This window comes from Oncorhynchus kisutch, linkage group LG11 (genome assembly GCF_002021735.2).
Source record: "Oncorhynchus kisutch isolate 150728-3 linkage group LG11, Okis_V2, whole genome shotgun sequence".
Taxonomy (NCBI): domain Eukaryota; kingdom Metazoa; phylum Chordata; class Actinopteri; order Salmoniformes; family Salmonidae; genus Oncorhynchus; species Oncorhynchus kisutch.
The window spans coordinates 28,885,324-29,029,502 of record NC_034184.2 but is presented as its reverse complement, the minus strand read 5'-3'; the positions used below and the strand labels follow the sequence as shown (position 1 = coordinate 29,029,502).

Genomic DNA, 144,179 nt, shown 5'->3' with positions numbered 1-144,179 from the left:
GTTTGATCCCAAGTTCAATGTTAAAGCCTCTTTGTTATATACCTCACTGGCAAAGCACTTGTTGTCAAGCAAAAGTAATCAGTGGGCAACATGTGTTACCACCCAGAGTTCTAATGGTGGACTAATGATGAGTTAGCGGTTGTGGGGAAGAGGTCATGGCTGCGTTCACTGCTATGGAGTTGTCCTAGGCAAGCAGGAACCAAACAGTTTTGAACAGACTAATATTATCACATTGGGAATATAGTATTTATTGCAGGGATATAATCTTGGGGTCCGAGAAGGATCATCGATGTATTGGTACAGTGCTGAGAATAAAGGATATGTCATCAGTTGTCAAACAGTTCTGTTAGCATCTCCTTTTTATTTCAGTTCCTGACAATTCCACCTCAAGTTCTAATTTTGTATCAAAAAAATTATACTTGTTAAAGAGAAGCCTTTAAAAAAAAATGTGGTAGAAAATGCACATTTGGGGAGAGATTACAGTGTTAAGGGCCAGTGTTGGAGGGGTACAGGGGTGAAGGGGAGGTGTTGAAGTAACACTGAATTATGTACAAGAGGCTATGCTGCACTGGGTAATAGTGAGGCTAAACAGGCCTATGAGTGAATATAAACTACATTCTGTAACAGACTATTAGCAGGTTTCTACATAATAGGATGCCTGTTGATTAGGGTGTGGGGGACTGTGTCATAAGGTTATGATAAGTGGATAAATGAAGGGTCAGTGTGGTTAATGGGTGCTGACTGGAAGTAAATGAAGTAACTGGCTATACAGAACAAATGGTTCAATAAGGAACATTATAGCTGAGCAGCAATTGGCCCAGATAGCAACAAGGCTGTGTTGATATTGCTGGACAGAGCAGTAAACCGGGGGAGTGAGCTACCGACTGCTCAACATGTCTGGGCGTAACCCTGTCTGTACATTGTAGAGCTTGCACCCTGAGGCACTACTGAGCATGCTCACAAGTGTCAGACAGAAACTGTTCAGACGCTCACTCTATCTGCCTGCCACTGTAACTGTAGCTAGTTCGGACATGAAGGAACAAAAGGCAGACAGGCCGTCTCAGAGTGATGACCTGGGGATATAGTTAGTATTTCAGAAAGGAATATAGTAACAAATTAAACAGATACAAAAAAAACACACAGGCACACAGAGTAAACACCCAGTAAAAGGCACACAGAGTAAACACCCAGTAAAAGGCACACAGAGTAAACACCCAGTAAAAGGCACACAGAGTAAACACCCAGTAAAAGGCACACAGAGTAAACACCCAGTAAAAGGCACACAGAGTAAACACCCAGTAAAAGGCACACAGAGTAAACACCCAGTAAAAGGCACACAGAGTAAACACCCAGTAAAAGGCACACAGAGTAAACACCCAGTAAAAGGCACACAGAGTAAACACCCAGTAAAAGGCACACAGAGTAAACACCCAGTAAAAGGCACACAGAGTAAACACCCAGTAAAAGGCACACAGAGTAAACACCCAGTAAAAGGCACACAGAGTAAACACCCAGTAACAGGCACACAGAGTAAACACCCAGTAAAAGGCACACAGAGTAAACACCCAGTAAAAGGCACACAGAGTAAACACCCAGTAAAAGGCACACAGAGTAAACACCCAGTAAAAGGCACACAGAGTAAACACCCAGTAAAAGGCACACAGAGTAAACACCCAGTAAAAGGCACACAGAGTAAACACCCAGTAAAAGGCACACAGAGTAAACACCCAGTAAAAGGCACACAGAGTAAACACCCAGTAAAAGGCACACAGAGTAAACACCCAGTAAAAGGCACACAGAGTAAACACCCAGTAAAAGGCACACAGAGTAAACACCCAGTAAAAGGCACACAGAGTAAACACCCAGTAAAAGGCACACAGAGTAAACACCCAGTAAAAGGCACACAGAGTAAACACCCAGTAAAAGGCACACAGAGTAAACACCCAGTAAAAGGCACACAGAGTAAACACCCAGTAAAAGGCACACAGAGTAAACACCCAGTAAAAGGCACACAGAGTAAACACCCAGTAAAAGGCACACACAGTGAACACTCAGTACATACATGCTCACATAAATAAATAAGTTAAATGTGCTACTTCCCCATTGCAACTGTACCATGTGTACCTTCAGACTAGCGCCCCTGGGTGAGCCCAAGTAAGGCGACAATAACATTGGCAGAAAAGGAGCTAGTATAACAGCCTGTGTCTCTGATTGCCATGAGTCACTCCAGGCTTTGTGTGGCGGCTTTCAGTGGCTTGTAAACAGATATTCATCCGACGTGCATCACGTGCGCCCTGGCTCCTGCAGGTCGGTGTGTGTCGCTCCAGACACACTCTACGCTCTGTTGATCTTGACACACTACTGTCGACAAGCATTCAACACAATAAAAGCCATTTTTTATTACATGTAATATTAGTTTGGGAATTTATACAAAAAGGTATATGATGCAAATTAATGTAGCTAAGCAAGCAGTTAACTGATAGAAGTTGGTAATTTGGTGAGTGTCCATTGCAAGGAAGGAGAGGGGCAAGGAGGGGTAGAAACTAAGCTGTACAGAAATCTCAGAGACATACAGTACATAACTATGGAAGTACCACAACTTCCTGTATTTTCGCTGAGTCACCAGAGTTGTTAGAGGGAACACAGACAGATGTAATCATGTAAAAAGAAAACTGTGTTATGCCAAAGATACATTGTCTTGACAACTAGCATTTTCTTCATCATCCTGACCGTAAAGTATAATGAGAGTAACAAAAAAGTCACAAATTCTCTTGAATCCCCGATTATACGGCAACGCTAATAACCTAATACCATATTCAAGAAACATGAGAAACATTAGTTTAAAAAGCTGTGTAGAAGCATCTCAATTTAATCAAAATTAACACGTACTGAATAAGGCAACCACACAGTATTTTATTGGGCAATTGTGCTTGTTCATCACCCTCTGTGACGTTATGTGGAGCCAGGTGTATCCAGGGTATGTTCTGTCTGAAAGTTCACTGATTGATTAACATTCTGAGGCCTGACCAATGACAACACCCAAAATCCTACGTGATAATGTTGTATTGCCTTACCCGATAAACCAGTTTTGATTCAATTCTGGACTTTGGCCATAAACATTGAAACATGTCATGACACAAATTAGCCATAAAACAGTCCTAATAAGAATGAACTTGGGCTATAAAACATCAGTTATACCTGGTGATAGCTGTAAGTCTATTGTATAAGGCTGTCTTCAGCATCATATCATAGACAAACTGTATAGGAGTTGGGCATTACCAGGTGCCCGATAAGACACTCTACTCTGCTGTACTGGAGATAACCCATTTATAGCCTGGGATAGATAGATAACTGCTTACCCCGCATTATACTAGAGCCAGCTGTGGCTGTCCCTACCTCACCTAGTCACAACCTTGGTCATGACCCAATCTCATCCCCTGGGGAACCCCTGTTCATGACCTCAACTACCCATGTCTACCACTGTCAGATTCACTTTTAACACCCTATCTAATTCATCCTGAATCAGACTAACCCTTTTCATGACTTAAAGACACATTTTGTGACCACAGATAACCCCAGTTGCTGACCTTCATGACCTCAAACACCCCAGTGTGCAGCTTGTGACAGAAAATGACAGTATCTTCATTGGAAGAGTGTTTATTTTGAGTAATTTGAGTGGACATGGGATCACTAATCATTCTGTTTCAAAGACTTCAAAGGACTTCAGAACTGAGCTCAAAGTCAAGAGTGATTCCCTGTCAACTACAGAAGACTTTAGCCTTTAGACACCATTCATGAAGAAAATGTATTTGCCCTTTTGGCACTTCAGGGGGAATTTCTGCTTCTTAAAATTATTTAAAACATTTATATTTGTCCATATAAAACAAAAAACTCAAGTCAGACAACGTCCTTAGTTTCAAATAATTTATTGTTGTTTATGTCAAAGGTACAGAACCATTTTGAGACATCAAGGACTAAACTTCAACAAATCGCCCTTAACAAGGAATCACAACTGCAATTAGGAAAACCCATCAGAGCTTAGCATGATCTCCTGTCTCCAGCTATTCCCCTCCCTCTCTTGACAAGTCATTAACAGGCAGCCTCGTAGTATTTGAGCCTCAGGCAATGCCTTTCAAAGACAAAAGTCTGCAAAGAGGCTCTCTTTTTAACACAAAAACAGCTTTAGAGCCATTTAACAGACCCATGTCATCACTTGGGAGCTATGAGGTTCTTTGTCCAAAAACTCCCTCCTGCTTTAACAGTAGAGTAATTGTTTGCCAGGTGTTCTAGTGGGAGGAAATATAAACAGAATACAGCTAATTGACAGGGTCCCCAGAGTGTCAGGAAAGGACAAGTTATGAAGAGCCACATGACACGATCACACAGGAAATAACAAAAAAAAACACCAACCTATAAAAAATATAAGGCCATGTTTATGTGACCCCCTTTCAAACAGCCCCTTATTTATCACTTATTTGCAGGTATACCGCTATTATACCACAGGAGGTTGGTGGCACATTAATTGGGGAGGACGGGCTTGTGGTAGTGGCAGAAGTGGAATTAGTGGAATGGTGTCAAAAACATCAAACATGTGTTTGATGCCATTCCATTCGCTCCCTTCCAGCCATTATTATGAGCTGTCCTCCCCTCGGCAGCCTCCACTGTATTATACATATCAGTGGGTAAGTGGCAAATTGGGAGGGTCGGGGGGATGTTCTTAAACCATGGGGGCTGTTTTGTATTTCAAATTAGGTAGGTGTTAAACAATAGAAGTGTTGATGAATTTACTTACAAAAAGCAGGGAACCATTCACACATAACCCATACCTGTATTTCAGTTACAGGGTCTGTCTTATTTTACTAGGCAAGCCAGGTAAGAACACATTCCTATTTACAATGATGGCCTAGGAACAGTTTGTTAACTGCCATGTTCAGAGGCAGAACGACAGAGTTTTACCATGTCAGCTCGGGGATTCGATCTAGCAACCTTTCGGTTACTGCCCCAACGCTCTAACCACTAAACTACCTGCCACCCCATGACTAGGTCTTTAGGTGGATTTTAATTGACCATGTTTTTGTACATCCTATGCCTTTCAGATGTATGACAAATCTGGCATGGTACATTTTGGGGATTTTGGTCTATGTATGGAAGGGATATATACAGTCCATCATATTACATATAGGATAAAGGCAATAGTACAGTAAACCAAGGAATACATCAAAAAAGTGTTTTAAAAATATATAATTTAGGTATTTGATTTCAATGCTTTGGGGTCCTCTGAGTGGATCCTTTCAATCAAATATTTTTGTAAACCAAAATGCACTTGTCAATGAATGATATCATATCCTTGTGATACCCAGACATTATCTTTTTTTATAATGCCTGAAAAGTGAAATGTACATACAGTAATACATATTATAGTTCAAACAAAATTATTGGGTTCCCACCTGCCAAGGTACAGTATGAGACAGGCTGAGCCGGTGGGATCTAACTAAGAAGTCTGGCTTCTGTCTCAGTGTCCTCACAAGATAATTTCAAACAGGGTAGTTCATCTCACCTCGGTCTCAATGCCATCTCACCTCTGTCTCATCCATCTCAATCTAAAGTGGAAGAGAGAAATAAGGGCAAATAAATAGATGATAGACACATTGTATCCAGGGGCAGATAAATACTGTAAACAGAAAATCCAACCTTGATATCATTATCCTATAAAAAGGCCTTGTGTTGTTTATATGACGCAATAATATGATGTGTTATTTTTCATGTGTAACATGTTTTGATCTAGCTTCACTCAAGGTGGTACTTAATCTCTACTTATACGATAACTATGTCCCACTCTCTACTTATAGTGCTATTACCAAACAACAATATTTATATAACTAAATCAATCCTTACATTTAGCAGAAAATAGTGCATATAATTCTCATAGATTCTAAACAATATTATTTGCATTACACCATTGAAAAAAAAAATCCGAGTTTATGTGTCACGTATTTTCATGATCCGTTACTGCTTCTGACTTGCTCATACACCACAGGGTGTTATTTGTTGCTCCCAAGTACCACCTACTATCACCATGCTCTTATTAGCTATTGACAGAAAGTTGTCTGAAAACCCACATCCTCAGTCAAGTATTGTAAACGCGTGTAAACAGAGACTTGAGCAAAACCTCAGATTAGACGGAAAGCACAACCTTTCATAAAATATAAAAAGAAGCTTAATCTAAATTTCTTATTTATCTTTTCAAATAAAATAATTGTATTAGTAGAAAGAGGAGGAAGGGACGCGCTACTGAGGTACACAATAGTACATTTTGGTAGATAGAAGGTGCTCTTTGGTAAAAGGGGTAAATTGTTCATCAAAAAGAAAGGAGGACCAAGGCACTTCATATAATTGATTAAAATGCCTTTATTAGTATGGCATGTTCAATAGAAACAACGTTTTTTTTTATTTTTTAAAGCTGTTCAAAAGAGGACATTGTATTCCTTTTTTTTGTACTCCCTGACGAAGGCCATGCAGCCGAAATGCATTGTTTTTAAAAAACTTTGTTTCTATTGAACATGCCATACCAATAAAGGCATTTTAGAAAATAATTGTATTGCTGAATAGGACCATACATCCTTTCCAGGGCAATTGGGTTTGTATTTTTTATTTAATGTCAGTTTTCTCACTGTATGGGAAAATGTTTACAAAGGGAATACAAGCTATGATTTCAAGTAAAAAGAAAACACCTGGATTTCCATCCCAAAGAGAATCTCCTGTTGGTTTAAAATGTACTTTGACTTTGTTTGAAACACTGGTCAGAGGAGCTGTGGTTGGGTGCTCTGGTTTTAACTGGACCGTGAGGGTTGACCGTGACTAAACAGATAAAAAGCAGAGAGGTTGTTGGTAGGAAGGCACGGTCTATGAGGATGAAACCTGAGATGGCTATTCACTGTGCCACAAACACTGGTGGGCCAACACACTCTGCTCAGAGCCATAAGACATTTTGGGTTTGTTTCACAGTCATAGATTGGATTTTTTCCCCCTAATTTAGTCGATTGAGGACCAGTGAGTAGGAGTGTATTTAAATCATGTTCATGCAACCACATTTCAGTGGTCTGGATTGAAGTGTAATTTAGTTAAAACACAGGCTTATCTATGTCCGTGAAACCGTCCCTTCAAGTTTGAGGGAAATACACTACTGCTTTACATTTTAAATGAGCAATTTTGCAACTCATGTGATCTATTCCGTACTGCACTAATCTTATAGAGTAAAACACAGAAATACATGAGCATTCGTGTTGCTGTGTCCTGTGTTCATTACAAAGCATCCAGAAAGATGCTGCAGCACACAATAATAATGTCGAGTCCCACATAGACACGCTTAAAATGGCCGGCCCAAAGTGAAAAATAGCAACATTACTTAGTGTGTGTCATAGACATAGAGTAGTCCCATTCACTGCCACGTAACCCCAACTGACAACAGGCTCTCCTACACAAGACACATTTATCAGGGCACCTAAACACATCGCAGGTGGACGTTATGATTAAAGAGGCCTTAAAAAGTCAACAATAAATGAAAAACCTCCATTTATAACCCAATGTGTCGCTATACACTGCAAAAATTAGAACACAGAGATTTAGAGTTTTAAACGTGTTTTCAGTGTGCTGTTTATCATCCTGCCATGGAAAGAGGGATTTGTATACTTTAAAATGGATGTCAGAGACATTTTCCACAACAAGAGCAGTCATTCATCATGACCACATTCCTCAGGACAGAGAAAGTGTCATGAATTATTTATTGTACAGACACTATATCACAAAGATTGATTAACGACTAGAGAGCTTTGTCGTCCAGCTTGATACAATGCATCTTATAATTTAGCATGTTAGAGACCTACTTTTCACACTGATGTATTAACTGGTTCAGGATCAAAGGTGACGACAACATTTTCTGCACTGAATTAAGTCATTCGAACGGCTGCCTTTCACAGAAAACCCCCTTTCAACATCACCCCCTCCACACTGATTATTAAGGCATCTGCATGCTTCCCATGCTTCTGAAACAGTTCAGAACAGTTTGTGCATATATTCTGACGACATTTTGTGAAGATTTTGTTAGGTTTGGTCTTCGGCAAGGGTTTTTCCAGTTTGTGCACACAAACAAAATTCGAGGCAAGCCAAATTCAGTAGCCGAAGTCTACACCCCTTCGTCGATGATTGGTCAACAGTAGCGATTCTTCAATTAAGTGTTTGTTGTCATTCAAAGAGAGACAAATCGTTTTCATGCAAAATGTTTCACTTGCAAAATTAGTTAATTGTAAATTTGCCCAACTAAGATCCCTTCGACAATTTTTTTCCGAAATTAATGACCGATTTTTTTAGTTATCTTACATTAATTTAGACTATTTTGAAGAAATGTATACTGGTGTATTCAAGTGAATGTCTTTTAAGGGAGTACGCAAGCATACTCGTTCAGTGCACCTATGTTCAGCTAGGCGCCAGCTGAACCAAAACATGTGGAAGGCTTTAACACAGGGGCCCCCCTGGGTTGTGTCCTCAACCCTCTACTGTACTCCCGGTCACCCACGACTACACCAACTCCATCATCAAGTTTGTTGACGACACCATGGTTGTAGGCCTGATAACCAACAACGACGAGTCAGCCTATAGGTAGGAGGTAAATTAACTGGCATAGTGGTGCCAGGACAACAACTTCTCCCTCAATGTCAGCTTAACAAAGGAGTTGATTGTTGACTTCATAAAGCAGAGGAGGGAACATGCCCCAATCCACATCAATGTGACTGCAGTAGAGAGAGTTTTAAGTTCCTCAGCGTCCACATCATCGGAGTATTGTCATGGACCAGCAACACCACCACTCTTGTCAAAAGGGCGCAAAAGCATAATGTCTGCCAAGGTGCTGAGAGTCATTGCAGGTGGTCAGTCCAGTTCAAGTGCTCAGCAGTCTGATGGCTTGCATATAGAAACTCTCTTTGAGCCTGTTGGTATCAGACCTCATGCTCTGATACCATCTGCCCGACGATAAGGGAGTGAACATCTTATGGCTGTGGTGTGTGGGGTCCTTGATGATACTGCTGGCCTTCCCCAGGCACCGTTTTGAGAAGATGTCTTGGATGGGTGGAAGCACGGTCCCAGTGATGTACTGAGCCATCTTCACCAGAATACCAAGAGTGTGCAAAGCTGCCATCAAGGCAATGGGTGGCTACTTTGAAGAATCTAAAATCATTTTTTATTTAACACTTTTTTGGTTTATACATGATTCCATCTGTGTTATTTCATTGTTTTGATGTATTATTCTGCAATGTAGAAAACTGTCAAAATAAAGAAAAACTCCTGAAGGAGAAGGTGTGTCCAAACGTTTGACTGGTACACACACACACACACACACACACACACACACACACACACACACACACACATAAATTCATACTACACACACATGACAAATGCTGCTACCAGACTCTTATTATTATTGCTAAATACTGCACAATTTAAACACTTGCATCCCAATCCCCCTTTCACCAAAACATGTATAAATATTGGATTATAAATTGTGCCTTTCTGTATTATACTTATTCTACAATGTTGATTTCTATTCTACTGAGGCATTTACTTTATGTTTTGTATTCTTATCTTTTATTATTTCTTATTGTTGTTGCATTGTCGAGAAGGAACCTGCAAGTGAGCATTTAGTTGGACGCCGTATACTATATATATCCCAAACATACGACTAAGAAAATGTGAAACTTCATAAAAATCTAGAGGAAAATATTCATATATAATATAATATGAATAACCTTAAAAATACATGATCAGATATTATCTAAATAAATAATGACTATACCACACAATTGATCCAATTTCTAAACACACGTTGCTGTATGAAAGACCAGCAAAGGGAGAGAGAGAGAGAAAGAGAGCAGATGGTAAAACAAAAGGTTTTAGGTGATTCACTCATCTTTTGTTTCGCTATCTTTGATCAAATGAAGAGAAACCCACCCACAACAATAAAAGCAAACCACATTTTGCAAGCTCCCTCTCTTCATCAAAAACACAGTGTTTTTTATCTAAAGCATCCCCCATTACAACAAAAAAAGTGTGCATTATTTAAATTGTTCTAAGAACCACCAGTTAACCTTCCAGAAAAGATGCACCACAAAAAAAGTGATTTGCATGCACTCACACACACTTGTCATAATAAGCCACGAAAAACAACCAGTCTAACTGCAGTGTTTAACTGCCTGAAATGCACATTTTCTCAGGCCGATTTCTGCCCAATGACCATTTTATGGCTTTGAAAGCAGTTACAGTATATTGACTAGGAACTGTTGTGACCCTGTTTCCAAAACAGGGTCACATATAGCACATATAGCAGATTCACTCTACAGTATAACAAGGTCACTAACAAGGTCACTGTCTCATCTTTGAAGTGTACACTCTCTCTCTCTGTCTTGTTATTTAGCCTGACAGACAGATGTGGTGAGTGAGCTAACGTATAGGAGCACAGCATTGACACCAGCACCCAGGCTAAGAGATCATGGCAGCCAGTACTTTGTTCACTCTGCTATGGATGACAGCTATTGATCATCCATGGCTACTTAATGGATAAGCTCCACTTAAGTGAATTAATCCCGAAGAGAAAGAGGGGAAAACCCAGACATGCTTCCATCCATTATGTGGTTGGGATGGTTTGCGGGGTGATTAGTAAATGTCTCCTGTACATTGTCTGAACGACTCACACATGCGGCAGGCCAACTCAGAGTGGCTTTGCGGGGGCCGGCAGGAGGTTGACTAAACTTGCAAACATTTTTTAATCACACACTGATCTGAACATTTCTCTTTGAGGTTTCAGGTCTCCGTTCATCATTAACAGGTGTAGTTACTTTACCCTACATGCCCTGCAGGAGAGAGTGACCGTTCCGCCACTATACTTCTCTCCGATCTTCTCCTCTTCTTTTCTCCAACACACGTTGTAAACAGACACTGAAACAAGAGGACACAAACTCAAATTAGCCCTATGTCTGTATTTACTGAACGCAAAGTGCTATTGGAATTAGTCAGACACAAAAGTGATTCACTGAAGGTCAATAACTTTGTGGAGCTGAATTTGAGGTGTAAATTACATGGCTAAGGCAGTCTGGGAGATTGTCAGTTGGGAGTGTGTCAGAGAAAAGCCATCGCATGGGCATTAATCAAATACATGTCAGAGTGAAGATAATGTAGTGACAGAGATACAATACATATATAGAAAATAGCATTTGTTTTTACAAAGCAATTCCGGTAGACCGTCATCTAAGTATAGGTGTATGTGTGTAAACACACACAGACTATGAGCAAACACACATTTAATTCTGCTTCAACTGACAAAGAAAAACATATACGCTGGGTTCCTGGGTTGTGGTCAGAATCTATTCATTAACAGAGTCACACTGTATTATTTGGGGTTTTGTAGTATACTCAAAAAGAGGATGAGGAAAAACAACAAAACAAACCAATACATTTTTTGAATAAGTTGTATGCCTAAACCATTTAAAAATAGCAACATCAATGTAAACAAAACAGCTTCAAACAGGAAGTAAGATGCTAATATCTGCATTGGTTCAGAACAGCTAAAGAACAAGTCCAAATCCTGTAATGTTTCCATTTTCAACATACCTTTCCTTTGTAAGAAAGCATATAGCAAGTCCTAACATATACACACACATTGATTAACCATGGTGCCCTGTGTCTGTCTATTATTTAGGGAATATTACACCGGGCCCATGTTTTACAAGGATTTCCAATATGAGACTTAGACGTCATATCCCCATCAAAACCATATACAACAGATACAAATTACCAGTGTCCATTTGAAGAGAAACACATTCCCACACACAGGACAGCAGTGAAGATATACAGCAGCAAGCTTAATGAAGAGGTTATAGCTATGCAAATAATGCATATTTCTGATTTGAATTGCAAAATATTACAGTTGAGGTAACAGGAGTTTAAGAAGTATTTCTCACACAGAAATAATCACACACTCAGACTAATGGAAATCTGAGGAGATAAAGAGGCCTGGACAGGTGAAACGAGTGACAGGACTAAGCTTTAAAACAAACACACTGTGGAAATATCTGCCACTCACTAACATTACACTGTACACTAAACTGGCAGCCGTCACAATAATACGGGATACTGTATACACTTTACTCATGACAACAACAGCAAAAACACTTACAACTAAATGTGTAATGAGCCTTCTTTATGGTCATGAAAGCAGGGAGTCCAGATTCTACAACCAAGTACACTTACAACTAAATGTGTAATGAGCCTTCTTTATGGTCATGAAAGCAGGGAGTCCAGATTCTACAACCAAGTACACTTTCAACTAATCCAGAAAACTATAACTACCTACAATTAAATTATACCGTGGAGTAATCTAAATATTACAGGAAACCAACACATACAGTAGTCTACATGATAACAATAACACACTGTACCAACATTATACAGGAAATACACAAACTGTCTAAACTTCATCAAACTACCGGCTAAAGCAAGGAAAAAAATATTGGAAATGTACAACAATTGCCTTAAACTAATTTGTGATGAACTAAGTCTGCGTTTGGATGGTAGATGTATACTTTAGATTACCATGCATTATTTTGTGAACCAATCATTTCCACCAGTAGTCTGTGTCTCTGGTAAAAAAAAAAAATTGAGCCTTAAAATATGTTGCACTTGTTTTTTTGATAGGCATTTGTTGTTGCTGAAAAGGTTAACGATTTTTCCTATCGAAACTGAGTGGGTTGTGAAAGAACATTTCATGAGGCAAATTTCCCCTGAGCGCCTGTAATATTATCACCCCAGCCATCATAGTTTCAGAATGACTTCTGGATGTATTTATATAAAAACAAGTCTAACACAAATAGGTTACAATATTAATGAGCTACTACAGTTTATTACACAATTTCTTAATGAATGCTGATCTTGTCAACTTTTGACTTATTAATAAATACTCAAAGTTAAGGCCTAACAAAAACTTTGAGGCCTTCAACAAAAATAACAAACACTTCAGTTTTTCATAGAATACAATTAGCTGTTATTCATGAAGAAAAATACATTTTAAAAAAGTAATGATTTAGGTCAACAATTTGTACTGGGTTTGTTAAGTGTGAATTTGTTTCCAAATCAAATAAACAACTCTTACAGTAAACAGATCATTTGACCCATTTCTTTATTTAACAGCAAACATGACAGCATGCTTGTATTGTAAAAATACTAAATATAGGGTTTACTGTGCATTTTCACTATCAAAATTAGTCAGATGACAAAGAAGAGGTTTTGAGAGCATTTCTTTGATGCGTTCCGTGGTTAAACAGAGGATTTCAGAGCCGTGGGCAGACTTGCCGAGTATTTTCCCACCTTTTTATTTGTCACAGACAGAGACAGAGAAAGAGAAATAAAGAGAGAAAAAGGACCGCTGAATTATGATAAACTTACAGCTTTAAAACATGATACTTAATGGAGTTACTGTACCATATGGAATTCCCACAGAAGAGAGGCTGAGACAACAAATGGAGGAAAGACAGCAATGTTCTCAAAAAAGCACCACCCATTTTAAGCTGAATTGTGAAGCATGACATTACCACGATCTGTAAAATGATGAAAGCTATATAGACTGAAGTTAAATTTAGGTATCTTCAAACGATCTTAGAGAGAAGGTTGACATTGGGCACTGGAGACAAAGACCAATCATTCCTACGTAATAACGAACCTCAACGATCAATACTGAAACTCACACAAATAAGAAAAGAATGGGAGTAGATTTACCACAGATGACTTTTCAGAAGGACAACTATAGCCACCATTGGGATGTAAACAAAAGACAGCTCCTTCCTCCATCTGAAAGCACATTAGCCTCATCTGACATGTACCTCAAATGTATAAATTACTGAACATAATAGTTTGACTGTAAACTGAAAATAAAATGCAGTTGCCTAAAGGTGAAAACCATGACACCATGGAAGCACAATACGCAATTTCAACAACTTGACACTGCCAAAGCTATGGATTCAAGGACTGAAAGTCCATGAGAAAGTTACATATTTAGCTTTGTATTGCTTGTTTATAAATGATGGGGTAAGTTGTACAAGCTCATAAAGGAATGTATATGGATACATGTATGTGCCATAAACATGTAGCATTTTCTTAACATAAAAATCGGACAATTCTGGCCATCAGTGAATGAATCTTCTATTCTCTGAACACTGTAGAGTAACAGACTCCACATCAGATGGACTGAGGTATTCATCATGTGCAGCAGACATTTTGTGCCCGTGTGAAAGCCGTTAAGAGTCTGCAGGCCTCCCACAGTCTAGCTAGGAGCAACCCGAATGTCACACACAACCACAGGTGGGAGTCTTCACACACACACACACACACACACACACACACACACACACACACACACACACACACACACACACACACACACACACACACACACACACACACACACACACAAAATAGGCTCCCTCTTTGTTAGCAGGAAATGTGAATTATTATGTGGATTATAATTAATGGATATTTTTGTAGGGGTTGATATATTTTTCGTAAGGGAAGTGACATTTTAAAGGGGAAATTACAAAACTTCAGAAGCCTTTTTAAACCTCAAATAAACTACAAGTTTTAAATGTCCTGCATTGCAGGAACATTCTCCTGCAACAGGGTGATCAAATTAAAATCATACACGAAAGTGTCCTCAAATTCTACAGGTAAATGTCTATAGAGGACATTCATTAATTTGTTACATATCATCAACTGTATTCTCTTGTTGTTAGTGATAGACCATATAATTGTAACATAATTCATTTCATACCATTTGTGTACCAAAATACAGTGAAACTGGAGCACCTAATTTGATAACATTAAGTTTAACAAAATAACAAGCAAGATACCAGGCAGAATTTTACTGTGACATGAACAATATAACCAACTTCCAGGTAGTTCCAAGAATGTGAATTTAACTTTTACATGAACAAAAACAAACCAACTTCCAGGTTAAACAAATTACAAAACAAAACTGAGAAAAGCTTGTGGTTTTCAGAAAAAGCTCAGACAGATATTTTGTGGAGGATTTGGTATTTCTGGGTGACATTTCAACATCCTATGTGTTTGGTTGGTGCCATCTGTGCATTCAAAACAAGCCCACGCGCACCTTGACTCACTGCTCAGTGCTCAAATCTCCCCTCTTTTGTGGGAGCCTTACACATTCTCTCACACAAACACAATGTCATATTGATGGTTAAAAGTTTTGTTGCTTTATTCACACTGTCCTGTATTATTGGTAAATTGATACACATCAGATTCCATGTTGAATGCAGTATTATGATATGGTACATATATACACACTGAAGACTGCCTAACTCTGAAACCTGTTTGAGTAAGTCCAGCTTTAGGGTGTTATAAACAATCATATCTGAAATGTCTGCCTGGACTATATCTGGACTGTCTAGACAGCGCTGACCTTTGTGTATTCGTTCTTTTAACCTGAAATGCATTAACTGTAATTTGGATGTTTATATTACACTGTACTAGAGATGTATAATTGCTATCAACATGCAAATTCTTAGCCATGTGTATAATGTTTGACTTGACTAACATGACCTTGAAAGGTCAGGGGTCACATTCATATCTCCCCTCAGTTCTCTTTTTAAATGCCACGGCAATAATGCATAAGCCTCTAGATAATTCACTCCAACTCAAATGAACATCAGACACACTAATTAGAAAGGTCAACACTGACATTTAAACAAAAATGATGGTATAGTTTGGGGAGGTTATTGTATTGAAGTACATTACAGTACATTACTTTTGTCTGTGTGGATAAAATCAACCCTCACTTATCTGAGTATGTCTTTAATTAAAACAAGTATTTTGTTCTGAAGAACATGAATGACCCACTATTGAGCCTCAAAATCTTGTTTGCTTTTATAATATGAGTTTGTTGTGTTTCCTCACGGCCACGTAAGCCTACTCTATACACGGCATGTTTTGTAACAGTGAAACTGGAGCCCCTAAGGGTATGTCACATCTCAAACTTCTATGACATGGTCTTCAAAACCGGACCCTGGCTCAATTGTCTTTTTCAGAGGACAACAATTGAAACAATTGCACAGTCAAACAGCATTCAAATTGTTACGTCATGGAAGTCCACTGAAGTTTCACTCCATCTCAGGTTGGTATATTGTAGGCCTACAATACCTTCTCAGAGAATAGGGTTTCATAGATGCAATCTGCTTCAATCACCAGTTGTGTCATCTCTTATTTTCACTTGCTGACTGTCATAATGTATCTGTCAGATACAGTACCCAAGGACAATATTACAATGTGACTCTATCAACAGCAACAAAAAACAGACAGTAAGACTAATAAGATGACTTCATGTTACACACGCGTTACCTTCAATTGTGTCAACTAAAAATATATATACTTTGTTCCTATAAACCTACTGCAAATCTAGCCGAGCTATATGTCATGTGCATCTTTATGATGTGTGAAATAGTTATAACCGGACATCTACATAAAAGTGACCATAATAATACTTGAAGATTATAACACCACACAGACAAATAGATGCTGGGAGGTAGGACAATGGGATAGACACATCACAAATAGATGCTGGGAGATAGGACAATGGGATAGACACATCACAAATAGATCCTGAGAGGTAGGACAATGGGATAGACACATCACAAATAGATGCTGGGAGGTAGGACAATGGGATAGACACATCACAAATAGATGCTGGGAGGTAGGACAATGGGATAGACACATCACAAATAGATGCTGAGAGGTAGGACAATGGGATAGACACATCACAAATAGATCCTGAGAGGTAGGACAATGGGATAGACACATCACAAATAGATGCTGGGAGGTAGGACAATGGGATAGACACATCACAAATAGATGCTGGGCGGTAGGACAATGGGATATACACATCACAAATAGATGCTGGGAGGTAGGACAATGGGATAGACACATCACAAATAGATGCTGGGAGGTAGGACTATGGGATAGACACATCACAAATAGATGCTGGGCGGTAGGACAATGGGATATACACATCACAAATAGATGCTGGGAGGTAGGACAATGGGATAGACACATCACAAATAGATGCTGGGCGGTAGGACAATGGGATATACACATCACAAATAGATGCTGGGAGGTAGGACTATGGGATAGACACATCACAAATAGATGCTGGGAGATAGGACAATGGGATAGACACATCACAAATAGATCCTGAGAGGTAGGACAATGGGATAGACACATCACAAATAGATGCTGGGAGGTAGGACAATGGGATAGACACATCACAAATAGATGCTGGGAGGTAGGACAATGGGATAGACACATCACAAATAGATGCTGGGAGGTAGGACAATGGGATAGACACATCACAAATAGATGCTGGGAGGTAGGACAATGGGATAGACACATCACAAATAGATGCTGGGAGGTAGGACAATGGGATAGACACATCACAAATAGATGCTGGGAGGTAGGACAATGGGATAGACACATCACAAATAGATGCTGAGAGGTAGGACAATGGGATAGACACATCACAAATAGATCCTGAGAGGTAGGACAATGGGATAGACACATCACAAATAGATGCTGGGAGGTAGGACAATGGGATAGACACATCACAAATAGATGCTGGGCAGTAGGACAATGGGATATACACATCACAAATAGATGCTGGGAGGTAGGACAATGGGATAGACACATCACAAATAGATGCTGGGAGGTAGGACTATGGGATAGACACATCACAAATAGATGCTGGGCGGTAGGACAATGGGATATACACATCACAAATAGATGCTGGGAGGTAGGACAATGGGATAGACACATCACAAATAGATGCTGGGCGGTAGGACAATGGGATATACACATCACAAATAGATGCTGGGAGGTAGGACTATGGGATAGACACATCACAAATAGATGAATCGTGTTATGCTACCTTGTATTATTTCAACCTAAATGCTCAGTGCCTCATGTTTTCTTAACATCTCCTTTGTCATGAAGACCGATTTTCACAAAGTGATTTCGATGAAGTGGTCTTCTAGTTAGACAGAGCTCATTCTAAAGCTCTGCTGTCTATTACTTGGATCCCACAGTCTCTACGCTGCACGCTCATACTGACTAGCAATGCCAAAACAATCAGTACAGGTAAGACACATGTCAAAACACCACTGTCAGGTACTGGATGATGGTCAGAGCTCAATGTGCGAGCACCCACACACACACACACACACACACAAAGAGAGACACAGTGCCTAATCAAGGATGTAACTGTTCAATGCCAAAAGGCTCTCATGAAAATAGCAAACCTCATAATTTCTACAAATGACAGAATCCATAGACTGAAATAATTAGTGTATATTTACCAAACCCCTTGTACTTTCTTCATGCAGAAGGGAACCATTTTGCTTGGTTGGAGAGAGGGAGAGTGTGGCATAAAATCAAAAGGTATTACTTGATTTATAAAGCAGTAGGTCCTATCTTGCGGATAGAGTTCTTTAAAGTTATGACAACTTTCTCATATTTTTTTTTCCAGTGACTGAAAGTGAAAAAGACTTAAAGGATGAGCATCGTGAATTGCCATAACCACAGACTGTGGAGGTGTTTGACTCAGAAAGGGCCAGTCACAACTTTCCTTTGACAAGATAGGCTTCTAGCTGTGTACAATTCTCAAGAACTCTAGAGACCAATATAAGACTTTTTTACTGAAGGCAACAAATTCCATTTATGTGACATTTAACACACATCTTTTAACACCCATTTAGTGACTACAGATCTGTGAGAGACCATGTCATTGAGTTTTCCCAAATCAAGCCTGGTTATCATAGCCACAAAATCTTACCCATTTTAGTCATGTCCTACTTTTTAAATGAACCCGTATCTTGGTTTACAAGTGTTAAAATGGGCCTATTACGGAATAAATGTGTACAAGTGTTAAAATGGGCCTATTACGGAATAAATGTGTACAAGTGTTAAAATGGGCCTATTACGGAATAAATGTGTACAAGTGTTAAAATGGGCCTATTACGGAAAAAATGTGTACAAGTGTTAAAATGGGCCTATTACGGAATAAATGTGTACAAGTGTTAAAATGGGCCTATTACGGAATAAATGTGTACAAGTGTTAAAATGGGCCTATTACGGAATAAATGTGTACAAGTGTTAAAATGGGCCTATTACGGAATAAATGTGTATCTCATTTGTATTTCATTGCTTCATTCAATCTTTGATATTGACGTTTGCTTACAGGGAAATAATGTGCTCTTTTAAATCAGTATTTCATTATCCCGATGATCATTTTCAAAATCGTTCTATTTGATATATATTCACCAGTAAAATATGTATTGATGTTTAAAAAAAGAAAGATATTGTAGGTGTTTCATATTGACCTCGAGGCTACCTCTCCCGACAGTGCTGCAAGCTGCATATATTTACACCAAATAGTCATATCCAAACCTCCACCAATTCAGCTAAATGTCAGGTAAGGTCTATTCTTATCAACTTCTTATCAGTCTCAGCACTGTTTGTGACATTTGATCGATTTGTTGGTTCAAAAAGCAGTAGGCCTATAAATAAACAAACTCATAGTTTCAGTGTTTGTGTCTACACCTGCACAACTGATGTTATGGATGCAAATAGCCTAATCAAAACAAAAAATAACTGTTATTTCTGAGTTGATATATAGCCAGGCAGGATTGTATCTACACTAGTAGGTTATTTGCAACTAGGCTTATATTACGTTTAACTTTCTTTTTACCAAATAAAAAGGGCTTGCATAAATTCCCAACATACTTTACCCTGTCTTCATGTTAATCTACCTCAAATACCTGGTAGCCCTCCCTGCACATTGATCTGGTACTGGTGCTTTCTGTAGCCCTTATCACTTCATTGTTGTGCATTATATTCCTCGTGTGTAACTAGTTTTTAACTCTGCAAGGTTGGGAAGTGCTGGTGAGCAAGCATTTCACGTTAGTCTACACCCGTTGTATTCAGCGCATGTGACAAATATTTGATAACCAATAATTATTGGTAGGTTGCCTTGCATAGTTTTCTATTATACGTTTTGCTATCAATTAAAATAATAATAATAATAATGCCTTTGGTTCATTCACTAGGTTTAGGCTACTGTGCATATCAACCTGTTCTCAAGACAAAAAGGCACATAAGAGTTGTAGATCTATGACATTTCGATTAATTCAAACATTACGTTTAATTTTCGGTTATACGATTCTTTACAATTAGGCCAACATTGTTAAGCAAGATATTTGAATAGCTTAGTTGAATAAGATTCAGCAATAATTTCCAAATCTATTCTGAATTTCAAAACGTTGAAATAAGATGTCGTGTAAGCTATTGTTATCGCGAATAACCAAATTAAATAGACTGACACAAATATAGAACATTAGTATGAGACTGTAATGTGATTTACATCATATCTACCATTCTTATTGTTATCTGAAATCTCTTTAGCAAAACATTCTGAAGAAGTTGACTTGGCGTTTTCTGAGTGAGCAATTTACGAAAGTAACCCACTGCGCACACAATGTGGGACACACTCTTTTCGCCGCACTTCGATACAAAGTGATTTTCGTAGCAGGTGACGATAGCATTTTCGCTAAACCTAACTCTTTTCCTAACCTTAACTTCAGACTCCCTAACCTGCTACGAAAATGTCACTTCGGTATCGAAGTGCCATGAAAATAGTATTTCCCCACACACTGGTTGAATCAATGTTGTTGCCACATTTGCCTGTGGTTTTGTCAACAATAACACTACAGATACTGCAGGCTAATAATGTATGTATATGTAGAGACTGTATAAACCGCAATGCGGATGAACAGCAGGTATATGAGCAAACTGTGTTCTAGAACCACTGCTTTATTGCACTACACTTAATATAGGCATATTCTAATGTGATATATACATACCTATATAAACGTTACTCATATATGAAACAATATATTTTACTCGGTTATCGTTGCATTTCAAGTCCATGTTGAAACAAAAGAAAGTAGAATGAGGCGTTGTAAAATGTCCAATTGCCATTTTCATAGCAGTAAGTGAGCTCAGAGGCTTTCCTGGGACTGTAACGCCATCTACTGGCTATAACCTGCCAATCAGTTCTGGAAGGACAAGACACCCCTTATTTCTGAGAAGTGACTCTCATGTGTCATGTTGCTTACAAAGAGAAGAAAATTCAATACAATAGCTATATCATCATTACACTGATGATGTCACTAGTTAAAGCTGTAGACAACTGCAGTAGGCCTATGATGCTATGCCATTATATTGAAGCACAACCACACTTTCATGTACCAAATGTCACTACTACTGTGAATCAAATTATTAGCAACACACGGTTTCAGTTTCCAAAAACCAATCCAATCTCCTATTCCCACCCATGATACATTATCTGTCAGAGAGAGAGAGAGAGAGAGAGAGAGAGAGAGAGAGAGAGAGAGAGAGAGATGATGATGATGCTTCTCTATCTATAAAACTGTCAACCGTGCCTCAACAAGCAGTCCACACAAATCGAACTACATAGGTAGCTAAGGTAACTGAACTAAATTACTACCGCCCCGTAGCACTCACCTCTGTCATCATAAAGTGCATTTAGAGGCTAGTCAAGGACCATACAGTGCCTTGCAAAAGTATTCATTCACCGTGGCATTTTTCCTATTTTGTTGCATTACAACCTGTAATTTAAATTGATTTTTATTTGGATTTAATGTAATGGACATACACAAAATTGTTTAAATTGGTGAAGTGAAACTGGAAAAATAACTTATTTCAATAAATAAAATGTTTTTTAAAAACAGAAAAGTGGTGTGTGCATATGTATTCACCCCCTTTGCTATGAAGCCCCTAAATAAGATCTGGTACAACCAATTACCTTCAGAAGTCACATCATTAGTTAAATAAAGTCCACCTAACAGAAAAGTGGTGTGTGCATATGTATTCACCCCCTTTGCTATGAAGCCCCTAAATAAGATCTGGTACAACCAATTACCTTCAGAAGTCACATCACTAGTTAAATAAAGTCCACCTGTGTGCAATCTAAGTGTCACAAGATCTGTGACATGATCTCAGTATATATATACACACCTGTTCTGAAAGGCCCCAGAGTCTGCAAAACCACTAAGCAAGGGGCACCACCAAACAAGCTGCACCATGAGACCAAGGAGCTCTCCAACCAGGTCAGGAACAAAGTTCTGGAGAAGTACATTAGGGTTGTGTTATAAAAGAAATATCAGAAACTTTGAACATCCCACGGAGCACCATTAAATCCATTATTAAAAAATTGAAAGAATATGGCAACACAACAAACCTGCCAAGAGAGGGCCGCACACCAAAACTCATGGACCAGGCAAGGAGGGCATTAATCAGAGGCAACAAAGTGACCAAAGATAACCCTGAAGGAGCTGCAAAGCTCCACTGCGGAGATTGGAGTATCTGTCCAGAGGGCCACTTTAAGCCGTACACTCCAAATAGCTAGGTTTTACGGAAGAGTGGCCTGAAAAAAGACATTGCTTAAAAAAAAATAAGCAAACACGTTTGCTCTTCGCCAAAAGGCATGTGGGAGACTCCCCAAACACATGGAAGAAGGTACTCTGGTCAGATGAGACTAAAACTGAGCTTTTTGGCCATCAAGGAAAACACTATTTCTGGCGCAAACCCAACACCTATCAACACCTATCCCCGAGAACACCTGTGGGGATGTTTTTCATCGGCAGGGACTGGGAAACTGGTCAGGAATGATGATGGTGCTAAATACAGGGAAATTCTAGAGGGGAAACCTGTTTCAGTCTTCCAGAGATTTGAGACTGGAACTGAGGTTCACCTTCCAGCAGGACAATGACCCTAAGCATACTGCTAAAGCAACACTCGAATGGTTTAAGAGGAAACATTTAAAAGTCTTGGAATGGCCTAGTAAAAGCCCAGACCTCTATCCAATTGAGAATTTGTGGTATGACAAAGATTGCTGAACACCAGCGGAACCCATCCAACTTGAAGGAGCTGGAGCAGTTTTGCCTTGAAGAATGGGCAAAAAATCCCAGTGGCTAGATGTGCCAAGCTTATAGAGACATACCCCAAGAGACTTGCATCTGTAATTGCTACAAAAGGTGGCTCTACAAAGTATTGACTTTTGGGGGGGGAGTGAATAGTTACGCACGATCAAGTTCAGGTTTTTTTGCCTTATTTCTTGTTTGTTTCACAATAAAATATATTTTGCATCTTTAAAGTGGTAGGCATGTTGTGTAAATCTAATTATACACCCCCCCAAAAAAATCAATTTTAATTCCAGGTTGTAAGGCAACAAAATAGGAAAAATGCCAAGGGGGGTGAATATTTTCACAAGCCACTGTATCACGAAGGCCAAGATGATCATCAAGGACCTCAGCCACCCAAGTTATGGTCTGTTCACTCTGCTACCATCTAGCAGACAAAGCTTCTATCTCCAGGCCATCAGACTGTTGAAAAGCCATCGCACCATCTCCTGTAGTAAGAGACAAAGATAGACTCACTTACAAAACACACACACACACACACACACACCCAACACTGCTGTCCCGTGTACTTAGCCTAGAGACATTAAATACTGGACCGTTTCTTTTATACTGTTTTTCACACTGTATTCATATACTGTATTCTTCACATTGCTCATTCTAATATATCTACTACTGTACATTGCATTTAGTTACACTGTTTATACACTGGATTCTCAACATAGCTCACTGTAATATATCTACTGCTGTACATATCCTTCTTAGTTTATCTTTTTTGTGTATATACACACACGCATAGATTGCATTTGGATTACTTACAAAATGTTATTTGGGTAAACTGGGTTCGTTCTGACATTCGTGATTTGTTGTTTTTGTTTATTCGTGTACTTGTTTGACATTTTTGCTGCTCTGTGGAGTGGTTGAAAAACTAGTTTTAATGACGCCAACCTAAGTGTATGTAAACTTACGACTTCAACTGTACATCTTTATCAGATAATGACACAGGGCTCGTTTAATTGTGAGGCTTAACACGGAAGCATTTCACTGGACCCACTATAACCTCTGATAAACTGTGTACGCGACCAATACATGTTGATTTGATTTGTGTTGATGTATCAAAATAAACTGTTGAATAAGCATGTCGTTTTTTTTCCCTATTCCTTTGTTTCATGCTAAAAATATAGTGCCACTGTGAAAACAATTGAATCCCATAGTCCATATTGCATACTGTAGTTTAAAAACTGCTGAGTCCAAAACAGTTATTCAAAATGTGACATATACAACTAAATATTGTAGTAGTTTAACTACTGGTAAATCTAGATTTCAAAGCTATAGGGAAAAAAACGTTTTTTTGTTTCTTTTGAATTAAGGCCAGAGGGCTTAAACTACCATTATGGAAAAAACACATACATTTCACATGTGAAGTGTTCCAAAAACACATGTTTTCATGTGACCTTATGTGAAGTTAATGTGATAACAGGTTACAACATGTAAAGCAACGTGATAACAGGTTACAACATGTAAAGCAATGTGATAACAGGTTACAACATGTAAAGCAATGTGATAACAGGTTACAACATGTAAAGCAATGTGATAACAGGTTACAACATGTAAAGCAATGTGATAACAGGTTACAACATGTAAAGCAATGTGATAACAGGTTACAACATGTAAAGCAATGTGATAACAGGTTACAACATGTAAAGCAATGTGATAACAGGTTACAACATGTAAAGCAATGTGATAACAGGTTACAACATGTAAAGCAATGTGATAACTTGTCATAACCTGTGATCACGTGAAGTTCCAAAACCAGGTTTTCACATGATTTCACATGAAATTTCATGTGAAATCATGTGATTTTCCACGTGAAATCATGTGGTTTTTCTGTAAGAGCTCAACCACAATCATTCCTGTTGAATCACTTGACACACACCGAAAGCCTCACACACACATTAGGCCTGTGTTCTTAGAAAAAATCTGCTGTGTCTTACTAGATACACACATCTGATGTAATGAAAAGGTCATCATTACTCATTGTTTAATCTGACCAGAACACATGACGACTTCCATTTCACTCAGGACGCTGACACTACGCTACTACTACTCATATACATACATCCGTGACATTAACTTGACATTTATACATTTTCTATTTGACATCATCTATACAGGGAATCATAAACCTCCCACTCTGAAAGAAGATTAAAATTGTAAACACAACCCACACAATGTGATACCTGACAAGTTCTGCACCGTATGAAGAAAGCTTTTAAGTTATGATAACATGCACATTACACAGAGACCTTTTACATCTGCTAAGGTTGCTAAAAGAATACTGTATTTAACCTTCAGTATCAATACTTATGCCATTTGAAATCTAATCTCCAAAAATAGACTAGCCTACATGCTTACATTTCAAGACAAATCCTTATTGCTAAAACTACTCAACTCCATTCTATCCAAACAAGTTTTATTTGTCACATGCACGAGTACAGTGAAACGCTTGACTTGCAAGCCCTACCCAGCAGTGCAGTTTTCATTATCAAAATAGTATAGCTAATCAAAAAATAAACAAGAAATAAGATATTAGAGAGGAAGATACAGTATAAGGGGCACAGTGCCAATACAAAATGGAAAATTTGTGCAGCATTTATCTGATACATAAAAATTATACAATTTAGGTAGCAGATGTCATGGAGGCCTCCTTTTTCTGCCCAGTAACAGAATGCTGAGTAATCTCAGTCATAGCCTCCCACTCGCAACTACCCACGCTACACTGGTCTTGGTCTGCACCCTGGTAATAATACCAAAACTACCAGCACTTAACAGACGCCCACAACACAACAGACACTCCATTTACAGTAAATGGGTGCAGTAGAAGCAGAATGAGCATGGGGGATTCTGTAACCCATAGAGACCCATATATCACAGAAAACACCTCACTCCAAATTCATTCCCACTTCAACTAAAAGCTTAAACATCTGATTTGGTTTAGAGAGTGTGACTCTTTTATTATACACTTCATTACACTACTCGTTTGCCCATTGTAAATGACATGTACATGACTGGGACTTTTCTTATACCATGCCTTACAGAAAACATTTGGTTAATCAATCTAGCAAACAACCAATGAGATGCATCTGTTTAAAGATTGTCCATGTTTGGACGTGTTCTTGATGATAAAAAAAAAACTGACTGAGTAGAAGGGGAACCGCATCTTGTCTTTGGACACATTTAGGTGATCTTGTCAAGTGTTAAATAAAATGGATTCCACTTCTACTTTGAATATGCCAATTACAGATTAATTGTGCATACAGTACATTATGCTGACTATATATTTACAAGAAGCGCACATAACATCGTTTAGAAATGAAATTACCTGAAAGTAGTGAACTTTTTAAAATGTAGAGTGATGTGCAACTTACAAAAATTTGAGTCCTGTAGCCTACATAAAACAAATGATTGAGAGAAAAACTGAATTCTCAATTGAAAGTCAGCTGCAATTAATGCATTATGCCATGTTGGTGTGCCAAATGAATACAATTTGTGGTTAAGTTTGGCAGGCAGCATATATATTACTAGTCAGACAGAAATCATTATGTCAATCATTTGAAGTAGTAATATGCCTGCGGACATCCATCTGATCTCTATATCATTTAACCTAATAGTAGGAACATCGTCAAACACTAAAGAAATTGACAACACAAACGACATTCAAACATGGATGACCCAGCATATGCTTACCATTCACTCACTCCCTCCTGGTCCTCTTAAGAACCCAGACCCTCTGAACACAAAGAACAATAGTCAGACTCCATCCATCTGAAATGGGTCAGTTTCATCACAATGAGTGAGACCGGTTCCCTGCCCACACACATAGCTGAATGACCCACTCAAACAGCACCCCCACCCAAGAAGATTACAGATATCCATATGAGTCAGAGAGAGCAAAAACAGAGTGAGCAGCTAACAGAACACAATCACTCATGCCTTAGCTGAGTCATCAAAATTACCACTTCCTATCTTTGCATGCCTGTCATAACTCCCCTAATGACTGGTCAAGTTCTCAGGAATCCAAACTGAACCATGGGAAGACTGGATGTAGGACAGTATGTGTTCCTGAACCAGATTGAGGGGGTTGGGGGATAAATTAAATTGACCTCTGAGTTGGACATACACTTTGTGTGTGTGTACAGTGCATTTGGAAAGTATTCAGACCCCTTGACTTCGTCCACATTTTGTTACGCAACAGCCTAATTCTAAAATAGATTAAAACGTTTTTTTCCCCCTCATCAAGCTACACATGATACCCCATAATGACAAAGCAAAAACAGGTATTTATACAAATAAAAAACTGAAATAACATTTACATAAGTATTCAGACCCTTTACTCAATAATTTGTTGAAGCACTTTTGGCAGTGATTAGTCTTCTTGGGTATGACACTACAAGCTTTGCACACCTGAATTTGGGGAGTTTCTCCCATTCCTCTCTGCAGATCCTCTCAAGCTCTGTCAGGTTGGATGGAGAGCGTTGGTGCACAGCTATTTCCAGGTCTCTCCAGAGATGTTAGATCGGGTTCACGTCTGGGATCTGGCTGGGCCACTCAAGGACATTCAGAGACTTGTCCCGAAGCCACTCCTGCGTTGTCTTGGCTGTGTGCTTAGGGTCGTTGTCCTGTTAGAAGGTGAAAATTCGCCCCAGTCTGAGGTCCTGAGCAGGTTTTTATCAAGGATCTCTCTGTACATTGCTCTGTTCATCTTTGTCTTGATCCTGACTAGTCTCCCAGTCCCTGCCGCTGAAAAACATCCCCACAGCATGATGCTGCCGCCACCATGCTTCACCATAGGGATGGTTCCAGGTTTCCTCCAGATGTGACGCTCAGCATTCAGGCCAAAGAGTTCAATCTTGGTTTCATCAGACCAGAGAATCTTGTTTCTCATGGTCTGAGAGTCTTTAGATGCCTTTTGGCAAACTCCAAGCGGGCTGTCATGTGCCTTTTACTGAGTAGTGGTTTCCGTCTGGCCACTCTACCATAAAGGCTGGATTGGTGGAGTGCTGCAAAGATGGTTGTCATTCTGGAAGGTTCTCCCATCTTCACAGAGGAACTCTAGAGCTCTGTCAGAGTGACCATCGGATTCTGTAATTTTGCTCTGACAACGGTCAGCTCCAAATCATGTCCAATCAACTGAATGTATCACAGGTGGACGCCAATCAAGTTGTGGAAACATCTCAAGGATGATCAACGGAAACAGGATGCTCAATTTCAAGTCTCATAGCGAAGGGTCCGAATTATTTTGTAAATAAGGTATTTCTGGTTTTTATTTGTAATAAATTTGCAAACATTTCTAAAAACCTCTTTTCGCCTTGTCATTATGGGGTATTGTGTGTAGATTGCTGATGAAAAAAAATATTTCATACATTTTAGAATAAGGCTGTAACATAAAATGTGGAAAAAGTCAAGGGGTCTGAATACTTTCCGAAGGCACTGTATATGAGTGTGCGCATGCATCCACAACTGTCTCAGTTGGACAAATGCATACCATGCCTCCGTCATAGCGATGACCTCAAACTTTTGTGTGATGATAGTAGAGTACAGGAGGAGATTCTATGGCCATTATCATGTTATACATCAGTATCCCAGGCCTTTGTAGCTGAGCAGCCCACTAGGAACAGGTTTGGTAACTCGTGTTTTTATACTACACCAACAAACTTAGGTAAATCGGAAGCTTGTGTTGTAAAGCTTTGACAACAAAAAGGGAATAGTGATGTGATCTACGGGACTTTAATGACGACTAGCCAACCTTTTGATACTGCATCCTGTTCACAGGGTTGGTTAACTCTTGAGGTTCCTCGGGTCTCCGCCAAATTAGGTAAATCCCCTTTTTGTTTTAATGAACCTCACCTTATGGTGCTGTTCGGGTAATTTAAAGTGATGATTAAGGACCTAGTAGCTGAGGAATGTAACTGTTTTTCTTACATTTTGTGTTGTCCTGTAATATTATACTTTTTTTGACATTATATTGATTGCTGTTTTGCTTCACATTGTATTGATTGCTGTTTTGCTTCACATTGTATTGATTGCGGTTTTGCTTCACATTGTATTGATTGCTGTTTTGCTTCACATTATATTGATTGCTGTTTTGCTTCACATTATATTGATTGCTGTTTTGCTTCACATTATATTGATTGCTGTTTTGCTTCACATTATATTGATTGCTGTTTTGCTTCACATTATATTGATTGCTGTTTTGCTTCACATTATATTGATTACGGTTTTGCTTCACATTGTATTGATTGCGGTTTTGCTTCACATTGTATTGATTGCGGTTTTTCTTCACATTGTATTGATTGCGGTTTTGCTTCACATTGTATTGATTGCGGTTTTGCTTCACATTGTATTGATTGCGGTTTTGCTTCACATTGTATTGATTGCGGTTTTGCTTCACATTGTATTGATTGCTGTTTTTCTTCACATTGTATTGATTGCGGTTTTGCTTCACATTGTATTGATTGCGGTTTTGCTTCACATTGTATTGATTGCTGTTTTGCTTCACATTGTATTGATTGCTGTTTTGCTTCACATTGTATTTGATTGTTTTATTACTGTGATCAGGGCTCCCTTAAAAATGAGACACTGGTCTCAATGGGTTTCCCCTGAATAAATAAATAATAAATACAAACCAAATGAAATAGGCTCTCCTATTCTCCAGAGGTTTCCATGTGAACCTAGGAGCTCTTCTGTAAATAGAAACCTCCTCTGCTGCAGTTCCCACGCTGGTGGACGTCCCATTCCATACAACACACGCACAGGCTACAGTATATTAGTACATCGTATAGAATGCTGCCACGGCTTGTTTTAATAAGAAACAAAGTATGTACTATGTTATACACATCAAATAAAAACTGTAGAGACATTATGACTTGGAAATGCTTGCTCAGTGTAACTGCGTGTAGGAGGATAGGGGGGTTTGGCTCTCTCCACTCAAGTCAATGTGAACTGTGAAGAATGCTAACTTCTTATCAAAAAGAAAATAAAGGGTTGTGCTCTGATTGCTGCTCTTGCACTATTCACCTTACCCTATAATTTTTCTAAAAGGGAAGACGACTCATAAAAATATACTGTATTTAGCATTCTACCACAAGCAGATAGGATGGACATTTGTCCTACGTGATTTTGGTCCCTAACCAATATCCATGCCAAGGGGCGCAGCTTTGGTTTTAGAAGTGGGGGGGACATAATCATTATTATTATTTTAAACACTCCAAACAGCCTACCCAACCACTCGGAGGCATCCGAATGGTCCTAAAGCACAACGTTGCCTTGTTTTGTATCCCATTCCAATGATAATACTGGCGGGGACAAAAATGCAATTTCAGAATATGGGGGGGGACATATCCCCCCTGTCCCCATTGAAAGTTGCGCCCCTGTCCATGCCTATTTGCTTGGTATCTCAGAACACACAGATATCCAGCATGTCACTACACAGTCATTTCACCACTGAATCTAACTTCTGACTCATAGCCCTGTTGTTGCTGGTCTCTACAGATATGTGCATTGTGAATCCTTTTTTCACTAGATATTGCTCTGTCATGGAGGAGCTCATACTATATGTAAAGTCACATACACGGTATATCCATCAGTTCACAAGATAAAGGGTGTTTTTAAGACTGTTTTTGGTCTTTGCAATGCTAGTCTTTATTTAGTAACTGTCCAGTGAACATTTTAAAAGCTCATATTCTGTTTGCTCATACCCAAATAATATTGTTGACTCGTCCTTTACTTGTAGTTGTGGCCAAAGCATAAATTAGAGAAAAAAACACTCTGTAGAACCCCATCTCAAACTTGTTTTTGAAACAAACAGTAAAAAAAAAAAAGCTTGACATTTTCTGGGATAATGACATCATCCTCTTTTGCCAAGACAGGTCCGTATGTGATTAGTACAGCAGCTTTTTGCTGTTTTCCAAATTCTCCGGTTGGGGTAAGTATCCTTCTCGAGACTATGGGAGACACGGGCTCAGGAGTGCACATTCACTGCATACAAGCGAGCTAGCTAGCAAGCCAAGCAATCCACAGCTGGTGTTAGCATACAGGACAAAGCCTATGCAACAACTATCTCGTCAGTCACTTCTATTTCAAATTATGTGGTTTGTAACAGTTGGGCCCGCTGGCTGTTTGGAAGCAGTTAGCTATCGCGGCTAACTTAGCTAGCTGGCTAGCCAACAAGAAAGCAAGTCAAAGCAGATCCTCCACACAACAATCACCTCGCCATTCCATTCTATGGTTTGTAGCTAAAATGTTATGTCAAGAGGCAACCTAGTTTTTTCTTTATTTTTTTACTATTTTCTATATTGTAGAATAATAGTGAAGACATCAAAACTATGAAAAACCACATATGGAATCATGTAGTAACCAAAACATTGTAAACAAATCCAAATATATTTTGATTTTAGATTCTTCAAAGTAGCCACCCTTTGCCTTGATGACAACTTTACACACTCTTGGCATTCTCTCAACCAGCTTCACCTGGAATGCATGTTGGCTGCTTTTCCTTCACTCTGCGGTTCCACTCATCCCAAACCATCTCAATCGGGTTGAGGTCAGGTGATTGTGGAGGCCAGGTCATCTGATACTCCATCACTCTCCTTCTTGGTCAAATATCCCTTACACAGATCGGAGGTGTGTTGGGTCATTGTCCTGTTGAAAAACAAATTATAGTCCCACTAAGCACAAACCAGATAGGATGGCGTATAGCTGCAGAATGCTGTGGGAGCTATGCAGGTTAAGTATGCCTTTAATTCTAAATAAATCACTGACAGTGTCACCAGCAAAACACCCTAACACCATCACACCTCCACCTCCACGCTTCATGGTGGGAACCACACGTGGAGATCATCTGTTCCCCTACTCTGCGTCTCACAAAGACATGGGGGTTGGAACCAAAAATCTTACAATTGGACTCATCAGACCAAAGGACAGCAATTTCTGAGGCTGGTAACTCTAATGAACGTATCATCTGCAGCAGAGGTAACTCTGGGTCTTAATTTCCTGTGGCGGTCCTCATGAGAACCAGTTTCATCATAGCGCTTGATAGTTTTTGCGACTGCACTTGAAGAAACTTTCAAAGTTCTTGAAATGTTCTGCCATGACTGACCTTCATGTCTTAAAGTAATGATGGACTGTCAAAACTCTTTGCTTATTTGAGCTGTTCTTGCCATAATATGGACTTGGTATTTTACCAAGTAGGGCTATCTTCTGTATACCAGCCCTACCTTGTCACAACACAACTGATTGGCTCAAATTCATGAAGGAAAGAAATTCCACAAATGAACTTGTAATAAGTCACACCTGCCAATTGAAATGCATTCCAGGTGACTACCTCATGAAGTTGGTTGAGAGAATGCCAAAAGTGTGCAAAGAAGGTCATTAAGGCAAAGGGTGGCTACTTTGAAGAATCTAATTTGTTTTACACTTTTTGGGTTACTACATGATTCAATGTGTTATTTCATAGTTTCTACAATGTAGAAAATATTAAAAATAAAGAAAAACCATGGAATGAGTAGCTGCGTCCAAACCTTTGACTGGTACTGTAGGTACTAGCAGTAGCTAGCTAGCTTCATGGCTTGCTAGTTAGGTAACTAACAAAATAAATATCAGGAATATAGTGACAAAGCAAAGGACAGAAATGACTCAATCATATGAAATAATCAGTCTGCATTTACTGCTGTTAAAGTGCCCTAGTAGTTCCATTGTTCCATCCTGAATCCATCACTTGGCTTGGTGCAGCCGGGCTCTTGGTGCAGCCGGTCTGTCCCAGTGCCCCCAAGTGGGAGCTAATTTGAATATCAAAGTGTATGGGCGTTTCATTGGCTTTGCGGTCAAATCCCTTCTTTTTTTAAAATCCAATATACACCAAACAACCCTGTTGTTTCCAAGCAGGCCAATCAGGGTCACAGAGAAAAGCTGCTTTTTAACATTTTTAATTATACTTTTTTGGAAGGACATCTATTTAAATTCATATTTCATAAAAATCTGGAACACTGGACAGGCATGCTATTTCTAAGAGGTTTCTTAAAGCTGCAAAATGTCACTTTTTGGGTGACCTGACAAACTTCACATACAAATGTAAGTTATAGTTCTGTCATTCTCATACCTGTTTCATACACTCACCAAGTTTGGCTTTGGTCCCATGTTCATTAGTTGGGTCTCTTCCGTCAAAATGTATGAAATAATGTCTGACTAATTTTGTCTCCACGAGGTGTGAGTCAGGGTTTCCCCGCTAGTCCACTCCTATTTATTTGAGTCTTCGATCCCCTGACATGTGCGATACGTGCTGAAAAGACCATCTCAGGTGTGTGCGCATTTATGAACATGAGTTCAAATTAAATCTATATGCTGACGACATCCTACTCACCCTTAGTAACCCTCCAATCTCCCTACCAGCAGTCTTAAAGATGACTGACTCATTTGGCTCCCTCTCAAGATACAATATCAACTGGAGTAAGAGTGAGGCTATGCCTCGCAACCCACACACATTTCAGGCTGACTTAGTGGGTTCCCCATTTGTTTGGAAGACTAGTGGCATGAAGTATCTAGGAGTTAATATAGTATTCCCCATAACCAAGATATTCAGTCTAAATGGACCTAGAGTTGTCCAGGTCATCAGTGATGATATTAAGAGATGGCTAACTATCTGTATGGGGCAGAGCTGATATTTTGAAGATGAATGTACTACCTAGGCTAGCCTGTGATATTTCTTCCATCCCTGGCCAGTTCCAGTCATGGTTTAAGGAGGTACAAACTCTCTCCTCACAGTTCTTATAGAACAATCAGAAACCCAGGATAGGTTATAGGAAACTGGCTGCACCTAGATTCAAAGGTGGACTGGGTGTCTCAGTTGTATTAATCTACTAGTTGTCACATAATTCAAGATATCCCTTTACATGGGTTTACACATCTATAAGATTGGCAGCTGGGAGTGGTTAGAGGAGAGGATAATGTCTGAACACAGGTCTGTTTCCCTGGCATCAATGTGGTACTGCCCCAAACCCCCTACTGCCCTTGACAGTGTAATTATCAGGTTCTCATGTAGCATTGTTAAGATGATGCGCAGAAGGTTTGGTGTAAAATGTCTTTCTCTTCCATCCTGTCCCATGTGGCATAACCCCCTGTTTACAGCTGGGGAAAACACTTTGAATAATAGACTCTGGCATAGCCACGGTATTTCATCTATTGGTCAGATAGTTAAAGATGATATTCTACACTTTTCCCAAGTGAAGGCAGATTTAGGTTTGAGCGATACCTACAGCTTAAGACAGTCATATGTACGGTTCGTAAAAAGGAGGATGCTGAATCTGACTCTGGTACAGAGTTAGATCAGAACCTCAGCAATGCTGCCTCCAAGAGAAGAACTGTATGAGGCATTTCTAGACGGTTGATTTTTTCCATCCCAAATGCATATTCTCCCATTCAGTTAGCATAGGAGTGTGACTTGAACAATGTCCCCATCGCAATGGGACACTACTTGGAGAAGGGGTCTGACCACTTCAACATGTGTTAGGTATAAGATCATGTGTATAGTGTATAGCCTATACCACCCATATACGTATCTCAAAGATAGATTTTAATACATCTAACTTGTGCTGGCACAACTGTGGTAGCAACGGATCTTTACTTCCCATATTGTGGGAATGCCCTGGAGTGAAAACATTTTGGTCTGAAGCTATTTCAGTTTTGTCCAACATTTTTTAAGTTGAATTTCCAAGGTGTTCCATTTAAAAAAATGTAACTAGGCAAGTCAGTTAAGAACAAATTCTTATTTATAATGATGGCCTTCCGGGGAACAGTGGGTTAACTGCCTTGTTCAGGGGCAGAACAACAGACTTTTTAAACTTGTCAGCTCGGGGACTCAATACAGCAACCTTTTGGATACTGGCCCAATGCTCTAACCACTAGGATACCTGCCACCCCATCTTATGTTTACTTGGTCAAAGCCCAGAAAATATACTGTTCATACACTTTCAGTCAAGAGAATCAATCTTCTTAACTGGAAAGAACCTAAACCAACTTGCTTTTCTGTGGACCGCTGGCCGGAGGACTACTTAGACCTTTTATACATGGAACGTGCAGCTTGTCTGTTCAAGGACTTCAATCTAAGTTTACATGGTCACTGGGTCACTGTACGCAAGTTCTTGGACTCTGGAAATGTACACATTCAAGTTTTAATCCTGAATATCTGCAAAGATCATTTGTACGAAGTAGAAACCTTGTAACTCTTATTTGATGCATTTCCCTTCCCCTGTTTTTTTGTTCTGTACTGCATGTACTGTCATTCGTGTTGTTTCTATGCTGAAAAACAATAAAAACTGTTAACAGTAAAGATCTGTCATTCTCATTGAAAGCAAGTCTAAGAAGCAGTAGATGTGTTCTGTATGCTCTATTTCTATGTTTCACATTACAAAATATGTTTGTTTCTGGAAAATATATTTAACAGTGGTTTAGACACAAAAATTATTCTCTACACTATACTTGCTTGTTTTGTCACAAACTGAAATTAGGCAAACAATTGTAATTTTTATAACCACAAAAAGGCGGAGCGATTTTTGTATAGTGCATCTTTAAGTAAGATCCTTTTCGTGGCCTGAGAAGGATATATTTCTGTACATGAGCTTGTCATCTGGTACACAGGAAGGGCCTTTTGCAACTGAGAGAAATGAGTCAGTCATGATGCTACAAAAACAGACATTCCCACACTCTGTCACACACCCACACAGACACTGAGCCAGTCCGTAATGGGGAAATAAAATACTGGAATTACAGTATGACCTTGATGTGAGAGTAGGAACTGTTAATGTAGTGTTTGCCCACTTGGCAACTACATGAAATGTAGAGACATTTCAAACTCAAGGCTGAGGACAGTTCTACAGCCCTACAGGAGGTCTGGGTTAAATCGGGGGAGAAGAGGAACTGAGTCAGGTCTGGATTAACAGAGTTAGTTCTCAGCCAGGTCACAGACATATTCTTCATTGTGTGTGCTTAATTACACTACCATGTCAGATATGCGGGGGTGAGACTGCATGCACAACATTTCCTTTCCTACCCCTCAGTTCCAACTCCAGACAAAAAAAACTACTGTACTGTGTGGGTGATTCACAGTGTGTCTGACCACCAACGATGAGACACCACAGGTGGGAATAAAATTAATTTGTGGGAGGTAGAGTGGAGGAGTAAAGCCTGTTAATAGCAGAGACACCCAGAGTTGTTAATAGCAGGATGTTAGTATTATCCTAGTACAGGGAGTGATGTCGACCATCGGGCTGGCACAATAACCATGAAAAATAAAAACCTTTTTTTATTTTCACATGAAGAGGGTAAAATTGGTCATTATTTTACGAGTAGAACGGCATGGTTGGGAGGAAAAGCTTAATTTCCAAAAGTTCCAACTCGTTTTTGAGACGGGGGTGTCACCAAAGCTGTGCTTTATTCATTAGGTATGTACTGTAGCTCATTTTAAGCAAAACAAATAAAAATACTTTTATGACAATAACCGTGGTCATTTGTATGAGAATGAATTGTTCCCCAAAAATCCATAATCATCACAGCCCTAGTCTACCATCTGACTACATTAGTCTCTCATAACACATTCTACAAATCACTATAGTTTGTAGCAAAAAAAAATAGAGCCCCACACCTGCCAACGAAAATACTGGACATGAAGATTTGTATGTCTTATATGTATTAGTTTGATCCATGTTACACAATAAGTGGGAACTGAAATCCCTCACGTGCATACTGAACAGACACACACACCCCACACACACATTGTCTTTGTCAGGAAAAGTAGGCCAACAGCTGTGTCCCTGTCCTCATTATAATAATCTACAGTGTGAAACTGGTTTGTACACTTTCTCACTGCTCATCCCCTCCTTCCCCACTGCTTAGAATATGCCTGTCAATAAATCTACCTGACACAAAACAACCAATCAATATCCTCCAATCCTAGAGGGGACAGAGAGAATAGAGCAGCTCACCAGCCCAGCCCAAGCAGGCGGGCAGTAAGCATTCAGACAGACAATGATGTTGGGTGTGATTTCATGAGGAAATCAATATTCTGAGATCTATCACAGACACCATGATAACACATTCCCACATTCTCTTGAATGAGAGCCAGTCAACATCTGATGGATGGCCTTTGACCTACACTACAGTACAGAACATACTCTGGTGTTTCCCATTTTGATACTGGTATACTAGTAACTAGCCATGCAAAACAATGTTACCGGGCTCAGTACATATAAAAGAGACTAGGTGATTACATGTTATCAAAGCAGAATTACATTTTCACCTACAGTGTATCAACAGTCTTGATAAAGGACAAATCCATCAATTTACTTTTTAGTAAACAACTGAGCAAAAGTTTGTGTTAGTGGGAACAACAATGTGAATCATTATCCATTATGATTTGACCATTGTGAGGTGCTCACATCATTATTGGAAAAACTCTTCCAAGGTTACTGTGAAAACAGTGCCACCTTGAGACAGAGACATAACCCTACCAAGTGGAAAGGTAAAAGCCAACGTCTCTAAAAAAGGTTCACTAGATGGCACTAAAACCTAATGTATCTGATATTGCATACCACAAGCCATCACAAGGAGCAGAAGGAGAACAGCTCTTCACTGCTTTATTGAGGTGAATACATTCACATTAGATTCAAATATGTACTGCACTGACACAAACATGTACTGCAATGACACAAATTACTGATGACTGGTTGAAATAAATTGATAGCAAGAACATTGTGGGACCTGTACTGTTAGATTTCAGTCAGCCTTTGATATTATTGACCATAACCTGATGCTGAGAAAACAAACAGTACCAGTCAAAAGTTTGGACACACCGACTCATTCAAGGGTTTTTATTTATTTTGACTATTTTCTACTATGTAAAATAATAGTGAATACATCAAAACTATTAAATAAAACATATAGAATCATGTAGTAACCCCAAAAAATTATTGTTAAATCAAAATATATTTAATATTTGAGATTCTTCAAACTAGCCACCATTTGCCTTGATGACAGCTTTGCACACTCTTGATATTCTCTCAACCAGCTTCATGAGGTAATCACCAAGAATGCATTTCAATTAACAGATGTGCCTTGTTAAAAGTTCATTTGTGGCCCTCCCGGGTGGTGCAGCGCCAGCTCTGTCGTAACCGGCCGCGAGGTCCGTGGGGCGATGCACAATTGGCCTAGCGTGTCGTCCGGGTTAGGGAGGGCTTGGTCGGTAGGGATGTCCTTGTCTCATCGCGCACCAGCGACGCCTGTGGCGGGCCAGGTGCACAGTGTTTCCTCCGACACATATGTGCGGCTGGCTTCCGGGTTGGATGCGTGCTGTGTTAAGAAGCAGTGCGGCTTGGTTGGGTTGTGTATCGGAGGACGCATGACTTTCAACCCTTCGTCTCTCCCGAGCCCTCACGGGAGTAATAGCGATGAGACAAGATAGTAGCTACTAAAAACAATTGGATACCACGAAATTGGGGAGATTTTTTATTTTTTAAGTTCATTTGTGGAATTCCTTTCCTTCTTAATGTGTTTGAGCCAATCAGTTGTGTTGTGACAAGTTAGGGGTGGTATACAGACCAAGTCCATATTATAGTAAGAACAGCTCAAATGAGCAAAGACATGCCATCATTAGTTTAAGACATGAAGGTTAGTCAATCTGGAAAATTTCAAGGACTTGGAAAGTTTCTTCAAAAGCAGTTGCAAAAACCATCAAGCACTATCATGAAACTGGCTCTCATGAGGACCGCCACAGTAAAGTAGTTACCAATGCGGCAAAGGAGAAGTTCATTAGAGTTAACTGTACCTAAGAAGGCAGCCCAAATAAATGCTTCACAGAGTTCAGGTAAAAGACACATCTCAACATCAACTGTTCAGAGACGATTGCGTGAATCAGGCCTTCATGGTGGAATTCCTGCAAAGAAACCACTACTAAATAACACCAATAATAAGAAGAGACTTGCTTGGGACAAGAAACATGTGCAATGAACATTAGACCGGTGGATATCTGTCCTTTGGTCTGATGAGGCCAAATGTAGGTTTTTGGATCCAACCCAGTGTCTTTGTGAGATGCAGAGTAGGTGAACGGATGATCTCTGCATGTGTAGTTCCAACCGTGAAGCATGGAGGAGGAGTGATGGTTTGGGGGTGCTTTGCTGGTGACACTATCAGTGATTTATTTAGAATTCAAGGCACATTTTACCAGCATGGCTACAACAGCATTATGCAGCGATACGCCATCCCATCTGGTTTGCGCTTAGTAGGACTATCATTTGTTTTTCAACAGGACAATGACCCAACACACCTCCAGGCTGTGTAAGAGCTATTTTACCTAGAAAGACACTGATGGAGTGCTGCATCAGATGACCTGGCCTCCACAATCACCCGACCTCAACCCGATTGAGATGGTTTGGGATATGTTGGACCCCAGAGTGAAGGAAAAGCAGCCAACAAGTGCTCTGCATATGTGGGAACTCCTTCAAGACTGTTGGAAAAGCAGTCTAGGTGAGGCTGGTTGAGAGAATGCCAAGAGTGTGCAAAGCTGTCATCTAGGAAAAGGGAGTGGCTCCTTTGAAGGATCTCAAATATAAACGTAAATGTAAACTTCTGACTTAAACTACATGTGTTATTTCAAAGTTTTGATGTCTTCACTAATATTTTACAATGTAGAAAATAGTAAAAATAAAGAAAAACCCTTGAATGAGTAGGTGCGTCCAAACTGGTACTGTATGTTTTATAGCCAAATACATTTAAACTCATTTTTTCACAATTCCTGACATTTAATCCTAGTAAAAATTCCCTGTTTTAGGTCAGTTAGGATCACCACTTTATTTTAAGAATGTGAAATGTCAGAATAATAGAGAGATTCATTACAGCTTTTATTTCTTTCATCACATTCCCAGTGGGTCAGAAGTTTACATACACTCAATTAGTATTTGGTAGCATTGCTTTTACATTGTTTAACTTGGGTCAAACGTTTTGGTTAGCCTTCCACGAGCTTCCCACAATAAATCGGGTGAATTTTGGTCCATTCCTCCTGACATTGCTCGCAGACGTTTTTTCAGTTCCGCCCACACATTTTCTATAGGTTTGAGGTCAGGACTTTGTGATGGCCACTCCAATACCTTGACTTTGTTGTCCTTAAGCCGTTTTGCCACAACTTTGAAAGTATGCTTGGGGTCATTGTCCATTTGGAAGACCCATTTGCAACCAAGCTTTAACGTCCTGACTGATGTCTTGAGATGTTGCTTCAATATATCCACATAAGTCATGTTGCCTCATGATGCCATTTATTTTGTGAAGTGCACCAGTCCATCCTGTAGCAAAGCACCCCCACAACATGATGCTGCCACCCCCGTGATTCACGGTTGGGATGGTGTTCTTCGGCCTGCAAGCCTCCACCTTTTTCCTCCAAACATAACGATGGTCATTATGGCCAAACAGTTCTATTTTTGTTTCATCAGACCAGAGGACATTTCTCCAAAAAGTACAGTCTTTGTCCCCATGTGCAGTTGCAAACTGTAGTCTAGCTTTTTTAGGGCTGTTTTGGAGCAGTGGCTTCTTCCTTGATGAGCGACCTTTCAGGTTTGGTTGATATAGGACATGTTTTACTGTGTATATAGATACTTTTGTACCTGTTTCCTCCAACATCTTCACAAGGTCCTTTGCTGTTGTTCTGGGATTGATTTGCACTTTTCGCACCAAAGTACGTTAATCTCTAGGAGACAGAACGCGTCTCCTTCCTGAGCGGTATGACAGCTGCGTGGTCTCATGGTGTTTATTCTTGCATACTATTGTTTGTACAGATGAATGTGTTACCTTCAGGTGTTTGGAAATTGCTCCCAAGGATGAACCAGATTTGTGGTCTACAATTTTCTTTCTGAGGTCTTGGCTGATTTCTTTTTGATTTTCCCATGATGTCAAGCAAAGAGGCACGGAGTTTGAAGGTCCACAGGTACACCTCTAATTGACTCAAATGATGTCAATTAGCCTATCAGAAGCTTCTAAAGCCATGACATCATTTTCTGGAATTTTCCAAGCTGTTTAAAGGCACAGTCAACTCAGTGTATGTAAACTTCTGACCCACTGGAATTGTGATACAGTGAATTATAAGTGAAATAACCTGTAAACAATTGTTGGAAAAATTACTTGTGTCATGTACAAAGTAGATGTCCTAACAGACTTGCCAAAACGATAGTTTAACAAGAAATTTGTGGAGTGGTTGATAAACAAGTTTGAATGACTCCAACCTAAGTGTATGTAAACTTCCAACTTCAACTGTATCTAACAGAACTCAAAGGGTTTTCCTTAATAGAAGCCTCTCTTATGTCAAACATTTATGGTGTGGTGTACTGCAGGTCAGCTCTCTAGGCCTTCTACTCTTTAGTATTTTTACCAATGACCTGCCACTGGTATTAAATAAATCTTGTTCAATATCAGCAGCTAATGAAGTCACTGAAACGCTTAACAAAGAGCTGCAGTCAGTTTTGGGCTGGGTGGCCAGTAATAAACTGGTCCTGAAGTTCTCTAAAACTAAGAGTATTGTATTTGGTACAAATCATTCCCTAAGCTCTAGACCTCAGCTGAATCTGGTAATGAGTGATGTGGCTGTTGAACAAGTTAAAGAGACCAGAATAATTGGTGTTACCTTCGAGTGTAAACAGGCATGGTCAAAACATATATATTCAATGGTTGTAAAGACGGGGAGAGGTCTGCTCTTTTGACACCACACTCCAAAGAGCAAGTCCTGCAGGCTCTAGTTTTATCTTATATTGATTATTGTCCAGTCATGTGGTCAAGTGCTACAAAGAAAGACTTCATTAAGCTGCAGCTGGCCCAGAACAGAGTGGCAGGTCTTTCTCTTCGTTGTAATCAGAGGGCTAATATAAATCACAGGAGGTTGGTGGCACCTTAATTGGGGACAATGGACACGTGGTAATGGCTGGAGCGGAATAAGTGGAAAGGTATCAACAACATTAAACACATGGTTTCCATGTGTTTGATGCCATTCCATTCGCTCCATTCCAGACATTATTATGAGGCATCCTCCACCGATATTAATGCTGTGCATGCCAGTCTCTCTTGGCTAAGAGTTGAGGAGAGACTGACTGCACCACTTCTTATTTTACTAAGAAACATTCATGTGTTGAAAATTTAAAATTGTTTGCATAGTCAACTTACACACAGCTCTGATACACACACTTATCCCACCAGACATGCCACCAGGGGTCTTTTCACAATCTTCAAATCCAGAACAAATTAAAGAGTACAATATTATATAGAGACATTATTGCAGTGAACTCCCTTCTATCTCATATTGCTCAAATGAACAGCAAACCTGGTTTTAAAAACTGATAAAGCAACACCTCACGGCACAATGCCTCTCCCCTATTTGACCTAGACATTTTGTGTGTATGTATGCCATTGTGTGTGTGCCATTTTAAAATGTTTGTAGTTCTGTCCTTGAGCTGTTCTTTTCTACGAATGTTCTGTATTATGTCATGTTTCATGTTTTGTGTGGACTCTTCCTAGAGTATATGCTGCCTTTGCAACAGCTAATGAAGATCCTAATAAAATACTAAACACCAAAAAGATTTCAATTCATTCTGAAGTATGATTTTAAAGATTTCAATTTGCTATCACTTTATCAACTGTTCTGATTACCTATTGGCCAATTCCTCTTTTATTGCTCTTCTCCATAACTGTAGATATTAAACACAATATACTCAACATTAGCTTTATTCAAGTTGTGAATATTAGACTATTGCACCACCAGTACTGACACCAGTTTGGAGTACAATACTAAAACCAAACGTGTTCAGACTCAGACTGCCATTTCAACACTACACACATTGTTTTATGAATGCAAGTTTCAAGGCCACCACTTCCTTTTCTCTTCTACTCAACAATGGCAGGTTTTTACTGGAAACCAGTCCCACTGACTAAAAACAGACTGGGGTGCTGTTGTAAACTGACGTATCGTTACAAAACTAGGTTTTGCGTGTGAACCTTCACAACTGTTAACCATATAGTGCCACAAGCTCCAACCACCATCAACTATTTCTGTTTAGCGTTTTCAGTATGCAGTGATGAGAGCTCCACAAGTACAGAAAGACATACACTATTCTGGAGAATTACCATTACCTCCATCCTGTGATACCGCAAACTGCAGCTCCTGTTGATGAAGCTAATACGAGGGGTGAAGTTCATTCTAAATGAGAATCACCAGAATGTGTTCTAGTTCCACTCCCATCAATCATGGGAAGAGGAGATGACCTCGCTCAGTTTCCTAAGGATTGTAATTCTGTCAACTGTGTGCCGTGAATGTAAATACAGTTGGTTTTCTGTCCATCTTAAATGTAAACTGATTTGGGTGGGACCTGTCTTTCAGTCTACCTAAGCTAAAACACAGAATACAGGGAGGGAGGAACTTTAGATTAAGGTCACCTTTGTGGTTTCTGAAGAGCAATATGAAAATGACTGTTCTATTCACAGCTTATCTGATGAATGTAGCCAGCTATAACTGAGCCAAACATAAACCACATGAATGGATATGAGAGAGAGAGAGGGAAGTCCCAGAGTACTCATTCTGAGACAGAAAAATTGTTTCATTCAGGCCAGGGAAAAGACATAGCATTTTGGTTGTAGAGTATATGGAACACTAGGGCTTAAATATTTTGGAAATGTGTTGTTATGTAGAGACAACTTGTCCTTCTCTCCTGTCCCATCTAGGCTGAATTGGATAGATGGGTGTTTGCATTCACCTCTTCCAGTCGTTTTATGTTTGTGGTAACAAAGAAATGCAATGTAAACTGAACTTGGGATAATGTCCATGAAACAGGTGCTGCATTCTGGATAGCTCACGCCCCCCTATCTTCTTGTCACACAGAAATGAAAGTATATGACTCGGCACTCTAGTCTTATCACAAACCTGGGCCCTATAGAAATGTAGATAAATAATATATTGAGTATGCATTCCGTTCATATTTTGGATGGGCACTTCTCCAAAGGGCTTTGTAAGATTGCCAACGGTTCAAAGACTATTGGATTTGAAACAGTTGTACACTTCTTTTTTTTTTATACAAAAAGGAACAGGAAGCTAGACTTCAATCTCATGCTGACATTGCATGCTTCCTTTTATCTCTGTAAACCGCCCTTTACACGAGTGCTCTGTAGTCCACACATTTTTTTTATTTATCAGCCAGCGTCATTCGTGCTTTACTTCCCGAAACGTCAATTTCAGAGGGAAGTTATCGTTCAAATGTATCAATAAATATGTAAATAATTACTCTTATTACATCCATTTAACTGCACCATAGTTGGCCCTTATGTGTACAGTACTTATATTTCCATTCAAGTATCAATGTTTGGCTTCCTCAAACTACAAAATATTATTTAAGATGTAAAATATTCGTTCGGTCTTCGTGTGTCAACTCACTAACAAAAATGTATCAAATAAGTTATTTCGTATGTAATTACTACTTACCCATTATTAATAGTAGTGCAGAATATTTCTGGTTTGCCCCAGTTCAGGAACGAGTTAGGTGGATAATACACTTTGACTAAGTTATTTCGATGTTGGCAAAAGTCATTCTGAACCGGACTAAGCAGTGGAACGTTAACTACCTAACTGATCGAAGTCCTGCCTGTTCATGTATAGTAACACCAGGCGTTTGTAGTTCTGTAGTCATTCATAGCTTTGGAGTTGAACTGTGACACTTTTCTTCGTAATTGGTCACACCCACCTCCCTCCACGAACTGACATTTTTTCCATTCAAACGTTGTCTGAATTAAATCAATGTCTGTTTGTGCACATAAGTAGGCACTTTTAAAACAACTTCATTTGGGGCCGAAGGGTACCAAAAATCGTCCCAGACATTTGGAACACACAGGACCATTTTTCTCCTTTGATGCCCCCAAACGGACCATTTTTTTCCTCAAGGTCCCAGTATCGGCTAATTGTTTCTCTTGAGGCTACCAGTATTTGCAATTTAAATATAATTTTGTGCCAAATATCCAAGTTTGTCAGGGCCACTAGGCTAAATCTAGACCAGCCCATCTGGCATGTGCCCGAAATGCCAGTAAACACCTGACTAGAATCTTTTAAAAAATATTGCCTATTTATAAACTGGACATTCGATTCTTTCTGCAATTTTTTATGAAAATTATGTTTTAAAGATCAAGGACCAAGAGGCATTTCTAATTTGTTTGTGTTGTTATTTTTATGGCCTTGTTTCAATGTCGACTTTGGAAGTGAGAACCTCCAGGACCACAGGGTGTGTACCAGTATGACATACATAGAATGTTTTGTGTAAACAGCCCTCTCCCAGGGGCACTGGTTCCCACAGCTTATTAAAGGAATCACCTTTGAAGGTCATAAACTCATGAATAAACCCACTCTGACTACAGTTCTGGTTGGCCATTGCCCTGTAAAATCCCATTACATTTTTTGGAATATGAAGTTGTAGATCCTGTTACACATTTCCTGGATGTCCATAGAAGAACAAACCAAATGGCAATGTCATACTTCCTACAGAGGAAAAAATACACAGCATCACTGCCTCTCTGTACCAGATTTGGAACTGGTTGCTGCCTCCCCTGAGGATTTGCACTATTACTCACTTCACTTGGCTGGTTTCCACAATGTTCCAGAACAGTATTCAATTATACTGTATCGAAACTACAAGAGAATTAGTTACCCACATTGTACTTCCCTTCCAATTAGTTAACAGAGAAAAGTTGCACTGCACAATTTAAAAGGGTCCAATGCAGCAGTTATCTCCTTACGGTGATTGTTTTCAATTAGAAAGGTAAACAATTAGAAAAATAAACAAAAATAGCTTCTTAGAAAGGAGCAATTTCTCAAGCAAGAATTTAGCTAGGACTGTGAGTGGTATGAGTTGGGAAGGGAAAACTGAAAAATGTGCTGCTATTGGGAGAGGGGTTTGGGACTCTTATTGGTCTATTAATTAATTTACAGCATGGTGACATCACCATAGAATGTCAAAACTCCATCCCACCAAAACAGGCTGAAATAGCAGGCGTTCTTTTCAAACAGCTCTTACACTGAAAGGACATTATCATTTTCACAATTTCACAGTATTATTCTAACCTTATGTATGGAAATGTATATAAAAACAGGAAATCACGTTTTTGACTGCACTGGGCCTTTAAATTCCTTACATTCTCTGATGCTTCTCCCTCACAAAATCAAATACTTTCCTGTGTGTCGAATGTTCACTGAACCACATGACAGCACTTCTACGAATGTGGTATGTATGCAATCCATCGGCCACAGCTCTGTGTGCCTTTCATGCCAGTTGGTCCTAAAGATGCCACAAGAGCGCTATAGTCAACAGTTTTTTTTAAGAGTTTGAATGTATACCATGGGAGACTGATAAACAGCTAGGCCATGCTTAATAATTCAAGATGAAGACAAAGCTATTTGGCTATACAGAGCATCCGGAAAGTATTCAGACCCCTTCACATTTTGTTGCGTTACAGCCTTATTCTAAATGTAATCAATTGATTTATTTTCCCCTCAATCTACACACAATGCCCCATAATGAAAAAGTGAAAATAGGTTTAGAAATGTTTGCACATTACAAACAAAAAACAAATACCTAATTTACATGAGGCAAAAGTTATTTACTGCATGGAAGGGGTCTGAATACTTTCCGAATGCACTGTACAAGGCCAAAAGAAAACAGAGATTTATATGGGGTGAGGCGGGTGTGGTATTTGTTGCAGGATGTTTTCCATTATACTGTGGAATGTTCCCAGAGCAGTTATGTTGTTAGATCACAGCTCTGGCCAATGCATTCTGTTGCACCACAGCCCACGCACTACTTCCCAAAACATACTGCAGAGACTGAACTGATATCTGAACTTTTTTTCCCGGAACAAATGTTCTGATAATTCAAGGTAACAGTCTAGACTATATCCCGTGCCGAAATGGAAAATACAAAATGGCAATACTGTAACCACACAGAGTTGGCCAAAATAACATGTACCACATCCACGTTAGTTAACAGCTTTACCTTTTAAATACATTCAGTGCAAATTCTTGTCACTTACACTAACATTAGTCTCAAATCACATTTTATTTACTGTATTATTATATATTGAAAACAAAGTACAGTACAGTACAAACATTTGACATACAATCTGTATCAAGAAAGCCTTTACAATGAAATGTAATATCATATACATTTCTTGCGAGCTGCAACAAGCATTGCAGAGTGACCCTTGTGGGTCAAGACCAGGGTAAAGTCAGAGACCAAGGTTAGTGGTCAAAGGTCAGGGTAATATCAACAGGCCAGTTGTCCGGTCCAGAAGCCCGCAGTCCCTAGGAGCAGAGGGCCCAAACGCAGCAGGGCGCGTACAGGTATGCCCAGCTGACTGAACTTCAACAGGAGCTCAGGGAACGATGTACTTCCTGTGGAAACAAGTGAGTGGATTGGTAGAAACATGAGACCAGCAGAGACATGACGACTTCTCCACACGAGACAAAAGTCAGATATAAGAATCCAGCAGTCAGCCAAATAAGAGACCACCAGTGTAAACATGTTAGGTTCAAACTAAACGTAAATCTAACCACAACATTCAGCTCAAAGTTGTTTACCTTCCAGGTGTGTGGCAGACAGCTTACTGAGGCAGGGGATGGAGTGGTAAACCAGGAAGCACGCCAGCATGTTGGACAGCATGTCCTCAGTAAGGGACTGGCCACTCATGTATGACCTCAATACATGGCTGTTATCTGTGGAGACGGGGGAGGGGTTTCACACACAGGTCAGATGTAAAGAGGTTACATGCACTCATGTAATGGACCTGATTGTTTGACAATAACAGCTGGTGCGCAATGTCTAATATTAAGAAAGTCTTGAGGTATTGCTGGCCTGAGGTAGAGCACCTCATAAGCAGTAGACCACACTATCTACCAAGAGAATGTTCATCTATATTTTTCATAGCCGTCCATTTACCAACACAAACCGATGCTGGAACTAAGACATACTCAAGGAGCTGTATAAGGCCATAAGCAAACAAAAACATGCTAATACGGAAGCGGCGCTCCTAGCTGGCCGGGGACTTTAATCCGGGCAAACTTAAATCTGTTTTACCTTATTTCTACTAGCATGTCACATATGCAACCAGAAGTTTTAAAAAATTAATTTAAAATAAAATTTAAAAAAAAACTCTAGACCACCTTTACTCCACACACAGACGCATACAAATCTCTCCCTCGCCCTCCATTTGGAAAATCTGACCATAATTCTATACTCCCGATTCCGATTACAAGCAAAAACTAAAGCAAGAAACACCAGTTACTCACTCAATACGGAAGTGGTCAGATGACGCAGATGCTTAGCTACAGGACTGGAACATGTTCCAGGATTCATCCATTGGCATTGAGGAGTAAACCACCTCAGTCACCGGCTTCATCAATAAGTGCATCGACGACATCGTCCCCACAGTGACCGTACATACATATCCCAACCAGAAGCCATTGATTACAGGCTACATCCGCAAAGCTCATCACTAAGCTAAGGACCCTGGGACCAAACACCTCCCCTCTGCAACTGAATCGTGGACTTCCCGACGGGCCGCCCCCGGGTAGTAAGGGTAGACAACAACACATCTGCCAAGCTGATCCTCAACACAGGGGTACCTCAGGAGTGTGTGCTCAGTCCCCTCCTGTACTCCCTGTTCACCCACGACTGCGTGGCCTAATACGACTCAAACACCATCATTAAGTTTGCTGACAACACAACAGCGTTAGGCCGACGAGACAGCCTATAGGGAGGAGGTCAGAGACCTGTCAGTGTGGTGCATGGACAACAACCTCTCCCTCAACGTGAGCAAGACAAAGGAGCTGATCGTGGACTACAGGAAAAGGAGGGCTGAACACACCCCCATTCACATAGACAGGGCTGTACTGGAGCAGGTTGAGAGCTTCAAGTTCCTTGGTGTCCACATCACCAACAAACTATCATGGTCCAAACACACTAAGACAGTCGTGAAGAGGGCACAACAACACCTTTTCCCCCTCAGAAGACTGAAAAGATTTGGCATGGGTCCTCAGATCCTCAAAAAGTTTACAACTGCACCCTTGAAATCATCCTGACCGGTTGCATCACCGCCTGGTACGGCAACTGCTCAGCATCTGACCATAAGGCTCTACAGAGGGTAGTGCGTACAGCCCAGTACATCACTGGGGCCAAGCTTCCTGCCACCCAGGACCTATATACTAGGCGGTGTCAGAGGAAGGCCCCAAAAAATTGTCATAGACTCCAGTCACCCAAGTTAGACTTTTCTCAGTGCTACCGCATGGCAAGCATTACCGGCGTGCCAAGTCTAGGTCAAAAAGCTCCTGCCCCCTTTGTTTTTACACTGCTGCTACTCGCTGTTTATTATCTATGCATAGTCACTTTACCCCTACTAATTACCTCGACTAACCTGTACCCCCGCACATTGACTCAGTACTGGTACCCCCTTTATATAGCCTCGTTATTGTTCGTTTATTATCTTACTTAAAAAATAAAATAAAAATTACTTTCGTTTATTTAGTAAATATTTTCTTAAAACCGCATTGTTGGTTAAGTGCTTGTAAGTAAGCATTTCACGGTATTGTCTACACCTGTTGTGTTCGGCGCATGTGACAAATAACATTTTATTTGATTTATTCCTAATTTAAGACTATCACAATCCATTTTCTATTGATGGTTGCCACTTGCCAATATTTCATGAGAAAGAAAGCCTGGCATAATCACCTCCCACGTTTCCCACGTCTTTAGTTGTCACACCCAAAGACATGTTCTGGCACGTACAGTCCCATTGATAGGAACTGTGTGTCACAGTACAGGTACACACTGGTACAAACTGTACTGTGTACATTCAAATGTACAGTTCATTCAATGTGTTAATAGTTGATGTGTTAATATTCTATCCTCTGTGCCTCTACCACTGTGTTGAGACTGCTCACCAGTGAGCCAGCGGTCCAGGGTGCCATCAGCAGAGTTTTTCATGACAGGCAGGAACTCAGAGCTGAGCAGCAGCCCCCTGCCCTGTGCCCCCTCCCTCAGTCTGTGCTGCAGCACCCTGCTCTCACACAGCTCCAACACCAGTCTCATTTGCCACAGAGCAAACGTCTCACACATCTCCGTCTGCTCCAGGGTCCGTACCGCCTGGGGGAGAAAACAGTCAACACACACACACACACACACACACACACACACACACACAGAGAGAGAGAGAGAAGACATTGGAGAAATACAATCGAGAGCACATTGAAGTGACATCAGTTTGCAGTGTGAAAAGTCAATCTATGAAAACTTATTATAGACCTGTCATTCTCATTGAAAGCAAGTCTAAGAAGCGGTAGATCTGTTCCATGTACTATATTTCTATGCTTCCCGTGCTTAAGTTTAGTTTTTTGTGTCTTTTACTTTTGGTTACGGAAAGTATATTTCACAGTGGTTTAGATGGTGAATGATTCTCTACACTATACTTGCTTGTGTCATCACATAAACGGAAATTAGGGAACTATTAGAACTTTAGCAACCAGTAAATGGCAGAGCAATTTCTGCAAAGTGAATCTTTTTAACTAACAGTAATACAGTTGCATTCTATGAGTGGGAGCATGTACATCAGGGCTATCCAACCCTCTCCCTGGAGAACTACCGTTCTGTAGGGTTTTACTCCAACCCTAATCTAGTGCACATTATTCTAATAATTAGCATGTTGACAAACTGAATCAGGTTAGTTACAACTGGGGTTGGAGCGAGATCCTAAAGTTTAGCTCTCCAGGAACAGGGTTGGAGAGACCACTGTTGCTATTGTATGGGTAATTTCTAATGTTTCTTACCTGATCAATAGCGATGTATGTCGGCAGCATCTCAGGGTTCTCCTGAGTGACACACTCATATAGAATGGCAGAGAATAAGGCCAAAGTGTCCCGTTTCTGGACAAAGACAACAGTAAATATAAGCGCCATTCAGTGCGAGCTTATCAATTGACTTATAAAATAGGACAGTGAAGGGTGTTTCAATAATTTAAATAAAATCATGAACAAAAAGGTTATCACCAATCTCCTTCAATTTCAGTGTCTCCAATTACATATACGGATATAATATGTAACTGGTGTAAATAGGATTCAAGTGATTAACAAGTGCATTCACAAGGGGAGAAGCATAGGCAGTCTAAGTCAAATTTCTCCTCTGTGTTTGAATGTTAACCTATCGCTGAAACGTGCCTCCTGCTGCACCATATACCATACTTTCCTAATCAACTCACATGTTTCACACTCTCAGAGGATTTACAAAAGTACTCAGCAAAGGAGACCAAGGCAGCGTCGGAGGTGAAGGTTGAGATGGCCTCGGGCTGTGGGAGAAAAAAAAACTGCTACAACAAGGTCTCCTGATCGTGCCTAAGGGAGGCACGCACACTGAAGGGCTCTGGAAGGTTTCCAATGAGGGATGATGTATTGCACCTAGTGGGACATATTGACTGAGAAGGCTATTGGGCAATAGACAGGTATGGAGGTTGACATTGAGTGAACAGGGAAATAAGTGGTCACACATACTGTCAAGACATATTGGTTTCGTTCTGCCACTCCAGAGTGACGTCACGTGACTGCTCCTTGTTATACTGGGATTATATGAGCATCAATATGACCTATTTTTACCCTTTCTGACTCATTATACTAGGTCTATTATACTGATTTCAGCCATTCAATTTCCTCAACCTTGACATACTAATGAAATACATGTGTGTACTGGTCTAGCAGATAGCCCAGTGGTTAGAGCGTTGGGCCAGTAACCGAAAGGATCCCCGAGCTGACAAGGTACAAATCTGTCGTTCTGCCCCTGAACAAGGCAGTTAACCCTCTGTCTCGGTTGGCCGTCATTGTAAATAATAATTTGTTCTTACAACTGACTTGCCTAGTTAAATAAAAAAATACTGTATGCAAGCCATACCCAACAGGACTTTGCCACCTAGGAAATTTGTGATCAGACCTTCTCAAATATGACCTGCATGGTAAAGTATGACTGAACCTTCTATGTATACAATATTACTATAGTGCTAAAGTAGCATTAACATAGAAACATGTTGTGCCTCTTTTGCACCATAAAAGGATTGGATTGTAAGTGGAGAGCCAGGATGTTTGTACCTTGAATGTGCGGACTTCTGAGTTCCTGTTGTTGACGTTGGGCGCTAATAGACTCTTCCAACCCCGAGGGTCATCCTTATAGGGCAGCTGCCCCGCACGCAGCTTCACATACAGAACCCCATCTCTGGAAAGAATGGACCTAAAACACATATATAGAGAAGTTTACTCAGCAAAAAAAAATAAACGTCCTCTCACTGTCAACTGCGTTTATTTTCATCAAACATGTGTAAATATTTGTATGAACGTAAGATTCAACAACCAAAATAAACTGAGCAAGTTCCACAGACATGTGACAAACAGAAATTGAATAATGTGTCCCTGAACAAAGTGGGGGTCAAAATCAAAAGTAACAGTCAGTATCTGGTGTGGCCACCAGCTGCATTAAGTACTGCAGTGCATCTCCTCCTCATGGAATGCACCAGATTTGCCAGTTCTTGCTGTGAGATGTTACCCCACTCTTCCACCAAGGCACTTGCAAGTTCCCAGACATTTCTGGGGGGGAATGGCCCTAGCCCTCACCCTCCGATCCAACAGGTCCCAGATGTGCTCAATGGGATTGAGATCCGGGCTCTTCGCTGGCCATGGCAGAACACTGACATTTCTGTCTGAATGAGCAGTATGGCTGGTGGCATTGTCATGCTGGAGGGTCATGTCAGGATGAGCCTACAGGAAGGGTACCACATGATGGAGGAGGATGTCTTCCCTGTAACGCACAGCATTGAGGTTGCCTGCAATAACAACAAGCTCAGTTTGATGATGCTGTGACACACCGCCCCAGACCATGACGGACCTGCCACCTCAAATCGATCCTGCTCCAGAGTAGAGGCCTCGGTGTAACGCTCATACCTTCGACGATAAATGCAAATTCGACCATCACCCCTGGTGAAACAAAACCGCGACTCGTCAGTGAAGAGCAATTTTTGCCAGTCCTGTCTGGTCCAGCGACCGTGGGTTTGTGCCCATAGGCGACGCTGTTGCCGGTGATGTCTGGTGAGGACCTGCCTTACAACAGGTCTACAAGCCCTCAGTCCAGCCTCTCTCAGCCTATTGCGGACCGTCTGAGCACTGATGGAGGGACTGTGCATTCCTGGTGTAACTCGGGCAGTTGTTGCCATCCAAATCAAATCAAATTGTATTGGTCACATACACATTTAACAGATGTTAACCATGTGTATGTGACCAATAAAATTTGATTTGGGTGGCAACAATAACTGCCCGAGCAGTTGTGATGTACCTGTCCCGCAGGTGTGATGTTCGGATGCACCGATCCTGTGCAGGCGTTGTTACATGTGGTCTGCCACAGCGAGGACGATCAGCTGTCCATCATGTCTCCCTGTAGCACTGTCTTAGGCGTGTCACAGTACAGACATTGCAATTTATTTCCCTGGCCATATCTGCAATCCTCATGCCTCCTTGCAGCATGCCCAAGGCACTTTCACGCAGATGAGCAGGGACCCTGGGCATCTTTCTTTTGGTGTTTTTCAGAGTCAGTAGAAAGGCCTCTTCAGTGTCCTAAGTTTTCATAACTGTGACCTTAATTGCCTACCGTCTGTAAGCTGTTAGTGTCTTAACGACCATTCCACAGGTGCATGTTCATTAATTGTTTATGGTTCATTGAACAAGCATGGGAAACAGTTTAAACCCTTTACAATGAAGATCTGTGAAGTTATTTGGATTTTTACAAATTATCTTATCTTTGAAAGACAGGGTCCTGAAAAAGGGACGTTTCTTTTTTTGCTGAGTTTATATAGTCAAATACACACATTTTGGGTCGCTCGTTAGTATGGACAAAACATTTGCGGCCATTATCAACCATTACAGCAGCACATCAAACTCTCTGTACCGTAAAGACATCACTGGACATAGATCTGGTAACTTCTCACCCACAGAAATATTATGAAATGAATCTGTATATTGGGCCAGAAACTTTTCACATACAAGTGGAGGACTTACTCTAGATGTTGAGTCCCTTTACTCATGTCTATGGACAGCTCCCAGTATCTTGGTCCTTTTACTTTCACCTGTAAGCACATTAAAACAAGTAGGTCAGCCAATACCTTTTAAAACTTTATTTTGAGAACAATGTGGAAATATCATATTATTTTCTTGTAATAGCTGAGTTTGACCACACTAAGTGACCTTTCTTCCCTGTATTGTATTATAAAAAAGTAGTAAGAAAAGCTTATAAAAGTCCAAATCGCATTACTCATTTCCAAACAAACATGTTGACATCAACCATCCTGCTTGACAAGACTAAACATAAAGATTGTGCAGCCTGACTACATTCGTCTGCTAATGTACTACATTTCCTTCTACCTTTTTGAGGAGCTGCAGCTCAGGCAACATGGTGGGGGCCATCAGCTCCACTGTAGTCTCCTCATACCATGGAGTCTCCTGATACGGAGAAAAAAAAAAATAATATGCTCTGAAGACTTTCAAGAAGAAATTAACACAGAAACACACAGCCATCATACGTAACATGAACTGAAACATGGACTAAAGCTCTTTGCGCAAAAAAATGAAAATGTAAATTTACACGTGTGCTGCATGCAACATCATCGTGAACATCGAACATATGCAGTGTGTGTGTACGTGCAGAGGTGAAGTGTGTGATTGCACATATGCAGGGGGTGTCATTATAATTGATGTGCGCCGCATGTCTCTCCCTCTGCTGTTCCAGAGTAATTGAAATAAGGAGCACTTCATGGTGAACCCGCAAACCCAACCTTCAGCAGACCTTCAAGGAAAACTCCAGGCGAAAATTATATTTTGGTATTTTTTAAATTAGTTCACTGTTGATACAGTCCCAAAATCAGTTGCATGTCAGAAGTCATGTTTTCAAGATATTGGACTTTGAAGAAGCAGTGTCCCCGGCCACATCATCATCTCAGGCCTCACTCCCCCCTATCTGAGATATTAACTGCAGCCCTCATCCTCCATATGAAATCACATGTTATTTGTCACATGCACCGAATACAACAGGTATATAGACCTTACAGTGAAATGCTTACTTACAAGCCCTTAACTAACAATGAAGTTAAGAAAAATACCTACAGAAATAAAAAAGTAACAAATAATTAAAGAGCAGCAGTAAAATAACAAGAGCGAGGCTATATACAGTGGGTACCGGTACAGAGTCAATGTGCAGGGGGCGCCGGTTAGTCGAGGTAATTTGTACATGTAGGTAGAGTTAAAGTGAATATGCATAGATAAGAGACTAGCAGCATCGAAAAATATATGGGGGGGGGCAATGGAAATAGTCTGGGTAGCCATTTGATTAGATGTTCAGGAGTCTTATGACTTGGGGGTAGAAGCTGTTTAGAAGCCTCTTGGACCTAGACTTGGCGCTCCGGTACTGCTTGCCGTGCGGGAGCAGAGGGAACAGTCTATGACTTGGGTGGCTGGAGTCTGACAATTGTTAGGTTCTTCCTCTGACACCACCTGGTATAGAGGCCCTGGATGGCAGGAAGCTTGGCCCCAGTGTTGCACTGGGCTGTACACACTACCCTCTGAAGTGCCTTGTGGTCGGAAGGCCAAGCAGTTGCTATACCAGGCAGTGATGCAACCAGACCGGATGCTCTCGATTGTGCAGCTGTAAACTTTGAGGATCTGAGGACCCATGACAAATCTTTTCAGTCTCCTGAGGGGGAATAGGTTGTGTCGTACCCTCTTCACGACTCTTGGTGTGTTTGGACCATGATTGTTTGTTGTTGATGTGGACACCAAGGAACTTGAAGCTCTCAACCTGCTCCACTACAGCCCCGTCAATGAGAACGGGTGTGTGCTCGGTCCTCTTTTTCCTGTAGTCCACAATCATCTCCTTTATCTTGATCACGTTGAGGGAGAGGTTGTTGTCCTGGCACCACACGGCCAGGTCTCACACCTCCTCCCTATAGGCGGTCTCGTCTTTGTGATGATCAGACCTACAACTGTTGTGTCATCTGCAAACTTAATGATGGTGTTGGAGTCGTTTCTGGCCGTGCAGTCATGAGTGTAGAGGGAGTACAGGAGGGGACTGAGCACGCACCCCTGAGGGGCCCCCGTGTTGAGGATCATGGTGTTGTTGTTATCAGGGTGATGTGTTGCCATCTACCCTTATCACCTGGGGGCAGCCCATCAGGAAGTCTAGGATCAAGTTGCAGAGGGAGTTATTTAGTCCCAGGGTCCTTAGCTTAGTGATGAGCTTCGAGGGCATTATGGTGTTGAACGCTGAGCTGTAGTCAATGAATAGCATTCTCACATGTTCCTTTTGTCCAGGTGTGAAAGGGCAGTGTGGAGTGCAATAGAGATTGCATCATCTGTGGATCTGTTGGGGTGGTATGCAAATTGGAGTGGTTCTAGGGTTTCTGGGATAATGGTGTTGATGTGAGCCATGACCAGCCTTTCAAAGAACTTCATGACTACAGACGTGAATGCTACGGGTCGGTAGTAATTTAGGCAGGTTACCTTGTTGTATGTCCCTGTGCTCAAGAACAATATATTGAGCACATAGAACACCTGTTCTGCCAGTCACATTCTGTTAAAGGTCCCCACATCCCTGGGTCGCTCGCCTTTTCAGTTTGCTGCAGCTAGCAACTGGAACGAGCTGCAACAAATACTCAAACTGGACAGTTTTATCTCAATCTGTTCATTCAAAGACTCAATCATGGACGCTCTTACTGACAGTTGTGGCTGCTTTGCATGATATATTGTTGTCTCTACCTTCTTGCCCTTTGTGCTATTGTCTATGCCCAATAATGTTTGTACCATGTTTTCTGCTGCTGCCATGTTGTGTTGCTACCATGTTGTTGTCATGTTGTGTTGCTACCATGCTGTGTTGTCATGTGTTGCTGCCTTGCTATGTTGTCATCTTCAGTCTCTATGTAATGTTGTGTTGGCTTTCTTGTTGTGATGTGTGTTTTGTCCTATATTTCTATTAACGGTTTTCGTATTTTTAATCCCCCGTCCCGGCAGGAGGCCTTTTGGTAGGCCATCATTGTAAATAAGAATTTGTTCTTAAATAGTTAAATAAAGGCAACAAAAAAAATTGTGCGCATGTAATTTTAGGCTAATAATGAAATGACAGACACAGTACCAAAGCCTCCTCAAATAAGGCTAAATAGAGGAAGTGACAACTACGGCTATGAACTGAACTATGTTCACAGGAACATTTATGACGCAAGAGAGCGCCCAGTCGGACACCTATGACGCTTTCAGTAAATGAGAGTGAAAAGGTTCAACTTGAGTTCTCCTGTGTAACAAGATCACTATTAAATACAGGGAAGTCAACAGTTGCTTGTTGCTACTACTATTAGCAGGGCCAAATTCTAAGGAATTGCATGTAGCTTACACTTCTGCTATTGCCTCTTACTAATACAAGTGCGCACTGTACCAATCAACTCTATAGTGAGGGTTCAGATGAGTACATGCAAAACTGAAACTGGGAAGTGCATTCCAAAATGTTAACTTCCCTCTATTAACACCTGTTTAGTTTCATCATTTTCAAGTTCATGGGTCTCCAGTGATTGTTTTAACACGTGGCTTTAATTCTGAATGAATGAGTCAGACTCATCTTGAACGTTTCACATATGAAGGTCATAGCAGACACAGCTAGGTTGACACTAAATGGGAGTTATGACCATGCATTGGTCTCAACAGGTTGTATTTTGACTGGGGACTAACTCATTGAGTTGAATACCTTGTATGTGACGTCCAGCAGGGCGTAGCAGGGTTTCAGTGTGTCCACATCGACTGGGACCAGCAGACGAGGCTCAGCCGCCAGGACACCCAGGTGACGCAAAGCCTGCAGGTGGTACCTGAAGCACAGAGATCACACACACACAAACATTTTACATTAAGGACCTGCAGGGCCACAGCATTGCTGCTTTTCACCCTTTCCTTCTAAATCAAATCAACTTGATTCAATTTAATCAACTGAGTCAGAACCGGCCGGAACTGACCAGATGAGTGAACATTATCAATTGATTTGTAGATGATTAGACAAACCACCTACCAGGTAGAAACGAAAAATATGCAATACTTGAATAGCCCTCGTCTATATGGTATTCTTTAACTACTCTTAATTATGGTCATGGACTTAGAGAGCTTGACTTGGCTCTGTCAGTAGAAGTTCTGATGACTTTCTTATCTCGCCTCATGTAACACTCCCTCCCAGTCTCACAGCACATTTTGTTATTCTTAAAATCTACAGCTCAAAACAGCAATACTTTCAAACAGTACACACCAAATTCATTATGGTCATTGAAAGTCTAGCTCTGTCTATCCTGCCATTTTAGAGCTCTGATAAGCTGTACCTACTGTTTGTATTCCCTGAGGTTATGTGTCTTACCGGTTGTCTGTGCTGTGGGCAGGGAAATGGGGGTAGAGAGCACAAAGCAAGGCAGCGATGGCCGAGTTGGAGGTGCTGAGAGTGTACCTGTGAGAGGACAATGGGATAACATCAGACCACTACATCATGGATACAGACATAAATGTAAACAAACAGGCACATCACATCAGTGTTGATGTTGGCACATATTACAATAGAATCCTTTTTTGGCGAATAGGTCCAAAGAACAAATGAGGAATTTGGCCTGGGCCAAAGTTTTGAAACAGTTTTGAAATGCTAGGCATCTGATGTAATTTGTGCTCATAAAAGCCCTTTTTTTAAATGACTGCACTTAAGTGTGTGCTTAGGCTGGTTCAAACCATTGTGTCGGCTTGGAGAGAAAAATCACTTGTTCGGGTTAGTGTAGGTGAGGGGTTGCCTCGCCTCCTCTTAAAATACCAACTGAAGAGATTAATTCTCAACCCACGAGCTGCCACTCATCCACTCTCCATGGCAACAGATAAAGAGAACTGGCTGGGATGTTCCTGTTTTTACGAAGTGTATTACAGACAGAGGTGAAAAAAACACCACTATTTACTACACAAGTCAGCTTGATAACAAGGCCCACAAACATACAGAGCAACAGTCAACTTATGTTTGCTCAACACTGATCTCATCTTGAACTGTAGAGTAACATATTCACTGAGAATGGCTGTTCATTTAGCGCTTCTCAAATTCATTTTCAGAAACTTGTCCCTGAGCAATATTACTATGTTTGAATTGACCCATTCCCTATGCTGAGACTAGGCTCATTGTGGAACTCTGTAGCTACACAAAATGAGAAGATAAATGTTTCACTTCAGGTTCTATGATGAAAGCCAGACTGGCAGGGCTGTATGGTGATTGGTTACTATGCAGGATGAAATAATTATCCACAGACCACATCCAGAGAGAGAAAAAGATAGAGTGAGTGCAAGAAAAGATTAAAAGAAAGACGCCATATGTCTGATCCCCACTACAATCTTTCCTTACGCAGGCGTATGTTCAAGGCCGGAATAGGCTAAGAATACAACAATAAGGGCATTCAAATTGCGACCTTGAAGTTGTGGGCCTGCAATTGTCAGCCCTAAAATAAGCAAGTCTAAAAACAGCAAGTCTAAAATCAAAGGGTTTGCCCAGTAAATGTTGATAAGGAGACAGATTTAGCATCAGTAATGAGTATTGTTACATAAAACTAGATACCCCATAGTCACGGTTTGCATAGCCCTGGGATATTTGAACTATTTGTTATAAAGAACACTCACATAACAGGACACCCCCTCATGAACTCATTATACACGTGTTGCAGCAAAACATACAATCAATATTGATACGGATACAAATGACAGGTGAAAAGTAAAACATCCCTTGACTAGATTATGTTTGATTTACTTTCAATGCAAAAGACAGTACAATAAATATTTATGTCAGCTATGATCATTGGAGAGGCTGGCTGAAACCTGTTGTGAAAACATGTCTCACCTCCCTCCTCCCAGGAAGAGCAGGCCCAGGGCCATGTGGTGGGCCATGTGGAAGCCATAGTTCATCTCTCCACTGGTCCTCTTGTGGAGGAAGCGGCAGAGCTGCAGCACCTTCAGGTTACCAGAGCCAGCCATCACCATGGACAGGGCCAGCAGCACCATGCTCAGACATGTCTGCAGGTTATAGTGGCCCGTCTAGCATAGGAGACACCGAGACACAGATAGAAAAATTGGTTGTGGTGATTTGGAGCTTGAGTGTATTCTATTGGCGTAAATGGACATTATGGTTGGGAGAAATATGAAAGCAGTGAAACTTACAACCGTCGCTGTCGCTGATGTCAAACACTGCATGAAACTCCTTGCAAACTTGTACTGTGCGAGAAACAGAAGGGTTAGAGACGAACTAGCCAAATAACTAACTTATTTTGAAGTTTGCTCTTCTTACCAAGCAGTCGAATGCGTCCGAGTTGGCCGAGCCAGCGAAGCGAAATCCCACCGCCATGCATGCTCCAGCAATTATGTAGTCATGGGCTTGGCTGAGGACAGGAGTTGTCACACACATCATTATGAGACTAAACACACCAACTCAAATCCAGCCATGCGGAGAGAGCTAAGGAAACTTTACGTAAAGTCAGTTTGTACTCACGCTAAAGTTTCCATGTTCAAATCCTCTGAAACCACTGGGTTCCCAATGTTCTCTTGGATTATCTGGATTCAAAACAAAGCAAACCGATCTTTGATTCTATAATCATTGTTATTGTTTTGGGGATATTAACTAATTTGATCTTGTTGACGTGTAAATGGGTCCAGATGGAGGAAATGCCATTGAGCCTTGTTGCCTCAGTCATGCGCGCTTGGCAGTAAAGAGTCATTTGAGGACTGAAACTTAGTTTCCTTATTAGCACTGATGTCATTCATTAACAAGTTCATCACACAGTATGACTAACTAACAACATTAAGAGCCTCAGATTGAACCTCTAATGTCTATGGACTGGGCCTTCTATGGACTGAACCCGAGGCCGAAATGATATTACCACTTGTCCGGAGTAGAGGTTTGTGCTGGTAGTGACTTGTGTCTAATGAGCTGAGGTGTTCGTGCATGTGTGCATATTCAGGGCAGTTACCTGAGGCACATTGCTGCTCACCCACTCAGAGTTGGGTAGAATCTCATCCCACATGATGATACACCTGGCCAGTGTCTGAGGAGGGAGAGGACAGTGACAATGTGTAAAGGTAGTGGATCAGACATTTTGAATTATATACAGTACCAGTCAAAAGTTTGGACACAACTACTCATTCCAGGGTTTTTCTTTATTTTTACTATTTTCTACATTGTAGAATATTAGTGAAGACATCAAAACTCTGAAATAACACATGGAATCAAGTAGAAAGCAAAAATATATTTTAGATTCTTCAAAGTAGCCACCCTTTGCCTTGACAGCTTTGCACACTCTGGGGTCTGGCATAGTGAATAAGGCAGGTCCGTAGTGGCCAGTACAGTAGCTGAGCTTCTCTGCACTGACTCACCCTGAGAAGCAGAAACTCTGGTTTGATGAAATCCAGGAGGAACATGGTGTCTGGAGCTTTCAGCCAATCCGCGATAGACCTGTGAAGGGGTGACAATAGGTGTTAATGGCAGCCAGAACCAGGTGATAGCTTATAACTGAAGAAGTCCTTTTGTATGTGCTGGAGCGCTGGGGACAAGATGTGCTGTGATGCACCGTGTAAGATTAGATAGAGTCCATTACATAAAGGGAGCATGCTGAGTGGAGTCAAGTATAAGAGAATAGGACATTGCGTCTCATTGAAGGCTAATCTAATATGAGAATAAGAGTGGTGGTGGTGGAATCCATTCTCACCTGTTGTTGGTTTTCAGGTAAATCATGGCCAGCGCCAGGGTCGCTCCAGGACAGGTGACGTCCACATTGATGGTGTCACCCTCCTGTCACAAAGAACAGGGGCATTAGTTAACTTTTTATTTTTTTACCCGAGACAACCAGAAACCCTCACAGTTGGGACAAAGTATATGGGCAGTGTATTCTGTCAGACCTTGGTTTTGTGCCATCAGGAAAAGGCAATCACATGGTTGCGGTCAGTGATAAGGGTGGATACAGTGGGGTAAAAAACGTATTTAGTCAGCCACCAATTGTGCAAGTTCTCCCACTTAAAAAGATGAGAGGCCTGTAATTTTCATCATTGGTACACTTTAACTATGACTGACAAAATGAGGGGGAAAAAATCCAGAAAATCACAGAATGAATGGGGCCATGTATCGTGAGATTTTGAGTGAAAACCTCCTTCCATCAGCAAGGGCATTGAAGATGAAACGTGGCTGGGTCTTTCAGCATGACAATGATCCCAAACACACCGCCCGGGCAACAAAGGAGTGGCTTCGTAAGAAGCATTTCAAGGTCCTGGAGTGGCCTAGCCAGTCTCCAGATCTCAACCCCATAGAAAATCTTTGGAGGGAGTTGAAAGTCCATGTTGCCCAGCAACAGCCCCAAAACATCACTGCTCTAGAGGAGATCTGCATGGAGGAATGGGCCAAAATACCAGCAACAGTGTGTGAAAACCTTGTGAAGACTTACAGACTCTGACTCTGTCATTGTCAACAAAGGGTATATAACAAAGTATTGAGATACACTTTTGTTATTGACCAAATACTTATTTTCCACCATAATTTGCAAATAAATTCATTAAAAATCCTACAATGTGATTTTCTGGATTGGTTCTCTCATTTTGTCTGTCATAGTTGAAGTGTACCTATGACGAAAATTACAGGCCTCTCATCTTTTTAAGTGGGAGAACTTGCACAATTGGTGGCTGACTAAATACTTTTTTACCCCACTGTAGCTGTGGATTAGTGAGGAATGGGGGATGAGGTCAGGTCACATGAAGGGAGAAGGAACAGTTTATTACCCACATCACTTAACTTCCTGCAAAGAAGTATTTAGAGGAAAGGAGGAGACTCCGTCTAAAGGGGGGGTATAAATATTTGCGCTGGTGGGAACATGTTTTTGTCTTATGCAGCTGTGTGACCCAGTGGGTGAATAAACTTGGTTTGAGCTTTACTCGCATTTGAGTTTTTACTCCGTTTATTTAGAACCTAACAGCCTACAAGTGAGGAAAGTTGTCTCGCAGTTTGCTTTTTTTCCCCTTTACCTTGATCTGGTAGCTGGGGGACTTGTGTTTTTCTCTGTTGATGCCGGCGTGGGTGCGTCGATGCCCCCCCACCATGTACTGGTAGAGCTGCTCAGGGACGTTCAGGTCAGACATACCTATTAGGTTACTGCCATGCTATGGAGAGAGAGAGCGGGTGGGAGTGAAAGGGATCATTCAGTGACTGAGAAACTCTCCCCTTCTGTTTTTTTTTTAGATGATCCACATCCTGAGTGAACGCTAGTGATGCATTTAGTCACCTTTTTCATTCAGCACCCTTTTATGATTTCTCAGCCTTTTGACGTATGAAGAGTGCTGTCCATGTGAGAACATTTCCTCTTTCTATTACCTCTCTACATACACAGGAATACAGTAAGTAACTTACTGCAGAGCTGATCCAGTAGTGTAATTGCAGTGTGTACTACTAGACTTACCCCCAGACAGACCATGCCCAGGGCTAGCCCAGCGGCAAGGGAATAGGACTCGCGGTCTGTACAGTACTCCATCTCAGGACCAGGGGGTCGACCTGCAGGAAGCAGCAACATCTGTTAACTTCAATATCTATTGGAGTTTCAGAGCAAGCTCCATCATCAAAGCACCATATTTGAAGGAATACATTTTACTTCAATTATATAATTTTTTTTGCTGAGGCATCTTAGAGAAAGTTCTGCCTTGACAACAAAGCTTGCTCCGAAACATGACAGCAATACTAATCATTGAAGAGAATAAGGCTGTCGTGCTGAACCTTCCTTAGACATTTCAGTTGTACATTCTAAGGACTGAGGGCCCCCCCTTCAGCGGTCCAGACAATTTTTTAAATCTTGGTTGGAGCGCCAGCACCTATAATCTATTCAATATCCAGGCACAACATAGACGCTTCACAAACCATCTGGCTTAAGCATACTGTAACTAAAGGGACTATTAAAGGGTGACATAACAGCCCCATATGTAGGGTGCACTGCTAAATGTGATAACACACTATGTACATTTCCCCAAAAAAGAATGTGCTTTATAAAAGGCTGACATAACCCATGCAAATTAAGATGCTGATATGAAGTGTGAGATTCCACCTGAAATGACTTGCCCCATCGAAACAGTGTGAAACTGTATTGATGTGATGCAACTGCCATACCTGGTGAAAACCTTGTGTTCTGGCCTGGAGCAGGTCAGGGGTAACTGTCATGTGAGGCCTACAGTGTGATGCTAAGCCAATGACACATGCTCGGAGTAAACTGACCAGGTTAAATAAAGACGGTGAATAAATAAAAGGGCAAGGCTGCGGATCAGAGTTCTCAGAAACCCTGCTTCCGACAGCTAAAGTTCAGATGATTCTGCGCATGAGCGAATCAATGTCTGCAAGATCACATGATATTACTCTACATAACAGAACAGCATAGAAATATACTGTTACTGATTGTACAAATGGTCGAATCTCTCTCTCATGCGGCCAAAACAACAGCGCAAAATATGCGATTTGCTAACACCATCTGCGCTAAAATTTGCTCAGCGTACATAATTCAAAACAACACTATTGTTAACTAAAGATCGAAATGAATATCCCCATGAAATTAAATGGTTGGCATGCAGATGCTGTATGGACATTTCCCAGTAAAACTTGAATTAAACGTGACAATTTGCGCAACCATCCTAAAATCTCATAAGAAATTAGGTTGTGCAATGCATCATACGTTGGGAGCTGTTATGTCACCCTTTACAACATGACATATGCTTAGAAATGATATGTGACGCATCTGTTGCATCTGAAGTCTACATATGCAATTATAAAGCATTTATAAGTTGTTTGTTTTAAGTGGGACCAGCAGTTCCATGTCAAAACAGTTTGTGTCTTGTATTGTATTTAGTGTTGTATGCCCTCCTCCCTGCAAATATCCCCACGGGACAACAAAACATTTACTTCATTAGGGATGTATCTATCACTGACCGATCTCAGCGAGCAGCACCTCCGCATTGTGGCGGTGTCCTGTGCCCTGGTAGACCAGGCCGATGCCCACCACGGCCGCCACCTGAACATTGTGCGGTACATCCAGCTCAGTGGAGGTGGGCGGGAGCAGTGCGGGAATGTGAATGCTCAGCAGGCGGGTGATTGACATGTCCATGGTGCTCAGCTTGGCTGCAGACACACCCAGGAGCAGCCCGATGCTTGTCATCTCGTGGCCCTGAGGACACACAGGCAGCCATTTTCATTAGTCCCCCATGGACTTTATACACAGAGGGGTTCACTTGTTTATTAACAAATCAAGAGATTATGAGTTACTGTGTAGGTCTGAATGGGGAGCTAGTATGAAACAACGAGGTTATAACAGATCAGAGCTCTTTGCTCAACATGTGCCGAGTGAGGTAATTTTTTGCCCTCTTCCTCTTTTTGGGGGAACCAAACTACACTGTAGTTCAGCCTAAAATAAGTTATTTTCTCCTTCATCACAGAATTACGCTACGTAACAAAATGAATGAGAACATTTGAAAGTACTAATTTTGAGTAAATCACCTGATCCCTTTCATACTTAAATAATTCAATATGAATTTTCAGCCATCAAAGACTGCTGTACTATATCCTAATTAACAGTACAGCAGCAGACCTTTAAAAGTCCACATGTTGTGCTCCAATGTAAGCTCATCTGTCCTGGCACAGGTGATAAGCTAGCAAGAATGAGAATAGTAGTAAAATCGTATACTGTAGTAAATAACCACTGATCTTTCCTGAGCTGAGAGATGTGAAAGATATGACCACACAGCCTTCTATGGCAGGCCTAACTGGAAATGAGAAAGTTGCTATGCGTCACTGCCAGGGAAAAGTCAAAGTGAAACTCCGCTCTCAGCGCGCTGAGGCCTTCCCACTTTCATGTGAGAAAAATAACAGGATGCCGAGAGACAATTTCTGCTAAAACCAACGTGCAATCTAGAGAAGCTTCAAAACATGTAATGAGAAAAGGTACACGACTAAACTCAACCGCAGAACCTGTGTTTGCATGCAAGCTCACCTTGGTTAAGTAGTCATGTATGTTGAGTGTGGCCAGCTTGGTGAGGTGTCCGTTGAGGCCCAGAGCCATGAGGAAGCCTGCATACTCGTTGGCCAGCTCGGGGCTCTTGGGTTTGTTGTAGGCGATCCAGGCAGAGTCCACCTGGGAGGCCGGAGCGATTTTCAGGCCCGCAGCCACCCCATTGTGAAAGCTGGACCAGCTCGTCATGTTGGGAGGAACGTCAATGTTCCCGCTGTTCAGATCTACCATGGTGTTCTGAGGGGGCGCACGACCTGTCACCAGAAACACAGGACTCCATATCGTATTCTGACAAACTCCACACGCATGCATGCATTCTCGACATTTAGGCCAGAATCACGTTAGCACCAAGGAGCAATGTAAACATGGCCTGCCGGGTTCAAAATAAGTCTCTGCTTCTCATCACAGTGATCACACACATTGCATTCTTTCCCTTGTCCTAAAACGCAACACACTGAAGCACCAGCTGTAATTACAGATCCAGACTGACTAAAGTGAGCTTTGTGAGCTTTCTTGTGGGCTGCTGTTAAAAACGCACCCAGAGATTGAACTTGCATAGACAGTCTGAGAAAAGCCTTTTTACTCAGATCTTCAAAGGAAAAACAACATATTCCTGTACTTGATGTTTTGTCATAACTATTTCTGTAAACGTGTTTGAAGTAGGGTTGGGCAATATGGCCTAAATGTATATATATATATATATTTTTCTCTTCAAACTTAAGATTCACGATTTCGATGTTCTCTAAATAAGCTTTATGTACAAGTCAATGTCAAATACACTGCATTTCAAAAATTTAGGGCGTGTGAAATGAAGGCTAAATATAAGCCCCACTAACAATTAAATTATTTTATCAAAATAGTTTAACCTGCTTTTCTGCAATAATCCCTGATCTGGCTTTCAAGTCGTTCTATGAAAATGCCCTTTTTGTTACAAATGTAATGACCAACTTCTTTTAGCAGACATTATAGAAAATTCAAAACAGGTCTCAAATAATCTCTCAAGCACAAGTCAACGTGCTAGTGAGTAGCTTGCTAATCTTTATATATGCCAACTTGGATCTATTTGCTAGCTAACAAGGTAGAACAGTTGAATCGTTATGAAAACACCCCTCTGTCCGTCTCCAACTGTTTGACCAGCATGCTAGCCTGTCCACTTTGTTCAGATGTTGAAATCAAGTGGCCTACCTTATTCCTCAGAATGAGAACGAGTTGCCCATTCCTTATAAAATTGTGTTATGCTTATTGCACATTTAGAAAACACAGACTAGACAGCTAGTATAACAGTCTTTGGCTAAAATGCTGCTTGTGGTATGTGGTACCGCAATGCCGCGCGCAACAAACTGAGCATTCATTTTCCAGAATCAACGTTCATTGATACTCCTGTTTTAGTAGTGTCTGCTCTGGGCACAATGTGTAGTTGAGACATAAAAAAGGGTCTCGTTAGAAGGCTTATCTTCTCTGTTACAGTAAAATAATGTCTCCATGTGTTTCAGTGGCCATATTACCAATTATGTTGGACCAAACCTCAAATGCAAATAGCGAGTTGAAACCACTTGTCAGAGAGGAAGAAGTGATCTCTCAACTTTGTTGGTGTGAGTGGCAGGGGCTTGGTGTGTGTAAACAGAGAGGAAAAGGCAAAGCGAGAGGTTTCACACTCGCTAAAACCTGTCCAAAATAAGCACAATGCGTTTCTAGAGGTTCATTTTGGACCTAAGCTTGTCGCCTGCATTCCCGGTTTTGGGACGACTACCAATGTAGGGGCATCTTGACATTATATTCAGCTCTCTGGTGTAAATGAGAAGGTAATAAAAAGTAATTCTTGCGATACAGACATTTGAAATATCACGCAAAAACATACATTCAAATGAATATGATATATTGGCCAGTACTAGTTTGAAGACAGACACGATCTCCCAGACACACACAGGTATGAGAAAGGCCTAAGGGATACAGTACCAGTAAGGTTGAGTTTGGGCACTGGTAGGGGCTCCGTTGGCACAGGGTGGTAGGAGAAGAGGGTAAACAGGCCTCTGCCGACTGGCAGAGCCATGGTACGCTGGCAAAGCTGCAACAGTCTACCCAAAGAGATAGAGAGAGGGATGGAGAGAGAGAGGCATCAGAACAATAGCCAAGTACACCACTCAAAAAAATAAAGGGAACACTAAAATAACACATCCTAGATCTGAATGAATGAAATATTCTTATTAACTACTTTTTTCTTTACATAGTTGAATGTGCTCACAACAAAATCACACAAAAATGATCAATGGAAATCAAATTTATCAACCCATGGAGGTCTGGATTTGGAGTCACACTCAAAATTAAAGTGGAAAACCACACTACAGGCTGATCCAACTTTGATGTAATGTCCTTAAAACAAGTCAAAATGAGGCTCAGTAAATGTGTGTGGCCTCCACGTGCCTGTATGACCTCCCTACAACGCCTGGGCATGCTCCTGATGAGGTGGCGGATGGTGTCCTGAGGGATCTCCTCCCAGACCTGGACTAAAGCATCCGCCAACACCTGGACAGTCTGTGGTGCAACGTGGCGTTGGTGGATGGAGCGAGACATGATGTCCCAGATGTGCTCAATTGGATTCAGGTCTGGGGAACGGGCGGTCCATAGCATCAAAGCCTTCCTCTCGCAGGAACTGCTGACACACTCCAGCCACATGAGGTCTAGCATTGTCTTGCATTAGGAGGAACCCAGGGCCAACCGCACCAGCATATGGTCTCACAAGGGGTCTGAGGATCTCATCTCGGTACCTAATGGCAGCCAGGCTACCTCTGGCGAGCACATGGAGGGCTGTGCGGCCCCCCCAAAGAAATGCCACCCCACACCATGACTGACCCACCGCCAAACCGGTCATGCTGGAGGATGTTGCAGGCAGCAGAACGTTCTCCACGGAGTCTCCAGACTGTCACATGTGCTCTGTGTGAACCTGCTTTCATCTGTGAAGAGCACAGGGCCAATCTTGGTGTTCTCTGGCAAATGCCAAACGTCCTGCACGGTGTGGGGCTGTAAACACAACCCCCACCTGTGGACGTCGGGCCCTCATACCACCCTCATGGAGTCTATTTCGGACCGTTTGAGCAGACACATGCACATTTGTGGCCTGCTGGAGGTCATTTTGCAGGACTCTGGCAGTGCTCCTCCTGCTCCTCCTTGCACAAAGGCGGAGGTAGCGGTCCTGCTGCTGGGTTATTGCCCTCCTACGACCTCCTCCACATCTCATGATGTACTGGCCTGTCTCCTGGTAACGCCATGCTCTGGACACTACACTGACAGACACAGCAAACCTTCTTGCCACAGCTCGCATTGATGTGCCATCCTGGATGAGCTGCACTACCTGAGCCACTTGTGTGGGTTGTAGACTCCGTCTCATGCTACCACTAGAGTGAAAGCACCGCCAGCATTCAAAAGTGACCAAAACATCAGCCAGGAAGCATAGGAACTGATAAGTGGTCTGTGGTCACCACCTGCAGAACCACTCCTTTATTGGGGGTGTCTTGCTAATTGCCTATAATTTCTACCTGTTGTCTATTCCATTTGCACAACAGCATGTGAAATTTATTGTCAATCAGTGTTGCTTCCTAAGTGGACAGTTTGATTTCACAGAAGTGTGATTGACTTGGAGTTACATTGTGTTGTTTAAGTGTTCCCTTTATTTTTTGGAGCAGTGTACATACCAACCGCTAACTACAGAGCACACCAAAAAAATTGTTTAAAAATTTAAAAAGCAAGGTTGAAACTAAGCAGAATTTGGATATAGCCTATAACGTGGGCCCAGACTGCTTTTGAAAGAGACTACGATAGCTGCAATCACTTGAACGATATTACTCACTTGTTCTCCTTCTCCTCTATGTACTCGTGGTCGCTGACCTCAGGCAGGTGAACCACACTGACCCTGACTGGTCGGGAGCTCTGGAGTAGACGTCTGGCCTCATGGACGCGCAGGTCCTGGCTCCAGATAAGACTAATTACGTCCTGGTTCAGATCTGTCATACCATCCTCCTCCTCCTCTGCCTCTGTGGTGGCTGGAGCCTCCAGCATCAGCCCCAGTCCCACCGTCTGAGTACACACATACACATAAACAAACACACAAGAAACAAAAACATGAACTCTAAATCCACAAGGTTGTAAAGGATGAAGCCCAAACCATCCAATAACCCCAGAAACTCACACTTACAGCTTTGCCTTTGGCCACGGTCACTTTGTGTGCTTGTTTGGTGAGATCCTGTCGCCCAATCAATAGGCAGACGTCCTCTGACCAGTCAGAGCAGGGTTGCTCTCGACACTGGTAGATAGCATCTCTGATGGGCAGAGCCACACCAAAGGGCACAGATTCCAGGTCTTTCAATGTGAAACCTAAATACAACACATGAATGTAAAAAGAGTCTCACACCAGCAAATACTCCATAGCATAGCAATAACAGACAGGCTGTGGAGATGTTTCTAGGCCTGATGTAAAGTCTTACCTTCTGATGTTAGCCAAACCACAAGCTTTACAGCCAAACTTTCATTTGGAGCATCAGGCTTCATACAGCTCGGTCTGGAAGAGAAACAGGGATTACATTTCTCCGTCTCAAATCATGGTTAAAATGTTAGGACAAGAGTCTAGTTTATAGCTGTTACTATTACTAGATGTATATTTAAGCAATATACCACTGCTAAGGGCTGTTCTTATGCCCAACGCCTCGTGGAGTGCCTGGATACAGTCCTTAGCTGTGGTATATTGGGCCATATATCACAAACTCGAGAGATGCCTTACTGCCATTATAAACTGGTTACCAACATAAATATAACAGTAAACAAGTATTTTTGAGTCCTACCCATTGTATATTGTCTGAAATACCATGGCTTTCAGCAAATCAGCATCCAGGACACAAACTACCCAGTTAATAACACGGAGTGAACCCTTCTTTTGGCTTTATGGGAAAATGCTTTATGGTGAATAAAGAGTCTATAAGAAGGAAGTGATTCAGGATGTGCTCCTGGTAAGTTTTTACCTCCTCAAAGCTGATTCAATGACAGTCTTCTTCTGGCCTGTGAGAGAGAGAGATGCCACACGAGTGCTGTAGTTCAGTTGTCACAATAAAGGAATTGTGAAATGGGTCAGAGAAAACAGGAGAATGACAAAGCCTCACAATCGTCACCATAATGCCCATACTCGATTCCAAAATGCCATTCAGATTATCATGCTTGCAAATAATGAAGCTTTTCATTTACAGCGTTACTTCAAAGGACATTTCTTTAGAAACTTTATTAAAAGGGCAATCTGCAATTGCTACACACATTTTCGGACTGACAAATTAAAATGCCATGTACCCATTGATTCTTGAAGAATATAAATGATAAATGCCTCATGAGCTTAGTTGTACCCAAAAAATAAGCTTGTTTAAATATACTTCGTGAACAAACACTATATAGCCTCAAAAACATGCTTAAAACTATCATTTTAATATCATGGATGGTCAGTCTATGAATTTGAGCGTGGTTACAGTTCTCCAGCCCCATCCCTCAGCTTTTTACCGAAATTGGGCAGGGAGAGCGCTTTTGCTATTAGCGCTTTGCTACTGCTGATAGCAGCCCCTTTAAAAAAGGTAAAAGTAACAATAGCCAAATGAAGACTTGACTTAAAAGGATACTGCAAGACTCTGGCATTTGTTTTGCTTCCCCAGAGTCAGATGAACTCATGGATACCATTTGTATCTGTGTGCAGTATGAAGGAAGTTAGCGGTTGGTTTGCGAGCTAATGCTAACTAGCATGGCATTTAATGCTAACTAGAATTAGCACAATGACTGAACATTTGATTTATTTTAACCTTAATTTAACTAGGCAAGTCAGTTCAGAACAAATTCTTATTTACAATGACAGCCTACCCCAGCCAAACCCGGACGATGCTGGGCCAATTGTGCACCGGCCTATGCGACTCCCAATCACGGCCGGCTGTGATACAGCCTGGATTCGAACCAGGGACTGTAATGATGCCTCTTGCATGGAGATGAAGTGCCTTAGACCGATGCGCCACTCGGGAGCCAATAGGTACGCCGTTCATCTAACTCTTGGTAAGTAGAACAAGGCCTTAAATGCCAGAATCTCTCAGTCTCTCTTAAACAACGAAACAGGACAGAGACAGCATGGCAGTACCGCCTTACAACCTCTTCCCTCATGTGCGGAAATTACTGACCGATGTGACATGCATGTGGGCACGCGTAAGGCATGTCCCAGGGATGTTTGTTCATTATCTTGGGCACACACTGCTCAGTAATCAGACACACACAAACCCACCTGCTGAGAGCTTGGCCAGATACTTTGACACATCAACTGAAGTTGCGTTGTCATCTCCAATGATGTACAGGGCGTAGCTCTGAGAGAGAGGTAGGACAGAGAAACAAACATCAGTGTCTGGCTGGCCTATTGAAACAGAGACAGAAAGATGCTTAGTGTGCAAGAGAGTGAGAGACAGGGGCAGAGAACAAAAGGGTGAGTGTGCAAGTAAGAGTCAACAAGAGAGAGAGGGTAAACGAGAGTGAGAGAAAGAGAGCGAGAGAGAGAGAACGAGACGGTGATGGGGTAAAGAGAATCTGTAATTGCATGACAGGCTGTCAGTCTCTCATCGGTGACGTGCGTCACCTCACTTAGCCTGATGGAAGGAGACGCACAAGGCCTGGTCATCAGCACAGTCCCCCTGATCCACCTACACCTAAACCGCTAGTGATTCAGCCCTCCATCCGACCAGGGCTTAATTATGGCAGAGTACACAGACAAAAACACACACATACACAAGCGTGCGCCCACACACACTGTCTCACACATGTACAGTGCATTTGGAAAATAGCCCTTGAATTTTTCCACGTTGTTACATTACAGTCTTATTCTAATTGATTAAATAGTTTTTTCCCCCTCAATCTACACACACACACAATACCCCATAATGACTAAGCAAAAACAGGTTTAGGCATTTTTTTAAACTGAAATATCACATTTACATAAGTATTCAGACCCTTTCCTCAGTACTTTGTTGAAAGGGGGATACCTAGTCAGTTGTACAACTGAATGAGTCTTCCGCATTTAACCCAACCCCTCTGAATCAGAGAGGTGCGGGGGGCTGCCATAATCGACATTCACGTCTTCGGCGAGCAGGTTATTGTCAAGGATCTCTCTGTACTTTGCTCCGTTCATCTTTCCTCTATGATGACTAGTCTTCCAGTCCCTATCACTGAAAATCATCCCCACAGCATGATGCTGCCAACACCATGCTTCACCGTAGGGATGGTGCCAGGTTTCCTCCATATGTGATGTTTGACATTCAGGCCAGAATTTAATCTTGGCTTCATCAGATAAGAGAATCTTGTTTCTCATAGTCCTTAAGGTGCCTTTTGGCAAACCCCAAGTGGGCTCTCATGTGCCCTTTACTGAGGAATGGCTTCAGTCTGGCCACTCTAGAAATAAAAGGCCTGGTTAGTGGAGTGCTGCAGAGATGGTTGTCCTTCTGGGAGGTTCTCCCATTTCCAGAGGAACTCTGGAGCTCTGTCAGAGTGACCATCAGGTTATTGGTCACATCCCTGACAAAGGCCCTTCTCCCCCAATTGCTCAGTTTGGCCGGGCGGCCAGCTCTAGGAAGTGGATATATAGAAGCAACATCAAGACATCAGTCAGGAAGTTAAAGCTTTGTTGCAAATGGGTCTTCCAAATGAACAATGACCCCAAGCATACTTCCAAAGTTGTGGCAAAATGGCTTAAAGACAACAAAGTCGAGGTATTGGAGTGGCCAAAGCCCTGACCTCAATCCCATAGAAATGTTGTGGGCAGAACTGAAAAAGTGTGTGCGAGCAAAGAGGCCTACAAACCTGACTCAGTTACACCAGCTCTGTCAGGAGGAATGGACCAAAATTCACCCAACTTATTGTGAGAAGCTTGTGGAAGGCTACCCAAAACGTTTGACCCAAGTTAAACGATGCTAGCAAATACACTCAAATAGTATGTAAACTTCTGACCCACTGGGATGTGATGAAATAAATAAAAGCTGAAATAAATCACTCTACTATTATTCTGACATTTCACACTCAAAATGAAGTGGTGATCCTAACTGACTAAAGACAGGGATTTTGACTATGTTTAAAATGTCAGAAATTGTGAAAAACTGAATTTAAATGTAAGGTGTATGTAAACGTCTGACTTCAACTGTAGATCGGTGTGTGCCTTTCCAGATCATATGCAATCAATAAATTGAATTTACCACAGGTGGACTCCAATCAAGTTGTAGAAACATCAAGGATGATAAATGGAAACATGATGCACCTGAGCTCAATTTCGATTCTCATAGCAAAGGGTCTGAATACTTACATAAATATTTATTTTTAATACATTTGCAAAAATGTCTAAATAACCTGTTTTCCCTTTGTCATTATGGGGTATTGTGTGTAGATGAAAATAAATAATTTACTACATTTTGGAATAAGTAACAAATATGTATGGAAGTTAAGGGGTCTGAACTTTCGAAATGCACTGTACATCCCTTGTAAAGACATAGGGGACGTAACGATTCACCGATACGCATACAAGTGTGTCAACTGGCTGGTCGGAGCCCAAACTAATCCAAATTAAGCATGCATGGTCAGAAAACCGATTCAAATGTTAGGAATTGCTGTTTTATTTAAAAAATACATCTGTGTGTTGTGACTATGCATGCAAAGGATATGACAGTCATAAGAGTTGTGCACAGTGCAGGAGGCAGCTGTTCGTGAGGTACAGTGCCTTCAGAAAGCATTAACACCCCTAGACTTTTTCTACATGTTGTTGTTAACAGCCCGAATTTAAAATCAATAAACATTTAGATTTTGTCGTCACTGGCCTACACACAGTATGCCACAATATCAAAGTGAAATTATGTTTTTAGAAATGTTTACATATTAATTAAAAATGAAAAGCTGAAATGTCTTCAGTCAATAAGTATTCAACCCCACTGCGCCACTCAGAAGGCCCCCAATAATAGTGTTTAACATTTATTTGTAAAAAATGTACTACCTCATCTCTGTACCCCACACATAATTATCTATAAGGCCCCTGAGTCAAGCAGTGATTAGCCACAATGACCAGAACGGTTTTCCAATGCCTCGCAAAGATAGGCACCTATTAGTAGAAGGGGGAAAGTAAAAAAGCAAACATTGAATATCCCTTTGAGTATGGTGAGGTTAATCATTAATTACACTTTGGATGGTGTATCAATACACCCAGTCACTACAAAGATACAAGCCTCCTTCTTAACTCAGTTGCCAGAGAGGAAGGAAACCGCTCAGGGATTTCGACATGAGGCCAATGGTGGCTTTAGAATAGTTAGAGTTTAACGGCTGTGAAGGGAGAAAACCGAGGATGGATCAACAAAATTGTAGTTACTCCACAATACTAACCTAATTGACTTTGAAAAGAAGGAAGCCTGTACATAAAAAAAACATGCATCCCGTTTGCAACAAGGCACTAAAATAATACTGCAAAAAAATGTGGTAAAGCATGAGGAAACATGAGTTGATGGCGGCGGATGAATGGCACAACAATGGCCTCAGGATCTCTTCAGGTATCACTGTCGATAAAATGCAATTGTGTTAGTTGTCCGTAGCTTATGCATGCACACACCATAACCACACCGCTACCATGGGGCACACAGCTCACAACGTTTACATCAGCAAACCGCTCGCCCATACACGCTGTCTGCCACCTGCTCGGTACAGTTTCATTTCTCAACAGCTGGCCATGCCTTCCGCCTGGCTACTCCAACCTCGGCCAACAGCTCCGCCCCCCCCGCACCCCCCCGCAGCTACTCGCCCAAGCCTCCCCAGGTTCTCCTTTACCCAAATACAGATAGCAGATGTTCTGAAAGAGCTGCAAAACCTGGACCCGTACAAATCAGCTGGGCTTGACAATCTGGACCCTCTATTTCTGAAACTATCCTCCACCATTGTCGCAACCCCTATTACCAGCCTGTTCAACCTCTCTTTCATATCGTCTGAGATCCCCAAGGATTGGAAAGCTGCCCCAGTCATCCCCCTCTTCAAAGGGGGAGACACCCTGGACCCAAACTGTTACAGACCTATATCCATCCTGCCCTGCCTATCTAAGGTCTTCGAAAGCCAAGTCAACAAACAGGTCACTGACCATCTCGAATCCCACCGTACCTTCTCCGCTGTGCAATCTGGTTTCCGAGCCGGCCACGGGTGCACCTCAGCCACGCTCAAGGTACTAAACGATATCATAACCCGCCATCGATAAAAGACAGTACTGTGCAGCCGTCTTCATTGATCTGGCCAAGGCTTTTGACTGTCAATCACAATATTCTTATCGGCAGACTCAGTAGCCTCGGTTTTTCGGATGACTGCCTTGCCTGGTTCACCAATTACATTGCAGACAGAGTTCAGTGTGTCAAATCGGAGGGCATGCTGTCCGGTCCTCTGGCAGTCTCTATGGGGGTGCCACAGGGTTCAATCCTCGGGCCGACTCTTTTCTCTGTATATATCAATGATGTTGCTCTTGCTGCGGGCGATTCCCTGATCCACCTCTACGCAGACGACACAATTCTATATTCTTCCGGCCCATCCTTGGACACTGGGCTATCTAACCTCCAAACGAGCTTCAATGCCATACAACACTCCTTCCGTGGCCTCCAACTGCTCTTAAACGCTAGTAAAACCAAATGCATGCTTTTCAACCGTTCGCTGCCTGCACCCGCACGCCTGACCAGCATCACCACCCTGGATGGTTCCGACCTTGAATATGTGGACATCTATAAGTACCTAGGTATCTGGCTAGACTGTAAACTCTCCTTCCAGACTCATATCAAACATCTCCAATCTAAAATCAAATCAAGAGTCGGCTTTCTATTCCGCAACAAAGCCTCCTTCACTCACGCCGCCAAACTTACCCTAGTAAAACTGACTATCCTACCGATCCTCGACTTCGGCGATGTCATCTACAAAATAGCATCCAATACTCTACTCTGCAAACTGGATGCAGTTTATCCCAGTGCCATCCGTTTTGTTACTAAAGCACTGGCCCTCTCGGGCTGGCCCTCTCTACATATTCGTCGCCAGACCCACTGGCTCCAGGTCATCTACAAGTCCATGCTAGGTAAAGCTCCGCCTTATCTCAGTTCACTGGTCACGATGGCAACACCCACCCATAGCACGCGCTCCAGCAGGTGTATCTCACTGATCATCCCCAAAGCCAACACCTCATTTGGGTCGCCTTTCGTTCCAGTTCTCTGCTGCCTGTGACTGGAACGAATTGCAAAAAAATCGCTGAAGTTGGAGACTTATCTCCCTCACCAACTTCAAACATCTGCTATCTGAGCAGTTAACCGATCGCTGCAGCTGTACATAGTCTATCGGTAAATAGCCCACCCATTTTTACCTACCTCATCCCCATACTGTTTTTATTTATTTACGTTTCTGCTCTTTTGCACACCAATATCTCTACATGACCATCTGATCATTTATCACTCCAGTGTTATTAATCTGCAAAATTGTAATTATTCACCTACCTCCTCATGCCTTTTGCACACAATGTATATAGACTCCTTTTTTTTCTCTACTGTGTTATTGACTTGTTAATTGTTTACTCCATGTGTAACTCTGTGTTGTCTGTTCACACTGCTATGCTTTATCTTGGCCAGGTCGCAGTTGCAAATGAGAACTTGTTCTCAACTAGCCTACCTGGTTAAATAATGGTGAAAGAAAAAATAAAACAGTTAAAACCCGGGATTCATCCGTGAAGGGCACACTTCTCCAGTGTGCCAGTGGCCATTGAAGGTGAGCATTTGCCCAGTGAAGTCAGAAATGACACTGAACTGCAGTCGGGTCAAGACCCTTGCGAGGATGACGAGCACGCAGATGAGCTTCCCTGAGACGGTTTCTGACAGTTTGTTCAGAAATTCTTTGGTAGTGCAAATCCAGTTTCATCAGCTGTCGGGGTGGCTGGTCTCAGACGATGCCTGCTGGTGAAAAAGCCAGATGTGGAGGTCCCGGGCTGGTGTGGTTACGTATGGTCTGCGGTTGTGAGGCCGGTTGGACGTACTGACAAATGTTCTAAAACAACGTTGGAGGCGGTTTATGGTAGAGAAATGAACATTGAATTCTCTGGCAACAGCTCTGGTGGACATTCCTAAAATTGCACGCTCCCTCAACTTGAGAGCTCTGTGGCATTTTGTTGTGTGACGAAACTGCACATTTTAGAGTGGTATTTTATTGTCCCCAGCACAAGGTGCACCTGTGTAATGCTACTGCTGTTTAATCAGCTTCTTGATATGCAACACCTGTCAGGTGGATGGATTATATTGGCAAAGGAGAAATGCTCACTAACAGGGATAAACAAATTTGTGCACAAAATGTGAGAGAAATAAACTGTGTATACAGAACATTTCTGGGATATTTTATTTCAGCTCATGAAACATTGGACCAACACTTTACATGTTGCGTTTATATTTTTGTTCAGTGTAATTTTCTGGGTCATTGTTACCAAATGCGCTGTAGAAAATTGTTGTGTAACCTACCAGACTGGATGAAACTTACATCAACTTCTGATAGGGGTTTTCGATTATTCAGATTTAATGTACATTGTTCAGGTTCACAATAAGAAATCGTTTTGGAAGTTTTGCTTTAAACAGTCGGTGTATTTCTTCATTTTTACATGAACAGAGTAATTTCATAAAGAACAGCAATAATATTTGCGAGCTGTGCATGGTTGCATTCATTGGTCAGAGTGCGATAAGCTCTCTAAAATTCCTACCGGTCTAAACAATTCCCTTTTGAGACGGGGGTAATCCAAAGTAGCATTATATTATTTTGTATAAATGCCATTGCTAATGTCTGAAGATAAATATTGACAGGACTAGCTCAAAACATGTTTTATCTGCAAAATGTACAACTTAATCAGTGGGTGATGGTGATTTCACATAAAAAAGTGAAGCTGACAAAAAGCATAAATTGCCCCCACCCCTAATCTGATAGTGGGGTGGTAGATGCTTAGTCTGCCCTATGACTCAGCTCAGGTGCCTACACATACCATTAAAAACACACACACCAGACACATACACACAAAAACTAACGGAGGGCCACTCATCTAAAAAAGTACTCTCAGACAGATCCAGCTCAGAGGCCCAGCTCATGAGCTCCATCAGGAACAGATATTACATTTAAAATGGATGTGTTCATGCAAAAAATGTAGTGTCTCGATTCACATCAATCGTTTCAAACTAAAATGATCATTTCTGAGACCATTTACCGTTGGAAGTCAGAAGTTTACATACACCTTAGCCAAATACATTTGAACTCAGTTTTTCACAATTCCTGACATTTAATCCTAGTAACAATCCCCTGTCTTAGGTCAGTTAGGATCACCACTTTATTTTAAGAATGTGAAATGTCAGAATAATAGTAGAGCTTAACATTTTTTCATCACATTCCCAGTGGGTCAGAAGGTTACACTCAATTAATATTTTGTAGCATTGCCTTTAAATTGCTTAACTTGGGTCAACCATTTTAGGGAGCCTTCCACAAGCTTCCCACAATAAGTTGGGTGAATTTTGGCCCATTCCTCCTGACAGAGATGGTGTAACTGAGTCAGGTTTGTAGGCCTCGTTGCTCATACACGCTTTTTCCAGTTCTGCCCACAAAATTTCTATAGGATTGAGGTCAGAGCTTTGTGATGGCCACTCCAATACCTTGACTTTGGAAGTATGCTTGGGGTCATTGTCCATTTGGAAGACCCATTTGCGACGAAGCTTTAACTTCCTCACTGATGTCTTGAGATGTTGATTCAATATATTCACGTAATTTTCCTACCTCATGATGCCATCTACTTTGTGAAGTGCACCAGTCCCTCCTGCAGCAAAGCACCCCCACAACATGATGCTGCCATCCCGTGCTTCACGGTTGGGACGGTGTTCTTCTCTAGGGAGACAGAACGAGTCTCCTTCCTGAGCGGTATGGCGGCTGCGTGGTCCCATGGTGTTTATATTTGCGCACTATTGTTTGTCCAGATGAAAGTTCAACTTACTTGGTGTCCACATCAAGAACAAACTAGAATGGTCATAACACACCAAGACAATCGTGAAGAGGGCACCACAAAGCCTATTCCCCCTCAGGAAACTAAAAAGATTTGGCATGGGTCCCCAGATCCTCAACAGGTTCTACAGTTGCATCACTGCCTGGTACGGCAATTGCTCGGCCTCTGACCGCAAGGCACTACAGAGCGTAGTACGTATGGCCCAGTACATCACTGGGGCTAAGCTGCCTGCCATCCAGGACCTATATAACAGGCAGTGTCAGAGGAAGGCCCTAAAAATTGCCAAAGACCCCTGCCACCCCAGTCAGCCACCCCAGCGGTACCGGAGTGCCAAGTCTAGGACAAAAAGGCTTCTCAACAGTTTTTACCCCCAAGTCATAAGACTCCTGAACAGGTAATCAAATGGCTACCCGGACTGTTTGCATTGTGTGCCCCACCCAACCCCTCTTTTTACACTGCTGCTACTCTGTTTATCATATATACAGTCACTTTAACTATAGTCATGTACATATTACCTCAATTGGGCCGACCAACCAGTGCTCCCGCACATTGGCTAACCGGGCTATCTGCATTGTCCCCCGCTACCAACCAACCCCACTTTTACGCTACAGCTTCTCTTTGTTCATCATATATGCAGTCACTTTCCATACTACCTCAATCAGCCCGACTAACCGGTGTCTGCATGTAGCCTCACTACTTTTATAGCCTGTCTTTTTACTGTTGTTTAATTTCTATACTTACCTACTGTTCAACAAACACCTTTGTTGCACTATTGTTTAGAGCTTGTAAGTAAGCATTTCACTGTAAGGTCTACACCTGTTGTATTCAGCGGATGTGACAAATAAACTTAGATTTGATTTGAAAGTGGTACCTCCATGCGTTTGGAAATTGCTCCCAAGGATGAACCAGAATTGTGGAGGTCTACATTTTTTTCTGAGGTCTTGGCTGATTTATTTTGATTTTCCCATGATATCAAGCAAAGAGGCACTGAGTTTGAAGGTAGGCCTTGAAATACATCCACATGTACACCTCCAATTGATTCAAATGATGATGTCAATTAGCCTATCAGAAGCTTCTAAAGCCATGACATCATTTTCTGGAATTTTCCAAGCTGTTTAAAAGGCACAGTCAACTTAGTGTGTTAACTTCTGACCCACTGGAATTGTGATACAGTGAATTAATTATAAGTCTGTAAACGATTGTTGGAAAAATGGCTTGTGTCATGCACGAAGTACATGTCCTAACAGACTTGCCAAAAATAGTTGGCAAGACATTTGTGGAGTGGTTGAAAAACAAGTTAATGACTCCAACCTAAGTGTATGTAAACTTCCAACTTGAACTGTATGTAGATGCCCGTCAAATCGAAGGAAAGGAGAGATGCACATCCATAGTCTTTACGAATAGATTGTCATGAAGCCCTATATCATAACCCTTTGACATTTAAGCAGTGTGTGTGTGTGTGTGTGTGTGTGTGTGTGTGTGTGTGTGTGTGTGTGTGTGTGTGTGTCGATGCTTGATGACCCCTTTTAATTGGGAAATCATGTTTGAACAGAAATTGCCATTGGCAACACAGGGGCTAGGGCCCGCAAACCAACCCAGGGAGTAGAATGTTTATTTAGAACACAAACGGCTACGTGTTGACATTGGTCACTCAAAATATTCAGGAATTATTTGTTGTCCAACAGTGTATTTACATAACATGTCAGTCAGGTGGTGAGGTCATCTAGCTGGGCACACATGCTGTAGCTAACCAAGGTGATGGGAAATCTACTTTCCTCACACCAAAACCAAGGACAACGTAAATAGTAATTCCCTAGTAGGGTTTTCATTCGTCTGTGGCACCCCCTATTGGAGATGTCTATATCGCAACCCAACTCTAAAACTCCCACCTTATATACATAACCCAAGCGATAGATGGTTCCATCAATTGCCCTTGTCATCATGAGGAAAAGATAGAAAAGATAAGACGATGATAGCATACCAGCACCAGTAGTTTGGTTCTCTCACAGATGCCGGGCAGATAGGGGAAGGGTGCTACCTCCTCACCCCTCAGACAGCTGCTGAGCCAGCTGAACACACACGGAGGCTCCGCCCTCAGGAAGGATGGACGCTGCATCTGCTCCATCTGGGCTGCAGGAGAGGGAGTGTCACATTCAAAGTGTCACAACAGGCTCTGCGACTACAGACACACCTGTCCTTATCACACAGTCAGACCATCCTTTCAATCAATATTAGGAAAATGAAAAGCCAAAGTGGTAGTAGACATGCCCTCTCTTCTATGTGAGCAGAGGGGACTACACATGCTTTAGAGGTTGATTTGCCTCTTACCCTGATCTATGATGCAGGACTCCTTGAACGTGGTGATGAATGAGGGGTAATCTCGCCAGTACAGATCGATATACTCCTCCAGCTGCAGATCCCTTTTAATAAACAGTACAACAATTAGCAGGTCATAAGAGGAGCTGTTAATCTAACCTGAGCCATTGAATCAATACTTTTAATATCCAACCTGTTCTACCCTCACCGTGAAGCACTTACACAGACAGCTAAACACAACCAGATAAACCAATCAGAACTATGACTAAGCGAACACCCACGTAAACTTCTAGTACTAACGTGGGGGTTTCAGGCTGGGTTAGATGTAGTGAGGTCATTACGGTACAGGCCTAGCCGGGTTGCCAGATTGGTCTGTGCTTTAGCTACTGTATCTCTTTGTACAGTACGTATGGCAATGACAGTGAATACAATTATTAATTGGCTGAAACACCAACTGTTGTGTCAACCAGCCTGGTAATACTAAATGACCAGGACGATAAAACAAGGCCAAATAAGCACTAAGCAATTCAAGCGCCAGTTGATTCTCCCACTTCAGCTCTTCTTTTAAATGTAAAATGGGAATGTTGACGAGGCCACCTGACACACTTGAAACCGTTTAAATGCCATTTTCTTATCCTGGTAATATTAATGTTTTAGGAGAGACCAAACTCATCAGGTTTTATTGAGCAGTGACTCATCGGACATACTTCTCCATTTAAATGTTTAACAGCTGCATGAAATTGTTGTGTTCGTTCTGAATTAAAAAGATGCACCTGCGACCTGTCGCTTTAGTTCGCCTCTGAATGGCCATCGCTATCCGAGTGACAATAATAAATCCACAACATTTAACTGGAGTCATTTGAAAGTAATTCTCTCGTGGACAGGATGTTGTCCAGGTGTCCATCAATAGACTGTGGGATGTAACAACTAACGAGGAACTTAGTTTGTCCAAATAATAATTGAAGAAATCTGCACACAAGAACCATGATTTCACATCTCTTGAATTTCGGAGGAAGAGGGGACATTTGGTGCATACTTTGGCTCAGAGTTTACGTTTAGGGGGGGGGACCTTCACTAGTCTCATTAGTATATTTTCTTTTCTCATCTTCCCAGAACCAAATCGAGCATCTGACGCAATTACGCAAGGTTTAATTTATGGGTTTCCAAGATGATTTAAGAGCGTTAACCTAGATTGTGAAGACAGAGCACCAGTACCTGGCCAACTGTTGCAGAAGGCCCACCAGTGATCGCCCCCCACTCCTCTGCAGCTCGTCCAGCTTCAGCTCCTCATAGAGCAAGTGCAGCACGTAGAACAGGGCTGGGATGTGGGGGAAGAGTGGGGCAGAGGGGTCCAGATGCAGGGCAGGGGTGGAAGACAGAGACTCTTCACAGCCAGAGGTGTCAGTGGACTCCAGACTCACAGCACCACACGCATGCCTGAACACCACCTGTCTGTGGTAGTCTGAGCACCACATGTAGTCCCAGTCCTGGTGGATTATATGCATAGACACACACAAAGCCACACAGAAACACTCACACTTAAATGAAATGCATACACAGAAACAGGGCCCAAAGCCACACATACAAAAAGGTCAGTGGATTAAGGAACAATATTTGTGCCTGGTCTGAATCAGCAGTTTCCCAACATGCACTTCCTTTCTTAAGTAACAGCTCTCAGCCAGAGGGTGAACTCTACACGACACCTCCCCAGTTCAACCGTGCACCCTTAACCCTGGGCCATGACCCCTTCCAGGATTCCATGCTACAGCACAGCGCCACTTTCCCTCCACAACACCACTAACATTCTACATGAATTTATGCACAGGGCAAACGGATGAAGGAAAGAAAGACTACAGGTTATTTATCAGCATCTTCAATACTTTTGTTTTTTTATACATCTATAAATCACAGTGCACTTGGAGCAGATTTCAACCATTTCAAAGTAGTGGTCTGTATATGAATTCAACATATTACTGAAATTCTTATTATGCATGAGAGAAAAGCAAATTCACTCATAAGTTGACCTCATCGCTACCTCTTTTTAGCCTCTGTCCGGATTCAGAGCTTGAGAGTAACATGAATAGTCTTGTGCTTTCCACATAAAGCATGGTCTACGGGGGTAACCCTTACCTACCTCATCAGACCCTGTGTCCGAAGGCCGGGCCTTCTTTGGTGCAATCACAGGAGAGAGGGGCACTTCAAAATGGAGCTGTGGGGGGAACAAAGGTCAAGAGCATGGTAGGGCTACAGACCAAATAACCATCTGATTAACTACATAGGTCCTTCCTGTGTTGCCTTGCCAACATACCATTTGTGGCTTAGTCTCTATGTCTGGATTTCAGAGATGTGCAGGCTTTGGTGACATCGGTATGACCTAGATTGAGGCACTTCTATGTACTTGGGTATAGACTGTACATTCAGTAAGACTATCCTGCACTGTGACTATCCTGCACGGGCTCTGCACTGTCTACTTTAAGTCACTCTCTCTCCCGGAAATGACAGCACCGTTGCCAAGGCGACTCACGTTGCGTGTCCAACCCAGCCGCTCTGTGTTGTAGCCCATGAGAGTCATGAAGCAGGTGACAAACAGGTTCCACTCCAGGTGTGCGCTGGGCCCCCCGGGGGCATTGTAGATGTTGTACCACTTTATCAGCACCTTCATGGCCGTTTCCTTGGGCAGGATGAAGCGCACCGCCTGGAGGCACTTCCTCACTACGGACACGAGGAAGCATATGTAAGACGGTGCACAATTACATCCATTTCACACAGAAAATTGACATTTATATGTATCAAACTTGTGCTGATTTGTATAACTTTTATTTTGTTTTTTTAAAGTGGCGTGGTTAAAAAAAAAAAGATCTACACTGAACAAAAATATAGACGCAACATGTAAAGTGTTGGTCCCATGTTTCATGAGTTGAAATAACATTTCACATAAAAGTTCCATATGCAAAAAAGGCTTATTTCTCTCAAATGTTGTGTACAAATTTATTTACATCCCTGTTAGTGAGCATTTCTCTTTAGCCAAGACAATCCAGCCACCGGACACCTGTGGCATATCTAGAAGCAGCTTAAACAGCAGCCACCTTGTGCTAGGGTGGATTGACCCCTTTACAGTTCACAACACATTGATGTCACGCATAGATGCGCGCGACTCTTGGCTGCAGTGAGAAAGCAATCACCATCTGAGCCCATTCAACATGTCCTAGATTTACCTTTTTTATTACTTCAAAACATATTTTTGGGGTTCTCACACGCTTACAAATTATGTTTTGATTCTTTCTTTAACAGTCGCTAAGACTGTATTTGGTTGTGATGTTTGTTAAATAACTATTTAGAATGCAGCAGTTGTTAGCTAGAATGCTAACGGTCATTGACATAGGCTGTAGCAAAAGCCAGCCAAAGAGCCATTTTCTGGTTGAAGTGTTTAAGTATAATGCAATTAATTTGCGATGACAAACATTATTTTAGGCAGGACATTCATACAAGCCTTAAAATCCTAAAGTAGTGTGAAATGCACTCAATACTTTTTTGTTGCTGGCGTTCTATAACAACTCCCCTGTGTTCTGCCACCACCTTGTGCGCGTCTCGTGCAGCAATGTTTGAGCAATGTCTCGTGCAGCAATGTTTGAGCAATGTCTCGTGCAGCAACGTTTGAGCAATGTCTCGTGCAGCAATGTTTGCAAACACAGAAAGGAGCTTCATAAAAGGCCACTCGAAAATGTGCCGGTTTGTCAAACAACACAACAGATGTCTCAAGGTTTGAAGGAGCGTGCAATTGGCATGCTGGCTGCAGGAATGTCCACCAGAGCTGTTACCAGAGAATGTAATGTTAATTTCTCTACCATAAGCGGTCTCCTCCAACATCGCTTTTCGAGAATTTGTCAGTCTGTCCAACTGGCCTCACAACCGCAGACCATGTGTACGGCGTCATGTGAATGAGCGGTTTGCGGATGTCAACGTAGTGAACAGAGTGCCCAATGGTAATGTTATGGTATGGGCAGGCAGGCATAAGCTACGGACAACGAACACAATTGTATTTTATCGATGGCAATTTCAAACAGAGATACCGTAACAAGGTTCCTGAGGCCCATTGTCGTGCCATTCATCCGCCGCCATCACCTCATGTTTCAGCATGTTCATGCACGGCTCCATGTCGCAAGGATCCATACACAATTCCTGGAAGCTGAAAATGTCCCAGTTCTTCCCATGGCCTGCATACTCACCAGAAATGTCACCCATTGAGCTTGCTTGGGGTGCTCTGAATCAACAAGTATGACAGCATGTTCCAGTTCCCGCCAATATCCAGGAACTTCACACAGCCATTGAAGAGGAGTGGGACAACATTCCACAGGCCACAATCAACTCTACGCTAAGGAGATGTGTCATTCTGCATGAGGCAAATGGAGGTCACACCAGATACGGCTGTTTTTCTAATCCATGCCCCCTTTTTATTTTTAAAGGCATCTGTGACCAACAGATGCATATCTGTATTCCCAGTCATGTGAAATCCATAGATTTGGTCCAAATGAATTTATTTTAAGTGACTGATTAACTTGTTGCATGTTGTGATTATATTTTTGTTCAGTACATATATTCATTGTGCCTACATTGACATCAAATTACACGAAAGTCTGATTAGTGTCCGTGTCCTCTCCCAGGTCCACCCAATCAGACAGGTAATTAACTCCACCCGCAATCTCTAATTGGACAACAAACTCCAAAAGGTCAAGGCAGAGCAGGAGAAATGCCATTTCATTAGACTGAGAAGTCCTGGCTTTTGGATCAATTAGGCACTAATATGTGGGAACTAGGAACAACACTACGCTGTAATCAGTAATGGTTTCACAAAACAAAAGATGTGGGGTCAAAGAGTCGAAAGTTCATGGTTTAAACAAAGACCTTAAAAAACGCACAAAAAGCCAATTAGGGTTGTAAGGCAAATACCGGTACACCCGAGTGCTCCATTTCCTCAATTACAGTGTAAAATGATACGCTATTACACTTATCTACAGCTGGGTAGAAAGATGAGCCACAGCATGTTTTACAGTATATGCATGTACTGGTGGAGAAGGCTGCTTCAGCAGAGGCTCAAATGTCGCCACCGGAAAGACGTGTGAATCGTGCATGGCTTCAGTATAGGTCGCCATACATGAAGTCATTTACAAAAAAAAGTACCCATCTTTAGATATTACTGTCACAGACTCTTCACGCACAAACGCAAGGAACCAAGGTTAATATACCCACTTACTGACAGGTACAGAAATGGTCTTATGCTTAAGCAATAATTTACCTGAACACAGACTTCCAATATATACCAGCACCACAGAGCATGATCACCCCCCCCCCCCAAATGAGCTGGAGAATCGACACTCCAGGGCCCAATCGAATCTTTGGCTGAATAAGGGCATGGGAATCCCACCATAACAAACAGCAACTACAACTGCCTAGCGTGGAGTAGCTGCTGTGGTGATGCATTCGTAATGCTGTGGCTTACCCAGATAGAATGGAATGTATATAGTCACTGTGTGTGTACGTCATGTGGCATGCCAGGAGAAATGAGAGTGGGTGGGGGATGTCAAGTGTGTGTAGGGGAATGGCGAGTGTGTAAGTACGAGCGAGGAACCGTGGGGTGGGGTCCCCTTAGGTTTACGTCAATGTGACAGCGGGAGGTTGGCAGCACTTAAACCCAATTTTCAGGCCATCAACGCTGGATGACTCAGCTGTGTGAGACACCTAATCCAATACACAATATCTTGTCACACACATTGGTTTTGCACATTGTTGTGTTAAAACTTACCCATCTCTGAGGTAGCAATTTCAGGGATAGTTATCCTCAGCATTGTGCCGTTGCTTAGCTCCTACAAAAAAAATAAAAAAAATATGAATCATAGGGATATAGATCATTTCACCATAAGTTAGAAATGTTTACACGCTACCTTTCAGTCAACTCTTGAAAGCTTTGATCAATTAAATCATTTGACATAGATGACATCAAGGGATAAAAAAAAATCAAATCAATATAACGTCATAACATAAGCAGTTGGACTTTGACATTTAAAATCTTAAAAAAATAAAAACATCTCAAGAGGGGCTCTCTCAAAAGGGCTTGAAAATGACTGACAGGTCTGAGAGAAAAAGGTCCCTTGGCTGAGCGGCATGTCTTCACCGGTCTTGACAAAACTGCCCCTGCAGGTAGCGATGTCCACCAAGAGAATTGTAACCTTATTGGACCCAGTAAACATACTGACAGGCCTCTGGTGCTCAGTTCTGTACACAGGCTGAGCTTTTCTCCATTCCAAGTCATCAAATTAAGCTGTTCAATTAGTGTCTGTTTAAAAAACATTCACCCCTGGAGGTCTAAGTACTCACATACCAACCAGCCAGACTCAAACTTATTATAAACTCCACCTTTCATTCATATCAATACACCGACCCACCCACACACCCAACTGACCCACACACCCAACCACCAACCGACCCACATACACACCCCCCCCCCCCCCCCCCCCCAACCAACCACCACACACCCAACCACCCACCGACCCCCCCCCCCCAACCAACCACCACACACCCAACCACCCACCGACCCCCCCCAACCAACCACCACACACCCAACCACCCACCGACCCCCCCCAACCACCACACACCCAACCACCCACCGACCCCCCCCAACCACCACACACCCAACGACCCCCCCCCCCCCCAACCACCCCCACCACCCACACACACCAGGGTGACTCTGCTGCTGACGGGGTCTCTGAGGGCGTGGATGTAGGGTACAGACTGTTGAAAGGTGTAGTCGCCCAGCCAGGAGGTTTCGTGGTGCTTGGTGGAGCCCCTCAGCTCTGATACAGGGGAGGGCATGGCCACCTGGCCAACAGGAAGGGAGTGGAGGAGGGACAAAGAAGAACTCAGCTACCCGGGATGAATAGACACAATCAAGATAATTTGTGGCAAGTTAGGGGAACTAATCCATACACTTCAGCTCTACCTTCTAAAGCAATTCTGCAATGAATGCAACATATATTAAATTGATTCATCTACTGTTCGTTTCTCCCAATCTATTTCCTTAAAAAACAGACGTCACACAGTCTGAAGTTTAAATCTAATTAGAGTATTGATCAGGATCCATAATATAGTCTCCATTAGTTACTGGCTGGTCTACTGCAGACTAATACTGCAGCTTCACTCTACTGTCAATGGAGGGACGTCAGAGGGACAGCAGTTCTTCACTGTAATTCATATTGAGATTGCACCATTTCCATTACCAGTAACTACCTGCTTTCAGTTTGGTGGTTAGTTATACTCTGTCATAGCAATCTGACTTAATTTCCATGAGAGCAGCTTAATTATTTTGATGAATTCATTGCAATTGCACTTATCATTCTAATAACCAACCCAATAGATATACACCCGTCTCAGGTGTCAGTGGTACCTCCTCTAGTCTTCCTATGTGTCTCCCTGTGGCCTTGGCGGGAGTGCTCACACTGTCCATGGGGGTACTAAGGTGGGTTACATGGTTGGACAGGCTGAAGGTGGGAGACAGGAGGCCAGGAACAAACACCTTGCTCACCTGTGGACAGAACACATTTTACCATTTGAACTTGCATCACCAATAAACACATTTAAACAGTGTGAGCACTACTTGCAAGTTACCCTTGTCACTCCAGTGTACAGAACCAAGCTTCCATTGGCTTCTAGAACTAGCATGGCATCTATATCCTGAGAGGAAAAAATGACAGTTTGAGATGAGACCAAACCAATGATGTAATAACAGTACACAAGCACATACAGTGTATTTGGAAAGTATTCAGACCCCTTGACTTTTTCAACATTTTGTTACATTACAGCCTTATTCTAAAATTGATTTTAAAAATGTTTTATCAATATACACACAACATCCCCTAATGACAAAGCAAAAACAAGTTTATATAATTTTTTGCAAATGTATAAAAAATTTAAATACCTTATTTAAGTTAGTATTTCAGACCCTTTGCTATGAGACTCACAGGATGGTGTCGAGGCAAAGATCTAGGGAAGGGTACGTCTGCTGCATTGAAGGTTCACAAGAACACAGTGGCCTCCATTAAATGGAAAAAGTTTGGAACTAAGACTCAGAGCAATCAGGGGAGAAGGGCCTTGGTCAGGGAGGTGAACAAGAACCTGATGGTCACTGACAGAGCTCCAGAGTTCCTCTGTGGAGATGGTTTTCCTTCTGGAAGGTTCTCCCATCTCTGCAGCACTCCATCTGGTCTGATAAAACCAAGATTGAACTCTTTGGGCTGAATGTCAAGCGTCAAATCTGGAGGAAACCTGGAACCATCCCTACTGTGAAGCATGGTTGTGGCAGCATCATGCTGTGGGAATGTTTTTCAGTGGCAGGGACTGGGAGACTAGTCAGGATCAAGGGAAAGATGAACTGAGAAAAGTACAGAGAGATCCTTGATGAAAACCTGCTCCAGAGCGCTCAGGAACTCAGACTGGGACAAAGTTTCACCTTCCAACAGGACAACAACTCTAAGCACAACGCAGGAGTGGCTTCGAGTCTCAATGTCCTTGTGTGGCCCAGCCAGAGCTCGGACTTTAACAAGATCGAACATCTCTGAAGAGACCTGAAAATAGCTGTGCAGCGACGCTCCCCATCCAACCTGACAGAGTTTGAGAGGATCCGCAGAGAAGAATGGGACAAACTCCCCAAATAAAGGTGTGCCAAGTATGCAGCATCAAAACCCAAGAAGAACCGATGCTTTAATCACTGCCAAAAGCGGTGTCAACAAAGTACTGAGTAAAGGGTCTGAATACCTATGTAAAAGTGATATTTCAGATATTTTTAATTTTATACATTTGCAAAAAAATCTTTAAAAATGTTTTGGTCATTATGGGGTATTGTGTGTAGATTCTTGAGGGGGAAGGAAGCGATTTAATACATTTTAGAATAAGGCTGTAAGGCAACAAAATGTGGAAAAAGTCAAGGGGTCTGTATACACTGTATGGACACAGCAACACACCATTTTACACATGCAGAATAAAGCAGTCAATAAGATAGGACCTTGACCATCATTTAAAGTACAGTATGCTTTTGATTAGTAGATGATTGAGATCTAGCCTAAAATAGCTCAATTGGGTCCTGAGAGACATAGAATCGTTGCCACCGCTAAGGGAAACGCAAAGCAATTAGTCAAATTGACTCTACCTGTAATGGTGCTGCGTCTTTTGCAGGGATAGTGGCAACAGATGCAAAGATAAGCTGGGAAGGATTGTTGCTCTCAATGAATTTTACACATCTGTGAAGATAAACAAATCAACATGTGAGAGAGAGTGATTGACTGAGACTGAGAAAGAAAGACAGAGATAGGACACTGAAAGCTACAAAGATAAGATACGTGTTCCCTGACCTGAGCTGTTGGTGGGACTCCACGAGGAAGCACAGGTACTTGTTCTCACACAAGTCAGAGGTGATGAACACCTTAGAGGCCTGGCAGCTCATCTCCCTGTAGAAGCAGAGTGTTGTTAACCTCTCTCAGACACACAGCATCACCTTTAAACACCATAACCTGCTTCTACACCTGCATTGCTTGCTGTTTGGGGTTTTAGGCTGGGTTTCTGTACAGCACTTTGAGATATCAGCTGATGTAAGAAGGTCTATATAAATAAATGGTTTTTGATTATAACAGCCATATATTTACTGTTCAATGATTTTTAATCTTCACCTTGTCAAATGGATATTTGTTGTGTATATGTATGTACATTTATTCAGCACATAAAATATTGTGATATAAAATGTTATCGGCCCCTATTGGCCGACCCTCATTATGGCCGCACATGATGGAGTTGTGACAGTCTGATTAGGTTATAGATCATGGAGTCTACCGTTTTCAAAACTGGATAATAATTGCCTTATATGCCTCAAAATAAAGGTGAATGAATAATATTGTTTGTCCTCCCTCTCAAAGCTGTGATTGAGAATAACCTATGCCAAGGCTAAACACTTTCATTCTTGTTATTTTTTTAAAGAGTCAACTTCAGCACAACACCTTCTCAGGCTAGACTATTTGGGAAATATGCTCCTGTTCATAACTTTAACGTGTCTTAAAGCTTTTATGATAGGCCTAGGAGGAGGATAGGTTATTGGCCATTTGGTTTTCAACTTGACATGGAGGAATTCTTTCCCCGGGCCCGCATAGATAATTTCTAACTTGATGAAACTGTCATTCATAGGCTATTGATACGATTTTATCCCTTTCATTGTTATTATCCTGACTACCTTACGTTTTTAGGCTAGTCAAACAACTTTTTGACATGGAACTCTGTTACGTTCATTGTTTGAGCAGGAGAAAGACATGCATAAAACAATGAAAGCATAGCCTATAGCCCAAAGTCACATTCCTAACGTATCAAATGGAGAGAGAAGGGAACATAAGTTGTTTAAAAAAAACGTAGCCTGACAAGATAGTTAAGGAGTGTCCATTATAAAAACCAATGAAAATGTTTAGGCTATATATACACAGTGCCTTGCGAAAGTATTCGGCCCCCTTGAACTTTGCGACCTTTTGCCACATTTCAGGCTTCAAACATAAAGATATAAAACTGTATTTTTTTGTGAAGAATCAACAACAAGTGGGACACAATCATGAAGTGGAACGACCTTTATTGGATATTTCAAACTTTTTTAACAAAGCAAAAACTTAAAAATTGGCAGTGCAAAATTATTCAGCCCCCTTAAGTTAATACTTTGTAGCGCCACCTTTTGCTGCGATTACAGCTGTAAGTCGCTTGGGGTATGTCTCTATCAGTTTTGCACATCGAGAGACTGAAATTTTTTCCCATTCCTCCTTGCAAAACAGCTCGAGCTCAGTGAGGTTGGATGGAGAGCATTTGTGAACAGCAGTTTTCAGTTCTTTCCACAGATTCTCGATTGGATTCAGGTCTGGACTTTGACTTGACCATTCTAACACCTGGATATGTTTATTTTTGAACCATTCCATTGTAGATTTTGCTTTATGTTTTGGATCATTGTCTTGTTGGAAGACAAATCTCCGTCCCAGTCTCAGGTCTTTTGCAGACTCCATCAGGTTTTCTTCCAGAATGGTCCTGTATTTGGCTCCATCCATCTTCCCATCAATTTGAACCATCTTCCCTGTCCCTGCTGAAGAAAAGCAGGCCCAAACCATGATGCTGCCACCACCATGTTTGACAGTGGGGATGGTTTGTTCAGGGTGATGAGCTGTGTTGCTTTTACGCCAAACATAACGTTTTGCATTGTTGCCAAAAAGTTCAATTTTGGTTTCATCTGACCAGAGCACCTTCTTCCACATGTTTGGTGTGTCTCCCAGGTGGCTTGTGGCAAACTTTAAACGACACTTTTTATGGATATCTTTAAGAAATGGCTTTCTTCTTGCCACTCTTCCATAAAGGCCAGATTTGTGCAATATACGACTGATTGTTGTCCTATGGACAGAGTCTCCCACCTCAGCTGTAGATCTCTGCAGTTCATCCAGAGTGATCATGGGCCTCTTGGCTGCATCTCTGATCAGTCTTCTCCTTGTATGAGCTGAAAGTTTAGAGGGACGGCCAGGTCTTGGTAGATTTGCAGTGGTCTGATACTCCTTCCATTTCAATATTATCGCTTGCACAGTGCTCCTTGGGATGTTTAAAGCTTGAGAAATCTTTTTGTATCCAAATCCGGCTTTAAATTTCTTCACAACAGTATATCGGACCTGCCTGGTGTGTTCCTTGTTCTTCATGATGCTCTCTGCGCTTTTAACGGACCTCTGAGACTATCACAGTGCAGGTGCATTTATACGGAGACTTGATTACACACAGGTGGATTGTATTTATCATCATTAGTTATTTAGATCAACATTGGATCATTCAGAGATCCTCACTGAACTTCTGGAGAGAGTTTGCTACACTGAAAGTAAAAGGGGCTGAATAATTTTGCACGCCCAATTTTTCAGTTTTTGATTTGTTAAAAAAAGTTTGAAATATCCAATAAATGTCGTTCCACTTCATGATTGTGTCCCACTTGTTGTTGATTCTTCACAAAAAAATACAGTTTTATATCTTTATGTTTGAAGCCTGAAATGTGGCAAAAGGTCGCAAAGTTCAAGGGGGCCGAATACTTTCGCAAGGCACTGTAGATACATTCCTGACTGATGTCTTGAGATGTTGCTTCAATATATCCACATAATTTTCCTCCCTCATGATACCATCTATTTTGTGAAGTGCACCAGTCCCTCCTGCAGCAAAGCAACCTCACAACCTGATGCTGCCACCCCCGTGCTACACAGTTGGGATGGTGTTAAACTTTTGTTATTGACCAAATACTTATTTTCCACCATAATTTGCAAATAAATTCATTAAAAATCCTACAATGTGATTTTCTGGATTTTTTCTTTCTCATTTTGTCTGTCATAGTTGAAGTGTACCTATGATGAAAATTACAGGCCTCTCATCTTTTTAAGTGGGAGAATTTGCACAATTGGTGGCTGACTAAATACTTTTTTGCCCCACTGTATGTCGATATAGGACTCGTTTTACTGTGAATATAGATACTTTTGTACCCGTTTCCTCCAGCATCTTCACAAGGTCCTTTGCTGCTGTTCTGGGATTGATTTGCACTTTTCGCACCAAAGTACCTTCATCTCTAGGAGACAGAACGCGTCTCCTTCCTGAGCGGTATGACATCTGCGCGGTCGCATGGTGTTTATACTTGCGTATTAATGTTTGTACAGGTGAACGTGGTACCTTAAGGCATTTGGAAATTGCTCCAAAGGATGAACTAGAATTGTGGAGGTCTACAATTGTTTTTCTGAGGTCATGGCTGATTTCTTTTGATTTTCCCATGATGTCAAGCAAAGAGGCACTGCGTTTGAAGGTAGGCCTTGAAATACATCCACAGGTACACCTCCAATTGAGGTCAATTAGCATATCAGAAACTTCTAAAACCATGACATCATTTTCTGGAATTTTCCAAGCTGTTTAAACAGCAGTCAACTTAGTGTATGTCAACTTCTGACCCACTGGAATTGTGATAGTGAATTAATCTGTCTGTAAACAATTGTTGGAAAAAGTACTTGTGCCATGCACGAAGTAGATGTCCTAACCGACTTGCCAAAACTATAGTTTGTTAACCAGAAATTTGTAGAGTGGTTGAAAATCGAGTTTTAATGACTCCAACCTAAGTGTATGTAAACTTCCAACTTCAACTGTATATAGTGAGCAACATGTTTGAAACATCAAATCGCAATATCGAATTTCAATACATATGCAATAGTGAAAATCGCAATACATATTGTATCAGCACCTAAGTATCGTGCTATCGTATCGTCAGGTCCCTGGCAATTCCCAGCCCTAATTATAAACTAGGAGCGGTTCAACCAACTAGACCACAGAGCAGGATTTGTGAATGTCGGACACTGACCTGTGGGAGGAAGCAGTCTCACTCCACAGCTGCTCGATGCATAGGTCAGGCACTATGGGCTCCATCTCCGGGACCAGCACAGACTCGTTGGCCGTGCTGTTGGGCGAGGGCAGGAAGCTGTGCCCTCTGGGGGACGATGAGTGGTACGACATGTTAAACCGTGCCGCGACCGAAAAGGAGGGTGCCGCCATGCCAGGGGAGTGGGACCGGCTACAGACGTGTCAGAAGAGTGCAGAAGAATGGTTGGTTATGGTCCATAGTGTGGTGGTTGTAAATGAGTCATGAGCTTTTGAGGGTGAATGTTTGACAGAAACTGTGTATAACCCTGTGGGACGGCAGAGATCCTGTTTACTGAAGACGACCTGGTATAAACTCACCTGAGTGCAGCCATGCTGGAGATGCTGGGTGAATGTGTCCGTGAGTGGAGGCCTGGTGATGAGGTCATCCTGTTTTGGTTGTGCAGGGCGTGGCAATGAAAGGGTGAACCAGGCGAGTCCATCCTGGAGACGTTCCTCAGGTGTGTGGTCAGAAAGCTGGGCGGCATCAGGCCTTGGGGCGTGTCTACCTGCTCCGGACACTTCAGCACTGTGGACTGCTCCTGTGGGACAGAGTTAAAGGTGAAAGGTTCAACTCAAATGATATACAAGCAACAGATTCTGTTCCAACCCCCCCAGACACAACAATGATCAAACTAGCAATTTAGATCAGTCTGACGTGGTCCTCCCGATGGTGCGCAAACAAAAAGGGGCAGGGTCTGGGTGCCATTTTCACACAGTTTGGTTGCTATAGTTCGGGTCAGAGTTAGAATATTTGTTACATTGTATTTTTTACCCCCATTTGGTCCGGTTGGTTTCCTTTGTCAAAATAACTCAACAAAATCATGTATACATGATACATGCAAGTCATTTATTGGACAGAAATGCTCACCTTATATCCATCTATGATGTTATACTCCATAATTAGAGTGTCCCAATAGTCACATTTTTACTTTTGTTGGTCTTCCAACAACATAAACAGTAAATAGGGGAGACCAGGGTGGTTGTTCCATAGGCTGGCTTTCAGAGTACTTAAGGCTCACACACGAACGTGGATCTAGCGTTCGTCTGCCAATCACTCATCGTGCTTTGTTTTAGGGACTACTCGCTGTAGACACATGGCTGCCAACTTTTTTCATATGATTCTAAAAATGTTAGATCGGTGCTCACTTGGTTCGCTAAACTGGGTTCAGAAGTGCTAAATACACTCGGCCAGAAAACACAATTGCTGTGTCTGAGCTCTTAATCTATTACTCCCAATCCAGAGTGTGTTGTGTAGCCTAATAATGTTTAAGACAAAAATGTGTGACTACTTTGCAAGAGGTCATCCACCTGGTCAATTCATGTCAGCATCTCAAATCATTGAGGTTAGGGGAATTAGTGTGTTTTAATAGGAGGTGAAAGTATTAGGATTATTATTAGGATTATTAGGATTTTTGTCACAATTTCAAACAGTCCATTTATATTTTCCAACGGGGCTATACATTTGTTTTTTTTGCCCCCCTCACCTGAGTAGTCTCGTTTCACTGCCAGAAATAAAATTAAACCATCTAGTGTTCAGCGAAATAACAACACAATGTCAAATGCAGGTAGCCTAGTCAAATAATTAACATCCAATCACAGCAACCGTTACTCTCTTGCGGAAATTCTGTCCGTATGTAGCCAAACGTAGCTGCTGATCATTCCATTTGCTCAAAAATTAAATGGTGAAAAAAAACATAAGGCCCACATCCATAAAGACACATAACAGCTCTACTGGTAGTACTGCTACTACCAGCAGTACTACACCTGCACCTGTCAACGACAAGTTCTTCTGCTTCCATGACCACACATCCAATGCTAGCATCAGTAATTCTAAATTTGTTGTTAGCCCAGCTAACATGGACACTGGCAGTTGTGAATCTGATGCAGCCAAAGGAGCTACTGCCCCCTTACACGGTAAAGCACCGAACAGACAGGGACGTTGGACCATTGAAGATGCGCAAATATGATAACTACATTGATTTGGGGTTTACTTGTATTGTGAGTAGTGCCTCAATGTAACCTCCATGCTTGCGCAGACATTTAGAAACAAAACATGCCAATTTGAAAAATAAGCCTCTGAGTTTTTTGAGTGAGAATTAAGACGACTTTCAAGTAATAAGACAAGTATAAAAGCAACATCCCATTAATAAGAAGGGGCTATAGTTAGGCAAGTCGGTTAAGACATCTACTTTGTGCATTGCAAAAGTAATTTTCCCAACAATTGTTTACAGACAGATTATTTCACTGTATCACAATTCCAGTGGGTCAGAAGTTTACATACACTAAATAGCTTGGAAAATTCCAGAAAATGATTTCATGGCTTTAGAAGCTTCTGATAGGCTAATTGACATAATTTGAGTCAATTGGAGGTGTACCTGTGGATGTATTTCAAGGCCTACCTTCAAACTCAGTGCCTCTTTACTTGACATCATGGGAAAACTAAAAGAAATCAGCCAAGACCTCAGAAAAAAAATAGTAGACCTCCACAAGTCTGGTTCATCCTTGGGAGCAATTTCCAAACACCTGAAGGTAACACGTTCATCTGTTCAACGCAAGTATAAACACCATGGGACCAGGCAGCTGTCATACCACTCAGGAAGGAGACGTGTTGTGTCTCAGAGATGAACGTACTTTGGTGCGAAAAGTGCAAATCAATCCCAGAACAGCAGCAAAGGACCTTGTGAAGATGTTGGAGGAAACCAGTACAAAAGTATCTATATACACAGTAAAACAAGTCCTATATCAACAAAACCTGAAAGGCCGCTCATCAAGGAAGAAGCCACTGCTCTAAAACAGCCATAAAAAAGCCAGACTACAGTTTGCAACTGCACATGGGGACAAAGACTGTACGTTTTGGAGAAATGTCCTCTGGTATGATGAAACAAAAATAGAACTGTTTGCCCATAATGACCATCATTATGTTTGGAGGGAAAAGGTGGATGCTTGCAAGCCGAAGAACACCAACCCAACCGTGAAGCATGGGGGTGGCAGCATCATGTTGTGGGGGTGCTTTGCTGCAGGAGGGACTGGTGCACTTCACAAAATAGATGGCATCATGAGGGAGGAAAATGATGTGGATATATTGAAGCAACATCTCAAGATATCAGTCAGGAAGTTAAAGCTTGGTCGCAAATGGGTCTTCCAAATGGACAATGACCCCAAGCATACTTCCAAAGTTGTGGCAAAATGGCTTTAAGGACAACAAAGTCAAGGTATTGGAGTGGCCATCACAAAGTCCTGACCTCAATCCTAGAAGCTTGTGGAAGGCTACCCAAAATGTTTGACGCAAGTTAAACAATTTAAAGGCAATGCTACCAAATACTAATTGAGTGTATGTAAACTTCTGACCCACTGGGAATGTGATGAAAGAAAGAAATCACTCTCTACTATTCTGACATTTCACATTCTTAAAATAAAGTGGTGATCCTAACTGACCTAAGACAGGGAATTTTTACTAGGATTAAATGTCAGGAATTGTGAAAAACTGAGTTTAAATAAGGTGTATGTAAACATCCGACTTAAACTGTATTTGTGCCCTGGTCCTATAAGAGCTGTTTGTCACTTCCCACGAGCCGAGTTGTGACAAAAACTCACACTCATTATTATGTTTAATAAATGTATCGTATAGTGTGTGGCAGGCTTACAATGATGGCAAAAAAACTACATTTGAGAGTGCGCTGACCCTGGTGCTAGAAGGGGTATGCAGCTGGAGGTTGAATGTTTGAAGGGGTACGGGACTATAAAAAGTTTGGGAACCACTGGTGTAAGGAAACCAATGTGTCATTTTGTAATTATCCCTGGCCCGAGTCGGACCAATTTAAATCCACCCTTAGGGGTCGTAGATAGGCCTTTGAGTCATCACTCTTGCTATGATGAGAATTATTTACCAATTCCATTGATGCCATAAACATTACATTTTCTACCACTGAAGAACCAGTAATGGAACAGTAATAACAGTGTTGTTCTCGCATGTTATCTTACATCTGGAGTGACTTTGCGCAGCGCCCACACAGAGTGTATGCACTGCACGGTGTCGTATGTCATGACTATGGAGGGCTCGCAGTTGGAGAAGACAATTTTCATGGTGCTGTCAGAGACGTACTGCACACGTGCAGCCTCGAACAGACCTGCCAGAGACACAGGAGATGAGCAATTAACAAGCCATAATGGGGCCAGCAATTAAGGTACCGGTAGTCAGCTAACAGGGCAGCCAAGGAGTGCAAGAGGGCCAACAATATGCTGGCTCCAACATTCAGGTTTCAACATCCATTATAGTTTATTTGTATGGTGGTTTCTGCCGTGCTCTTAGTAAACACAATGTCAAACAAAGTGTGACAATTTCTATGTATGCGTGTTTGAGAGAGTCTCACCTGTAGGCCTGCACACCACTGGGGCAATCTCATCCAGAGGGTGCAGCATGCTGAATACTGTGGGAAGAGGTTCCCTGAAAACAGAGAAACAAACAGTGGTATGTTCAAAACAACCTCTACTGACACACTAGCATGAACCAAAATATATCAGAAACAGCAGGGTGTGTGCATTACAGGTTTCTGCTGTATACCTGGGAGGACTCTGAGAAGCATCAGGTGCAGAGTTTTTGCGTTCTAACAGCAGACCAAACTTAGTAGGCCACAGATTAGAGACCTGTACAAGGCGAGAGTCACAGGACTTAATTTCATGAAATTCTATCAAGGTGATGTTGAAGAAAAATTTGATGAACATGATTTGTCAACACTTGAATGGCTCACTAAAGAAACAGGCAGTTTGCATTTTCATTGTATCTCGTGGGAAAAGAAACAGGTCCCTATTTACAGTAGAATAATGGAGGAGTCTGACGGCGGCTAGTGAGTCATGTCTTATCAAATACAACTGAACTGGTTACAAAATGTTTTTGTTTTTTTGTAAATGCATCCACCAATACAAATCTGGTCTGTAAATGTGGACCCAATCAACATCAGCTAAATTAGCTACCAAGAAGCAACGTAATTTACCCTGCATGTCACAACGTAGACTAACGCAGTGTTTTTCCCGCAAATCACCAGGAAAACAAAACCAAATTCAAATCATATCAAGTGGACTTCGATGTGAAAAATAATCACACATAAATGCAGAGGCAGTTAATCGCATGGTGGTGTTTTTCATTGTAATCTGAAGCCTCTTGTCAGCTGTCAGTGAGCCAAATCCCCCATTACCATTGGTTAAAAAGACAATTGACTGGTCCTGGAGAATATCAATAACTGTGTAAGCAACAATAATTACTGTCCATATCTGCTGGTTCTCCTTACGGGATTCTAACAAGGAAATTAAAACAGCCAGGTCTGGGAGACATATTTTACAAAATGTACAAATAAGGATTTTTCTAACAAATGTTCAAAGTAAATCACATTTCATCACAAGTAGTACATCACCAAATTCAACACGTAATGAACACCATGAAACGTCAAATGACAGATCCTCCAGCGATGATAGCACACATTTTAGACAATGTAACAGCATACCAATCAGTGATGAGGAACTCACCTGAAAGGGTAGAGGGGAGATAAAGTCCTTCCCTGTCACACTGTGCACATTCACGCAGCTGCTCTGGACAATACACACAGTCTTCTCCAAAATCTCCTGCTCTGGAATACAATAGAGCAAATGAACCTCTTCACAACATTACTGAGACATAAAAAAATAAAAATAAATGTTTTAAATATACAGTACAAGTCAAAGGTTTGGACACACCTACTCATTCAAGAGCCCGCAGAAGACCCAGAGTTACTTCTGCTGCAGAGGATAAGTTCATTCGAGTTACCAGACTCAGAAATTGCAGCCCAAATAAATGCTTCACAGAGTTCAAGTAAGAAACACATCCCAACATCAACTGTTCAGATGGGACTGTGTGAATCAGGCCTTCATGGTCCAATTGCTGCAAAGAAGCCACTACTAAAGGACACCAATAATAAGAAGAGACTAGCTTGGGCCAAGAAACACGAGCAATGGACATCTGTCATTTGGTCTGATGAGGCCAAATTATAGATTTTGTGAGACGCAGAGTAGGTTAACGGATTATCTCCGCATGTGTGGTTTCCACCGAGGCTGTGTAAGGTCTATTTCACCAAGGCGAGTAATGCATCAGGTGACCTGGCCTCCACAATCACCCGACCTCAACCCAATTAAGATGGTTTGGGATGAATTGGACAGCAGAGTGAAGGAAAAGCAGCCAACAAGTGCTCATCATGTGGGAACTCCTTCAAGACTGTTGGAAAAGCATTCCAGGTAAAGCTGGTTGAGTGTGAAAAGCTGTCATAAAGGCAAAGGGTGGCTACTTTGAAAAATCTCAAATATATTTTGATTTGTTTAACACTTTTTGGTTGCTACATGATTCCATGTGTTATTTTGATGTCTTCGCTATTATTATACAATGTAGAAAATAGTCAATATAAAGAAACGACGTTGAATGAGTAGGTGTGTCCAAACTTTTGACTGGTACTGTACATCAATGAGCTCTAGAATTTAATAGAAATAAATTGTGACGATGAGGATGTGGCATCGGCCTACTTACCATCTTTCTTCTTTTGTGGAATACCAAAATTACACCATAATGCCTGAAAAGGGAGGGAGAGAGATATTACTGGATATACATCCTGAAAAATAAGTATTTATTGTTAAGCTGACTAATATCTTAATGTTGACGATGACAACAGACATGCCATATAATGTACACACAGAGTATGTAGCTATGCATGTATGTTTAATATGACATGTTTAGTTTGATCTGGAACAGGATTACCTGTTGTACTGGACTGTCCACGGTAAAAGCTTTATAGACATGGGAGGCTTGACTCTTGCTCCCTTTGCTCCATATGACCATGTTTCCTGCTGCATAGAGCTCCTCATCATACTCCATCTCATCACTGTCCACACTGGAACCCTTTCTCAGCAACCAGCATTCCTGCAAACAGACACACAATAGTGAAAACAATCTCCTTATGTATCAAACAGATCCAGCACACAAGAGAAAGCACTTTAAAGAAAAGTATGCACCTGAAACCATAAGCCGAGTAAGGAGATCTTACTTCAACCAAAACAAAGCTATCTGACAAACATGTTATTTATCCCAGATATAGCTATACATATTTATCAGTAGCACCCTGTAAATCTGAAATAAGATGACCAAGAGTTCCCCCCAGTCTTACCCTCTTCTTCTCCTGTAGAGTGACCTCCTGGAGGGAGCCCACCAGACCGGCTGCTCCATCTGAGGACCATAGCTCAGAGGCTGGCTGCAACTGCCGGAGCTGCAGGTTCACAGCGTTTGGGTGGTTCTTGCAGTGCTCACGGCCAAATGGGCCAAACGACTGCAATTCCCCTGCGGCTATCATTGTGGCTCTCTCTTCATAGACGTTCGACATGAGTTCCAGATATCAGCATTATTTCTGAGCGAGAGAGAGATAGTGTATGTTACTGCATGAATTCAAATACATTATAAACATCTGACAGTACATCACTTAGCGATATCCTGGTACACTTCACCTGTAGAATGCTGTGAAATACTTCGAAAATCCAATGAGACCAGTGATGAGGCAGAGTGTTCACCAGACTGAAGGGATGCTCAGGTCTGGAAACTTGAGTGAAATGACATGACAACACGTTGGTCAGAGTCAAGAAGTTATACTAACGTTAGTTGGGCAGCTCATTGTGAGTTGTTTATTTTGGTAGCCAACTCAACTGCTAACTTAGGTAGAACATGCTCAACGGCAGACACGTAGCGAACTATAACAACTTACTAATTATAGCTAGATAACTATTAAAATACTGCAGCTAGCAATAGCCTTGAAGGTAAGAAAATAATTGTAGCTAGCTACGGTCTGTGGTCATCATTATTTTTGTTGTATCACGACTTAAGCTAACTTGCTAGCAAGCCATTGGCTTGAAGCTAGGCTAGCCGGTTAACTATTTCAGTAGCAAAACGTTCAGCATGAAAGACTCACGTTATAACAGACTGCTAATATTAGCTGGACACATTGCGTAAACAAACTTCAAATACACATATAAATAACGTTGAGTGTCGCATCTTTGTGTCTGGCTAACTAGCTAGCAACCATGTTTAGATTAGCATACTGTCATACATGCAGTGTCTAGCTGGCTAGCTAACGTTAGCTAGCTAGCATACTACCGTGGCACAGGCGCGAACCTGATAAAAAGGAATACTCTGGCTCTTGTCTCGGAGTCCTTGTCTTTTCTTTATATGACTCTTCCTCGAGTACCACCTAGTCAGTGTTGTCAACATAAAAACACCTTAAAGCAACACATAAAATAAGAATACAGCTAGCTACATCAGTTTTTCAAATGTGCGCGGACATCTTGCTGTCCCGAGATTCTTCTCCTCACTTTATCAACCAATCAAGTACGAAGAAGGAAAGTGACGTGTCAAGTGGTTATATTTCCATATTTATATTTTAAGCAATAGATACATTGTAGCCAGAGAGAATGTACAAAGTATATGAAGCCTGTTTGACTGTGGAACATACACTATATATACAAAAGTATGTGGACACCCCTTCAAATTAGTGGATTCGGCAGGCGTATAAATGCGTATAAAATCGAGCACACAGCCATGCAATCTCCATAGACACATTGGCATTAGAATGGCCTTACTGAAGAGCTAACTGACTTTCAACGTGGCACCATCATAGGATGCCACCTTTTATTTTATTTATTTACCCTTTATTTAAAATTTTGCCTCAAATTTATCAGCCTGTAGCTCAAATCCAGAAGCAAAGATATGCATACTCTTGATACCATTTGAAAGGAAACAGTTTGAAGTTTGTGGAAATGTGAAATTAATGTAGGAGAATATAACACATTAGATCTCGTTAAAGTTAATACAAAGAAAAAAACATGTGTTTTTTTGTACCATCATCTTTGAAATGCAAGAGAAAGGCCATAATGTATTATTCCAGCCCAGGCGCTATTTAGATTTTGTCCACTAGATGACAGCAGTGTATATGCAAAGTTTTAGACTGATCCAATGAACCATTGCATACCTGTTTAAAATGTTGTATCAAGATTGCCCAAATGTGCCTAATTGGTTTGTTAATACATAATTGTGCACTCTCCTCAAACAATAGCATGGTATTATTTCACTGTAATGGCTACTGTAAATTGGACAGTGCAGTTAGGTTAACAAGAATTTAAGCTTTCTGCCCATATCAGACTTGTCTATGTCCTGGGATTTTATTTTTTTACTTACAACCTCATGCTAGTCACATTAGCCTACGTTAGCACAACCATCTGGCAGGGGGACACCGATCCCGTAGAGATTTTAATATAGGCCATGCCTAAATTCTTATATTTGTCTCCATTATTTTTCATTGTGATTGATGTTCACAAATGCAGGGGACATAGGGACTAGAGACGGACGTGACTGATCAATATGAGTTTAATAGAAAGATTTAGCAAGCTATTCCTTCCCACAGTGTGCCTGCTAAACTAGGTAGACCTCGCTGCCAATAATCCTGTTTGTCCCGAGGTACATCACAAAAGAGGGTGCCTCCACACCTGTTATTGATTTTTCATACAGTGCATTCGGAAAGTATTCACACCTTTCACTTTTTCCACATTTGTTATGTTACAGCCTTATTCTAAAATGTATTAAATATTTATTTTTATCATCGATCTACACAAAATACCCCATAATAACAAAGCATGAACAGGTGTTTAGAAATTTTTGCAAATGTCTAAAAAATGTAAAACCGAAAATATCACATTTACATAAGTATTTGTTGAAGCACCATTGGCAGCGATTACAGCCTCGAGTCTTCTTAGATAAGACTCTACAAGCTTGGCACACCTGTTTTTGGGGAATTTCTCCCATACTTCTCTGTAGATCCTCTGAAACTCTATTAGGTTGGATGGGAAGCGTCGCTGCACAGCTATTTTCAGGTCTCTCCAGCGATGTTAGATTGAGTTAAAGTCCGGGCTCTGGCTGGACCACTCAAGAACATTCAGAGACTTGTCCTGAAGCCAATCCTGCGTCGTCTTGGCTGTGTGCTTAGGTTCGTTGTCCTGTTGGAAGGTGAACCTTCACCCCAGTCTGAGGTCCTGAGGTCCGAATCTCTCTCTGTACATTGCTACATTCATCTTTGCCTCGATCCTGACTAGTCTCCCAGTCCCAGCCGCTGAAATCCCCACAGCATGGTGCTGCCACCACCATGCTTCACCGTAGGGATGGTGCCAGGTTTCCTCCAGACCAAGTCACCTCCCTGACCAAGGCCCTTCTGCCCCGATTGCTCAGTTTGGCCAGGCGATCAGCTCTTGGAAGGGTCTTGGTAGTTCTAAACTTCTTACATTTAAAAATGATGGAGGCCACTGTGTTCTTGTGGACCTTCAATGCTGCAAAATATTTTTTGTTACCCTTCCACAGATCTTTCCCTCGACACAATCCTGTCTCAGAGCTCTACGGACAATTCCTTAGATCTCATGGCTTGGTTTTTGCTCTGACATGCACTGCCAACTGTGGGACCTTAAATAGACAGGTGTGTGGCTTTCCAAATCATGTCCAATCCATTGAATTTACCACAGGTGGACTCCAATCAATTTGTAGAAGCATCTCAAGGATGATCAATGGAAACAGGATACACCTGAGCTCAATGTCTAGTCTCATAGCAAATGGTATGAATACTTAAGTAAATAAGGTATATCTGTTTTTGTCATTATGGGGTATTGTGTGTAGATTGATGAGGAACATTTTTATTTAATACATTTTTTAATAAGGCTATAACGTAACAAAATGTGGAAAAAGGGAAGGGTCTGAATACTTTCCAAATGCACTATATACAATGTAGATGATATCCAGAGAGCCAACTCCTCAGAGAGTTATATTCACTATCTATCTTGTTAGTATTGAAGGAAATGTAAAGCATGGCTCAACCTCCGAGAGCAGTGCAGAGAGGCAAAGCTGTAATGTGATTGGATCTGATGACTGGTGGTCCCAGGAGTGTTGTAGGGTGGTTTGTGGCTTTGATTACTGGACTAATGAAGCACGGAGACCATTACTGGTCATAATGTTTTCCATATGGCTTGAGACACAAATGTATTTACAGAATTAGTTGGGATGCAATGAAGAAGAACTTTGCTTAATTGATCCATTGCAGGGATTTCAGCCTAAAACAGGACCATGATTACAGGTCCTCCATGGGCCCAAAATAAGGTGTACCATCAGCCCACAGTGTGTTTTATTTGGGTCCATCAGGGCTCAAAGTGATTGTTTTTTATTGCCTAAATTCAATATTTTCTCAAATGCAGTAGCTTAGCAAAGATTTCTCAAATGCAGTAGCTTAGCAAAGTCGAGATCTTGAATAAATGTGGATTTTGTTCTTTAAATAAAACTCAGTACACGGTTTAGAACATACCAATGATCTATGTTTGTAAATGTTCAATTTCCATGTTCAACTTGCCCTTGGTTTGCCAGCAAAAGGGAAGATGATATGTATCATTCATGGTCTTCACTCTGAGAAAAGTCCTCTCCCTCAGTCTTGATTTATTGGACCTAGTTTTGCCATCATAATTTCCTCTATTTGGGATCCATTACTCATAAGATCCAGGTGGACCTTTACCCTGGTGAGGGAACCCATAAACGGGGATAAAGTAATCCACTGGGTAGTGAGTTCCTCAGGCAAACTATGTAAAACTGACTCACCATGAGGGCGTGGCTGCCTGTCATATTAGACCCTGGCCCGTAAAACAGTCTGTCAGTGACAATTTGGCAACAAACACATCTCCATTATTCAGCGGCTAGATAATCTAAACCACGAAAGGCTCTAACAAGCTGTGGCATTCCCCAGCATCCGACTCGTGGCCAGGTGTTTTCTGTTGTGTATTCTGTCCATTAGGTATTGGAGAATGACAAAGGGCCAATTTATAGCTCACATAATGTATTATCCATATTCATGTGACGTGATGCTGACATTATTGCTGGATGACTGAGAGGAAAGTCTGTGCATCATAACACCAAAGGTATGGTTTCAGCAATGCAGTAGTTTATGAGGATCTATAACTTGCTCATCCAATGGAACTTGCAAATTCTGCACATTTCAACAAAATAATGCATGTGTTTCCTGTATGACAGGGTCCTTTCGAGACTCTGTTTTAAATCATCACTGTCAATTAAATGAGCATGTTTCCCAGTCCTTTGTCCGTAATCTACTTGATGTTTGGCATGATTACATTACAATTGTGATTAGGCTTCCAGAGGCTGCTGGTTGAGATAAGGCTACAGCCACCCATTCTTGAGTATATGAGATGCATTCAACAATGTCACCCAGTCTTGAAGACATGAGATGCAAACATAGGACCCAACACTGAGAATCAGTACAGCTAAACTAGAGTCCAACGCTGATACTGAATCCAGATGCCAAAGTACAACACTGTGGTTCAAACCTGAAGCATTTCACTAAAGTTAACCCGCAAAACCATTATGGGTTATAGAAAGTTTGTCAGTACTTGATCCTTGAGAGTTATACATGATTGATCTATTTTCCCATGGAACCACCAACATTCCAGCACAACAGCCATACATACGGTCTTTCATCTACCAGACTACAAATAAGATCACAAAATCTATAGTATTAATTCCCTCTGGGATAAACTCTGTTCAATAAACTCTCTCCAATCAGAACATCTGTGCACATCTTTACTTAGTTCAACCTAATGAGGGGATGATGGGATTTGGATGTGATTGGTTCTTGTGTAATAGAAGTGTGCAAAGTTATTCCATGAGAGTATCTGACATCTGTGTCAACTGAGCCTTTTATCTGCATTGTGTAAAGGAATGTCAATGTTTAATGTCATTATATTGGGAGAGACAATGTGGTTAGGAGGAGAGAGTGATATAGATTAGAAAGATGATGAGATGGGAGAGGTGGAGAGGTGAGGTAGAAGAGGGAAGGAGATAAAGGTGCTGAAACTGATAAAGACTATTCATGGTTTCAAGAATTGTTTTATTCTTCATGGCTATCATGCAGACACTGTACAACCACTCAGAGGGAGTTATAGTCCAAGATATCACAAAATGACATAAACCAATTTCAAGTTATGTACTGGAAATACAATCTGGGGAGATGGAAATCGCCACTGTGTCCACATTGTGTATAACATTATATTTACTTTGCTTACCAAATGTCAAAAGGTATTTTCACTGTTTCACTGTTTATGTATCTAAGTGCTTTGGTTCCCCCTATTCATAACTATTAGGCCTATACCATTTCAAATGTGTATAATATAAGATGAGTCAACCCCCATGATATGTAATAAGAAATTATTGTATGAGAAAAACCAAATTTTACCATAAGGTTGGTTTGAATGAACATGCCAACAAGCCAATGACGAATGCATCACTCCCAATGGGACTTATATGACGTATCAACCCTGATCTAATCTGATTGCCTTCCTGCTTGATGAAAAGTATTCAGATGTATAAAACGAGGGAAGGGTTGAAGGTATAGTAAGAGACGCTGACCAGCGAAGAAGCAACTGAGGTACTGAACAGTGTTCCGTGACTTCTCTAGGAGATACAAACACAAAGCATTCCAGGACCTTGGACAGCACCCGGTACCCAAGAGGAACAGCAGATCATTTACTAAAGACAATGTAAGACTTTTTTCAGATGATGCTATTTGTTTTTGATAATTATGATATTTGTTAGATATTCTTTTCAGTTAGGCTTCACTTCACATTCTATATTCTAAAGTTCTTGTCGTATCCATCTTCCAGCAAATTAATAACTGTAAATAGTTATTGATTCCAAATATAAGAATGATTTTTGATTGGCAATAGCATTTGATCACATAAACAAATGTTCATACAAAGTCCTCACCAATTGGATACGTGCGCAACTGCACATTTGTCTTTATTCTCAACGTGTTTGTTTTCTGGTGGCACTGGGAAGCACAATAGAAAGTGTTGATAAACTTGTTTTTCTGTGCATAAAGGCGAATGACGAGGCAATCATTTTAAGAATTCTTTTAAGAATTCTTGTCGTTTTCATATTGACCATAAGAATGTAGGTTATCTGAAAGAAACATTATTGAATGAAACCCATATCTCTTTTTACAGGTATAAAGCGATGTTACAAAGGAACGGCTCCCAGCTCCTTTTCCTAATAGCCCTGTGCAGTGTGTTATATTCCCGGACTCAGTGTTTGCCATATGCATCTATGAGGTAGGAATAGTACCGCTATTACGCATGCGGACATAAAGGTTTAAAAGAGCATCATTAGTTACTTTTACCAAAGAGTTCAAAAACTGCAACGATGTACTAACTTTTCATATTATAGGCTATCGGCCAATAACTTTATGTGAATCAATAGGAATGTATATCATCATGGACAAATACATTATAGGCTATAGTGTTAACATGTTTTAACTTATTCTAACTCTGGGTTCATCAATAAACAAGACAGTCAACAATTAATTCGTCGACTATATCCTAGAACAATAGTACTTTCTAACAATAGCATTTAAGTCTTGAGAAATGTTATGTAATTCTTTTCCACAGGCTACTTTCATATAAGTGACTATTTATTGTGTTCTCTGGATGATTAAGAAAGTAATGAATAATAATGAATAATCATTTCTTCCAATGGAATATTGAATGTCAGGATATAAAAAATGTCTGCCTCGTGACTTAATGTCGTTTTGGTATTGTCTAAGAGTAATCACATACGCCCATATTTGTTTTACCCCAATATTAGCCTATTGAAACGCTCTGCCCATAAATGACTCCTAAACCACCTTTTCAGATTTATGCTAGACAGTGTGACTAATAACTGTTTTAATCTGTTGGCAGACCGACGAGACACGCAGACGGTCTCTTTACAAGTGGATACAGCAAACTTCTTGGACAGCTGTCGGCGCGGCGGTACCTGGAATCCTTGATTGGAAAGCGAGTCAGGTAGACGGTAGTTTATGCTTTTCCTTCAGATTAGCGCGCAGTATGATAATATTCATAACATATTTTCAGGAACATTCAGGTTTATTGAAAACATTTAGAGTCAGGAAGCATGACACAAATATATATTCCACAAAATTGTCTTCCTGTATGCCTATTTCTGTGATTTTAGTCTCATTGAAAAATGAGGATATCCTTTAAAAAGTTGTATTAGCATATCTGCCTTGAAAACGGTTAATAATCTAATTTGTTGTAATTGTATTAGATTTGTCATCACAATTGTGATTTACTTCTGGTTTAAAAAAAAACGATTTATTGGATAAGTTCAGTAAAAGCCAAAACAGGTTAGCAAATGTGATAGACTAAAATGTGTTGTGGTTAATTTGTCACAGTGATGACATGATGGAGGACCAGGTACCAGTGAAGCGCCACTCAGATGCCATTTTCACAGACAACTACAGTCGCTTCCGCAAACAGATGGCTGTGAAGAAATACCTTAACTCAGTTCTGACAGGAAAGAGAAGGTGGGAACAAGTACAGAGCACAATAATGGATTGTGTGTTTGCCAGTGTGCATGCATGTGTATGTCCGCATGTGCATTTTTGCAGTGTGCCTCCACAGTGTGAGGAAAGTCAAATGTACCCTTCTTGTCTTTTCAGTCAAGAAGACCCTCCCATGCAAGAAGAATCCAGAAGTGAGCCCTCGTTTCTAGAGAGCTATGATGACGTCGATGTAGATCACCTTCTCAATAACTTCCAATTGGTAGGTTCAGTCTCTCTCCTCCTCCTCCTCCATTCACTTTCACTCCACTCTCATTTCTAAGTTTAGTTGAACGCCATCTCAATTGGGTTGTTACTGTGGTGGTCATTGCATAGAGAAGGTATGGAACACAGTGTGGTCGCACTGCTACACATAGAGACAACAAGACCTGACACCTGTATAGTGGAGTTGTAGTGGACAAACGTAGCTGCATTTCCAGTACACTGTACTGCTAAGAACATACTGTATAGCCATAGGGCTACTTTCATTTTACTACAGAACCTCAGCTATTGAAAACATATGAGCAGTAGAGTATGATGTTTCTACTAAATGAAAGCCCTTATCACGTCTTCTCATACCATGATTTGAAACTCTGTTGCATGTACTTGTGATTCTCTCACTATTCTGATCAATAATCAATTATCTGGACCTTTCTCTTCCTCCCTCTCTCCCTCACTCTTTCCCTCTGCTACAACTGTCTTTTTCAGCCACTCTGAGGAAGACCCGCTGGTGCGATTACCTCAATCAGTCAACCTCATCGATTTGCTATCCAAAACAAATATTTAAGTTCTTCAACAATGGACATGTTTCAAAGTCAAGTGTGGTTATCTCTACAGTATAAAGTAAATGTTTACATTGTATACAAGATATACTGAAACTACAAATATTGGTCTGAAGATGTAGGCAACAGTAAATACTATATACGTCCACCTGGGATCAGATAGATTTGCTTTGACCAGGACTGTAAATGGTAGTTCAATAAATGCATTCCTAAAACAAACTTTATACTGGTATAAAGTATAATCAGCTCATACACTAGAGGACCACATTTAGAGTGACGCTGATGCATATAATCACGTTATATCCATGTGGAACAATGCTATACCTTGTGCATAAACTTACCTAGAGCATTTAGTTATGTAAAACCGTGCATCCAAATAAAATATGTCCATTTATTTTTCAAAGCTGAGTAATTTTGTAAGTAAATATTGATGTTGATTATCTCTTTTCATGTGAAAAAGTATTGCAAAAAATGACAAATTACGCCACAAACTTATAGTTGCACTCAACATGTGCTTTGATGACCTGCTCACCTGAATGAAGATGGTAAGCAAAGACTACTACATTTGATTTCATGTATATCAACTTCATACCATTTGAAATGATCAGTTACATGACAATACACATGCTAAATAAGCATGATATTGGCTATCAGATCAAATCATCAAAAGATAGAGAAGGACTTGAAAGCAACTACCTTGTGTCTCAATTAAGGTTGTCAGGGATCTTAATTTTTTTATTTATTCACTTCAAAAGACATGAGACAAAGAATAGCATAGCAGATACACACTTACATTAATTTATTTCAACAGACATAGATAAGACATAGGCTGTCTTCTAATCATCAAATTTATGAGAGGACTGTGAGAAAGATTGTTTCCACAAAGCGAGAATTATTGTTCCATTTTTTAAATGAATGTAACTCAGAATATATTCAATGAATAAAATGACATAGGCTATACTTGTGCGATTCTTTTTATGTGTGATTCTTCTTGCCATTATAGGATTCAATTGACATAATGAATAACAAAGAATAGCCTTGGATTTTACATCTACATTTAACTTTTTGATAGAGCAATTTATATATATAAAAAAAATTGGGACCTGAACAGACGTGACATTTGTGTACACCTCTAATCTCACTTCTACAAGTATAATCTCAATCACAATGGCCATATCCAATTTGCATTATGAAGCATTGACATATTTTGATAGTTATTTAAAAATATACACTGCTCAAAAAAATAAAGGGAACACTAAAATAACACATCCTAGATCTGAATGAATGAAATATTCTTATTAACTACTTTTTTCTTTACATAGTTGAATGTGCTGACAACAAAATCACACAAAAATTATCAATGGAAATCAAATTTATCAACCCATGGAGGTCTGGATTTGGAGTCACACTCAAAATTAAAGTGGAAAACCACACTACAGGCTGATCCAATTTTAATGTAATGTCCTTAAAACAAGTCAAAATGAGGCTCAGTAGTGTGTGTGGCCTCCACGTGCCTGTATGACCTCCCTACAACGCCTGGGCATGCTCCTGATGAGGTGGCAGATGGTCTCCTGAGGGATCTTCTCCCAGACCTGGACTAAAAGCATCCGCCAACTCCTGGACAGTCTGTGGTACAACGTGGCGTTGGTGGATGGAGCGAGACATGATGTCCCAGAAGTGCTCAATTGGATTCAGGTCTTGGGAACGGGCGGGCCAGTCCATAGCATCAATGCCTTCCTCTCGCAGGAACTGCTGACACACTCCAGCCACATGAGGTCTAGCATTGTCTTGCATTAGGAGGAACCCAGGGCCAACCACACCAGCATATGGTCTCACAAGGGGTCTGAGGATCTCATCTCGGTACCTAATGGCAGTCAGGCTACCTCTGGCGAGCACATGGAGGGCTGTGCGGCCCCCCAAAGAAATGCCACCCCACACCATGACTGACCCACCGCCAAACCTGGTCATGCTGGAGGATGTTGCAGGCAGCAGAACGTTCTCCACGGCGTCTCCAGTCTGTCACGTCTGTCACATGTGCTCAGTGTGAACCTGCATTCATCTGTGAAGAGCACAGGGCGCCAGTGGCTTGGTGTTCCTTGGCAAATGCCAAATGTCCTGCACGGTGTTGGGCTGTAAGCACAACCCCCACCTGTGAACGTCGGGCCCTCATACCACCCTCATGGAGTCTGTTTCTGACCGTTTGAGCAAACACATGCACATTTGTGGCCTGCTGGAGGTCATTTTGCAGGGCTCTGGCAGTGCTCCTCCTTGCACAAAGGCGGAGGTAACGGTCCTGCTGCTGGGTTATTGCCCTCCAACGGCCCCCTCCATGTCTCCTGATGTACTGGCCTGTCTCCTGGTAGCGCCTCCATGCTCTGGACACTACGCTGACAGACACAGCAAACCTTCTTACCACATCTCGCATTGATGTGCCATCCTGGATGAGCTGCACTACCTGAGCCACTTGTGTGGGTTGTAGACTCCGTATCGTGCTACCACTAGAGTGAAAGCACCGGCAGCATTCAAAAGTGACCAAAACATCAGCCAGGAAGCATAGGAACTGAGAAGTGGTCTTTGGTCCCCACCTGTAGAACCACTCCTTTATTGGGGGTGTCTTGCTAAATGCCTATAATTTCCACCTGTTGTCTATTCCATTTGCACAACAGCATGTGAAATGTATTGTCAATCAGTGTTGCTTCCTAAGTGGACAGTTTGATTTCACAGAAGTGTGATTGACTTGGAGTTACATTGTGTTGTTTAAGTGTTCCCTTTATTTTTTTGAGCAGTGTATTTTGGTCGTTATTTACAGATACATAGTAAGCATATTGATCAAGGTAAAATTGTTTTTGTAAAATACATTGGCCTCAGCATGTATACAGTGTAGGATGCATATGGTACGGTATTGTGTCCATCTCACTGTATGTTAACCTGTGTAGAATCACTATCGTAATCCGTGCCAGCCGCCAGAGCTATTTTGATGGCCTCCCTGGCCTCCTAACAAGCTAAGTGTAATCATGGGTGTGAAAAGGACAGTAAACAATCCATGTCATTGACTATAATGTATTATAAACTGGGTGGGTCGAGCCCTGAATGCTAATTGGCTGACAGCAATGGTACAGTGCCTTGCGAAAGTATTCGGCCCCCTTGAACTTTGCGACCTTTTGCCACATTTCAGGCTTCAAACATAAAGATATAAAACTGTATTTTTTTGTGAAGAATCAACAACAAGTGGGACACAATCATGAAGTGGAATGACATTTATTGGATATTTCAAACTTTTTTAACAAATCAAAAACTGAAGAATTGGGCGTGCAAAATTATTCAGCCCCCTTAAGTTAATACTTTGTAGCGCCACCTTTTGCTGCGATTACAGCTGTAAGTCGCTTGGGGTATGTCTCTATCAGTTTTGCACATCGAGAGAGTGAAATTTTTTCCCATTCCTCCTTGCAAAACAGCTCGAGCTCAGTGAGGTTGGATGGAGAGCATTTGTGAACAGCAGTTTTCATTTTTTTCCACAGTTCTCGATTGGATTCAGGTCTGGACTTTGACTTGGCCATTCTAACACCTGGATATGTTTATTTTTGAACCATTCTATTGTAGATTTTGCTTTATGTTTTGGATCATTGTCTTGTTGGAAGACAAATCTCCATCCCAGTCTCAGGTCTTTTGCAGACTCCATCAGGTTTTCTTCCAGAATGGTCCTGTATTTGGCTCCATCCATCTTCCTATCAATTTTAACCATCTTCCCTGTCCCTGCTGAAGAAAAGCAGGCCCAAACCATGATGCTGCCACCACGTTTGACAGTGGGGATGGTGTGTTCAGGGTGATGAGCTGTGTTGCTTTTACGCCAAACATAACGTTTTGCATTGTTGCCAAAAAGTTCCATTTTGGTTTCATCTGGCCAGAGCACCTTCTTCCACATGTTTGGTGTGTCTCCCAGGTGGCTTGTGGCAAACTTTAAACAACACTTTTTATGGATATCTTTAAGAAATGTCTTTCTTCTTGCCACTCTTCCATAAAGGCCAGATTTGTGCAATGTACGACTGATTGTTGTCCTATGGACAGAGTCTCCCACCTCAGCTGTAGATCTCTGCAGTTCATCCAGAGTGATCATGGGCCTCTTGGCTGCATCTCTGATCAGTCTTCTCCTTGTATGAGCTGAAAGTTTAGAGGGACGGCCAGGTCTTGGTAGATTTGCAGTGGTCTGATACTCCTTCCATTTCAATATTATCGCTTGCACAGTGCTCCTTGGGATGTTTAAAGCTTGGGAAATCTTTTTGTATCCAAATCCGGCTTTAAACTTCTTCACAACAGTATCTCGGACCTGCCTGGTGTGTTCCTTGTTCTTCATGATGCTCTCTGCGCTTTTAACGGACCTCTGAGACTATCACAGTGCAGGTGCATTTATACGGAGACTTGATTACACACAGGTGGATTGTATTTATCATCATTAGTCATTTAGGTCAACATTGGATCATTCCGAGATCCTCACAGAACTTCTGGAGAGAGTTTGCTGCACTGAAAGTAAAGGGGCTGAATAATTTTGCACGCCCAATTTTTCAGTTTTTGATTTGTTAAAAAAGTTTGAAATATCCAATAATTGTCGTTCCACTTCATGATTGTGTCCCACTTGTTGTTGATTCTTCACAAAAAAATACAGTTTTATATCTTTATGTTTGAAGCCTGAAATGTGGCAAAAGGTCGCAAAGTTCAAGGGGGCCGAATACTTTCGCAAGGCACTGTATATCAGACCATATACCATGACTATGACAAAACATTTATTTTTACTGCTCCAATTACGTTATTAACCATTTTATAATAGCAATAAGGCACCTCGGGGGTTTATGGTATATTTCACCAATATACCATGGCTAAGGGCTGTACCAGGCACTCCGCGCTGCGTTGTGCATAAGAACATCCCTTAGCCGTGGTATATTGGCCACATATCCCCTCGTGCCTTATTGCACAATGCTTAGTTCACTGTATAGTTCCTGGCACTTAAAATACCTATTATCCTACCTCTTTGAATAGAATGTGCTTTCTTCATCGAAAAGTAAAAAAGTGTTCACTGACCCTCTTACATGGTGATGTTAAATTCTTAACTCATATGAACAAAAAACACAATCACATTTACTACATTATTTTGGGATGAATACTCACTGTGTTGGAATCATCGAAGCCAGTGTGAAAACGTGCCACAAAAGTCATGACTCAGTGTGTTTACAAGTGTCGAAATGGCACAGGATATTTGACTCATAAATGTCATAAGCAATACGCTGGGGGGGGGGGGGGGGGGTCCAAATTAAATGACATTATTAGCAGGGACTTATGTGGGATCTAAAATGAGAAAATACATTCAAATCACTGTCAAGTTGCATCCATGTCAAAGCTTTTAATTACCAGGAAACAACAATTCCAACAGTATGTACAGGGATCCACATATTGTAGATATGGAAAACAATCACATGATGATTCCTTTGACCAACACATTATCAAAACTATCCTCTCACCACGTTGCTGTGGTAACCATGCACCTGTTTCAAGCACAATTTGACAATACCTATCTTTTGTGATGATTAAATGTCCTTATATATCAAATACAGCAGTGCTGTGCACTGGTTGGTTTTGTTTTCCATCATCTTTCAGTATCACCAACAACCATGTTCTCTGAAGGCAGGGCAAACAAAAACACTTTACACTGATAAAGTTTCTTCTGGGCTCCATGCATCTCAATTTGTCACATCATATTCCCGTCATTACGGTGCTTGGGGTGAAGCAAAACTCCATGGCGGTGACTAAGGACAGCAAACAAAGACAAAAACATTTTCAGTTGAATCGGGTGGTCAACCTTAGTGCCCTATTCAATCAATCCCCAATAAATAATGTGTGTGTGTATGCGTGTCTGCACCAGAGGAGGCTGGTGAGGGAAGGACGGGTCATAATAATGAATGGAGTAGAGTAAATTGAATGGTATCAAACACATGGAAACCAGGTGTTTAATGTGTTTGAGATCATTTCATTTATTCCGTTCCAGCCATTACTATGAACTCCATCCTCCCCATTTAAAGTGTCACCAGCCACCACTGGCCTGTGCATATGTGTGTTTTTGTGTCCACTCCCCAGTGTAAAGCGAATGATATGTCATTATTCTCTGCCTTGTGGAGGCCAGACTCATTAACTCTCATTACTGTTGATCTTAATGGCCCCTGCAGGCCCCCTGGGTGTAAAAATAGAGAGGCTCAAGCACGGTCAGGTCCAGCATTTTTACTCTGAGCTCTAACTGACTGCTCTCACTGGCTCCGGGCAGTAATTGGAACACTACCACTAAAGCGACCCATCCTTACAGATATGGACAAATGGACAGTGTGTGTATGCCCCTGCGTCTACAGTATGTACCTATGCCTTTCCACCTAGCCCTCCAACCACTTCTTTCTCAATGTGGGAAAACAAATATTCAGTCGCAATGTGACTGGCATTCTGATAAGTGTACCCTTCGAATGCTCGCAACATATCTTGGTAATTACTTAGCTGAATGTTGGGCCACTCTTCCTAGACCAGTTTTACACTCTAATGATACGGTCAGTGTGTGGTGATTCAGTCTTGACTCAGGGGAAGGGAGGGGGGGTTGCTAATTTCAAGGGGGGATAGTACTTCTTCCTGGCCACCCCACTTCCTGTTTCTTGCCTAGCGGTGTTGCCACATAATGTTTGTGACAGCGTGTAATGGGATCGACCTTTGGCTGTGTGACATATGGCCGGGCGACAGGTGTCTGTCACTCCTTATCAGTGTCACACCGTCCAAAGCGCTATCATACACCAACCGGCGGGTTGGGTCTGTACATGCGCATCAACCACTGTGTGTGATTAATGATGTGTGCGTTTCACCATCACATTCTGAGACATGAGGTTGAGAGAGAAGCGGAGAATAGAGAAAGTTCGCTAAATGGTTGTCTAAATGAGAGCCGTTGTACAAAACAAATTAATCAACAACTGGACCATCTCTAAACAGAGTATTTAAGCACAGAGTTTGATGAAAGCCAATGACGTGATTACAGCGTTTCTAAACCCAAAGTTGCAACACCACAAGACCTCCGGGAACGCTGGGAAACAGACCAAACCCCGGCGGTTTGAGAAGTCAATGAGAGAGTGAATGGTTCTTCCTTAGTTGTTAATTTTCTCAAAATCTGAAGGCACAACCTAGATTCGAGACAACGTCTTAAGTAGTTTAACATGTTTTTACTCCAACTTCGTGAAAGTGACAAACTGACGCGTTTTCATTTTCATAAAAACTACCTTATATCGAAGGAGTGGCTTTCGGCGCGAGATGAACGTTAGATCCGATGACGTGTTTCTACAGCATGATTTTAGCTAGCCAACGCCATGACATCGCCTACAAGTGTGATAAGGGATTTCCTCTCACAGAGGGTCTTTTACTCAGTTATAAGGAATTCTTATCACTTTACAAGGTCCCTGTAACACTTAAATATTTTGCAATTGTTTTAGATGCCATTCCCTCGGGTATTGATATGTTATTCAGGAACGTGTCAAGACCTGACCCTCAGAGCCTACCTTCTATTGACCCGGTTGACTTATCAGGAGGAAAGATTTGTTTCTCTTTTGGTCCATTCAACAACAGAGGGATACGATCCTTGTTTCAGCAGGATGTTGTATCTATGCCTTATGTCATGCCTTATTGGAATGGATTTATTGATAATATCTGTTGGAAAAAAGTGTGGATGTTGCCACACACATACCTACTTGTTAACTAAATGAAGGAAGTTTCCTTTAAAATGATTCATAAATATTATCCTGCCAACCACTATATGAAGAAGTTTAGGGAAAACATCAACTCAAATTGCTCCTTTTGTAATGACCACCCAGAAACAGTGTTGCATCTTTTTTGGCATTGTATGCATGTAAGAAAACTGTGGCAAGAGATCAGTAGGTTTATAATTGAACACATTTATGAAGATTTTACACTATTGTGTTGGGATGTACTGTTTGGATTCTTTACATATGATAGAAATAAGCGGAAACATTTTTATGTAATTAATTTCATTATTCTTTTGGCCAAATTTCATAAACACAAATGTAAATTTACAAACAGAAAACCACATTTTCTTACCCTACAAAAATAAATTGAACTGTATTTTAAGACGGTTAAATGCTCTACTATCAAAAAAGCTGTTTGAATTGTAAGTATATGTATGTCCCTTAAGGTCCTTGTGTAATGTAATGTGATATTGTACCTCCTAGCTCAATTGTCCATAGTTTGTAATCAATGTATGCTTGTGTTCCCTCATATGCTTTATGTATTGATTTGTTGTTCATTTAAAAAATGATGTATACAAAAAAAAATACTAAAAAAAAAATAGGGATTTCCTCTGGTCACACTGTACTGTCTGTCTTGTTCTTCTGCGTAGAGTTTTATGGCGGTGTGCAAACCAGTATTAGGTTTATTACCGCCACCTACTGGAGTGTGATGGGACTATGGAGGTGTTCTAGATTCTGCACTAGTCTACATGACTGGAGGAAGAAATTACTGCTAAATGGATTACAGTTTGTTCTGTCCGGGTTTCAGTAAATTGGAGAGGGTCAAGCTTATTCCCAGGGATGTGATTGTTCTTCTGAGTGTTTGCATATGATGTTCATAAGTTTGACAATGAAGAAGGAAGTGATCTGTAGTTTCTGCTGCTGTTTTCCTATCTTTAGAGAGAGATTGAGGCGATTGTGTTCTATTCGCAGATGGGTGATTATGGTTTCTGATCATCTTAAGAGTCCTTTGTAGTTATTGCTGATTTGAAACCAGTGGGTGGATGGAGTGTAGATCCCTTCCTTTTCCCCCTTCTGTCCATTCATTTTGCCATTTGTCTGTGATTTTGATTTTCATGAGTGACTTTATTTCAGATTTTAACATTGGAACTATGATGTTGATGTTGTGGTGTATTGCTCCTTATGCTGCTTCATCTGCCATGTCATTCCCAGGCACCCACACGTGAGTCGGGACCTAAAGAAATTTCTTATGGCTTGGTGTTGTATCCTGAGAAGTGCCTGTAAGATGTCGAATATTAGGTCTAGCCTGCTGTAGGGTACCGTCTTTTATTTAAAAAAAAATTATTTTACCCCCCTTTTCAATCTTGTCTTATCGCTGCAACTCCCCAACGGGCTCGGGAGGCAAAGGTCAAGTCATGCGTCCTCCAAAACATGAACTGCCAAACTGCGCTTCTTAACACTTGCCCGCTTAACCCGGAAGCCAACCGCACCAATGTGTCCCAATGTGTCGGAGGAAACACCATTCAACCTACCCCCGATGTCAGCCTGCAGGTGCCCGGCCTGCCACAAGGAGTCGCTAGAGTGCGATGGGCCAAAGTAAAGCCCTCTCGGCCAAACCCTCCCCTAACCCAGATAATGCTGGGCCAATTGTGCGCCGCCCTATGGGACTCCCGATCACAGCAAGTTGTGACACAGCCTGGGATCGAACCCGGGTCTGTAGTGACACCTTAGACAGCTGCACCACTCGGGAGGCCCTTCGCGGGTACTGTATTTAATGTGATTCATGATTTGTTTAGGCCGGCTCTGGCAAACCCATCGGTTTCTGTGACCAATCAGAAGGGTCCGGTTGTGTTCACTACAAGACGTTGGGGAGGAAAGGAAATTCAGAAACACTAATGGCCGTGGCGTTTGACTGGAGCGATATGGATGGGTTGTCAGGCTAGCGAAATTACCCAAACAGCCAGCATTACCCCAATGTTCTAGTAGAGTGGAAGATCTGTAGATCACAATGCCCCCTCAGCCACACTACAGAGGAACATGTTTAGAATTCCTCTAAATGTTTAGAATTCCCCATGAAACTGTTCCTCAGGCTAATTGTATAGGCTGTTGTCTCTGGGTGCTGGGTTCCAGACTGTCAAATTGCTCTATAAGGCCTAGGCAAACCTGAAGGTCTGACACACACATCATACACTACATGGCCAAACGTATAAGGAAACATGCTCGTCGAACATCTCATTCCAAAATCATGGGCATAATAATATAATATAAATGATGAGATAATGAGATAATATAAATGCATTCCAGGTGACTTCCTCATGAAGCTGGTTGAGAGACTGCCAAGAGTGTGTAAAGTTGTCTTCAAGGCAAAGTGTGGCTACTTTGAAGGATCTCAAATATAAAATATATTTTGATTTGTTTAACACTTTTTGGGTTACTACATGATTCTAGCGGAACCCCAGTCCTAGACAGGATAAGGGAGGTAAGGCAATAAAATAGGCCATAGTAGCGAGGTAATTACAATATAGCAATTAAACACTGGAGCTAGAAGGTTTGGCGACGAGTATGAAGCGAGGGCCAGTCAACGAGAGCGTACAGGTCGCAGTGGTGGGTAGTATATGGGGATTTGGTGACAAAATGGGTGGCACTGTGATAGACCACATCCAATTTGTTTAGTAGAGTGTTGGAGGCTATTTTGTTAATGACATCACCGAAGTCGAGGATTGGTAGGATAGTCAGTTTTACGAGGGTATGTTTGGCAGCATGAGTGAAGGATGCTTTGTTGCGAAATAGGAAGCCGATTCTAGATTTAATTTTGGATTGGAGATGCTTAATGTGGGTCTAGAAGGAGAGTTTACAGTCTAACCAGACACCTAAGTATTTGTAGTTGTCCACATATTCTAGGACAGAACCGTCCAGAGTAGTGATGCTGGACAGGCGGGCAGGTGCGGGTAGCAATCGGTTGAAGAGCATGCATTTAGTTTTACTTGCATTTAAGAGCATTTGGAGGCCACGGAAGGAGAGTTGTATGGCATTGAAGCTCGTCTGGAGGTTAGTTAGCACAGTGTCCAAAGAAGGGCCAGAAGTATACCGAATGGTGTCGTCAGTGTAGAGATGGATCAGAGAGTCACCAGCAGCAAGAGCGACATCATTGATGTATACAGAGAAGAGAGTCGGCCCGATAATTAAATCCTGTGGCACCCCCATAGAGACTGCCAGTGGTCCGGACAACAGGCCCTCCGTTTTGACACACTGAACTCTATCAGAGAAGTAGTTGGTGAACCAGGCGAGGCAGTCATTTGAGAAACCAAGGCTGTTGAGTCTGCCGATAAGAATGTGGTGATTAACAGAGTCGAAAGCCTTGGCCAGGTCAATGAATACGGCTGCACGGTATTGTCTCTTATCGATGGCAGTTATGATATCGTTTAGGACCTTGAGCATGGCTGAAGTGCACCTATGACCAGCTCGGAAGCCAGATTGCATAGCGGAGAAGGTACGGTGGGATTCAAAATGGTCTGTGGTCTGTTTGTTAACTTGGCTTTCAAAGACCATAGAAATGCAGGGTAGGTATAGGTCTGTAGCAGTTTGGGTCTAGAGTGTCTCCCCCTTTGAAGAGGGGGATGACCGCGGCAGCTTTCCAATCTTTGGGGATCTCAGATGATACGAAAGAGAGGTTGAACAGGCTAGTAATAGGGGTTGCAACAATTTCGGGCAGATAATAGCACCTTTAGAAAGAGAGGGTCCAGATTGTCTAGCCCGGCTGATTTGTAGGGTCCAGATTTTGCAGCTCTTTCAGTACATCAGCTATCTGGATTTGGGTGAAGGAGAAATGGGGAGGCTTGGGCGCGTTGCTGTGGGGGGTGCAGGGCAGTTGACCGGAGTAGCGGTAGCCAGGTGGAATGCACGGCCAGCCAAAGCTTATTGAAATTCTCAATTATCTTGGATTTATCGGTGGTGACAGTTTTTCCTAGCCTCAGTGCAGTGGGCAGCTGGGAGGAGGTGCTATTATTCTCCATGGATTTACAGTGTCCCAGAACTTTTTTGAGTTTGTGCTACAGGATGCAAACTTCTGTTTGAAGAAGCTAGCCTTAGCTTTCCTAACTGCTTGTGTATATTGGTTCCTAACATCCCTGAAAAGTTGCATATCACGGGGGCTATTTGATGCTAATGCAGTACGCAACAGGATGTTTTAGTGCTGGTCAAGGGCAGTCAGGTCTGGAGTGAACCAAGGGCTATATCTTTTCCTGGTTCTACATTTTTTTGAATGGGGCATGCTTATTTAAGATGGTGAGGAAGGCACTTTTAAAGAATAACCAGGCATCCTCTACTGACAGGATGAGGTCAATATCCTTCCAGGATACCCGGGCCAGGTCAATTAGAAAGGCCTGCTCGCTGAAGTGTTTTCGGGAGCGTTTGACAGTGATGAGGGGTGGTCGTTTGACCGCAGACCCATTACGGATGCAGGCAACGAGGCAGTGATCGCTGAGATCTTGGTTGAAGACAGCAGAGGTGTATTTGGAGGGCAAGTTGGTTAGGATGATATCTATGAGGGTGCCCGTGTTGACGGATTTGGGGTTGTACCTGGTAGGTTCATTGATAATTTGTGTGAGATTGAGGGCATCAAGCTTAGATTGTAGGATGGCTGGGGTGTTAAGCATGTACCAGTTTAGGTCTCCTAGCAGCACGAGCTCTGAAGATAGATGGGGGGCAATCAATTCACATATGGTGTCCAGGGCACAGCTGGGGGCAGAGGGTGGTCTATAGCAAGCAGCAACAGTGAGAGATTTGTTTCTGGAAAGGTGGATTTTTAGAAGTAGACGTTTGAATTGTTTGGGTACAGACCTGGATAGTATGACAGAACTCTGCAGACTATATCTGTAGTAGATTGCCACTCCGCCCCCTTTGGCAGTTCTATCTTGTCGGAAAATGTTATAGTTAGGGATGGAAATTTCAGGGTTTTTGGTGGTCTTCCTAAACCAGGATTCAGACACGGCTAGGACATCTGGGTTGGCAGAGTGTGCTAAGGCAGTGAATAAAACAAATTTGGGGAGGAGGCTTCTAATGTTAACATGCATGAAACCAAGGCTTTTACGGTTACAGAAGTCAACAAATGAGAGCACCTGGGGAATGGGAGTGGAGCTAGGCATTGCTGGGCCTCGATTAACCTCTACATCACCAGAGGAACAGAGGAGGAGTAGGATAAGGGTACGGCTAAAGGCTATAAGAACTGGTCGTCTAGTACATTCAGAACAGAGAGTAAAAGGAGCAGGTTTCTGTGTGTGATATAATAGATTCAAGGCATAATGTATAGACAAAGGTATGGTGGGATGTGAATACAGTGGAGGTAAACCTAGGCATAGAGTGATGATGAAATTGTCTCTAGAAACATCATTTAAACCAGGTGATGTCACCACATGTGTGAGAGGTGGAACTGAAGGGTTAGCTAAGGCATATTGAGCAGGGCTAGAGGCTCTACAGTGAAATAAGACAATATTCACTAACCAGAACAGCAATGGACAAGGCATATTGACATTAGGGAGAGGCATGCGTAGCCGAGTGATCATAGGGGTCCAGTGAATAGTTAAGCTGGCTGGAGACATGGCGATTCAGACAGCTAGCGGGCCGGGGCTAGCAGCTAGCAGAAGGGTCTTAGAGGTACGTCGCGAAGGAAGAAGTCTGTTGTAGCCTCCTCGTGCAGAGCCGCCTCGTGCGGTTCCGTCGGCAGACCAACCGTGATGGATTAGTAGGGTTCTGTGTAGTAAAGGTGCCCAAATGAAGTTGGTCCCCCCGTTGCTGCTATAACAACACTCTTCTGGGAAGGCTTTCCACTAGATGTTTGAATATTGCTGCATTGACTTATTCCATTCAGCCACAAGAGCATTAGTGAGGTTGGGCACTGATGTTGGGCGCTTAGGCCTGGCTCGCAGTCGGCGTTCCAATTAATCCCAAAGGTGTTCGATGGGGTTGAGGTTAGGGCTCTGTGCAGGCCAGTCAAGTTCTTCCACACCGATCTAGACAAACCATTTCTGTATTGACCTCGCTTCGTGCACAAGGGCATTGTCATGCTGAAACAGGAAAGGGCCTTCCCCAAACTGTTGCGACAAAGTTGGAACCACAGAATCATTTAAAATGTAATTGTATGCTGTAGTGTTAAGATTTCCCTTCATTGGGAATAAGGGGCCTAGCCCGAACCATTAAAAACAGCCCCAGACCATTATTCCTCCTACACCAAACTTTACAGTTGGCACTATGCATTGGGGCAGGTAGCATTTTCCCGGTATCCTCCAAACCCAGATTCGTCCGACTGCCAGATGAGGAAGCGTGATTCATCACTTCAGAGAACGCGTTGCCACTGCTCCAGAGTCCAATGGCGGCAAGCTTTACACCATTCCAGACGACGCTTGGCATTGCGCATGATGATCTTAGGCTTGTGTGTGGCTGCTCGGACAAACCCGTTAAGCTCCCGACAAGCAGTTCTTGTGCTGACGTTGCTTCCAGAGGCAGTTTGGAACTCATTCGTGAGTGTTGCAACTGAGGACAGATGATTTTTACGCACTACGCACTTCAGCACTTGGCTGTCCCGTTCTGTGTGCTTGTGTGGCCTACCACTTCGCGGCTGAGCCATTTGTGCTCCTAGACATTGCCACTTCACAATAACATCACTTCCAGTTATCCGGGGCAGCTCTAACAGGGTAGAAATTTTACTAACTGACTTGTTGGAAAGGTGGCATCCTATGTCACTGAGCTATTCAGTAAGTCCATTCGATTGCCAATGTTTGTCTATGGAGATTGCATGGCTGTGTGCTCGATTGTATACACCTGTCAGCAACAGGTGTGGCTGAAATAGCCAAATAGACTAATTTGAAGGAGTCAACACATACTTGTATGTACTGTATATAGTGTATCTATAGTGTATCTACCTATGCATCTTTGTGGAAACAGGGAAAGTATTGCTGGTACATAAGACTCTTGCTGCAGATGTTGACAAACACAATCATGGAAATTGTCTGTTTTGTTGTGGCAGAAAAAAGGCTAATATCAGAAAATTGTCCGAATCAGATCAGTGAAAGTAAGTTACTGTAGTTACTAGTTACAAGCCTTGTATGACTCATACACAATTCCACTGTTGACGTAAACAGGTATGGTAAACGATAGGAAAACACCTGATTGTGTGAAAGTCTAATTACTTCAATTATGATCTTTCATTTGGAGAAGTGTCCCAGTGTCGCTGGAGTTCAATAAATCAGAGTAATGAAAGACCCATGTGGTTCTCTGTCCTGGAAAGGGCAGCTAAGAGATCAATTATCTGGTGTACTGAGAGCAAAAAGGCCATCTGATATATACGCAGTCAAATGCAGTGTCCTGAAAGATGATGGCATTTGGGGCATCCGTTAAACATTTAATTCAATTTGCATGGCTTTACTCACGTTAAGAAACTATCTAGATTAGAATAAGAATGCATCTGTATATGTGAGAAAGAGTAAACATAATCAGAAAATCCCAATCAACAGCCATGTTTGACACATAGCAAACAGATACAGTGGTAACCTTGGGCATCTTATTTTCTTGTTTGTATACTCTACATATATGAATGATTTTTTTCTCCATACCCTCCAATCAATTAGTGGAAAAAATAAGTCACAAAAATAGCTACTTGTCACCACAGCTGGCAGGCCATTTAGGGACAGTGATAGAACAGTCAACTGGACATTGACATTTTGTATAGCAGGCAGCTAAAGAGTGCAGCCCCAGGATAGAGGTGCACAGAGGGAGCTGACACAACTGTGGCCAGACACTGATGGAAGGGGCAGACGCACACTGAGGGGGAGGCTAATTGGAAAAAACACTGATGTTTTGGGTCTGCAGGAGAAAAACAATGGCAACCCTTTTAAATGACAGCAAAATGCTTTTATTGCACAGAACGCCTGTTTCATGTGGTCACATATTGTATTCGGCATCACTAATCGGCATAAAAAAATGTAGATTGGCATCACTAATCACTATTGAAAGATATGTAGGCTTACCACCTAAATTTGAGCCTCTAAAACTTACCCAGAAAACCTCTCTTCATGACGCATTATATTTCTTGTCCCTTCTCATTTCACAGGAATATTCTGTGCACCACTGATTATTTCAACCAGGAAATGGAGCCTATGAAACCAATTTCACAGTCAGACTGTGGAGAAACTGTACTATCCAGACATTTTAATTGAACATGTTACATATCCTGAGTGGTGCAGTGGTCTAAGGCACTGCATCTCAGTGCAAGAGGCGTCACTACAGTACCTTGTTCAAATCCAGGCTGTAACACATCTGGCTGTGATTGGGAGTCCCATTGGCCCCGCATCGTCCAGGTCTGGCCATCATTCATTGTAAGAATTTGATCTTAACTGACTTGCCTAGTTAAATAACAATCACAATTATGAATTGAAATGCCCCTAATAGGTAGGTGGGTGCTACACTTTCGGTGGTGGATCTGTTCCAGCCTACCTACAGAGGTGCCTGATGAAGAGCTCTGGGCCTGCCTAGCAGACTGTTTCTCCCTTCCTGGCTGTACCATCGACCTCAAGCTACTCCGTCACTGAACTGTAGAAGACCTTACTTTTCAGATAAGCCTACACATTGAATGCAATTTTGTTATTGGAAAATACCAGTATTATAAGCATGAATCATTAAATCACCATTAAGTGTGCATAAATACTGGCTGTTTTCAGCTTTATGTTGTCTTCTAAATTCCTTAATCTTTCCAGATAGTGAGCCAGGTTTTTAGAGCTACACTATGGCACCATCTAATGGCTGAATGGCTTAGTTTCACTAGTTGTTACAGCTTTTGAAGCAAGTGGCAAACAAGCTATGACAGTGATGTCATTTTCCAGGAAGTAGCTTTGTAGTTTCTGAACTTTTGTAGGCTTTTGGAAGAGTCTTCAATGGACTAACACATAGCACAATGGTCTTCAGCACAATAACTTAAAAGTATCTGTCAGAAGTAAACTAACACACAAATATTGTATACATATATTTTTAAAATGGTTGCGTTTTCACAAATTAAGATATAATTGTCAAGCCCCTTGAAAAGAAAATCTGGGAACTGACCCTGGAAGTATGATTTAACTTTCATACCCTTATTGGCATTGTAACATGTGTTCTTCTTGATAAATTCTGAAAGAAAGTTGGTGCGTATTACAAGGTTTCTGGTAGTATGTGGCTTTGAAAAATAAAAGATCAGTTCTTAAATCCCAAGAGACATTTATTTAAACAATAAATATTTACATATCTCACATTTAAAATATCTACAAATATACGACGAGGACAAGGACATTTCATTAAGAACAATACAACTCTAGGAAAAATTCCTCTGTATCCAGCGGGATGTTCTTTTTTTGGGCTTGCAGTACGATTGTCGCTTTCTGACAACATTGTCAGACAACTGGAATCACTTGATTGCCTCAATACAGTCTACTCTTAATGCAGAGTATTCCAATAGCCAAGATACCTTTGGTCTTCGGCGGAGGCGTAGTGGGCTAAAAGGGCTATGAATAAAACAAATATTCCATAAAAATTATGTTAGTTTTAAAAGGTGAGCGATTATGTCTTATCCCAGGCTGCGTTCATCTCACAGGCGCCTGACGTTCCTCTTGCTGCGAGCGCTGCCAATGAGGATGGGGGTGGCTGTGGAGCTGCTAGGCCGCCATGTCAGCCGGGTGAAGCAGGTTGAGGAGCCGTGGAAGGGGCACTGGCACTGGGTGCAGAAGTCAAAGGCACAACTAAAGCGGGTACAGGTGGCCCTCATTGCGTCTGCATTGTGCTTGGCTGGAGAGCCGCAGCGCTTACAGGGCTTCAGCGACTCGTGCTGCTTCAGCGAACTGGCAGCCTAGAGAACACAACCAAACAATGTATAAGGCTACAGAGTATAACTCACAATATGTATCATTGGTAACATGAACATATTGTAAATTTCTTTTTTGGAACTGATTGGAAGGTGACCAACCCAATAAGTACACACACACACTGAGCACCATCATGTCCTCTGAACCTTCATATGCAAAGTGAATAGAGGAACCCTCACCTCTTGGTATTCTCTGAAGCGAGATTGGTGGGAGCAGTATGGCGCCTGCGTGCATGCTCTCTGGGAGAGCATCCTCTTGGTAGACTTCTGGATAGGGATTGAAGCTACTCTCTGCATACAGGACATTACAACCCTGGACAGGGTGGTGTCTCTCGTCAAAAAACCCACATTCTCCAGTCCTACGGGGATTCTTGAGTACTATAACAAAAAAGGACATTGCTATTTAGCATACAATACTCATGCAGTGGATTACCCTATGGTTAGGAAATTAAGATTGAAGTACTGCAAAGGGCCTCTAAATAAATGTAAATATCAAACATATCAGCAAAGTTGGGAGCCCCTGCAAGCTTAAAAAACTAAACCGTCAATGTGAATTGAAAGCATTGATACCTGATATTAGAGGTTGACCGATTAATCGGAATGGCTGATTAATTAGGGCCGACTTCAAGTTGTCATAACAGTCGGTAATCTGCCTTTTTGGACACCGATTATGGCCGATTACATTGCACTCCACGAGGAGACTGCGTGGCAGGCTGACTACCTGTTACGTGAGTGCAGCAAGGAGCCACAGTAAGGTGCTAGCTAGCATTAAACACATCTTATAAAAAACAAACAACCTTAACATAATCACTAGCTAACTACACATGGTTGATGATATTACTAGTTTATCTAGCTTGTCCTGCGTTGCATATAATCGATGCGGTGCCTGTTAATTTGTCATTGAATCACAGCCTACTTTGCCAAACAGGTGATTTAACAAGGGCATTCGCGAAAAAAAAGCACTTTCGTTGCACCAATGTGTACCTAACGATAAACATCAACGTCTTTCTTAAAATCAATACACAAGTATATATTTTTAAACCTGCGGATTTAGTTCATTTTGCCTGCTACCATGAATTTCTTTTAACTAGGGAAATTGTGTCACTTCTCTTGCGTTCCGTGCAAGCAGTCAGGGTATATGCAGCAGTTTGGGCCGCTTGGCTCGTTGCGAACTGTGTGAAGACCAGTTCTTTCTAACAAAGACCGTAATTAATTTGCCTGAATTTTACATAATCATGACATAGTTTGTGCAATGTAACAGCAATATTTAGACTTAGGGATGCCACCCGTTAGATAAAATACGGAATGGTTCCGTATTTCACTGAAAGAATAAACGTTTTGTTAAGTCTATGATTTGATAGAGCAGTCTGACTGAGCGGTGGTAGGCAGCAGCAGGCTCGTAAGCATTCATTCAAACAGCAGTTTCCTGCGTTTGCCAGCAGCTCTTCGCTGTGATTCAAGCATTGCACTGTTTATGACTTCAAGCCTATCAACTCCCGAGAGTAGGCTGGCAATACTAAACATCCAATAGTCAAAGGTATATGAAATACAAATGGTAGAGAGAAATAGTCCTATAATAACTACAACCTAAAACTTCTTACCTGGGAACATTGAAGACTCATGTTAATAAAAGGAACCACCAGCTTTCGTATGTTCTGAGCAAGGAACTTAAACCGTAGCTTTTTTTACATGGCACATATTTCACTTTTACTTTCTCCAACACTTTGTTTATTGCATTATTTAAACCAAATTGAACATGTTTCATTATTTATTTGAAACTAAATTGATTTTATTGATATATTATATTAAGTTAAAATAAGTGTTCATTCAGTGTTGTTGCAATTGCCATTATTACAAATATATATAAAAATCTGTTTTTTTGGGGTCCTCCAATAATCTGTATTGGCGTTGAAAAATCAATTGTTCGACCTGTACCTGATATACATGACATCCATTTAAAATGTTAGCACTTACCTGTAGTCTCTGTTCAGCTTGGTCACATTTACGGAGTGCAGACTTGTCTTGGCAGATTATTTTTCTCCAGCTCTTGCTCACTTTTCTACAGCTGAAGAAAACAAAAACAACCATGAATATATGACAAGAGTACAAAACCATTTTCACATTGAAAAACCTCTATATAAAATCATAAGAGCAGTAAAGGTCAAATGTTTACCTTATCAAGTCAACATCAAGAAGACACAGGATCCTGGTTAGGATGTGCTTCATGTCCCTCTCCAGCAGAGCTTTTAAAACATCCATACACTCAAGGCCCATGTTCCCACCAATAACCCTTTCAAGGCCAGAGTCCTCTGCTAGCCAGCTAATGACAGTCCAGTCATAGCTCTGGGTCCTCTTGAAGCTATTGGTGAGTTCTTGGCAGATGGCATGTTGAAACTTCAGTATGGGGAGTTGAGAGGCAGAGTGCTTAGCCTTGTGACAATCAGCAACTGGAGTACATGGGGAGAATATCTCCAGTCCTAGAGACTCCCCTTGTTCCTTAACATGATAAAAGTCCTCCATCTGGCTGTTCTGTAAAGACAGGTAACCGCTGTCCTCGAATGCTTCACAGCCTAGGTTCACCTCGTCAAGGATACGGTCATATTGGTTGTTCTCCTTATTGTGAACACCTTGCACATCATCGTTGAGGCAAATGTTGGCAGAGGTGAGACCTGGAGAGAGTTGTGTGACTACTAATTGGATGCATCCCATGAGTGGTGAGGTTGAGAGGCCTGACTCCTTGTATGTGACACGTTTCTCCATGTCGCATGCAAACCGGAGTTCATTGTTGTTGGACTGACACTTCATTTTTCATTGACTTCAAACTGTATCCCTGAGCCAGAAGAGAAGTCATTAGTCAGTTCCATCTCACAATCAAAACGCGCCAAACTGGCTAGCTACAGTACATAAGTTTCAAACCAGTGTATTGCCCCACTCAGTTACTCGATATAGCTAAATTCTAAAACAAAACATTAACGTTAAACCAATTTACCATACACTTAGTTATCAAGAAGTTGCTAACTAGCTGCAATATCTCCATAGTGCGCCTTCCTTTTCCCCCCAAAATTTACTTTGTAGCATAGCTAGGTAGCCAACTAATTTGGCATTACGGTCTTTGATATCACAATAGCTAACTAACTAATGTTACATGCATAGTAATGTGGTACAAAATAAGCATTTAACGTACCATAACGTATTAAATCATTTTAATAGTTATAGTCGTTTCCACCATCACGTTAGCTATATTCATTGGATAGCCAATGGCATTAGTAATGCTAACTAGTCTAAATTTGAGCAGCTAACTTAAGTGGATTTAAAACAAAAATCTGTAACTATAACGACGTCAAAAATATACGTGTAGTTATCCAACTATTGCAAATCGTACAACTGCCTAGTTAAGTTACCTACACAGTTAACTAACGTTAGATAACTACAGTGACATAGCTAGGCCAGGTATGGCTAGTTACCGCTAGTTAGCTAGTTAGTCGAGCAGCTAACTAGCTATGTAGACAAGTTGGCAAGCGAGTAGCGTTAGCTAGCTAATATTGTAACAAAACTAGGGTCATCATGGCTAGAAGGATGTGCTTTCTCAAATAAACTTCAAAAGTTTTGCGTAACTAGCCTGAATCAAATGAGTAATAGCTATTAGCCTAGCAAACAATTTAACAACACAGTTGTTGATTGAGGTAAGAAAAATATTGCATACCTTTAAGGTAACTTCACCTATTTCTGGTCTGCCACCGACATTAGCAGCTAGACTGGGTTCGGAAACTTTCTTGATGCTTGAATGAGGAAAATATGGAAAAAGCGCCAGTTCGCTGCACCTTTGAAATCCGTATCCAAAATGTCACAAACCAATGAGGGAAGTTACCTTTAAACCGGGGAACCAATGGGAGAACAGAAAAGCGCAAACGGAAGTCTAACGTCAGAGCTTAAACCGCATAAGCCCCACTACATTTTTTTCGACCATTTCAAACATGTACCAGTTATCTTTCTTTGCAAATACAATAGAAATACACCGAGGTAGAGGTGATTCGTTAAAATATTGGTGCAATGTTTTTTATTTTTTGTTAGAAATACACTATCGGTCAAAGGTTTTAGAACACCTACTCATGCTACATTGTAGAATAACAGTGAAGACATCAAAACAATTAAATAACACATATGGAATCATGAAGTAATCAAAAAAGTATACAGAAGATATCCCTATTTGGTAAAAGACAAAGTCCAAGAATAGCTCAAATTAACAAAGAGAAACGACAGTCCATCATTACTTTAAGACGTGAAGGTCAGTCAATCTGGAACTTTTAAAGTTTGTGCAGTCGCAAAAACCATCAAACGCTATGATGAAACTGGCTCTCATGAGGACCGCCACAGGAATGGAAGACCCAGAGATACCTCTCATTCTGCAAATGAACCTCTTCACAACATTACTGAGATAAAACATGTTTTTTTATATACAGTACAGGTCAAATGTTTGGACACACCTACTCATTCAAGGGCCCAGCAGAAGACCCCGAGTTACTTCTGCTGCAGAGGATAAGTTCATTAGAGTTACCAGCCTCAGAAATTGCAGCCCAAATAAATGCTTCACGGTGTTCAAGTAACAGAGAAGACTGTTTGAATCAGGCCTTTATGGTCGAATTACTGCAAAATAAAACACTACTAAGGGACACCAATAAGAAGAAGAGACTTGCTTTGGGCGAAGAAACATGGGAGCATTCGCGCAAAACTGAAAGCGCGAACCACCGCATTTAACCAGGGAAAGAAGACTGGGAATATGGAAGAATACGAACAGTGTATTTATTTACTCCGCAAAGCAATCAAGCAGGCTAAATGTCAGTATAGGGACAAAGTTGAGTCCCAGTTCAAAGGCTCAGACACAAGACGTATGTGGCAGGGTCTACAGACAATCACGGATTATAAAGGGAAAACCATCCACGTCGCAGACACCAACGTCTTGCTTCCGGACAGGCTAAACACCTTCTTCGCTCGCTTTGAGGATAATACAGTGCCACCGATGCAACCCGCTATCAAGGTCTGTGGGCTCCCCTATTCCGTGGTTGATGTAAGTAAGACATTTAAGCGTGTTAACCCTCGCAAGGCTGCCGGACCAGACGGTATCCCTAGCCGTGTCCTCAGAGCATGTGCAGACCAGCTGGCTGGTGTGTTCACAGATATATTAAATCTCTCCCTATCCCAGTCTGTTGTCCACACATTCTTCAAGATGGCCACCATTGTCCCTATACCTAAGAAGGAAAATGTAACTGAACTAAATGACTATCGCCCCGTAGCACTCACCTCCGTCATCATGAAGTGCTTTGAGAGACTAGTCAAGGAGACTAGTCAAGCTCCACCTTACCTGCCACCCTACACCCTCTTCAATTTGCTTACTGCCCCACTAGATCCAAAGATGATGCAATCGCCACCACACTGCACACTGCCCTGTCCCATCTGAACAAGAGGCATACAGTAAAAGAATGTTGTTAATTTTTTGTATTTTTTTGTTGTTGTTATTTTCACCCCTTTTTTCTCCCCAATTTCATGGTATCCAATTGGTAGTAGTTACAATCTTGACTCATCACTGGAACTTCCGTACGGACTCGCGAGAGGCGAAGGTCGAGAGCCATGCGTCCTCCCATCCAACCAGGAAGCCATGCTCACCAATGTATCGGAGGAAACACCGTGCACCTGGCGACCATTTCAGCGTGCACTGCGCCCCGGCCCGCCACAGGAGTTGCTAAGGCATGGCAAAACCCTCCCTAACCCGGACGACTCTGGTCGCCGTCCCATGGGCGCCGTCCCATGGGCCTTCCAGTTGCGGCCGGCTGCAACAGAGCCTGGACTCAAACCCAGAATCTCTAGTGGCACAGCTAGCACTGCGATGCAGTGCCTTAGACCACTACGCCACACGGGAGGCCCGAATGCTGTTCATTGACTATAGCTCAGCATTCAACACCATAGTACCCTCCAAGCTCATCATCAAGCTCGAGGCCCTGGGCCTGAACCCCGTCCCGTGCAACTAGGTCCTGGACTTCCTGACGGGTCGCCCCCATATGGGGAAGGTAGGAAACAACACCTCTTCGCTGATCCTCAACACTGGGGCTCCACAAGGGTGTGTGCTTAGCCCCCTGAGGGCTCTGGGAGTGTGGTCCCAGGAAAATAACTTCTCACTCAACGTCAACAAAACTAAGGAGATGATCGTGGACTTCAGGAAACAGCAGAGGGAGCACCCCCCTATCCACATCGATGGGACCGCAGTGGAGAAGGTGGAAAGCTTCAAGTTCCTTGGCGTACACATCACTGACAAACTGAGATGGTCCACCCACACAGGCAGTGTGGTGAAGAAGGCACAACAGCGCCTCTTCAACCTCAGGAGGCTACATTTTTTAAACTTAAAACCTAAAACCCTCACTAACATTTACAGATGCACAATTGAGAGCATCCTGTCAGGCTGTATCACCACCTGGTACGGCAACTGCACCGCCCACATCCGCAAAGCTCTCCAGAGGGTGGTGCGGTCTGCCCAACGCATTACCGGGGGCAATTTCCCACCCTCCTGGACACCTACAGCACCCGATGCCAAAGGAAGGCCAAAGTGATAATCAAGGTCATCAACCACCCGAGCCACTGCATGTTCCCCCCTCATTATTGAGAAGGCGATGTCAGTACAGTTGCATCAAAGCTGGGACCGATAGAATTAAAAACAGCTTCTATCTCAAGACCATCAGATTGCTAAACAGCCATCACTAGCACATCAGGGGCAGCTGCCTATAGACATAGATTTGGAATCACTGGCCACTTTTAGAAATGGATCACTAGCCACTGTAATAATGTTAAGTATCTAGCATTGCTCATCTCATATGTAGTATAAACTGCACTCCACAATATTCTGCAGTATCTTAGTCACTTATTTATTTTATTTATTGAGTTTTTTTAATTTTTAATTTTTACAGGGACAGTTCACATGAATCAACGTTTCAGTAAAAGTGCCGGTTTTAGCCAGCCGGCTAATTTTCAACAAAAGTCCCTGGGCAGGTTATTAAAAACAATTACAATATAGACAATAGCAACATAGAACAAGCAAGACATAGCAACATAGGACAAGCAAGACATAGCATACAGACAGAGCAACATAGGACAAAAAGCAGCAAGTCAAAATTCATAAAAGCAACAATGTGTTTCCACACCTCACAAGCTACAGACAACATGGAGAGCGGCAACATACAGCTAGGGACCATGTTCACAGATCTGATTGACCTTTAGCCATGTCTTCAAGCATTTTGTGAAAGTGTGATATGTGGTGCAGTTATGTGTGTCTGATGGCAGTGTATTCCAGACATGGGAAGCTCTCACAGAGAATGCAGATTTACTAAAGGTGCTTTTCCTTAGGGGAACTATACAGTCACCTCTCATGGCAGACCTTGTGGATCTGCTGCCATATGTCTGGGTTTTCTGTTTAACAAAAATATTGAGTGGAGGGGGAGCCAGGCCATTAAGGATCTTGAATACAAGACATGCGTCGGTGTATTGCACAAGATTTTCCCAACTCAAGAGCTCATGCTTTCTAAGGATGTGACAATGATGATGGCTATTGGGCTTCCTATCAAGCACTTTGAGAGCCTGTTTGTAGACAGACTGAATAGGTTTTAATGTTGTACAGCAAGCTTGGGCCCAACTAGTCAGGCAGTATGTTAAGTGGGGGAGTATCATAGATTTGAAGTACAGTTTTGCTACCTCTGTAGTCAAACAATTTCGTATAAATCGGAAATTAGCTAACTTTTAAATTGTGTTTACATATTGCATCACCCATTTCATATGTATATACTGTATTGTATTCTATCATACACCACTGACTGTTAAACAGCCATCTCCAGCAAATCAGAGGCTGCTGCCTATAGACATATAGTTGAAGTCAGAAGTTTACATACACTTAGGTTGGAGTCATTAAAACTTGTTTTTTCAACCACTCCACAAATTTCTTGTTAACAAACTATCGTTTTGGCAAGTCTGTTAGGACATCTACTTTGTGCATGACACAAGTAATTTTTCCAACAATTGTTTACAGACAGATTATTTCACTTTTTATTATTCACTGTATCAATTCCAGTGGGTCAGAATTTTACATATACTGAGCTGACTGTGACTTTAAACAGCTTGGAAAATTCCATAAAATTATGGATCGGCCATACACGTTCTCTAAGTGCATTTTGACAGCTTGTATAAAAGCCACACTAAACAATGGTTCAACATATGACGTTCTGAAGCTTTTTGGATAGTTTGTAGCTGCAGTTGTGTCGAGTATAACGTAAGGTGACCAGATTTCTGAAATTAAAACTGGGGACATTTCCAGTTCGGCAGTCAATATATCATTAAAATATCCAATGTTATTATCTATGAAATAAAAAAGGGGGACAATTCCAGTTTAATGTATTTAGTCTAATAGGCACATTGTGATAGACAGAGAAAACAACTATATTACAGAAACACTACAGACAAGACAGAACTGTCCGATCTGAACAGCCATTCAGTGGTCCTGGTAGAATGAGAGCAGAAGAAAACATGAGCAAAACTGAAAAAACAGACAATAGTATATGTGAAATACTTAACATAATAAAGAAATAAGAAGATGATGTGATTGGTATAAGTATATTATGTAGTTACCAATCTAATCTATATATTTCTCAGAAGAATGTATCTTCTTCAGGATTGCTCTGTCTTTGGCCAGCTTCTCCATGAACTCCTGGCAAGGGAGGTTGAAGTTTGTCTTCACAATAAGCATGGCCTTGATGGTAGGAACAGTGAACCCATTTCTTGCTGCTGTCCATATATCATTCATTTGGGAGAACACTCTCTCGACTGTTAAGCACATGACCTCCAGGTAAGCACATGACAACAGACACTAATCTAGCCAGGTTAGTGTGTGGGATGTCGTTCTCTTTGAAGTGGGTAACCACCATGCTCCATCTCTGACTAAGCGGTGTCTCCACCGTGCTCCATCTCTGACTAAGCGGTGTCTCAGACGTTTTCCATTCTTCAAGCGATCCCCCCCTTTAGGAACTCTTGCAGGCCAGTAACCTCATCAAACAATGCATCCTCATTGATGGTCACATTGGGGAATTTTTCCTGCAGTGTGCCTGCTGCCTTCTGGATCTCTTCACGCTGAGATTGCCTTTTTAAAAGGAGACCATGTAAATATTTTAGATGATCTGTGTGCTTTCCCCATGCTTGCAAGTAGTTCACAGCCGTAGTGAAGAATGATTGGGATGTTTTGAGAAAGCTCTCTTTAGACATTGCTCCATTTCCCTCTAGCTCTCTCAGAAGTCCTCTGACCAAAACTGGAATGAAGTTGTCATCACATCTTGCAGTCAATTTTGCCTCAATGTTTCTCAGAATTGCAGCTGACTCCACAGCACAGCGGTCCTGGCATTCAAGCATCTTGATCATGTCACTGAATATGGTCAAGTTTCCATGGACAAAGGCCAGACAAAGTTCAGTCAGTGGATCTTCGAACATTGCTCACAGGACAACAGGGCATTTGTCTTCAGAAAGAAAAAACGATTTCAAATACCTTTTCAGCACTCTTTCTAGAGCAGGGAGCATGGACAGCCAGCGAACATTGCTGTGTCCTAAAATGTTATGGTACTCCTGGCCAACAAACTCACAAAGTCTTTCTACTCTGACGGTGAAAATGTCCAAATATCTTTGTGAGCAGGTACCCAACATCAAGGGGGATTATATCCAAAGCTGTTCTGGCTGTGTTATGAATGATGTGGGCAGGACAACCTAAGCTGTTCTGGCTGTGTTATGAATGATGTGGGCAGGACAACCTAAGCCAATAACCTCCCGCTGCAGAGCATTTTTAACTTTGGTATGGACATTGACCCTCCCCAGCCTATTCAGTCCTCCAAAGTTGGTATTTGTGTTGTTGGCAGAGAATGCCACGACTTTGTTTTGCAGTTTACATTTTTGGATGACCACCAGGACCTTAGCTGCAATCTCCTCTGCTGTTTCTCCTTTCAATTCAACAAAATCATGCAGTTTTGTTTCCACAGATGTGTTGCCACCATATATCTTACAATATCTGACTACTACTGGCAGCAGCGTTACATGTCCATGATTGGACGCATCAATGGATAGGGACACAAATTCAACCTGGTCTAGGTCCTGTGTTACCAAAATATTTGCCCATGGTGCTAACACGTTACTCACTATGGCTTCACATTTTGTCCTAGCACATGTAAACTTTGGTTCATAAAGCTTTCATGTCAGTTGTGCTGTGCAGTCCATAGATCAGTAACTATGATTGTGTCGCATAGTGTGGTATGCAAAGACACCCTCCTGCACAGCTAAATCATATTCTTCTTGGGAAGGCTCTACCTTCTTGAAGAATGTGGTGACAGAGGGCATACCAACACGGCCAATCATATAGGCTTTATGCTTTTTCGTCTGTTGATGTTCTGCCACTGCCGTTCTTCCCCCGCTGCCAATTGAAAAAGAGGAATTACAAAGGGTGCAGTTAACCATTCTATCGTCTTGACCTGAGCGTATAAATGGAAATTCTATCATCATGTTGTCATTAAAATGGCATTTCCGTTTCTTGGAAAGAGCCATTGCACTTCCTCTGTCTGCTCTTCTTCACTCTCCTAACTCTCTTAACTTTTTCTTCTCCTCCTCTTTTCTTCACTCGTCTTCCTGCTCTTTCTTCATTTCCTTCTCTTTACCTTTCCACCTCACTCTTCCACACTATTCTCGCTTCCCTCCATTAATTTTTCCTTCTCCTTCTCCAATCTTTAATAATAAATAGTACATTATTAGATAAAATACTTGGGTTAACAGATTCCCATTAGCTAGCATAACCTACTTAAAACCTTATAAAGCAGAGTATCTATCTATATAATAAATTGTGACATCATTACCTAGTATCTCAAACGAGTGTAACTTTGTTTGTTTGTGGTGATGTGGGTTAACTTGACACTTGCTAGCTTCTGGCCGAGTTTTCCACAGCAGTTTTCTCTAAAACTATCGCGAGCAAGTAGTTAGTAGAAGAAGAGTGAATGAAGCTGATATAGCGAGCAGCCCCTTCTGCTGGACGAAACAAGCACAACGCGACTGAGACGTCAAACCGGTAGGCTCTGCTGCCCTGTCTTGCCACGTATAATACGGGGACATTTCCGGGGACTGCTCCAGCCCACCAAAAACGGGGACGTCTGGTCACCCAACCATAACGACTATTTTCCATTCACATTTATGTCCGGATGTTCACCTATCCGAGCTAGCTAGCTAGCCATCACCAAAGACAGAGCGTTGTTTTTATTATAATTTTTCATGCTCAAGGGCACTGACATGTTGCTTTTCGCACGCACATGCGTAGTTTGTTTATGTTCAACTCAGTGTTGTTGTTTTTGTCGCACTGCTTTGCTTTATCTTGGCCAGGTCGCAGTTGTAAATGAGAACTTGTTCTCAACTGGCCTACCTGGTTAACTAAAGGTAAAAAATAAAAAAAAGTAGCAGACTATTTACATTCTCAAAATGTAGATTACCATAAGTAAACAAATACATGTAGCCAAAACAAACATTTATCAGTAGTATTGCATTGTGTTAAAACGTAATCTGTATAAAACTTCACCAACATATCAAAACATTAATGTGTCGCTGCACAGGACTGTCTTACTGACCACTTTGCCTGTTGTGTTTACTATTTATGTGTCAAACTCGTTCCATGGAGGGCCGAGTGTCTGCGGGTTTTCACTCCATTGTACCTAATTAATTAATTAAGGTCACTAATTAGTTAGGTACTCCCCTCACCTGGTTGTATAGGTCTTAATTGGACACAAATTGAAAGGTGAAATCAACAACCAGCACACTCGGCCCTCCATGGAAACCCCTGGTTTATAGAAAGAAACCCGGGACCAATCCCCTGTTTGACCAGAAGATGGGAGGAAACATCCATCTAACTTTGCAGTTAATTGAATATGCCTACTTACAGATTGAGTAATGTGTTACTAGTAACAGTTTCGGAAAGTATTCAGATCCCTTGACTTTTTACACATTTTGGTTACTTTACAGCCTTATTCTAAAATGGATTAAATAAAAAAATATCCTCAGCAATCTAGACACAATACCCCATAATGACAAAGCAAAAACAGTTTTTTATACCTTATTTACACAAGTATTGAGACCCTTTGCTATGTGAGACTCAAATCGAGCTCCGGTGCATCCTGTTTCCATTGATCATCCTTGAGATGATTCTACAACTTGATTGGAGTCTACATGTGGTAAATTGAATTGATTGGACATGATTTGGAAAGGCACACACCTGTCTGTCTATATAATGTTCCACAACTGACATTTCATGTCAGAGCAAACACCAAGCCATGAGGTCAAAGGAATTGTCTGTAGAGCGCTGAGACCGGATTGTGTCGAAGAACAGATCTAGGGAAGGGTACCAAAACATGTCTGCAGCATTGAAGGTCCCCAAAAACATATTGGCCTCCATCATTCTTAAATGGAAGAAGTTTGGAACCACCAAGGCTCTTCCCAGAGCTATCCGCCCGGCCAAACTGAGTAACCAGGAGATAAGGGCCTTGGTCAGGGAGGTGACCAAGAACCCGATAGTCACTCTGACAGAGCTCTAGAGTTTCTCTGTGGAGATGGGAGAAACTTCCAGATGGACAACCATCTCTGCAGCACTCTACCAATCAGGTCTTTAAGGTAGAGTGCCCAGATGGAAGCCACTGCTCAGTAAAAGGCACATGACAGCCCGCTTGGAGTTTGCCAAAAGGCACCAAAAGACTCTCAGACTATGAGTAACAAGATTCTCTGGTCTGATGAAACCAAGATTGAACTCTTTGGTTTTGGCTTTGGTTTAAAATCATATTTCACTGTCTGCCCCCCAGGTTGCTAAAATTCTTCATACAAGACTAGTGTATTCCAGTGGATTAAATAACTTCTGGCTGCAGGGCTTCCATCAGGCTTCCTGGGGTGGGCCACCACACATTTTTCAGAAAAAAAGTTAATCTCCTGCAAAGTTAAATTATGTGCTAATTATTCAAGAGAATTTTAAGGAATGTCTTTATATGGGTCAGGCCAGGGACTGTAATGTCACCATAGATTACCAGGATTTGGGGTCTTTCAGAGGGGAGTTTGGCGCCCACACAACCAGAGCCAAAAACCATCTGGCCATTTGGGCGGTCATGTCACACCCATGTTGTGGTATTTTTAGCCAGAGGTGAGAGAGGGAGACAGAGGAAGTAGACAGCTGCAAAACTTATCTGCAAATAGAAGTACTGTTTCAAAAAAGTATTTAATTGAAACTTCACAACCTCCCATACACAACAGAATGACTTGTTGAATGAGGCAGACATGAGGTCTGGATTATAGAATACATATAAATGTTGTCATTCCTCCCAGTCAGATGTCACCCCCCCCCCCCCCCCCCCCCCCCCCCCCTAGTCAAGTCTCAAACCTGCACTGGTCAAGTGTCAATCCTCCTCAACCCTCACCCCTGCATTGGTCAGGTATCACCCATTTGCCTCACCTCTCTCACCCGTGCATCAGTCAATCTCACCAATAGGGTGAGGATTAAGGAGGAAGGGTGAGACATGACTAGGGAGTGGTGTTCTGGGGAGGAAGTTCTGACAAGGAGAAATGACCAAGTTCCTCATATGTATTCTTGACTCGATTGACTCATCATCCAATTCTTATGTGAATGGAAAAAAAAACATTAAAAACTTTTTTCAAAACCATAAAGTTATCAAAGAAATGGGATTTACTTGCAATCCACAATAAAACATTTATTTAAAGAGGATTTCACAAGTGCTTCTACATTCTTGTCATAATGCATAGTAGGGTAAGGTAGTTCAAAAACTTCAGTCCACATAGGCCTACTCAAACAAACAACTAATGTTGCTTGATGGAGAAGTTCATGTGGTATTTACACATCAGCTCAGTAGCAAGACAAAACTAGTTATCTCCTCTGGAATTCCTTGCCCTTGACTGCATGAGCCTGCATTCATTTATAATGCATAAACAATATCATTAGAGGAGGTCACACCTGCTACCCTAGATGCCACTACTGTTA

At 41.6% G+C, this 144,179-nt stretch overlaps 3 protein-coding genes and 2 long non-coding RNA genes across 9 annotated transcripts; 1 reads left to right on the top strand and 4 right to left on the bottom strand.

Moving 5' to 3' along the window:
• Positions 1–3,910: 3,910 nt before the first annotated feature.
• On the bottom strand, positions 3,911–44,869 carry LOC116376202 (uncharacterized). 4 transcript variants are annotated; one of them, XR_004211606.1, is made up of 4 exons: positions 44,647–44,869; positions 31,626–31,796; positions 10,892–10,986; positions 3,911–5,600 (listed from the first exon to the last, which is right to left on the bottom strand). It is a non-coding gene; the product is annotated as an uncharacterized LOC116376202 (long non-coding RNA). The 4 variants fall into 4 exon arrangements; XR_004211608.1 differs by lacking the exon at positions 31,626–31,796 and adding an exon at positions 22,195–22,301; XR_004211609.1 differs by lacking the exons at positions 31,626–31,796; positions 44,647–44,869 and adding exons at positions 22,195–22,301; positions 22,418–22,465.
• Positions 44,870–47,244: 2,375 nt separating this feature from the next.
• Positions 47,245–104,574, bottom strand: LOC109899782 (anaphase-promoting complex subunit 1). Of its 2 annotated transcripts, none has more exons than XM_020495307.2 (49): positions 104,369–104,574; positions 103,708–103,799; positions 103,374–103,610; positions 102,968–103,129; positions 102,740–102,782; positions 101,713–101,813; positions 100,754–100,836; positions 100,563–100,636; positions 100,174–100,319; positions 96,511–96,731; positions 96,134–96,343; positions 92,106–92,201; positions 91,904–91,994; positions 90,367–90,432; positions 90,146–90,283; positions 89,440–89,580; positions 88,508–88,568; positions 85,232–85,419; positions 84,842–84,916; positions 83,923–84,194; positions 82,720–82,811; positions 82,373–82,521; positions 72,625–72,703; positions 71,342–71,378; positions 70,811–70,884; positions 70,516–70,700; positions 70,177–70,403; positions 68,289–68,407; positions 66,315–66,586; positions 65,258–65,492; positions 63,750–63,841; positions 63,319–63,453; positions 62,016–62,098; positions 61,684–61,762; positions 61,281–61,355; positions 60,803–60,864; positions 60,602–60,692; positions 60,475–60,528; positions 60,158–60,351; positions 58,658–58,744; positions 58,007–58,124; positions 54,646–54,723; positions 54,283–54,350; positions 52,330–52,468; positions 51,453–51,539; positions 51,025–51,120; positions 50,143–50,344; positions 47,785–47,919; positions 47,245–47,598 (listed from the first exon to the last, which is right to left on the bottom strand). In XM_020495307.2, exons 3-49 carry the CDS (start codon positions 103,584–103,586, stop codon positions 47,471–47,473), a joined length of 5,853 nt encoding a protein of 1,950 aa, XP_020350896.2. In that variant the 5' UTR covers positions 103,587–103,610; positions 103,708–103,799; positions 104,369–104,574; the 3' UTR covers positions 47,245–47,470. The 2 variants fall into 2 exon arrangements, with proteins under 2 accessions (XP_020350896.2, XP_031691457.1); XM_031835597.1 differs by having other exon boundaries at positions 70,522–70,700.
• A 5,040-nt stretch (positions 104,575–109,614) lies between these two features.
• LOC109899128 (VIP peptides-like) lies at positions 109,615–113,409 on the top strand. The gene is made up of 6 exons (XM_020494182.2): positions 109,615–109,824; positions 110,290–110,394; positions 111,022–111,126; positions 111,516–111,647; positions 111,783–111,885; positions 112,371–113,409. Coding segments are annotated over exons 1-6 (456 nt in total). The 5' UTR covers positions 109,615–109,822; the 3' UTR covers positions 112,380–113,409.
• A 16,033-nt stretch (positions 113,410–129,442) lies between these two features.
• On the bottom strand, positions 129,443–133,956 carry LOC109899783 (F-box only protein 5-like). The gene is made up of 5 exons (XM_020495308.2): positions 133,803–133,956; positions 132,273–132,929; positions 132,074–132,164; positions 130,280–130,477; positions 129,443–130,084 (listed from the first exon to the last, which is right to left on the bottom strand). Exons 2-5 carry the CDS (start codon positions 132,902–132,904, stop codon positions 129,827–129,829), a joined length of 1,179 nt encoding a protein of 392 aa, XP_020350897.1. The 5' UTR covers positions 132,905–132,929; positions 133,803–133,956; the 3' UTR covers positions 129,443–129,826.
• Positions 133,957–138,493: 4,537 nt separating this feature from the next.
• On the bottom strand, positions 138,494–141,294 carry LOC109899786 (uncharacterized). Its single transcript, XR_002256516.2, has 2 exons — positions 141,016–141,294; positions 138,494–140,579 (listed from the first exon to the last, which is right to left on the bottom strand). It is a non-coding gene; the product is annotated as an uncharacterized LOC109899786 (long non-coding RNA).
• Positions 141,295–144,179: the final 2,885 nt, after the last annotated feature.

What these genes read in the sequence shown, in the direction of transcription:
- LOC109899783 (XM_020495308.2), bottom strand. Translation starts at nt 132,904, where the DNA reads ATGAAGTGTCAGTCCAACAACAATGAACTCCGGTTTGCATGCGACATG. An exon ending in AAGCTGAACAGAGACTACAG is followed by an intron (nt 130,478 to 132,073) that starts GTAAGTGCTAAC and finishes TTTTTGTTATAG; the next exon opens with TACTCAAGAATCCCCGTAGG. An exon ending in GCTTCAGAGAATACCAAGAG is followed by an intron (nt 130,085 to 130,279) that starts GTGAGGGTTCCT and finishes TGTGTTCTCTAG; the next exon opens with GCTGCCAGTTCGCTGAAGCA.
- LOC109899782 (XM_020495307.2), bottom strand. Translation starts at nt 103,586, where the DNA reads ATGTCGAACGTCTATGAAGAGAGAGCCACAATGATAGCCGCAGGGGAA. An exon ending in CTCTACAGGAGAAGAAGAGG is followed by an intron (nt 103,130 to 103,373) that starts GTAAGACTGGGG and finishes GTCTGTTTGCAG; the next exon opens with GAATGCTGGTTGCTGAGAAA. An exon ending in GAGACTGCTTCCTCCCACAG is followed by an intron (nt 92,202 to 96,133) that starts GTCAGTGTCCGA and finishes CTGCTTCTACAG; the next exon opens with GGAGATGAGCTGCCAGGCCT.
- LOC109899128 (XM_020494182.2), top strand. An exon ending in TTGATTGGAAAGCGAGTCAG is followed by an intron (nt 111,127 to 111,515) that starts GTAGACGGTAGT and finishes AATTTGTCACAG; the next exon opens with TGATGACATGATGGAGGACC. An exon ending in GTTCTGACAGGAAAGAGAAG is followed by an intron (nt 111,648 to 111,782) that starts GTGGGAACAAGT and finishes TTGTCTTTTCAG; the next exon opens with TCAAGAAGACCCTCCCATGC.